This window comes from Plasmodium brasilianum, assembly GCF_023973825.1.
Source record: "Plasmodium brasilianum strain Bolivian I chromosome Unknown PB_00_03, whole genome shotgun sequence".
Taxonomy (NCBI): domain Eukaryota; phylum Apicomplexa; class Aconoidasida; order Haemosporida; family Plasmodiidae; genus Plasmodium; species Plasmodium brasilianum.
In genome coordinates this window covers 1-121,759 of record NW_027122925.1, presented here as the reverse complement: position 1 = coordinate 121,759, position 121,759 = coordinate 1, and the positions used below count along the sequence as shown (strand labels likewise).

General features: G+C 18.7%; 19 protein-coding genes across 19 annotated transcripts; 14 read left to right on the top strand and 5 right to left on the bottom strand.

Moving 5' to 3' along the window:
* Nucleotides 1-489: 489 nt before the first annotated feature.
* MKS88_000134 (fam-m protein) lies at nucleotides 490-1,371 on the top strand (the record flags this gene model as incomplete). Its single annotated transcript, XM_067214361.1, has 2 exons — nucleotides 490-564; nucleotides 685-1,371. The coding sequence occupies 2 exons, from the start codon at nucleotides 490-492 to the stop codon at nucleotides 1,369-1,371; spliced, it is 762 nt and encodes a 253-aa protein (XP_067075867.1).
* Nucleotides 1,372-3,878: 2,507 nt separating this feature from the next.
* MKS88_000133 (fam-l protein) lies at nucleotides 3,879-4,908 on the top strand (the record flags this gene model as incomplete). Its single annotated transcript, XM_067214350.1, has 2 exons — nucleotides 3,879-3,965; nucleotides 4,093-4,908. 2 exons carry the CDS (start codon nucleotides 3,879-3,881, stop codon nucleotides 4,906-4,908), a joined length of 903 nt encoding a protein of 300 aa, XP_067075866.1.
* A 10,117-nt stretch (nucleotides 4,909-15,025) lies between these two features.
* On the top strand, nucleotides 15,026-16,040 carry MKS88_000132 (fam-l protein; the record flags this gene model as incomplete). Its single annotated transcript, XM_067214340.1, has 2 exons — nucleotides 15,026-15,112; nucleotides 15,240-16,040. 2 exons carry the CDS (start codon nucleotides 15,026-15,028, stop codon nucleotides 16,038-16,040), a joined length of 888 nt encoding a protein of 295 aa, XP_067075865.1.
* Nucleotides 16,041-18,390: 2,350 nt separating this feature from the next.
* On the top strand, nucleotides 18,391-19,279 carry MKS88_000131 (fam-m protein; the record flags this gene model as incomplete). Its single annotated transcript, XM_067214329.1, has 2 exons — nucleotides 18,391-18,477; nucleotides 18,605-19,279. The coding sequence occupies 2 exons, from the start codon at nucleotides 18,391-18,393 to the stop codon at nucleotides 19,277-19,279; spliced, it is 762 nt and encodes a 253-aa protein (XP_067075864.1).
* Nucleotides 19,280-25,735: 6,456 nt separating this feature from the next.
* On the bottom strand, nucleotides 25,736-28,349 carry MKS88_000130 (STP1 protein; the record flags this gene model as incomplete). The annotated part of the gene is made up of 3 exons (XM_067214318.1): nucleotides 25,736-26,845; nucleotides 26,934-28,211; nucleotides 28,329-28,349. 3 exons carry the CDS (start codon nucleotides 28,347-28,349, stop codon nucleotides 25,736-25,738), a joined length of 2,409 nt encoding a protein of 802 aa, XP_067075863.1.
* Nucleotides 28,350-37,362: 9,013 nt separating this feature from the next.
* On the top strand, nucleotides 37,363-38,258 carry MKS88_000129 (uncharacterized protein; the record flags this gene model as incomplete). The annotated part of the gene is made up of 2 exons (XM_067214308.1): nucleotides 37,363-37,452; nucleotides 37,581-38,258. 2 exons carry the CDS (start codon nucleotides 37,363-37,365, stop codon nucleotides 38,256-38,258), a joined length of 768 nt encoding a protein of 255 aa, XP_067075862.1.
* A 5,301-nt stretch (nucleotides 38,259-43,559) lies between these two features.
* On the top strand, nucleotides 43,560-45,325 carry MKS88_000128 (uncharacterized protein; the record flags this gene model as incomplete). Its single annotated transcript, XM_067214297.1, has 2 exons — nucleotides 43,560-44,963; nucleotides 45,146-45,325. The coding sequence occupies 2 exons, from the start codon at nucleotides 43,560-43,562 to the stop codon at nucleotides 45,323-45,325; spliced, it is 1,584 nt and encodes a 527-aa protein (XP_067075861.1).
* Nucleotides 45,326-48,848: 3,523 nt separating this feature from the next.
* Nucleotides 48,849-49,729, top strand: MKS88_000127 (uncharacterized protein; the record flags this gene model as incomplete). The annotated part of the gene is made up of 2 exons (XM_067214287.1): nucleotides 48,849-48,935; nucleotides 49,058-49,729. 2 exons carry the CDS (start codon nucleotides 48,849-48,851, stop codon nucleotides 49,727-49,729), a joined length of 759 nt encoding a protein of 252 aa, XP_067075860.1.
* Nucleotides 49,730-52,444: 2,715 nt separating this feature from the next.
* On the bottom strand, nucleotides 52,445-53,417 carry MKS88_000126 (PIR protein; the record flags this gene model as incomplete). Its single annotated transcript, XM_067214276.1, has 3 exons — nucleotides 52,445-52,618; nucleotides 52,851-53,065; nucleotides 53,321-53,417. 3 exons carry the CDS (start codon nucleotides 53,415-53,417, stop codon nucleotides 52,445-52,447), a joined length of 486 nt encoding a protein of 161 aa, XP_067075859.1.
* A 1,778-nt stretch (nucleotides 53,418-55,195) lies between these two features.
* MKS88_000125 (fam-l protein) lies at nucleotides 55,196-56,145 on the top strand (the record flags this gene model as incomplete). The annotated part of the gene is made up of 2 exons (XM_067214266.1): nucleotides 55,196-55,270; nucleotides 55,399-56,145. 2 exons carry the CDS (start codon nucleotides 55,196-55,198, stop codon nucleotides 56,143-56,145), a joined length of 822 nt encoding a protein of 273 aa, XP_067075858.1.
* A 7,768-nt stretch (nucleotides 56,146-63,913) lies between these two features.
* Nucleotides 63,914-66,412, bottom strand: MKS88_000124 (STP1 protein; the record flags this gene model as incomplete). The annotated part of the gene is made up of 3 exons (XM_067214256.1): nucleotides 63,914-65,025; nucleotides 65,279-66,263; nucleotides 66,392-66,412. The coding sequence occupies 3 exons, from the start codon at nucleotides 66,410-66,412 to the stop codon at nucleotides 63,914-63,916; spliced, it is 2,118 nt and encodes a 705-aa protein (XP_067075857.1).
* Nucleotides 66,413-75,836: 9,424 nt separating this feature from the next.
* Nucleotides 75,837-76,305, top strand: MKS88_000123 (uncharacterized protein; the record flags this gene model as incomplete). The annotated part of the gene is made up of 2 exons (XM_067214245.1): nucleotides 75,837-75,920; nucleotides 76,054-76,305. 2 exons carry the CDS (start codon nucleotides 75,837-75,839, stop codon nucleotides 76,303-76,305), a joined length of 336 nt encoding a protein of 111 aa, XP_067075856.1.
* Nucleotides 76,306-87,676: 11,371 nt separating this feature from the next.
* On the top strand, nucleotides 87,677-88,514 carry MKS88_000122 (uncharacterized protein; the record flags this gene model as incomplete). Its single annotated transcript, XM_067214234.1, has 2 exons — nucleotides 87,677-87,763; nucleotides 87,894-88,514. 2 exons carry the CDS (start codon nucleotides 87,677-87,679, stop codon nucleotides 88,512-88,514), a joined length of 708 nt encoding a protein of 235 aa, XP_067075855.1.
* A 3,720-nt stretch (nucleotides 88,515-92,234) lies between these two features.
* Nucleotides 92,235-93,161, top strand: MKS88_000121 (uncharacterized protein; the record flags this gene model as incomplete). The annotated part of the gene is made up of 3 exons (XM_067214222.1): nucleotides 92,235-92,318; nucleotides 92,448-92,949; nucleotides 93,040-93,161. The coding sequence occupies 3 exons, from the start codon at nucleotides 92,235-92,237 to the stop codon at nucleotides 93,159-93,161; spliced, it is 708 nt and encodes a 235-aa protein (XP_067075854.1).
* Nucleotides 93,162-97,813: 4,652 nt separating this feature from the next.
* Nucleotides 97,814-98,690, top strand: MKS88_000120 (uncharacterized protein; the record flags this gene model as incomplete). The annotated part of the gene is made up of 2 exons (XM_067214211.1): nucleotides 97,814-97,900; nucleotides 98,037-98,690. 2 exons carry the CDS (start codon nucleotides 97,814-97,816, stop codon nucleotides 98,688-98,690), a joined length of 741 nt encoding a protein of 246 aa, XP_067075853.1.
* A 2,791-nt stretch (nucleotides 98,691-101,481) lies between these two features.
* On the bottom strand, nucleotides 101,482-102,559 carry MKS88_000119 (PIR protein; the record flags this gene model as incomplete). The annotated part of the gene is made up of 4 exons (XM_067214200.1): nucleotides 101,482-101,568; nucleotides 101,830-102,005; nucleotides 102,233-102,389; nucleotides 102,533-102,559. The coding sequence occupies 4 exons, from the start codon at nucleotides 102,557-102,559 to the stop codon at nucleotides 101,482-101,484; spliced, it is 447 nt and encodes a 148-aa protein (XP_067075852.1).
* A 4,085-nt stretch (nucleotides 102,560-106,644) lies between these two features.
* On the bottom strand, nucleotides 106,645-109,250 carry MKS88_000118 (STP1 protein; the record flags this gene model as incomplete). Its single annotated transcript, XM_067214190.1, has 4 exons — nucleotides 106,645-107,781; nucleotides 107,918-107,970; nucleotides 108,044-109,100; nucleotides 109,230-109,250. 4 exons carry the CDS (start codon nucleotides 109,248-109,250, stop codon nucleotides 106,645-106,647), a joined length of 2,268 nt encoding a protein of 755 aa, XP_067075851.1.
* A 6,148-nt stretch (nucleotides 109,251-115,398) lies between these two features.
* Nucleotides 115,399-116,380, top strand: MKS88_000117 (fam-l protein; the record flags this gene model as incomplete). The annotated part of the gene is made up of 2 exons (XM_067214179.1): nucleotides 115,399-115,485; nucleotides 115,613-116,380. The coding sequence occupies 2 exons, from the start codon at nucleotides 115,399-115,401 to the stop codon at nucleotides 116,378-116,380; spliced, it is 855 nt and encodes a 284-aa protein (XP_067075850.1).
* Nucleotides 116,381-119,879: 3,499 nt separating this feature from the next.
* MKS88_000116 (uncharacterized protein) lies at nucleotides 119,880-120,761 on the top strand (the record flags this gene model as incomplete). The annotated part of the gene is made up of 2 exons (XM_067214169.1): nucleotides 119,880-119,966; nucleotides 120,084-120,761. 2 exons carry the CDS (start codon nucleotides 119,880-119,882, stop codon nucleotides 120,759-120,761), a joined length of 765 nt encoding a protein of 254 aa, XP_067075849.1.
* Nucleotides 120,762-121,759: the final 998 nt, after the last annotated feature.

Below are 121,759 nucleotides of genomic sequence, written 5' to 3'. Positions count from 1 at the left end.
AAATATTAACAGTATATCATCCGTAAAATTAGTAATTTTTTTCTTAATATATAGAGGGATATTCTATATATATATTCTCTACATTCCGTATAACGGATAAATTTAACATTTCCCCATAACAAGAAATAGAGTATTTTTTTCGTATTTTATTAATGACAATATTAGTAAGGAAAATATTCAGTTAGTTCGTTACATTAAATAAATAATTATATATTTCTAATATTTATGAATTATTTCCAATTATTTTATTTTTTTTAAGGTTATTTCATTTATTCTATATTATATGGTAACAATTATATTATTTTTAAAGTTATTTTACTATATATATAGTAAAGCATATTATATTTTTATATATATTATTAAGTATTTTTGAAGAAAAAATAAAAAAAGTTTTTAAAAAAAAATTTAGCTTACTGTATCTTTAAAAATAAATTACTATTAATTTTTTCCTCTTTGCATATGTTAAATATGTACATGATGAAACAAAGAATGAACTTACATATAATTATAAAAATCTGGGAGTTTCTCATTTTAACTTGGATATACCCTTTTATCAGTGATCTGGTGCGATTGTATTATTTAAGTGAAATTGTTTGTTTATATTCATAATGTTTTATTTTTTTTAATTATATACTTTATTATGAAATTATTATTTTTTTTTAAATATGTACCTTGTTTTTTTAGAATGTACCTAATTATTATTTGGATAAATTCTGCAATAATAATAAAATGTTAGATACAAGAAGTTATCGATCACTGACAAAAAATAAGCTGGAAAAAGAATCAAATATTGCAGGAGTAAAAAAAAGAAAATCAATATACAAAGAATTCGAAAAAAAAGAAATATTTAATAATGAAAAAGAATCTAAAGCTAGAAACAAACTATCAAATGGACGTTTACTAAATAAGGCACAGTATTACACAGAAATTATAGATTATAATAATGGAATGTTTGATGGAAAACATTTCCATTTTCAAAAAAAATGGATAAAAAAAAAATATTATGATGATTTTCTTGAGAAAAAAAGAAGAATTCGTGATATAACTTTAAAAAAAATAAAATTTAAAAATTACGGATTTGTAGTTGCTATACTTTTTATTTTTTTCTTATTCGGATTAGGATTACCTACACTAAATATATTATGTTCTTTAAATATTATAGAAAATGGAATGTACAAAGACTCATTAACGCATAATATTTGGGAATTTATAGAAGGATACATCAATGGAATTGGTTTAAACAAATATAATATATATTTAGTATCATTGTCTATACTTCTCGTTTTATTAGCTATTGTAGTTATAATAGTCTTAACTAGGATTTTAAGAAATAATGAAAAATATAATAAGACTAAATTGATGATTGATTAAAATAAATATAAAAAATTTACAATATTATGTGAAAAATCCTTTAGTAAGAACTAATATTTGTAATATCTTTAATTATGTTCTTATTAAACTTACTCATAATTAATTATATTTTATAGATTCTCAAGTATATGCTTTGTCCTTTTGATGCAGATCAATGAAATATAATGTTCTTCGTTTTTTTGTAAATTTGAATATTTGATGATTTCAAATTTGTTTATCAAAATAATTATTTCAACTCAATTATTTTCTTAATATATATATTTGTGTATCTAAATGGAATTTTATGAAAAATATATGCTTTTTCTTATAAATGAGTATAAAGCAGCACAACTCATATATTCTTATTAGTGTGTTATATTTTATATTTAATATGAAAATTGTTTTCTTATCTTTTTTATCTTGTTCTAATGTAAAATGATTATGTTTTAAAGTTATTAAATAAAAGTGTTATTATCTTTAAATTTACAATAGCTATATTTTATTTTATATTTAATGAATAGGAGTGAATATATATTTGTTAAAGTAATATGTATATTATTTATACATGGAAAAATATTTAATTTTATTTCTATAAATACTGTTTTATGTGATATATGTAATAAAATATATTAATTTTAAAAGATGTATTTAATAGTCATTTATATTTTTTGCATTTTATATTTATGTAATTATAAATATATAATAGTATTATATTCTTGTTAATTATTTATTATTTATAATTAAATACTAATTTGGAAATTCGAAATAATTACAATTAAAAGGAGTTAGATCCATTTATAATATCATTATTATATTTCTTATTGGCACAGTTATTTCGATTCCGAATAAATTATTTAAATACAAGTTGTTTTGAAAAATTATAGAAAATTATACTAGATATGATTCTTATTTTTCATGTCATTAAATTTTTAATATATTAGATTGAATCAACTGTTAATAGGCAAAATATGCAAATATACCTTATTTACTCCTTAAAATTTTAAATATCTAAAAATGCTTTATATGCCTATAAATATATATTTATATGTAATTAGGATAAATACATATTCTTACTATTTTCTATTATGTGTAAGTATTTATTTATATATTTGTCTTACTTCGTATGGTATCTATACATATATTAAGTAAATGTTTAATATTATTTAGGTGTATAAAATTACATAAATCGTTTATATTTATCATTACTAATTCCTTCATATTTATAACGATAATTTTTTAAATAAAATAACAGTAAAAAAAAAAATTTTATTTTTCTACGATTAATTTATAAATAGATGTTCAAAGTACAGATTATTACTAATATATATTAAAATTTTATTATTTCAACTTTTGTTTTAGTATAAACTGTATTTAAGGAATAATATATTTTGTGTGTTCCTACGATATTTCTATTAATAAGAGGATACATACATTTAATATTTTATTAATCCATATAAATAATTTTAATTCATATCTATTTTTAAAAATATTACTTCAATGGTTTTAATAATAATACATGATAACGAAAGATGTTATAAATTACTATTACTGGCAAAATAAAACGAATATATTATTTAAGTAAGGATACTCTGGAACTAAATATTTTCCAGAAAGAATAACGCTATCATTTAATTTCTTTTTTTTTTTTCATTATATTTCTTCTAAATATGTAAATTTAAATAAAAAAAAAAAAAAAAATTCTGGTAAATGAATTTAAAAGTAAATCGTTAACGAAAATGATAAGAATTAAAGTAAAAATTATAATATTCAGAAATTATTATACAAAAATAAAAAAATTTAATTTATTTACCTTTTATATACATATTATTTCATAGATTTGATTGTAAGTTTTACGTTCTATATTTTAAGTGATTTGTAGTCCTTTGAAAAACGAAAGCTTTACATTTAGTATATCATAAGATGTGGTGCATAATATTGCTTTTTTTGTTTATCATTTTTGCTATTTTTTTATTAAATAATAATAATATTACTTAACACTAATAAAACGTCTTTCCAAAATACGATGTTAATAAAATTAGAATTATTAATAGAAAAATATTGTCATAATTATATATTATCATCCCCAAATAGAGGACAATATATTTCCTACATTCTATACATACTATATTCTATAGATTCCATAAACTAGATATATTCAGTATTTAGAAATATTAATGAAACTTATACTTTAATTATTAGTAAAAAAACAATTTGATTAAACTCCCACATATAATAAATAAATTATATATTTTAAATATTCTTGAATAAATTCAAATTTTGTTATTTTTATTATAATTATTTATTTAAAAATATAATTAAATAATAATTTTTTAATATATATTTAGAGTTTTCATTTTATATATCTGTATAAAAATACTTTGTAGTTACATATATGTTATTAGGTTTTTATGAAAATATATAAAAAAAAATTAGAAAAATAAATGTAGCATCATATATGATTAGAAGTATACAATATTAATGTAAATTTATTCGTCATTTTATACATTATAGATCTAAAAATGTATATCATGAAACAATATCTTAAGTCAATCTTATTTATTAAAATTTCTGTGTTTGTTCTTGTAACTTGGATATCCCATCTTAACGATGATAACGTATGCTCAAATTATTTAAGGATATTTTTATTATTTATATTTTTCTGTATTTTATTCTTATTTATACTGTTTTTAGTGTTTTATTTTTAATTTTATTAAATCATAAATATTTAATTTATGTTTTCAGGTGATGTTTAACAAACCTCTAGATAACATATACAAATTTTATGGAAAAATATATACAAGAAATTATCGATTACTAGCAAATTATAAAAAAAATAAAGACTCAATTATTACGGGGTTAAAGGAGGAGATATTAAATAATGGAGTTCATGAAAGTAAAGATCTAACTTATAAGGAAAAGGAGAAGACAGGACAAAAGAAATTATCATGTAAATATTTATCCAGGAATGGAGGTGTAGATGTAAAAGCTATGGGAAATAAATATTGTACATTTGAAACAAAAAAATATTCCAATATGGAAAAAAAAATATTCAAAGAACTTGATTATGTAAATTTTCTTCAAAACAACAGAACAATTAGCGACAAGACTTACAAAAAAATAATCCATAAAAAATATGGTTTAAAACTAGCTATACCTGTATTATTGTTCTTGTTTTTCTTGATAGTATCCATAGTAGATTTCTCACTAGGTTTTTCTACAACTAACGTTACATGGGATGGAAGTTTTTTAGGACTATGGCCTCATTTAAAAGAGTTGACTAATAATGAGGATGGATGGTTATCGACTGCATTAAAATGGTTGAAAGGAAATACATCAGGATTATGGAAGCACTATGTTGTTGGGACACAGAATAATGTATGTGATTTGTGTAAAAATGCAGCTGATAATCTGGATATAAAATGCATATTAGGACAATTACTTGGATACATATTATATTTCGTACCATTCATTATATTAGGTGTCACATTTATATCATGGATTATTTATTACCATAAAAAAGTTAAAAAATATCAAAAAATTAAATTAAGGAAAAGATAAAATTAATAATAAGAAAAATGTTTTATTCTATAAAGAAGTCTTTAATATGATTTACTAACTCTAACACCTTTACTCAAGAGTTTATTAAACTTCCATATAATTACTTATATTTTATAAATGCATATGCACACAAGTCGCTTTTTTTTTTTTACAAATATATAACAAAAGATTTTATTTTATCTAAATTTGAATTTTTAACATCCTTCAATTCTATTATAAGGTAATGTATGAGAATGATTAATTTTCATGGTTTCCTATATACAAGTATGCATTTATATAGATTGTCATTAAAAATGATTATATATACTACATATGTGGGTTAAATTTAATATATAATAACCAAATTTATATAAATTTACTGAAATATTTTATTTTCTATTTTATTTAAAAGAACTCGTTTTGTGTTTTTTATTTTGTTATAATCTAAAAGTGTTATTTATTTATGTTATTAAGAAAAATTATAATTACCTTTGTATTAGCAATTAATTTATTTTGTTTTGTATATAATAAAAGTGAATATATGTCGTTTCTCTTATATGTATATATATATATACTTCTTAAACCTTGGAAAGAGCTTATATTTCTTTTACAAAATAGGTGTATGAAAAATATTTTGTAGAACGTAATTGTTGTAAAAAGTTTTTTAATGTATATTTATTTTACTTTGAATGATATATCTTTGAAGATATAAAAATGTATTTAAAATATATTTCTTTTAAATTTTTATTATTTGTTGTAGTTTAAAAACTTATATATTTTTTATATATTTGTAACTTAATGAAGAGTTAAAAATATTAATTATTTTATTATTGCGTTTATTTGAGGTATTTAATTAATTTTGCAGTAACTGAATTGTATATATATATATATACACTATAGAAACAATTTATAAATAAACATACTGCAAATTTATTTCATTTATTGTATTACTAAAAAATTGAACTAATGAATTAAATGTAATCATATATGAATGAATTATATATGTAATTTCTTTTTTTCTTCTTTTTATAAGAATTTATAAACAATTAATCATGTCATATTATTGAAAAAAATTATATTAAAATTATGTAGTCCTATATTTTTCATTTGTAGGAAATTATTCAATAATATTAATAAGAAAAATGCATATATTATATAGAATTACAAAGTATAATAAAATGTAAGTAAGAATGTTCCTATAGTTAAAAAAAAAGAAAAAAATATTACGAAAATGCTCTTTTGTATAAGGCATAACAACAATATTTATAAAAATATCTATATGAATAAAAAAGTAATGATGATAATAAAACTTGTATAGAATTATAAAAACTTGTTTTCATGTATTTATTCTTTTTCTTTAATACTATTAGCTTTTCATTTATTTGTATATTTATTGTATTCCCAAAGTAAAATACATGACAACAAAATTCTTCTTTACTAGAAGCCACTTAAGAAAAAGTTATATTTTGAGCATGTATAACATTAAAACCGTAAAAAAGTTAGATACTTAATTCAAAAAAAATAAAAATACTTTTTGGGAATTTTCTGAATATTAAGATTTTAATTTTTCTATGATAATATTGAACTTTAATATATATAATTTGTTTTAAACTTTCTTTTAATTGTTTTTAATTGTTAATATATATATATATATATATATATATATATATATATATATATGTAACGAACATACATTACGTGGGTATGTATATTCCATGAGAGATCCTTAGTTCACATATTTACATGTCCCTCTTATCTGACTTCGTTTATTCTCTCTTTTATCTTAGTTTTTTAGTTTTCTATTTTTGTAATTAATATTTGAAATATTAAAATCTAAAATTAAGATAATATTAAATTCCAATAGAAATACATCGTATACTAGTTTTTAAGAATAAGTAATATTTGAAATTTACAGTTGTAGCAAAATAAATGAATTTAACACATAATATTGAATTAATACAATAATTATTGTAATATTTATAGTTAAAATTATAAAAAATAATTTATTTTATCTACTTAGGGTATCAATTTTTATTGTACCTATATGTATTTATAGAGTGTAAATGCACACATTTCAATAAATAAAAAATATAAGAATTTCGTGAATTAACGTTGTGTCCATGCGACGGTTATCAATATTATGGATATAAACAAAAGGCTTTCTTTTTATTTGTTACTTGTATCTGTATGCAGATGACTTATTTATCCAGAGAGAAAGTTGCGCTGAAAAAGGAGATAATGCAGAAGTAATATATTATCCAACATGATTATGCAAAAGTGACTTCAAGAAAATAAAAAAAAATTAAATAACATAAAAAGTGATTAATATTGATACAAAATGTATCTATATAATTGGAAATTTTAAGATAATTTTTTTTTTCTGTTTTAGGATCTTATAGCAATTAAAAAGAAATTTTTCTGAATAGGAAGATGGATATATATGTAATTGTTTTACGTAAAAGATACAGAAAAATATAGTTATATATCTGTTTAGAATATTTCTCTAATTTATTTTTTCTTTACTTTGTATGAATGAAGAAGTAAAAAAATAAGCCTTTAACTATGTAGTTTCTTTAGAAATGGGGATATAAGACTTAAAAACAATTGTTATCAACATATTTATATGTGTCAATAATGTTGCTATACGTGTGCATTTATATGTGCATACATATGTGTGTGTGTACATTTGCACATGAACGTGCATACATGCGTGTATGTATATATGTAAATAATTATAGGAGAGTGTACATATGTATTCTTAATGTAATATATCCATTTACATATTTCAATGCATGTACCTACCTATATTTCAAAAAACGTATCTTTATTTTTAAACTTGAGAAAATACGTAGAATTATTTGACTATAATAGTAACAGGGATGATGTAATCATGTTTTACTAACTAAACGGAGTGAACATAAAAATAATAGTAACAAATAAAAGACATACAATATATATTTACAGACTGGTTTATCCATTTCATCTTATGAGATTATTACAACATTGACTTATCATGGCTTAGCTTCATACATATATATGAAAATTTTTTTTTATGTTATTGCATCCATCATTCAAGACATCAATAAAGAAACTCATAGGAAGTGTGCATTTATACAGACACTAATACTAATTTAATCCGTTTAAAGTAAAATAAATAGAATAAGTAATTTATCTCCGGAATACAATGTTATGTCAATAACTTAAACAATTTGAGGACACAACTGAGTTAATAACTATGTTCATTAATAGGATAGCATTATTCACGATTATATGCTTATCTATGTGTACGACTCTCACGCATATATATATTTTGTTATATTCTCTTTCTCTGTATGTGTTAAATCATTTATATTGAAAAGTCATAAAGGGGAAAACATGCGCACATGCATATGTATGCAAACATTGAATAGTGGAAATTTATTTAAATGAAATTACTAACATTACCAAGATATGTTAATCCGTTGTAGTTCTGAAAACTATAGAATAAGTTAATGTACATAAGAGAGAATGTAACGGATGATAAAATTCAAATAAATGACAAATAAGAATAACAACAATATATAAAGTTCGTTGAAACACTAATTTCTCTTATGGATGTTAATAAAGAAAAAGGAAAAAAAAAATATATATATAAATTATATATCATTTGAACAGAGATATGTACAAATTAATAAATTGAAAAGGAAATTAGTTTAACTATAGCCCATTTTTTATTGCGTCAAAACTGTTAACGTTCATTTGATTACCTCTATTAAAGATATTTATAAGGATATTAAATAATGAGTTCACCGTAAGCATGGAAAAAACAAAAAATAATAATATAGAAATTACAAAAACATAAGGGGTAGAGGTATAAGAAAAAACCGAACGTTATTAGTTCTTCGTAGTAAGTTAAAAAACATATAAGTAAATAAGTGTACATATACATGAACTGTAATCACATGCTGATGTATATGTTAATAATTTTCACTATAAATAAACTAGTATCTAACGAAGTTTACACATGTAATAGTAAAAAATATGCACAAGTAAATTACGTATGTGAATTTGAATGTAATGAATGAAATAATATGGAAGAGAGAAAAAGGAATAAATTTTACATTAATTTTTTTATTTTGGTAAGAATTACATTAGACATATGCATGGAAACAAATCTGTAGTAAGAAGGTATTAAATATGTTTTGAAAAAAATGAATTAATTAGAAAAAATAAATGCTTGTAAAATTATAGAGTAATATAAAACACATATGAATGAAACTCATAAAGGTTCTAATTTATTGATTATTTTAATACGTGTATGTTTGGGCGGACTTACTTTAATAAAAATCAAAGTGTATTAGTATTATTGTTAAGATTTAATAGTTATATCATGTGTGTTATTGCAAAAATAATGCCTAATGAAATTATGTGAAAATAATAATTTCACTGAATATATATATAGCACACATAAATTAATTTTTAAACAAAATATTAAAATAAAATGCCATATATCTCATTATTATAATATTAATAACAAGATAAATTAAAATAAATCTAATCTATTATATCAAACACTATATATATGATAAATGACTATTAAAACTGACACTTTATGTAGAATAATTTAAACAATATTAACGTATTAATATAAATATGTATGAATTAATAAATATACATATAGGAAATAAAAATATATATTTAATAATCAACCTCCATGTCGTATAAGTTCACTTAGGAATTAATATATTTCAAAAGAAATGACAATTATATATTGAATGTTCTTTCATTTTGATAAATATGAATAACTATTTAATTTAAATTGACGTGAATATTTTTAATAGTTCAATCATGCATAAAAGATTTTAGGAAAAAACTATAGTCTTAAAAATTATCAACTGTATTAGTTACATGCATATTTATAAAATAACTATAAAAATGAAGTTTATAAATTTATGTAATTACCATTATATAATATTCAAAACAGATAGAAATATTAATTATGATGCTTTATTTTTTTTTTTTATATAAGAAAGAATTTATAATTTTTGGAAGAGTTATGAATATCCAAATGAAAGTGTTATTTAAGGGTACCAAAATAAGAATATATTTAAATATGTTTATATATATACATATATATATGTGCATATGAAAAATGGTGTAAAATTATAACTATCTTATTTATGTAATACAGCCAAACGTAGTATGCATTATATAGAACATTAAAAATATAAATAATTTATATATTTTTTTTTAATTAATTATTTTTTAGAGAAGTAATTTGAATACAAAAATTAGCATAGATTTATATTTATTCATCTAACGTAATATATTTAATATGTTACATTTTTATAATTAAGTCCATTCTCTAAATTCAACAGAAAATATGTAATTTAAATATATATGATTATATTAATATATATATAATATATTTAATTTATTTAAGTTATGTAATAGTTGTATTTTAATACACGATTTTGGTATTATTAATTTATAATTCAGAAAAATATGTACACAGCTATCTCCTTCATGTATATATTAATAAGTAAAATAATACATTAATTTTTTTCCTAAATTTTATTGTATGTATTATTGTACATAATTTTTTCGTATTTTCTAATGATATTATTTTTCTTGTAATTTTTTTTTTAATTGTTTAATTAGTTAAAATGTTTATTTATTACATTTACTTCAATGTTTTTTTTAATATTATAATTTTTATAGAATTTATAATTTTATATTTAAAAAAAATAAAAAAGAATAAAAGAAAAATATAAATGAATTCTTAAATTTAGTAAATTTCTTTTTAGTCATAATTAACACAACGCATTATTCTAAAATATAAGAAATTATAATTTTTCATTTTTAATGATATGATATAAATGCGTAAATGCGTTAAATTGGATAGTACATATTTAGAGATAAAACATTATGTATGTCAATTAAAGCTTAGAATGGAATTTCTTTAGTTATTTATGTAAAACATTCTATATGTTGGAAGTATATGACACAAGTTAGATTATAATTTATGCTATAAAAAAAAAAAAATTTTCTTAAACTGTGTATACTATTATATTTTACGCTATATCTTATATTTTAGAATTATAAAATAGTACATAAACGTATTAAGTCTAGAAATGATTAAGTTTATTTTTAGGATTTGACAAAAAAATTAATAACTATATTCCTTATACGTGCTTATCTACCTGTTCTCACCACATATGTATTTTTTTTATTCTAATTATCAAATAAAATCCATATGAATAAAGAAAAAGTTAATTTATCTCATTATTTTTTGAAAAACATTGATAACTAAAATTTAGAATTGGTCTAATAGATTATTATAATATATATGTTGTGAATTTATTAAAATAACTAGTAGTGCGAAAAATTATTTTGATGTTATCTTTTTTTTAAATAACTTTGTCAGAATTATTTACAATAAAACTTTTTAAATTATCTTTATTTTTTGTACCAGATATTTGTATTTTATTTATGAATTTTAGTATCTTTTCATAAAATATAATAAAATAAAATGAGTACCCCAATAATTTTATTTTCTTAAGAATATCTTCATATTATACAGAGTTTTGTTTACAGAATAAAAGATAATAAAACATAAAAGGATACCCACTTAAACGGAAAAAGTAAATATTTAATGTTAGCTAAATCTCCTATATTTATTCTTTTTATTTGGATATATTATTTTTTAAGTAATATAGTATAATGATAAAAACAAAAACGTTTACTTTTTATTTTTTAATGCTTTGTGTTATATATACTTATATTAAAATTTTCCCTTATCCGTAGGTAATATTATTAGGTTATAAATAATAAAAATATTTTCATTTATTTGTTGTGTACCTTTTAAAAATATTTTGATAAATAGGAGATTGTATATTAAATATTATATTCAAGAACCGATATATTACTACATGAGAAGAAAAGAAATAATGCAGGATTAATTATGTTTTATTTGGAAATATATATATACTGATTAAGACAGTTAAGATTATAATAATGAATGAAAGTAAATTAGGGAAGGCGAATCGATAGATAAAAATAATTATAGTGGTTTCCGCCAAAAAATTAGTCAAGAAATGAAAATATGTCATATATAAAACTTTTTCGATGGTAGATAACTTGTTTGAAAATGTATTATATATAGGAGTTATTCTTATATATTTAATACTGGAAATATATCAATTCTACAGAGAAAATAAGTTTAATGAATTTAGAAATACGAGTACATTTTTAATATATGCTTTACAAGAAATATTTATGATATCTGAATTTTCAACTATATTATTCATGGAAATCGCCAAGGAATTTACACAAATATTTTCATTATTGTTAGTTATTTAGTATATTTTGATAGTTACTTAAATATTTGTAAAAATCATAATTTATACAACTGATATATAAGGAAATTCATTTAAAGCCTATTTAAAATGAATATTTGTTTTTTAAAAAAAGTGCTTTGTGTAACTAAAAGGTGTGTACTTAATTCTAAGTAAGAATATATGTTCAAATTAATTACATGATATATTCATATAAAATTAAATATTGTAATAAAAATATATGAGAATATATATATATATGTATAAATGTAAATAAAATAGGGGGTAAATGTTTATAACATTCGAATGTTTTTATGTTTATTTTTATATTATTATGTATTATATTGTGTGAATTTATTATTGTGACTTAATATAGCTGTATTTTTATTTTTTTCTGGTTCATAGTAGTACATAAATATTATAGATTAATATTCAAAACAAAAGTATTCATTTTATGTATAAAAATCGGATCCATATATGTCTGATCTTAATTTTTATTATAGCAATTTTGTTCACTTAATTTAATAAACAAAGTTACAATTAATAAAACATCACCAAAGATAATGAGGTAATTTATGTCTTTAACAATTATAATATCCCTTTTCTTTTTTTTCTATTTTAAGTATTTATTTGAATATCTTCTTATTAGAATATATTTTATATTAGTCATAATTTAAATTTTTTATGTTGTTTTTCAATTGATAAAATAAATACATATATTTTTTTTTTTTCGTTCATGAGTGGTTTATATTTAAATGTATACACAATAAATAATTTTTGTAACAAATATTATGAGTAATACATATTTTAAAAATTAATTTACACAAGAATATTTTTATTAAATTTCTGTATATTTATTCTAGTTATGATACATTTCAATGGTTACTAATATTATTTTGATTTTAAGGATGAATTTTAAATATGGAATAAATTTTTAAATATATAAAGACCGTAATTAAATAAATTGATTAAGTAATATTCATCATTTTATTTTTTAATTTAAGAAGTTAATGGAATTAATGGAATTTTATAAAAATTACCTAAATTTCAATTATAATAATAATGTTGATAACAAAAAGTTATATTTATTTGTTTTAGGTTCTATTAATTGAACACAGTTTAAAACTAATGTTAATACGATAATAATATATACCGTATAAATACTAATTTCATTCTAAATCAATAAATAAATAATTACTAAAACTTAATAATTTATTTTTAATGAAATTTAATTAACAATTAAATAAAATATACATAAATTTTAAGGTTAAATATATTTTGTTCAAGAAAACACACACCCATGGATAATAATTTATATAGTTACGATACTTTTAATTATTATTCTATATATGAATATACCAGAGCAGTAATGGTGCATAAAATACGTGAAAAAGTGCAAATAATCTATATTAACTAGAGTTTTTTTTCATATTTTTTATCACCATATATATAATAATTTAATGCTAATTAAAGGAAACATATGTCATATATAAAACAACATAATACAAAGGTTATAATGCTTTTATTAACACTCTAACTTCTGATATACTTTAGTTAGAGTATTAAGATATATTTTGCATAGAAATATTAATTATAAAAAGATAAATAACATGATTTTTGAAAATGCTATATTTAAGAGCCTTTAAAATGATTAAATACTAAGTTTTTTATTTAAATACTATATTGTAAATTCAAATTGAACCCCAACATGAATATTAATATTTGTTTTATTAACCACAAGGCATGTATTTTTTGGAATGTATTACTTATACTATGTATTTTCTTAAGTATTTAATGAATTTTTCAAAATTATAGTTCGACATAGAGGAATTGAAATTAAATATTGGAATGATATTCATAAAAAAATTAAACAAATCGTAATAAGTAGTTTAATATTATTTTTAATTTTTTTTTTTTTTTAACTATATACATTTTTTTTCTAAATATACATATATATATAATTAAATATGTTTATATTTTTTGTTAATGAATTTTAAAATATTACCTTTAGTAATACTGGCATAAAATGATCTTAATTATAAATTATAATTTTCAAGTATTCTAATTTAAATATAAATAATCATTTCTATTTATCTCTAAATGTAATATCTTAATAGATTATGTAGTGCTCTATGAATTAAAAATTTTATAAATATTTTATTTAATATAAAGGAATGAATCCGTTCAAATAGCAAATCAAGTATACTCTAAAATTAACAAAAAATTAAATGTTCTACTAATTATTGGAATTCTGATTTATTATTATATTGCTAAATAATTAGTATATTTAATAAAAACATCCAATTTCTGAATTATATATTAAATTATATATTGTTTATGAAAATTTTATTATTAAAAGTAAAACATCGTTAAATAAGTAGTTTATTAATTTATGGAACTATGAATTATATCTATCTTCTCTATATTCCATACTTTATATAATTTCCATAATTCAGATATTAAAATATATATTATTTTGTAAAAAACTAATAACAATAATTTATTCATTTACTATAACAATCAATAAAATTATATATATTTAATATAATTTAATGAAAGCAAAATATATTATCTTAATTAATTTAGTTTTTTATACATAATAATAAAATAAAAATATTATAATAAATTTTTAAAGTTGTTTTTCTGTCTATTTTATAAAACATGTTATCGTTATATTCATTTTATTATAATTTTATGAAATTACAATAAAAGCATAATCAAAAATTAAAAACAGAAAAAATATAGAGTCCTTTAGAATTAGAAGTATATTATGTCGATATAAATTTTTAATTGCATATATTATAAAATTAAATATATATATTATGGATCAAAAAAATACGTTACTGTTATTTACAATAATTTCTGCGTTTATCCTTTTAAGTTGGATATGTCTTTTTAACATTGATCTCGTATGATAATAATAATTAAGGATACGTGCATTATCTATTTTATTCTTGCCTTATTTTTATTAATATATTTTTATTGTCATTAAATTAGTTATTCTTTTAAATAATAAATATTTACATATTTTTTTAGAGTAACTATTATAAAACTTCAGAAGGAAATTATAAAAATAATAGAAAATTAGATAAAAATTATCGATTACTAGCAATATCTAAAGAGGATAAATGTTCAGTTTTTGTAAGATTAAATGAAGAAGTACCAAATTATGCTGTAAGCGAAAATAAAGATGTATATTTTAATGAGAAAGAACCCAAAAGAGAAATAAAACATTTAAATAGAAAATCATTTGTGAATGCAGGAGGAAATAAACAAAATATGAGGAATAGGAAATGTATATTTGAAACGAAAAAATATTCTCGTATGGAAAAAAAAATATTCAAGGAACTTGATTATATGGATTTTCTTAAAAACAACAAAACGATTAGTGATAAAACATATAAAAAAATTATATGTAAAAAATACCGATTGAGATTTGTTTTACCTTTATTATTAATCATCGTATTACTGATATTATACATTTTAGATTTATTGGTGGGTTGTGGGCTTAGGAAGGTACTGTTTAAGGCATTGAAATTGTGTGGTCCAGCTAATTGGTACAATAATTTAAGTGTGTTGTTAAGGGATTCTCCTATTAGTTGGTTGTTCAGGTCAATAAATAAAGTAGATAAAGCATTGGAAAAGATAACAAGTACGAAGAGGGGGGGAGCACAGGTAAAGGAGAGAATAGCAGGATACGTTTATGTAGATAGTTTTTTTAACTATCTAATATATATTATACCTTTGCTTATATTAGGTGTCATACTTATATTAGGCCTTCTTTATTACCACAAGAAAGTTAAGAAATATCAAAAAATTAAGTTTAAGAAAAGGTAAAATATATGGTATGCATTATGTTTTTATCTGTAATGAATTCTTTAATGTAAAAGTACTTCGGTAATATATTTAATTATATAATTATTAGTAGTATTTATAAGTGCTTAAATTTTATAAATGCGCCTAATTAAATCAGTTCGTTTTTTATGCATTATAGTAAAAAATTATTATAACAGTAATTCTATTTATAATTGAATATTTCAAAGTTTTTAATTAAGTATTTCATTGTATTGTATAAGGCTAACTAAATATTATAGTTTCATATTTACAATTTTAAATTTAATTAAATTTCCATGGAAAATATATGTTTATACATTAAAGGAAATATATTATAGTACAATTCACATAATTTTATTGATGTATGATAATTTATATTCAATTCAAAATTTTTAGATTTATATTTTTTATATTGTTCTTGATTAAACGTTTAATTGTTAATATATTTAAAATAATTTATTATGAGTTATAAATCAAACATATGTTTGTCTTTCTTTAATTTGAGGAAATGAAGTGAATAAAATTTATTGCATTGATATATATATATATATTATTCATTAAAGAAAATAAAATATATATTTTTTTTTATGGTATGTTATATACTACAACATAAGCATATTCTAGAGCAAAGTATTATATGAATGTAAATGAATTAAAATATAAAATAAATTTATATGAATCATGATATAATAACTTTCATTACTATAATATATAATGTATCAAGTTATATAAAAAGAATACTATTATAAAAATTCTATTATATATATATATATATATTGTACAAATAAAAGAAGCATTTATATAATGAAATATTTTGCGATGATTAAGTATTAATTATAATAACAAAATTAAGAGTATTATTTTATCCCCATTAACATGTATATATGAATGTTAACTTATATAAACATTGATAACGCAGCATGCTGTATAGATTAATTAGAAAATAGAGGAAAATATATAAAAATATATATCTCAATATAATAATAATGTAAAATGAACATAAATAAAATCATAAAATTTAATTATATGAAATATTATTTAAAATATTTATTATCACATGAACATTTGTATGTTTAATTTATAAAGATATAATCAAAAAAGAGTAATACCTTTATTATTAATATGTAAGAAAATTATCTATTATTCAAATATTCTAAACAAAATTTTAATTGCAAATATGAAAATATTTTTATTATATCTTAGACAAAGATATGAAGTGAAGAAAAGTAAATTACTTAATATCAATATATGATTTGATATAAATATAATGATGTAAAATATATTAGTATAAACAATATATTTAAAAGAGCATTATAAAGAAAATAAGATAGAATATACAGTTGTTTTCAAAAGATATTGGAATATTATTAAGAATATATATATAAGATTATATTTCATGATATAGCTATTTAAAAAGTGGAATATTAAATATATTATAAAGAATGTAAACTATTTGAATATAATACTTCAGTTATTTTAATATATAAGTTATTTACACAAATATGTACATAATTAATAAAAAAAAGAACAAGAAAATACTTAGAAACCACGAATTTTTCTATGACTAAAGAATTCTTTACATAAGTAAATATTTAAGAGGTATTTATTATATATAGAATAAAATTTTTTATATATATGTTATATGTTATAGATTTGATTTTAAAAATATATTATGAAACATAAAAGAATACATATATTTGTGTAATGACTAGAATACACTTTATAAAAAATATTACACAAAAATTGTACAACATATAGTTATATTTATTTATTATTAGTATTAATATATTGTTACCAATAATTAATATTTTATTAAAAATATATAATTTTTTGAAAATATGTTTATATTATTATAAATATTACGATATTACATCCATAGAATTAGTAATTCCTGTTTTAATATGTAGAGCAATGTACTAAATATATATTCTCTATATTCTATATTTTATATATTCTTAATAATTAAATTTAATAGGGAACTATAAGTTTACTTTTTAGTTTTTTCTAAAAAGAATTAATAACAAAATTATATAACTTGTACACTATATTAAAAAGTTAAATTTTATACTTTGAATTTTTATAAATGAATTCAATTTATTCATTTCGATGATAGGTATTTTTTTTTTTTTTAAATTTAATTACTATAAAGATTATATATATTATATTTTAAAAGTTATTTATGTTTGTAATTTATGTGAAACACGTTATAGTAATATAAATTTTGAAGGTATTTACGAAGAAATAATAAAATTGAATATTAAAAATAAATATTTAATTTTATCATATGAGGAATATTATATTATTTTGAAATTTTTTTCTTATTTAGTATAATATAGTATTAGAGAAATATATAATGGAACAAAAAATTAAGTTAATCTTATTTATCAAAACTACAATGTTATTCGTTTTAATATGGATATTCAATTTTATCAATGATTTCGTACGTTATTTTATTTAAGGATATATATGTTATTTATGCATTTCGTGATGTACTTTATTTAATACAGCTTTTTACTACTAAATTATATAATCTATTATATAATAAGTATTCATTTTTTTTTTCTTAGTATATTTTTAATAAATATTTGGCTAATGAGAACAATTTTAATAAGACATTAGATACAATAACTTATAGATTACTAGCAAAATATAAGGAAGACAAATATTCAAATATTACACAGTTAAAAGTGGGTATGCCAGACAATGGGAAGTCGGATAAAGAAAATATATCTATTAATATAAAAAGAAATAAAGGAAAAAATAAACAGTCAGATGGTAGTCTATTAAATAAGGCTACATATTATACAGAAGTCGTAGATTATAATGATGGAATGTTTGATGGAAAACATTTCCATTTTGAAAAAAGATGGATCAAAAAAAATGATTATAACACTTTTCTTGAAAAGAACAATAGAATTGGGAATATAGCTTTAAGAAAAATAAAATTTAGAAATTACGGATTTGGAGTTTTCATATTTTTTATTTTTTTCTTGTTGGGAATAGGATTACCCATATTAAAAGCACTATCTTCATACAGTGGACTTGAAGAAAAATTAGGTTTTATGACAAGCTTTTGGAAGTATATAGAAAAACCTTTCACGTATATAGTAGAAGAACAAGAAGCTTTTGTATTATTTTCTTTTGTTCTTATCATTATATTAGGTGCTATTCTTATAATAGCTATTCCCAAGATCTTGAGAAATAATGAAAAATATAAAAAGATTAAGTTAATGACTGAGTAAATGAAAAAATAAGTATACGAATTTTTATGTGAGGCAATTATTAATATGAAGTAATATATTTAATATATGAGTAATATATTTCTGAATAAGATAACTATTATATAAAGTTTTATAAATGTACGTGAGTATACTTGGTCTGTATGTTAAGAAACGGTAAAATATGAACATATATGTTTCCTTATGAATTTCACATTTTTAATACTTTTCGTTTTTTATTTTAAAATTTTATTTTCGCTTAATTAAATATATTTAGACAAATATAAATGTTTGTGCATGTAAATAGATTTCTATAAAAAATATATGTTTTTACTTTCAAATGAATGCATAATAGTACAACTTGAATAATTACAAATAAATATATTCATTTATGTTAGGGAACTAAAGTTTTTTCTATTTTATATGTAGTTACAAACTATAATCACTATTTTTTCATGGTTTTAAGAAAATGCATTATTATATTTGAATTAATAATAAATGTGTATAGTATCAAAAAAAAAAAAGTGAATAAATTTGGTTGTATTAATATTTATAGATTTATTTTTATTAATTAGAAAAAAAATTTTAGAACAATTATATTTAGAGCTTTTTTTAAGAGATATAATGTAAAAAATTTTTAAAAATTATATAGTAACTATCTTGTTATAATTTATTTTGAAATTAATTTTGATAAAAATTGTTAACTAAAAAGGAGAGAAATATGTATAACAGTAACAGAATTATAATATATTAGCTATATTTATATTATATGTAGTATTAGGTTTTAATATATTTTGATCTACAGTACCTACTAAAACCTAAGCTGGAAATACATAATTATTTAACATATGCATAGATATATTTTTATATTATAAATAATACTTAAAATTATTAACTTGTATAATAATACAAGAAATAGTGCTATTAATTCTTCACAGATCATATATATTTATATATGAAACCAATAATTCCAATAATATAACCCTATAAAGTATATTGAAACTTTAAAATTTGTGCTACTATTATTCTTTGTTTTATAAATGTCTTAAAAATACAAACAGGAAATGATATAATAAGAAAAAAGGCAACTAAATTAAGCATTAAATTTTAAAAATAAATTGTTTCTTTTTTTTTTTTTAACATTCTACTGGATATATTTGTGTACAGTATTTTTTTTATTTTAAGTTTTTTTTTTTTTTTTTTTTTTTTCTATTTAATAAGGTTATTTGTTCTTTATTAAATAATTTTATGTGCATTTTTTCAATCCAAAGACCATTAGCAAAAGCAGTTGATAAATTAAAATGTAATAATTTTTAAACATATTTTAACAACGTTTTAGAAGAATGATTTTTTATTTTATAAGATAATATTAGCAGAAAAATAAAAATAAGTAATAAGGAAAGTGATTTATATTGGTTTTATATGAAGTATTTTGTTTATTAATATTACTTTTTTCTTTTCATATTTGATTCTACCATATCTTACAAATAATTATATTTATAAATTACATAAAGTTTTATATTTAAAATATGTTTTTGCAAAGTTAATGTTAAAAATGATCAAATATAAAAATACTCTTAAATGTAGCGAATTCTATTATTATAATGTAATGTGATTCCGAAATAAAATAAATGATAAAAAAAATTTCTTTCTTATTTATTTGTTTATATCTTTTTTAAAAGCAAATATTATATAAGCATTAATGTAAAAAATTAGATATTCAGCATAGTTTCATTATTTTAATATATTAATGATTTTAATAATTTCAATCATTTACACAATGAAATTTAATAAAAGCTATATAAACTAAAAAAAAAACACATTAATATTATCAATATATATATATAAATGTGAATATATTACATTTACGATAACATATTTATTGTATAGAAAATTAAATTATTTATTAAATAGTAGAATTTTTAAATATAATCCTTTAATTGAGTGAAAACAAAAATAATTCGAAAGAATAAGCATGCATTTATCTGAAAAGAGGTTAAAAATGTATTTTAAGTAAATATTATTAATCTCCGAGCATTTACTAGCGGGCAGCACCTTAATATGTTTAAGTATATAATATATAGTTTTTATAATTTATAATAAAATATAATTCGTGTATAGATTTTTATTAAGTTTCTATATATTTTTACATATTTTCTATTTATTTTTTAAAACACTAATTTTTTCCATAGCCCAAAAAATAGCATATTAATAATTAATTGAAATTTCTGTTTAAAATAAGAATTTAAAATGTTAAATATAAAAAAGTTTAAATATAGAAATAAATCTAAGAAAAATGATATATGACATTATTGAAAGTATAATATCATATTTAAAATAAATATAATGAAAAAAAAAATATATATATTACTTTTGTATAAGTACGTATACATTGATTATACATGTATATATAAAGCATTATTAATAATAATAAAAATGAAAATTTTTATATTATTAACGATACATCAATATATCAACATTTTTAGAAAAAAAAAATTAATATACTGATATATATATAGAAATAAGTAAAAGTAAAAATATGATTACTAAAATATATGAAGCGTTCAAAATTGGCTTTATTCCACATTAATAATATATATTTTTGGAGAACAACAGAAAGGGAGGAATTTAGAAAAGACGCATTGAAATAAATTTAATTAAATAATAATTCTGTATAAATATGTATACTTAATAAATGTTTATTAAATGAAGTTACTGTTTGTATTATAAAAGAAGTAATTCCATGCTACTTTTTTTTGTCCTACAGCAAAAAAATAAAAAAAAATCATCAGAAGTTAAAATTTCCACATAAATAATATTTCTACTAAATATAAATAATTATGAAATTAATTTTTATATTTATTTAAATAAATTTAAATTCTTGTAAAATGTTTTTCTGAGCAAATTTATTATGATTTATTTGTATTAGGCATTTATGCATAATTAGTAAATGTACTTTCCAGAATAGAACAAAATAAAATTTAATGTTATATATATATATATAAATTTACCTAATATATTGAAATACAAATCGAAATGAAAACAAAAACGCGGTAAATTAAAAAATGAATGAAAAAAAATCGTCAAAATAAAATTCTTCAAAATTAACGAAAACATTTATATAAAGGTAATTATCCTATATATCTAAATAGAAAAAGATGAATAACTTAAAAATGTAGATACTCCTGTAGAAGTATTCAGAATTATGTAAGTAAACCCTAAAAACATAGATTATCTATTCATATGATGCGAAATAAGAACAGTATTAATAAAATTATCTTAGGAAAAGTTAAAAATAATATAATAATTTTATATAATAATTGCAACTTTACGCATTGTTAAAATAATTTATTTGAAAAAATGAATTTATATTTTTATAATTTATATACATATTAGTAAACAGCTTTCTTAACATGAAAATAAAAATAGATAAAATTTAATACAGGTATATAACATAATATATATATATATGTTAACCATTGAAATTTTATTTTTTTAAATAATCTTCTTACAACTAAAATAATAAAAAATTCTTTGAAGCAGCTGATATCTTACGTATAAACAAAATTTTAAAAATAATTTTGAATTATGCCTAATATAATTAGAAAAACAATATATATATATAATAATAACGAATAAAATTTAATTGAGATGAAATATAAAAATATTAACGAAATATATATTTTAAGAAAAAAATATTTTATTAACTGCTAACACAAAAATATATACTGCTTAACTAAGGTTACCTTTACCGATATATCATATTTAAAAAAATAAGACTTTTAATATTTTAAATAATATAAAAAATATTTTTCTTATGTACTGGTGACATTATGTATCTTTAATATGAATTCAAAATTTTTAATAATACAACAGTTTAAGAAATAATATTAAAAGTAAAAATTTGAAGATGAATAAGATTTTTTTTAATATTGCTACTATTATTAGAAAAAATATAGTATATAAAAATAAAAAAATTAGTAAAAATTAAAAAAGTTACAATGATTTATATATATATATAATTAATTGTTTCTTTAATTTTACTTTAAGGTGCAATTATTATGTATATTTGATTACATAATAAGAATATACTTATATTAGTATGGAAATATACTTTCACTAAAATACTTTACCCCAACAAAAAGAAGATTATGAAAAAATGAAAAAAAAAATTATCACAGTTACTGGTACTAAATAAATCTTAACATATGTAAATTATTTTTAAATATTGTATTTATATTTAAATAAATTTTTTTTATAATTTATTAATATACTACGATTGATGTATATCTATTGAAGCAGTATAAATATATATACTATGTATAAATTATGTTTTTTATGTAATAAATTGATAAATGAATAAATTAAATACCTTTCTCATAAATTTATATTTTTTGTAATAAATCATACATTAATACATTAATTATATTTGTTTTCATTTATATATATATATGCATGTACATAATGAAAAAAAAAATTATTTTTGTACTTGGATGATGCATTTTATATCATTACATATATATAAGGTATTTTTCTTATTTTAGTTTTTATATATATTATATTATAAATGTTATAATAATAGTAAGATATTTTCCTTGTATAAAATATTGTAAGATAAAATGTATCGAGATGTATATAAAAATTTAATAAACATAACATTTATATGAAAAACTCTAATATAAATACATTGATAATGTATTTATTTAAAATTTTTTTAATTGTTGCTTGTAAACTTTCACGGTTTTAATGTATGAATAATGAATATTTATTTTTAAGAAAGATATAAAATTGATTTATATGTAAATGCTTTTTTTTATGAACTTTACTCATAATAATATTGTTAATAATTTAAAATATATATACATTAATAATTCTGTGCAAAAAATATATTAGCCATTTGCAGTTTAATATTGAAATAATTAAGAATGAATATTAGATTTTATTTATGATTTAAAGACTCTTAATATGAGTTCCATATAATATATCATTAATATGGATAATATATATCATAAGGAATTTCCATATTCATGAATTTTATATATAAAAAATGAATTACTATTTAAATTTAGAAATAAAAATTATTGAACTTGCATTAATAATAATATTACACTTAATTTTATATTACTAATACTATGTTTTATGAGTTTTTTCTAAAATTAATTAAAAGAAGCTTTAAAAGAAATTGATTTCTTTTATAGACCTTTACAAATAATAAAAATATTATACATATATATATATATATATACATATATGAATATATATCCCCTCAAATTAAAGCTGTAGGATTTTTATAATTTTTTTTGTATTAATTTAGCAAAATTGATCGTAGTTTCTATGTACTCAAAAAATACTCTAATATTTTATTTTAGATAACAGCATATCTTACATATATAACATATGAGTTCTTGCGGAAGATATATATATATTTTAAATATAAAGAATCTAATATAAGGAATATAATAAACTATTATTAATTAATTATATTGTAACAATATATTAATCAATTATTTATTATAAGTATATTATTGTAATATTTATTATTAATAAAAAATTATATTATACTTCATAATTATGTATTCAGTTAATAATAGATTTAATAATCTTTTTAAAACTTACATATTATAAAGTTCTTATTATAATAACTCGTTTCTTCTTATATCAATATAAAAGAAAAATAAAATACTAAAGAATATATTTATTCATTTTTTCCAATGGTTCCTTAAAAAAAATATTGTTATTATACAAAGTAAAATATTATTTATTTTAATAAGAATATAATATTATATTATTATAATATTAAAATATTAAATTAGATAAAATAATTATAAACACATTAATTATTTAAAAGAGAACGGAAAAAAAAAATATAATATATATATATATTTATATAAATTCATAAGTGTATACTAATCTGAGCTTTAATATTTTATCTGGAACAGGAAGGTTACCAATATTAGATAATGTAATAATTTAATATATATTAAAAGGTAAATATACATTTTAAAATTACAAGCTATAAGTTCAATATGTCTTATGATTTTTTGAAAGAAGTTATATATTAAGTAATAAAAAAAAAAGCATTTCTTAAATTTTGCTGAATTAGTATGCTAAAATTTATAGTATGAAATTTATTTTTTATTATTTATACATTGGAAATTGGCTATTATTATTGATTTAAGTATTAATATAACGTGTTTTAGATATTCTTATAGAATTAAAAAAATTTATATATAATTCGAATTTTTTTTATGTAACTCTGTTTCAATGTTATTATTTCGCAAATAATTTTTACTTTTATTTTTTCCTTTACTTTATAGTTATCTTTTTGTGTTTTTCCTTTCAATATCGCATAGTTTAGCAATTTTACATTATATATATCATTTTATTTCAATAAATTATTCTTCGAATACATTTAAATTTGTCCTTATCTCTTTATAGGATATATCAATCTAATTTCTCCCAGGATATTTATAATTTGTTCTAATTGTTTATAAAATTTATATATGTATTTTCTTCTCTTATCCAATCATTCAGTTCCTGTATAAAAGGTTCTCCTTTATTGCTATAAGATTCCTTATTTTCCATGTACTCCAAAACATTTCCTATATCTTTATTTATGTTTTCTGTAATTCCTGATTTTCCATCAATATTTTTTCCTAATTTGCAATCATTTATGGAATTATCTAAATATGATTCACTATTCTCTGTATTCTCCTCTTTTTTGCATTCTTCTAATATTGTCATAAGTACAAGTATACACAGTTTTTCTAGTAATTTTTTTTTTACGTATTTATATAGTTCTTCACTACATCCTTTTTGTTCCAACTCTTCCAAATCAATTAGTGATACATTATATTTATTTCTGTCATTTCCATATTCATCTAAGGTATTCTGTAATTCTTCCGTTAATCCCCTAAACCATTCATATTCCAAATACTGCTCTATAATCCGACCCTTCTTTGATATCCATTGTCTCCATATATCTTTTTCTGTTTCTAATGATGAAATATTTTGAGTGTCATTTGGAATATTATTATTTAATTCTTTACTTCTTTTTATGTATTCTCGTTCACTTTTCCACTCATTTTTCAAGCTGTTAAACCAATCTTCTTTTTTTAAATTTTCAGAAAGATATTTGTATCTTTTTATTAACTTATTGCATAGAGTTATGGATTCTTCAGTGCCTCTACTGTTTTTAGTACATTCTGCTAATAGTTGGTCACTTTGTAAATTAGGATAGTCTCTAGTTTGGTCTTCTGTGAACTCCTCTAAGCATATTTCGAAATATTCTCTTTTTTTTAATTCCCATTCTTCATTTCTGAATTTTTGAAGTACTTCCATATGTACTTCTATAATAGTTTTTGTCCTTTCCGTTTTACTCTTTGAGGCGTTTACATTTTGTTTTATGTTATGTTCTTGTATTTTTATTTTTTTTGTGATTTCTTTATCATTATATTTTTGTTGAACCAATTTATCATTTGTTAAAAATATTCTTTTTCTCTCAGAGAAAGAAGGTAGTAGTATTCTAAGGAATTTCATTTGTTTTCTCTTTATCTTTTTTTTTTTTTTGAACATCACTATTAAAGCATACTATAATATAGGAAAAATATATTTATAATATATATTATTACTGGACTCAAATATATATCATGTATTTAATAATTTTGTTTAAATTTACTTTAATAAAAATGGAAAATGCCATAATAAGAAGAACGGTTATTAAAATAGATGATGTGTTTATTACAGATGCATTTTGTTCTTGACCTGTAATAGTTTTATAAATAAATATATTATTTAGTTTATTTGTTGCATATATATAAAAATAAGTAGCATTAATACTACCTGCTGTTCTAGGTAATTCAATTGGGGCACGAGATGACGAAACAATGACTGGTGATTCTTGAGATTGAGTAATAATTTGATTCTTATTGATTTCTCCTAATTTCTCACTTTTTTGGAAAGGTACAGTACCTACTAGTAGTGTTGAATTTGGCGATTCTGTACCTCCGGGAGGGTTTGATATTTCACCCTTTGAATGTTGTAAATTCGTATCTACAGTAGTTGTCTGTTCAGATATTACAGTAGTAGATAAAGAATCTGGTGATTTTTGAGATTGCATTCCTGAATCCAAAGATTCAGAAAGTTTTGGTTCTTTTGATTCAGCTTGATGTTCATACTGATCACCTGCGATTAGTGTAGTTCCAATATCTGTACTTGAACCGTGATGTAGGGGTAGATTTTCTTCACTATTTTTTGGTACAGTTGATTTTTGAGATTCTACTATAGGGAGAACTTGAGATTTAGCTGAATATTGTTGTTCGTTTGGTAATTGTAGAGATTTTTCTTGTGTAACGGGCTTTTGTGTATTGCATACAGGAATTTGTTTAAATGTTTCAGGTTTACGTACATCACAAGTTTTTTTTGGAAATGGTAATACTTGATTGTTTTTTCTGCACTTTTCATAAATTTGTTTTTTAGTTCTTGTAAAATAGTTCTTTCTCTCTATAATCCACTTGTTATATTTACTAATTTCTGTTGAACACTTACTATCACAATTATTTGGATTATCACGTGCTTCCTGAAGGCATTTTTTATTTGGTTTTTTACTTTCTTTTTCCTCACAGAAATCTTCTGCATCATATATTAATTGTAAAATTTGTTTTTCTTCCTCTTCGAAAATCATAAAACACCCTCCATGTTTAGTTAGCCCTTTATAGTATTTTTCGTTCCAATCCCTTATGGCTCCTTCCCATCTTTTTTTTTGATTGCTATAATAATATGGTGGAGATTTATTTTTAACTAGATAATTAGCCAGATCTAGACAACCTTTCCTAAATTTTTGTTTATCATTCACATTATTTAAGGAACTAGTTTTCTGTATTATTGTTTTTCTAATATTTTCAAAAAATGGATCATTTTTGAACATGAAAAAGCCGGAAGCTCTACCACCGTAATTCTATATTCAAAATAATGAAGAAATATTAATTTTTATCTTTTTTTATTATAACTTTCTATATAATAAATACATAATTTATGCATAATTTTATGAATATTAAAAAATAATAAATATTACCAAAGTAAAACAATTTTCCATGATGATCCTACATTAACACTATAGTTTGTTATAGGTTAAAATCTGAAAGGAAAATAGAACTTTATATCTTTTTAATTATCAATAGAACAATTTTAAAAAAATATATATTAATAATAATATATTATATTATTTTCATTTACATAAAAATTTATGCATTAATTAAAAAATAAATGAATATATTACTAATTATTTTGTACCATTCTTATCTGCTTTAACCTTAAGGAAATATATATTAAACTTATTTTGATATTAAATCACAGTCAGGTTTATATTTCTATATAGAATACATATTCCATTAATTAAAATGAAGTCAAATAACTAACAATCAAAAATTACAAATAAGTTACATGAAAATGTGATATAAAATTTTTTGGTAGAAACTACTTTAATTAATATATTTCTATTTTTTCTTTTTTCCTTATACAAACATATATATATATATATCTTATTATCTATATTAATGTAAATAATTCTCTTTATTCTTAAATCTTTTCTAGAATAAATGAATTATAAACCATATCATTGTTATAAGTGATAGTATGTTTTTATTTATTATTTTTTCTTAATTTTTCTATTTATTATTGATATATACCATTATAGCGATATTAATTTGTTAATATTTTTTTATATTTACTGCATTGTATATATGAATGAAAGTTAATAATATATAAATTATGCTAAATTGTTGTTATACTTTGAAATATTTTTATCATTAAAATATACTTGTGACATTAAATATTATATTTATAACTATTATCTAAAAACTCATTATTTATAGTATATATTATTACATTGAATAGTTTTAATAGAATATAATTTATTATACATATATTTTCATTTATATGTACCTGCCATCGCTTTTATATACAAATCTTTTCATTTGGTCAAACATCTAATTAATTAAAAGTATATTTGTACGTATTAATTAATGAAAATATATGTGATTACTTATATAAAATATGAAAAATTTATTAAGATATAATTATAACAATATTAATTATACAGTATGGTTGAAGAAAACATAATATAAATTATAATATTGTAATAAAAAATAATGACATAATAATTAAACATAAATGGAATAATATATTAAATTATATAAAATAACAAATCCTGAGTCCTTGTAATTATTTATCTGTAATAATTGATAGATATATTCTAATAAGTAAATTAAAAATATAATAAATAACTTTTTGTTTGTTTATATATTTAACTAAATGATAATAACGTTTTTATTATTATAAATATTTATATAGAATACAAAATGAAAAATATATCATGTATTATTTATAATGCATTTTAATACGGGAATAATTAAATAAAATTACAGAGCAATTTAAAATCATAAACACAATAATAGTTTATTATAGTATAAATTACCTATATTATTTCTTATTTTAATATTACACTTGAACCATGTAAATATGATATAGTGAATAATCAGAAAATTAAAAAAAATATATATTAATAATAAATTTTTGTAATTAATTATTTCACAAAAAAAATTAAGTTATAATGGTAATATTTAATAATTCTGCTTTTTTAATAGGTTTTATTTTAATTTATTTTTATCGTTAAATATATTTATATAAAATTTATTTGTTTTCTGTTGTGTTCATTTTATTTTAATCTCTTAAATATTATATAATTTTTTTTTTATATATATATTACTTAATAACCATATAGAGTGGATTATAAATAAAAAAGATCTATCATGTTTTAAAACTTTATTTATTCATGTATTTGTATTAGTATATATTATATAAATATATGTAAATATAATATATATAATGAACATATTATTGTAAATTAATATCTGGTAACAATAAACAAAGTATGATATTGTGAAATATTTGAAAGAATTTAAAAAAAAGCTACGTAAATTTATGCTTAAAACATTTATAAAAAAAATTTTTACTTTTTCCTCTTTGTTAATGCATTTTTTATTATAATTTTTTATATATAATAAGAATATTTGTATTATACTGAAATATATACATTAGGTTTATTTAAAAATAATACAAAATTAATAAAAATTTATATGAATTAATGGAATGTCCTTCATATTACTGAGAATATATTATAAACATTTTTATTTAAAAATTAATAATTAATACAAAAATAGATATACTTCTATGTAAAGCATTAACATAATATAAGTTCATACAGATGCAAAAAGCATAAGAAGTATTACAGCCTGAAATAGGAAAAATATGTAAAAGTAAATGAAATATGGATAGTGCAGTTATTTAGATAACAAATTATAATAGTTTCTTATTAATTATGTACAAAAATACTATGTAAAAACTGTAGTATATAAAATTTTAAAGAGGAACTAAGGTATTTTAATTTCTATTTAATGTTATTCAAACTAAAGCTTATAATTAATAACATATTATTATAGTTAAAACAGTCATAAATAATAATATACTTAAAATATAAAATAAAAAAAATATATTTTGATGATAAGTATGTCTTAATTTTAGCAGTGTTCTATTAGTTAAACAGATAAATATATAATTGTATCAAGTTATAAAAAGAACTTATTTTCATAAGTTTTTTCACGAATAAAGCAATAAATTATATTTTACAAGATTATTGTTATGTAAAATATATGATATTATTTTTATGTTTTAATTAGTATCATTTCATATTATTTGATTAAATAAAAACATTATATGTATAATTTATTCGTTATAGAATTTTATTATTTTAATATTTATAATTCAAAACGTGACTTCATATATACCACATTTTTGACAATTTAATAATTATAGTATAAAAATTAATATATATGTACTTATCCTAAATTCATATATGACAGATTCTTAATATTACGAATTTTTATTTAATTTACATTATAATTCTTTTCATCTACTATATCTACTGATCTTGTTACGCTTATTGAATTATTAGTTTGTACTTTTTGATACATTTCCATTTATATATATTATCTGAATGGATTTTATATTAGAAATATTACATATCCTAAGAAACTTAATGTAAAACAATAATGTGGAAATTGGTTATCCAATAAAAATTAATACCTTTTTATATTTCTGTTTCTATATTAATTATAATTTTACGTAAAACATTTGTCTTTGAATTACATAAATATATATATTTTCTTATGTTGTTAAATTTTTTACATGAGTTTTTATGTGTGAACTTTTTATAGTACTACTAAAAGCATACTCATATTTTGTTACATTTGCAGTGTTATTAAAAAAATTTGTTCTGATCATTTTTTTTTCAATATTTTTTAATATATATTTCAATTAAATTGGTCAGGATTCTATATAATATATACTATGAGATATATTATTGAGCATTTATGAATTACAATTTTGTATACTATATGTTATTTAATACCTGATGTAAGTCTTATATATCTTATAATTTGCAAAACTATTTATCTGTATTAATGTATTTCATTCATGTACATATTTTTATTTTTTGTCTTTAAAGTTCAAGGAAAAGTACAAGTGATTTAAATTATTATTAAATAAATTGAATATTTATGTATGCAACACTATTAAAACAGTAATTTGTTGTAGTATCATATTACAAAGATTGTGTAGAACATTCTCATTTTTAAGTAAATTAATTTTTAGTGCTAAACAAAAGGAAACATTAAAAATATTGCAATAAGTGTTAATGTAATAGTTTAAAATAAAGATATAAATTCATACAACTTAGCTATATAACTTAGTTTTTCTTGTTCTAGTAAACCTGCAAATGAGATTTTTATTATAACTGTATAACTTTGGGATTCAGTACTTTCATGTAGTACATTAATATCATTTAAGAGTAGTGCCTTTTGTGCTTCATTATATGATATTTACGAGGGTGATATTCATTTTTAACATTTTCAATTTTTGTGCAAAATTTATTGCATTTAGTGTAACATATGTATTTATATATCCATTATATAATCATTTATATTTTTCAGCATAGGCCCGAAAACTATATATATAACATTATTATTAAAACTTTTTAGAAATAGTAAAACATATAATTTATATGTTAAATTATAAAAAGGAGTAAAAAATAAAACATATCCTTGTAAAAAAGAAAAATATTGATTTCTTTGGTAAATTATATATAAAACCATATAGAGAATATATTATTTTTGATAAAAATTAAATATATAAAAGAATAATTTACTTTTTGTAGACACAGTATTATATAGCTAATATAAACATAAAAATTATATTGTGGAAATGGAAATTTAATAACTTGTCCTTACTAATAAGAGTTATTGTTATGTATTAATAATATTAATTATTAAATATAAAAATGATATGTTGCAAAAGTAGGTAAAGATTGTTGAGATATGGGAGTAAAATAAAAATATACTTATGTTATATTTACGTAATAATGAAAAAATAAAATATTTTAATAGGAAATTAAACTTATTGTATATGACTTCTCAAATTGGGAAAAATATATATAATTTTTACTAATATTTATTTATTTTTTAAAAAATGGTCTCAAAAATATATTTAGAAATAATGAATATTGTTAAAATTGATAAATCCTATTTATACGTAAATGTCTTGGAGGATTTTATTATACAGAGAGTTCAATTTTGTGATATATTTTATAAGTTATATGTATATAATTATGAATATTTAAAATGGTTTTGCTCATAATTTATATGTAAATATTAACTGTACTTAAAAATGTTAGATTACCAAATTCGAAAAAGAAATCCCAAGAAACTAGATAAGAGTCTCCGTGTATGCTTTAACGACAAAAACATATATATATATTAAAACAAAAAATATATTAGTGTCAATTTATATTGTTTTCTTTTGTTTTGTATTTTAAGTATAGTATTTTAAATTTATATATTTTTTATTTTTTTTTAATTCTTTCACTTGTTTAATCTAAAGAATAATATTTCTTAAAGTTAAAAATAATATAAAGTTTTATATCGTATGATTGCAATATATTTCTTTGCATATAGTATATTCATAATTGACATACCCTATATTATAATGCATAAAGTATATAAATATTGAAGAATTATATATTTTTTTGCTAAAATTATTTTTAAAAATATATTATTTATGTTTATTTTTTAATTTTTATTTTCAGAATTTGTTCCTGATATTATTGACTTGCAAAAGAATAAATAATAGTATAATATATTCTTCCCAAAACTATAAGAAAAATATTACTAGAAAATATATTTTATTAAAATATACTTATTCTTATTTATTATCTACATATTATATTCCACAAATGATCCTAATATTTAAATATATTTAACTTTATATATCTTAGAACCGACGAAAATATATAATATATTTTTGAGAAAATTTTACTTTATTATATCTATTTACCCTCATTATATTTTATTTTATTTAATTTAATTTTTTTTTAAATGTATAATTTTAATCAAAGAACACGAAAAAGAAATTAGTTCTATGAGTATAAACAAATTTCATATAGAAATAATGATATATATTAAAATTATTTAAAATTTATTATTTTCAAAATTATGATACAAAAATTTATAACTTCTTTTTTTCTGTTTATTTTAATTACCTTTAAAAAATATATATTTTTAATATATTAGTGGGTATCCTATTAGTATATTTTTTTTTTAATATGTAATATATAATAAGGAAATGATTTTTCATAATTAATATAATGCATAACTTAGGCAAAATGCTTTTTTTTATAATTAATATTACTACTATTATATTGTTATGATAATAACAGATTTTCAACTATAATAAACATTTGTTCCAAAATGTAGCGTTTGCAAAATTGGCATTATTAATAAAAAACTATTATTATATTTATATATTAATCTCTTAATATATAGTATAATATATAATCTATATTCCATATTTCATATATTTTACAATTTACATATATTTAATAGTTTGAAATATTAAAAAAATTATATATATATAATATATATATGTATATATATATTTTAAAAAAGAATTATATAAAAAGTATTTAATTACTGTACTATATTAAATTTTATATTTTTTATATATTTATGAATGGATACGAATTATATTATTTTTATTAAAAATAATTTTTTATGAATATCATTAAGATAAAAGTTATATAATAAATTTATAAAGTTTCCATTCTTTGTATCAGTTGTAAAATACATTTAAATTATGTACATATAATTATATTTTTATAAATAAATACAAAATTAATAAAATAAATACATTATCCTTTATAATTAAGACAATATTTTAGTATTGTTTGTTGTTTTCTTACAGAATGTAGTACAAATTTAAAATTATATATCACGGAAAAAAAAATTAGGTCAAAATTCTTTATTAAAATTGGTATGTTTATACTTTCATCTATAATATGTAGTTTTTAGAATGAAAAGAGTTATGATTATTTTATTTAAGGAAATTTGTATTTTTTATTTATCCGGTTCTTATTTTTATCAACTATGATTTTAAGATTGAGATTAATTATTATTTTAAATAATAAATATATTTTTTTTTCTATTAGAATACGTTTAATATATTTATGGGAAACCATACATATGATATAAAATTAGATTTAAGAAATTTTCGATTACTAGCAGAACTTGAACATAAAAACATTTCACATATTATATATTCACAACAGATACCTAATTATTAAAAGAATGACGAAACATTTGTATTTAGAAATGGAAAGAGGAACAAACAAACAAGCACACAATCAAGGAGAAGTTCTTTATATGAAGAATTCAATAAAAAATATAAGGTACAAAAAAATTAATATATGGAAAAAAACAATTAACTCATTTTGAAAAAAAACTTTCAAGTAACATGATTACATAGATTTTATTATAAAAAAAAAATCTTCAATTAGTAATAAGACATACCAAAAATTAATATGTAAAAAGTTTGGGCATAAAATGTTATTACCTACTTTAGTATTCTTTTGGGCATTATTAGCATCATTAGGAGGTTCAATATGTAGTTTTTTTGGTCAAAGTAAAAATTTTAATACTACTGTTAGTTATGACTACGTTAATATAATTTTAAAAGATGAATGCGATATAACATTTTTTGTATTTTTCGGTATATTAATTGTCATATTGTTGATATGGTCTGCTTTTACTTATATGAAGTTTAGAAAATATAAAAGAATTTTGAAAACTAAATGTTAGAATGGATAAAAAAATGTTATTATTTACGTAGTGTACCTGGTAATTTGAATACAAACGTGTATTATAATTACTTATATGTTCAATAAAGATATTAATAATTGCCTAAATTACATGAATGTACACATGCTAGCTAGAACTGTTGATACTCAGAAGTAAATAGATGCTTTATTAGTATATTTGTTATATTGAATGTATTAGTGTTTCACAATATGTTTTTAGAGTCTTTCTTCTGTTATATTAAGTATTACAGCGTGATATTTATATTTATGCATTAAAATAGATACTGATGAATGGTATATGTATGTGAGATAAAATTAATATATTATGGAATAATCATGCAATTTTATTGATGTATGACAATTTGTGCTTGAAATAAAAATTGTTCGTTTCAATTTTTTATGTTGCTCTAGTACAAATTTATTATTTTTTTAAATAACTTTAATAAGATCATTGTTAGTTTTGAAATAAGGATAAATGTGTATAGTTCTTCATTTAATAGAATGAAGTGAAGATATATTGTTGCATTAATGTGTATATATATATGCATTTCTTACTTATAAATAAGCATAAAATTTATTCTATAAAATACGTTTTATAACAAACACAAAATTATAATATTTATTGTAAATATATTTTTAATAAATGATTAGTTCTATATGTTTTAAAAGATAAAATATAAATATATCATAAAGCAATACATTTATTAAATACTGGTTTTATGTAACTTTAATAATTTAAGACTTCTAAATCATCATAATTAAATGAAAAGTTAAAAACATTTTTTAACCTATTGTTGTGTCCACGTGTGTTTTTATTTCATTTTTGCAAAATTACTTAAATATGTATTATAAAAAATATTTAAAAATAAACATACTATAAATTGTTTTTATAACTTATGATAATAAAGAACGGAAATAAAGAATTAATTTTTATTAATTATTGTTGCATATGTTAAAATTCTTTTTTTTTTTTTTTTCTTTTTTTTATATTACTAAAAGAATATATATATATGTATATATAAATAAAAAAAAACTATTTCCTTAAAAATAAAGAAGCTTAACTAGTTATTTTAGTATAAATTATGTATAATTAAAAATTTTAACATTGAAAAATTATATTATAAAAATAAAGGAAGAGTGACTATTTATCCTTGAAATATATTTTTTTTTAAGTTTCTACATTATACATATTTTATTTTTAAATTAAACTATTAACAATAAAATTGTAAATACGTTTATGTATTAACTAATGAATGTGGAATAAATTTTATATAATAAAATTTGTAAGTAATGCAGTTTTCTTTATTTATTTTTACTATTATTAAAATTATTAATATGTTTTATGCATAACCATTTTTCCAAAAATATTATGCTTATAAAATTAGTATAATTAATTGAAAAAAATTATTAAAATAGATAATAATTCACTTTTTCTATAAAAGAAAGAATTATCTATCTTCTCTATATTCTATATTGTGTAAATACCAAATTTATCTTAATAATAAGAAATCATATAATTTTTTTGTATTTTAAAAATATATAATAAAAAAATTATTTTATTACTTTGCAATATTAAATAGTAATTTATATATTTCTAATATATATAAATGAATGCAAATTATATTATACTAATTAATGTAACATTTATAAAAATACCATTAAAATAATAATTATATAATGTAGTTTTAATGCTACTTTGTATATATAGCGAAAAATATTATAGTTATATAAACTTTACTATGTATTTAGAAAAAAATAAAAAACAAATTAAATGAATAATTATCGTACCTTTAACATCAAAAAAATACTACATTATTGTTAATTTTTCTTTACTGAACTTATTACAAAATTAAATTTCTATATGATGGAACAAAAAATTATGTTTCTCCTATTTTTTAAAATTTCTGGGTTTATTTTTTTTTTATCTTGTATAAGTCATTTTAACAATGAAGCTGTATGATACTGTTATATAGATATATCTTCACTTTTCATAATTTTTACGTGTTATTTTTATTATTACTGCTTTTCAGAATTACTTTATATCATATATTAAATAATATATATTTAAGTTCTTTTTTTTAGAGCACGTTTATCAAATATTTAGGTGAGAACTATAATAATAGTAGCAAAATAGATAAAATAAATTATAGATTACTGGCAAAATATAAACAGTATAAAAATTACAACGATGTAGGTTTAAATGAAAATATACAAAATAAATGGGAGCACCAAGAAAAAAATATATATAATAATAAAAAATTGGGAAAGGGAAAGAACAAACAGTCTAATAGAAGTTTATTAAATAAGTCACAATACTACACAGAATATACAGATTACAATAATGGAATGTTTGATGGAAAACATTTTCATTTTGAAAAAAAATGGATAAAAAAAAAAGATTATGATGATTATGTCGAAAAAAAAAGAAGAATTTGTGATATATCTTTAAAAAAATTAAAATTTAGAAATTATGGTTATGTCGTTGCTATATTTATTATTATTTCCTTCTTTGGAATAGGAATACTAGTATTATCAGGGATGAACTCTTTAGATACAGTATTGACATCTATTACTGAGTTTGCATTATTTGATCCCTTTAAAAATGATATAAATACTTTGTCAAAATCACATAAATATTGTCTTTTAGGAATAACGTTAAGTACGATTATCATTACTTTATCGATTATAGTTGTAAAGGCAATTTGTAAGATCTTAATAAATAATGAAAAATATATAAAATTTAGGTTAATGAATGACTAATATGAATAATAAAAGGCATATACACTTCTGCAAGGAATTCTTTGATATGAATTATTAGCTATAATATTTTTAATGATAAACTTAATAAGAATATATATTATGTGTAAAATATTATAAATATACATATGTATAATTATTATATTCCAGAGAACAATAAAATATTATATTCTTTTTTTTTTTTTGTGTATTGAACATTCTAATGTTTCTAAATTTGTATTTCAAGTTATATTCTTAATTAACTAAATGTCATAAAATAAATATATGTTTGTATATTTATATATATATCTATGATATATACATATTTGTGCTTTAAAATGATTATACAATAACATAGTTCACATTATTATATAAAAACATTATAACTTATATTTGTAATAAAACGATATATATTATATATCATAACATATTGTAACCTAAAATTATAACATGTTTATTTTATTAAGTAATAGTATTAGTTTTTAATTAAAAAAATATTTGTCCTTTATTGTATTGAATGAAACATAGTGCATATACTTCGTTCCATTAATAGTTATACATGTATTTTTTTTAATTTAGAAAAAAATAATATCTATTTTGCAAGATATATTTTATGTAAAATGTGTCATAAAACATAAATATTGTAAAAGTAATTTATATATACATTCATCTTTTTTTTCATAATATATATATGAAATTATAAATATACAATGAATTAATACACTTTTCATTTATGTGTTAATTATAGTTGATTACTAACTTGGGTGTTCTAAATCATTACAAATATGTGATGTTATTGAACTAATTTTTATATAATATTTGTACTTAATTGTTGTGGTACCACAATATTTCACATATTATTTGAATATTTATTCTACTTGAACTATGTATATGAATAATCTATATATTATATTTTTTTCCATATTATTAAATGATTAAAATAATTGAAAAAAATTATGAAAATATTAATATTTATTTCTTGCATTTTTTTTCTATATATTGTTTATTTGGGATTAAGTAATGGAAAGTTTATATATCACATTTAAATGTGGTATACGATATTAATTTCGTATTTCACTAATAATTACGTTATATATAATGAATAATTTAATTAATGGACTTTGACACAATTATCCAATTGACAATAAAAAAAGACTTATTTTATTAATAATATATATCTCTTATTTTATTTTTCCATGTAATATTAAAAAAATATATTTTTCAATAAGTATTTAAATTATATAATTATATAATTTTATGATATTATTATAATGAAGTTTGGGAACTTATTTTAATATCTACCAAACAAAAATATTTACTAAAACGAAGTACAAGAATTATTTAAGTGTTATTATGAATTCAACTATTTGTAATATGTTTTAATTTTTTATTAATTTTTATATACTATGTTTTTTTAGTTCCTAATAACCTATATTCAATAAGTTGGCTAATTAATAGCTACCTTGAGATAATTTCCTTTTGTTACTTTTAATTTCGTTTATTTTATAGTATATTATTTGCTAAGTCGGTTATAATAATATGTATATATATTTAAAATATAACTATTATTTGGATAAATATTTAATGAAATATTTATGGATGTCTATGATCGGCTAAATATTTCTTGTAATGTATTGAAAAGAAAAATATGTTATATTACGTATATTATAGAGTATAAAAAGTTAATACATCCTATACACTGGTGATAAATTTTATGTTTTACATATATATATAATATATCTAATCAAATTATTTTATACTCAGACAGTTATTAATTATAAAATGGAAGTTTTATTATTTTTCTTAAATTATGTAAATTTATATATTAAACATATATTGAGGAACTCAAAATTGTTAAACATCTATCAAAATAAGATAGAAAAAATATATTCTTATGTGTGAATAGAATAATATATCAATATAATATATATACTAAAAGCTTTTATATCCTTAAATTGTAATGTTAGTTTTTCCTTTATCTATTCAACTGAATAACAGAATGAGATAATAATTTTATGTACACTTTTAATTAATTATCAAGGAAAAAAAATTAACAGTAAATATTGTATTTGATTGTTCTCAACATATCAAATATATATACAAAAGAAGTTTATACAAACCAATAATATATTTGAAAGTGGGAAAGTAACTGAATGATATGGTAAATGAGATCCTTCAATAAATTACACTCTTTTTAGTAATATAATTTTTAAATGAAACACTTTTTCGCACTAAAGTAATAAATTCTTTTTATTATTTACTATTCATTTACTTTGCTAATAAAAACGGATTATTCATTAAACCGCTTCTACTGTATATGTATTTATGTCTTTATACCTACGATTTGTAACATATGAGCTATTATGGAGAGTATGAAACAGAGTACACGTAATATAGAAAAGTATAAGGACAAGATATTAATTACTATTACATCTACTCTAAGTTAAGAAAAGTAATTTCATATGATAAAAATTTTATATACGTTTAATAATCCATAAAAGTGCAGTATACATTAAAATTTAGTTAACATATAATTTATTTGTCATTTAAAATGTTACATTACGTATAAAAAATATATATATCTTTTGCATTTTTTCAAATTATGTTTGAATTACAATCCATATAATTTCATATAAATAATATCATAATTCAATATCTCTAAAAAAAATTATTATTTTAAATGTTATGTAAATGTATATTATAGCAATTTCCATGTCAATTATATCTCAATATATATACATAAGCTAAATATAATCATAAAGTATAAATATTTCAAATGTATTTTTTTTTCCCTTAATATGTTATTTTTCAAAAAAAACGATCAACAATAAAAGTATATATTTTTAAGAGTATCTCAAGTTTCGAAAATATATTAAATTTGAGAATTTTTTGAGACGTTTTATTATCTTATTATTATAATGAATTATTCTTCAATGTACGAAATACATGTTATTATTACTAATTATATATATAGTTTTAAAAATAAATCATCAATATTTCTATAATTATTCAAAAAAACAAAATATTCTTAAATTTTTATGAAGAACTTCCAGTTAATGAGAAAATTTTTTAACTTAAATATTATTTAATTAACTTGGTGAACATCACATATTATATAATATAACATATCTAATGTAATTAACAAAAATAAATGAGTATTATAAAAATAAAAATATATATATAAATTACTATATAATGAATATGATTGTAAATTATTAATAGGCATAATTTATGAAATACAAAACATGAATATTCCTGTTAGATAAAATAAATAATCTTACAAAATAAGAAACAAAAATTAATAAATAATTTAAGGAAAATATATAACTCTCAGAATAATTAAAAAAATTTATTAAAGTTATATTTTGTTCATTGTAATATCATTAGATCTTTATGATTTCATAAGTGACAAAACTGGGCCACTAAATTAACATAATTATTAAGGTCTCTATTTGAATAAAACGTTTATCATAAAAAATAAACAACACAATTAAAAATTGAGATGTAAAATCCTTTAAGAATAATATATAATATTATTTTATTTTTTTCAAGAAAAAATTAATTATTAAATATTCTTATATTTCTTTCATTGCAGCTTTATTAAGAAAATATAAATTTATAAGTATCTAAAATTTATTTGAAAAAAATTATAAAAATATGAACAAAATAAACATTATAATTTATAGTAAAATAAAAATTCATATTCATAAGTACAATAATAAGAAAAAATATAATAATATAACAACATATTTCTTTTCTGTTATGAATAATAAAGAATAAAGAGTAAAATGCCCGAAATATATCTATATATATATATAAGTTTTAATTATTTTTTAATACTTAATATTTTATTTGTAGCATGATAATAGTGTTATGAATAAAGTACAATATTTTATAGTTCAATGTTTAAAAAAACACACTGTAGCAATTACATATATCAAAAACATAAGAAAATATTCGTTTATATTTTCTTAAATTACTGATATGATACATTATGCTTTATTCCATTTATAATGAGAAAAGAAAAAATATATAAGATATATTAAAGTATATCTCTAAATTTTGAAACATAATAATATTAACTTTCATCATTATCTTAGTGCCTACGAATAATTAAATATATATCGTAATTATATTTTCCAAATTTAGTATATATATATATATTAATTAATTGATTTTCAGTTAAATTAGAAGTAACATATTCATTATTTTAGAAAAATAAAAATATTTTTACCTTATTTTTAAGGAAATTAATATTTTAATATTTTTGTTAAATGTTTGTTTAAAAAATAATTCATGAGACTGTTTTATATATATATAAATACATTGGTGAGTAAAAAATTTTTCTCTGTGTGAGCTGTGATATGGTATAAAAAGTAATCATTTCAGATATGGCATAAAGTGGCATTAACGTAGAACATTTTTTATTAATATTATATAGGTTATCTAATAATTCATGGATTTATTATAAAAATAAATATATGAAATTATTTTTATTGTGTTAAAAAAAATTTTTTTTATTGTAACATTTTCACATATTTGTAATATTCTTTCATTTACTTATTATTGTTTTTTCAAAATATACCTGCTTTATAACTGTAATGAAGGTATTTGCTATATATTTTGCACAATACGATAAAACATACAGTATTAATGAAAATATGTTTGACATTAAAGTAATAATAACTATAAAATAAAGAATATTTTGTAATTTTATGAAGTAACCATATGAAAATATATAAATAATTAAAACTGAAAAAGTTCTTAATATGAATATATCACTTGGTATTACAATTTTTAACAGTAAATAATAAAAATTCTATTTTTTATTAAAGAAAATGTGATAATAAGAAATCATTATATATATATATAATATATTTTTACCATACTAAATTTCTTTCTTTTTACTATTTACTATTATTGAGCATCAGTGTTAAATTTATCTATGTTAAAATTAAAAATATTTATGTAATAAATAAAATATACGTATAATTTATTCAAAATATGAAAATTATTGTTTTTTGTAACCAAGAAATATGTAAATAGTTGTAAATACTAATAAAAAAAAGTATACATAATGCAGAATTTTCAAATATATTTTATTATTTTAACATACAAACTTATATATATATGGTCTTAATTGTTTAATTTAGTAAATATATGATATATCTTAAAGGAAATAATAAAAATGGAACAAGAATTTCATGTATAATTTCATTTTTAATATAAATAATAATTTTTGTTAGTTAGTATACATATCATTTTGGATAAAGAACATGAGAATATTAATTCTTCACAATAATTCCTTAAGTATTATATAATTCAATGTATATATTCAATTTACAGGATGAAATTTTAAAAGAGTTACCTTCATATGAGATATATAATAAATTTAATTCTGAGGTTAAGGAAGTAAAATATAACGACGATTGTAAAATATCTGATTCAGTAGCAAGTGAACATAAAGATAATTGTATTAATCTTTGTAAAAAAGTTGCAAGAAATTTAGAGAATTTACCTAAAAACGATAAGTCATGGAGTTATGAAAACCGTTGTTCACATTATAAATACTGGTTATATGAAGAAATAGGAAAATTTTTTAAAGATGATGCGAAAGAAAATGATGTGGAAGTAGTTATTAACGAATTTCTTAGAGTTCAAACCCTTCTTACTACAGATTATGAAATATTAAATTGTGATTATAAATTTTCAAAAAAAAATTTACAGGAATTGAAAAATAAAATAGAAGAGAAATATATGTTTGATTACTTTACAAATTATGAACATATTAAGGCTAAAGAAACTTGTGTTAATGTGAAAATTGATAAATATAAAAAATACCTTAATTTTATTCTTGAATTATACCATAGAAAAAAAGGGGACTGTTGTGTGGAAAAAATATCGAAGTGTCCAAACTACTTTTTAAATTGTAATAATGATTTTGATCCAAGCAAACTCTTATCTAAATTAGAATCTCCATATGGCGGAAACTGTAATGAACTAAAAAATTTTACAGAAAATAAAACCTCTGAAAAAAAATTAGTATCAAGCGATTTCGAACCAGATTTTTTGGAGACAATTCATTTCACTAATTGTAATATTAATAATAATAGCTCCAATTTACAATGTGCTTTTATACGAGCATCTGCCATGACGAGCAGAAATCAGAGTGCAGTTGGAAGCAGTGAACAGGGAAATGGTGATAAATTATCTTTAGAAAATAAAGAATTCGAATCCGTTATAAAATCAGAAGCGTTAGTTCAACATAAAGAAATTAGAAAGATGGTAGGATTTGAAGATCAAGAAAAAAAAAATATATTGTCACTTCCCAAAAAAGGCACAGATGTTGATCTTAAATGGAAACTAGGAAAAGATGGAACATTACATTGTCCTGCAGAAAAACCAGAGGAAGATACATCAGGACTTTGTGAATATGTGGAAGAACTAGTTAAACAACATATTCTAATAAAGGATAAGAAATCTGGGATTTATCGATTAAAGAAGGGTAAGACATGGTCTACACAACCATTAAAAATAGTTGTTCAAAGAGAAAGGAGAAGTCAATTCATGGAAATGAACGAACAAAAATATATTATATCAAGGATTCAAAAAGATTTATGGGATAATCAAGGAGGAGGTTCTGTTACCAAAAAATATAAAGGAAAGGCATTTCCCGGAAAAGATGAAGAAACTAATATTTTACAAAACACTTTTTTCTGTGTTGCCATGGTAATTGTTTTGGCAATGGGACTAATTTTTGCTTTTTTCCTTTATTTTAAAGTAAATACCTAATTACATCAGATATTATAAATACGTTGTATGTTTACATTTATAATGCGCGTTATATAAAATGATATAATTGTAAAATAATTATATATGTATATGTTTTACATCTTTCACTTTTTCATTAGTTTACTCCCTTTGGAACATATCTAGGTAAAACTAGAAAAAGGAAAAAAAGATATAGGACTAATTTTTCTGAATTAAGTACGCAAAGACTACCAAGGAGATTCATAAAACGTACCTATAGGAATTCTGAAAGGAGGAGATTTAGTGTAGTAAATATAGAACCACGAACTTCATTTCATTAATGTTATACAGGCTATCAAATAACTTAGTTTAAGGATATTAAAAAGTATATAAAACTGAGCTAAATATACGTTCCAATTAAATAGATATAATTAGAAAATAAAATAAGAAAAAAGGCGGTATAATAAAAATATATTACTTTTTGTCTTTAACTTTATATATTTATGTGTATGTATTTCTTTTTATATTTTTTAATAATATTATTAATTGAATTTATTTATAATACTTTTTTTATATTAAATTATAATAATTTTGGAAAACATTATTATTTTTTCTAATATATAAAAAAATATATTTATTTTCATGTTTAGTATAATTTAAGTCCCTAATACAGCATGAGTTGCAATAATACATCATAAAATATATTTAATATTTTAAATTATACTCATGAAATAGTCTAATAAATTTATTATATAATTTGTAAAATCATTGAATACATTAAAGTTATATATAATATAAAAATAATTTTGAATTCATAGCTATTATGTATAAATTTAGAACATGTAAATTAGAAAATAAAATTGTAGCTATACCAACATCTAAATATGTAAACATAATGTAACTCATAAAATAATAATACTTAAATTAGTGCATTCTAATAAAAAAAGATAAGTATAAAATTAAGATTAAAGATTATGTTATCATCCATGTAACAAAGTTTTAAATTTCTAACGATATTTATATAGTCTTATTTTATATTATTTTTTGGGTAAAATGATATTGCATCTGACGAACATTGAATCTTTATATATACTATGAAGTTAATTAATATTCTGAACTTTATACCATATAAGACTTTTATTAAAGATATGATTAACTTATGTTGAATGTTAAAGATGTACTCGATATGTTTCATTAATACAATTTATATTATTTGTTTGAGGAATATATTATAAATATACATGAAAAAATTAATTAAAAAAAATCATCATTAATAAAGTTAATGCATTTATTTGTGTCAAAAAAAAGCATTATGAAATAATAAGTATTATACAGGATAACCATATTAAGTATACCTAAATTATATTATATTATTATTGTTCTCTGACATAATTATATGTAAAATTTTAGTGAAGTTCCATTAGCAGTTATATAAAAATATATCAATTATTCAATATTAGAAAAAAAAAATTTTTAATTATATATTTATAGAATAAATACAAATAAACTAAAAAAAATAACGTTTACAAGAAAAACTTAATATGAACCTTTAGTTGATATAATATACATATAATTAAATATCAAAAACTACAGGAAAATAAAAATTTTTTAGTCAGTGATATATATAAATATTTTAATAGAACTTATTATCTAATGTTAGAATTATAATTCTGTTTAACTTATATGTAATACATTTACTTTTTAGTATTTTAAGAACATTAACAATAAACTATTATTTTAATATATTTACACATTTTTTATATTATTTTATTTATTTTTTGTTTTGTAATTTATCATTAATTCATTTACTACATTTATATAAGATGTTTTTTATTTATTTTTCCAATGTTTCACTGTTAGGTTATAAGATTAATTAATCATTATGAATAAAATAATTTCAATTTAGTCAATAATATTATCGATATGAATTATTTCTATTAATTAGATTAAAATTTATTAATAATTATTTTATATTTTATGATTCCAAAAATACGAATAAATACCATATAAAATAAACCTATAAGTATTAAAAAAACATTTAATAATTGAGGAAACCAAATATTTTAACTGGTTAGCTTTTATACCTATTTACTTATTTCACTATTATGGTTTCATGAAATAAATTATGTATACTATTCGAAGTCTAATTCACAATGTATAGGAAATGAAATTATGAGGGATAAATTTAGCACAAAAATGCTGCTGTTAGGCGTTGCATTAGAACTATAATTGTTTTTTCAAGGTTATTATTTATATGTTCTTACGTATTATTCGTTTGAATTTTTCCTTTTAACTTTTATCTTTTTGAATTAAAGATAATCTAAAAGTATCATAGTTCATAAGAAAATGTTTGCTTTAATTATTATTGTATATATATAATCATTATATTATTATAATATTTTCTTATGTTTTATTATTTCTATATAAAATATAGCGGTAATAATAAGTATTTTTAGAATTATACATAATTCTTATTATAATTGTAAATTCGTTAAATTATTAATACACATATTTAATAATTAGTGGATGTAATATATATAAATTATATACAGATTAATCATTCATCCTTTTTCTATAAGCATATGTTATTAAATTATTTAAAATTATTTATATACATATAACATCTTTCTATTTTTATTTTTAGGAATAATTTACTTTATTGTCTATTTATTTTAATTATTAAATTATTAATGTAATTTTTTTAATAAAGAATGCAATTTTATTTAGTAAAAGTATAATTTAATTAATTATTTAATTTCAATGAATTATAAGTATTTATAAGCAAAAAGTTATTAAACTAATAAGATAAAAAAAAGAATGCTTATTTATTTTTTATATAATAACAATTAAACTACACCATTAGGTCAAAATATGCTGCATTATAAAAAAAGAAAAATAGAGAATTCCCATTTCATTTTATATAAATAAAAAATTTTATATAAATAGATTAATAATATATTACTTTTTTTTTTTTTTCTTATTTATTATACAAATATTTCTTCTAAATACATAATGAACTAGAAAAAAAAAAATTTAAGCGCATTCAAAATTTTTCATTTAGAAGTAATTGAATAAATTAATTACATTAAAAAGTTATGAACTTCAAAATGTACATTACAAAAATAAAGAAGAAGCATTTATTATTTTCCTTTAAAATGTATATTTTTCTTATTAAGTAGTAATTAGAAATTTTGCTTTTTCAATATATTATAAAATATGAGTAGAATCATAGATTTACATAGTAAATAAATGGATGAAATATATAACACAAAAATTAGCACATATTATATTTTTTTTTTGTTAAAACGTTTATTATTATTATATTTTTACATTAATTAATGTTTTATTAATAATAAGTAATTTTTCCATAATATAATGTTTATAAAATTATAATTAATAGAAGGAAAATATTGTTAAGATTATTTATGATTCTCTTCATAAATAGAGAAACAAATTATCTATATTCTGTAAATTGTATATTCTATATAAACTTAATATTTAGATATATTTATATATTTTTTTTTTTTTTTTTTTTAAAATATAAAAAACAATTATTTAAATATACTTATATTTTAAATAACTAATATATATACTTTGGATAATTATTAATTAGCGCGTATTATATTATGTATACAAAAGGTAATTTTGTTTATAATTAACACTAAGATAATAATTTTACAATATATTTTTAGAGTTATATTCCTTTTTATTTATTGTAAAATGCATTATAATTACATACTATAATTAAATGTTTATGAAATAATATTAAAAAAATATAAATGATGTTCTTTGTAATTAGAAGAATACTATTTTATTATTAAATATTTCCTCACTGAATATATTACATTATTAGAATTTTGAATCATGGAAGAAAAATTTAAGTTACCATTTTTTATCAAAATTTTTTCTTTTATCCTTTTGACATGGATAAATCATTTTAACAATAACATGGTATGATAATAATATGGATATATGTATTATAAATATTATACTCATTTTATTTATATTAATAATTTTGTTAGTATGAAATTATTTGTTCTTTTAAATTATGCATGTATTACTTGTTTTGTCAGAGTAGCTTTAATAAATATTTAGATGAGAAGTATGACAATATTAGAAAATTAGGTCAAATAACTTATCGTTTACTAGCAAAACGTAAACAGATGAAACGTCCATATACTATATGGATAAATGATGTGATACCAAATAATGGAAGGTACATAAAAAAAGATATATATAATAATGAAAAAATAAATGAAGAAAAAAATATATTGGCAGATAAAGTTTCATTAAAAAGTGCAGAAAACTATAAGCTACCTAAAAGAAATGAATCATCTATGTACATTCGAGGAAATTTATATTGTAAAAAAAGAATATTTGACAAAATATATTATAAAAATATAGTTAGAAATTCATGGATTAAAGATTTTATATCTTTAAAGGAAGATATAAAATTAAAATTACTTGGGATTTTTATTTTAGGGAGCTCCCATGTACTAGTTGGTATCACGTTAATAGTCTTAGGACAATTGGGGTACTTATATGATGTTAATAATGTTATAAGTTTATTTAATAAAATAGGTCTATTTGTTGTGTTATTCTATATATTAACATTTGTAGTTGCAATAGCAATGTTGTTTATACAAAGAAGAGTTGTAAAACATTTAAAGGCTTTAGAAAAAAAGTATGATATTAATAATACGGCATATCCTTCTTTACGTAAGGTAGTTAAATATAATAAATAAGATCTGTAATACCATAAATAATGTACACAAATAGCACACATAACAATAAATTACTTAGATTACATATATCCAAATGCACTTAATATCTTTGTTAACCAGCAAAAGTAAAAATATATTCCTTTAATTGTTTTATTAATTTGAATTTTTTAATGATTGCACTATATTTTAACGTTTTTTTTAATTATAATAGCATGTTGTGATATATATATTTATATATTTTACATTATTTTTAAAAAAATATAAATATGTTTTTTAAAGTTAATATATAGAAGTCCGATCCGTATAAATCTATTGATGTATTGTGCCAAATTACATTTGCTACTATAAAAAATAATACTAATTATTATTTTACGTTTTTTTCAAGACTTAAATTATTAAACCCTGTGTAAATAAAAAAAGTAATTATACGTTTAAATTTAAAACTAAATATGCCTTTTTTAGGGAATTATGAATTGAATTGAACGTACTTTGTTGTATAAATATATATATTTATAATAAAATGAAATTCATTGTTTATTTTAGGAAATAATATTTATCATACATATAATATTATATATATTTATTTTAAAATATATTTTTAAAAAACATATTATTTTTTTTTAATATTATAATTATTAGGTTATAAATATATAATAATGTAATATCCTTTTATGTAGAATCCATAGTCTAGTTGAGTATGGTTAATATTTTAATTTTATTCTTGTTACTTTCTTTCTTTATATGATAATTGTATCTACATAATTAAATATATAATTCTTTTTTAAAATGAAGAGTATATACTTCAAGATTCTAAGAAATTGAAATATTTTTTTTATTTATATACCTAAAAAAAGGAAAAAAAGTTTAAAGAACAATTTAAATATTAAAAGCATCTTTTAATCTGCAAAAATCTTTTTTTCTTTTAATAATATACATTTAAAATATATATGAAATCAAGGTTTTTTTCACTGATATAATTGTTTTATAAATAATAGATTAAAATATATTGAATTCTGATGAGAAATAAAAAAAATAATTTTTATATATTAATTTTTTTATAAATAACATAAGTTTATACTGCATAAATAAATGTATAATAAAGAGTTAATTTATTATTTTTATAATTTTCTTTGTTATGAGCATTATTACACTGTTAGAATATATATATATATATATATTATTATAAATATTTACATTAAAATTAAAGACAATGATTAAAAAAATATAACAATTCAAATAGTGTTTTTATATTTATTTAAAGTATGACCATATGCTGAACACTTTTTCTCTACTAAATTTATGATTACTATAAAGAAATGATCAAGTAAAATAAAATCGACTACTTCCTTATTAAAAAATTATTTGGGTTTATACTTTTTATAAGAATATTCCAAAATTTCCATGAAGTGATATAGTTTCTTTAATATATATTTTTTTCTTTATTTTTTTCGATGTGGTATTTATTACAATTAGAAAAATGTCATATGTATGTTAGTAAATAAAATTCGGATATAAAATACAATCCAAGGTAATACATTGTTATGTGAAATAATAAAAACGAGTGAGCATTCTGAAAATTTTAATGTACAAATTAGAACAATACCTAGAAAATATACATAATGGAAAAAGCGTGTTCCATTTATAACATATCATACGTTTAGTAATATGTATATATTAAGTACTATGGAGACTATAAAGTAGAATTGTATGAGGAACCTTAAGTAATATAGAATTATATTTCAATTTTCTTGATTCTTTCCATAATTTCGTGTTACTTTCTGTGACTTTTATTGGAATATTTATCTTATTTTTCTTTTTGTATGAAGTAAATAAAAATAATATATAGGAACATGAATAATGTATTTTGTTACTATAATATGATTTATAGAAAAATAGATAATTATAAGGTAAATTTATATATATTTCTTATTTATCATGTACCTATTTGTTTAATTTACTTGGATGTTAAATATATAAAATGGTATTAAAAAAGAAAAAGAATTAAGAATTGTGCTTGAGAGGAATATATTTATCAATTATTAATTAATGGATATGAATATTTTCATTTATATTTGAGAAGTACTAAAATTAACCTATCCTATCACATTGCATAAAGATTCTTAATACATTGTCACATAGAACATCTACAAAATCAAGACTGCAATATTAATATTGTTGTATTCTGGATTGAATTTTTAATTCAGCTTAATTGTAAGAAAATAAATAATGATATAATCTTAAAATAATGTTAGTTATAATTGAATAATATCTATTATTTTTCTTTTCCATTAATGTTTTTATTTTAGGTTATTGTTTTTTTATTGTGTAATAAAACTATTGTTGTTATATTTGATTCTTTTGTTTTGTTTCTTTTTCTCCCCCTTTTTAATACTTATGTAATAAACATTACTTCATAAAAATGTAAATGAAAATCAGCATATTCTTATTAATCTTGTGTTGTATATTTATGTTTTAAAAATATTTGTTTTCCATTCTTAAAAAAATTTCATACAAATGTTAATTTTTCTGCTTCTGCCATTTACCATAGAGTTGAATTTATGTCATGCTTTTTTTTAAAATATATTTACATCATTATTTTTGTAATTTTTACACACATGTATTCATTTATTTATTTTTATTTTGTCTTATGTATTAATAAATTTCCTCTTATATGTAACATATACACGAATAAATGTTCGACTTTCTAATGAAAATAATATAAACTCTACTTTTGTATCAAGTGTATAATTGTGGTTGATAGCCTATATTATGAAAACTTCGTTCATAATTTATAATTTCTTCATAATGTGTGTTTTGTGGTGATTCTATTGCTTCTTTTTCGACTTCTTTAAGTTTAATTAGTTTTTCTTTTTGTAAACGATTACGTAGATATGATTTCATTGGAGTAAACTACATGAAAAAAAAGATATATATATGTAATTAAAAGTATTATTTTATTTTTTTTAATACTTTGTGTGATAATGAATTATAAGAACTGTGATACGTTATTCACATTATTAATTATAATATTTATTAATCTTATATAAAAAAATTAAGGTGAAAGGTGTTAGTAATATTGCAGATGTTGTATAGCTAGCAACAAATACATAATCTATTTTAGTAGGTGGTAAATTTGTGGTACACCAGGACAAGAAGTTACATTACACATTATATTATTATATATTTCTTTAAAATTGTTTAATTCTTTACAAAAAAAGTTTTTAACTTTTTTTTGGAATTGATCGTAATGTTGAATAAAAAAGTCAAAGGAATTTTTAATATGTATACAATAGTTATCATTAGAATCAAAATATTGCCCATTAAAATTGTTAGAAGCATTATCATAACTGTATAGTACTTAGAGTTTTTTAAAATTTCTGTATCAATATTTTTAAACTATTGCACGAATATATTATTTAATTGGGACGGAAATTTATTTTATATCTGAAAATTAAGTGGCATTCTTACTATATTTTTTTTAAGCGATTATCAGGTAATTCAAATCTTTATAATTTTTGATGCTATAAGATTTATATTGTTCTATTAGTACATTTAAATATCCAACAGTATCTAGACTTGATATTATAAATTCGTTATTTCAACTACTGCTACATTTCTGTCCTGGATTTTTAGCACTTTTACCCGTGTCTTTTTGAACATCTGAAATAGGATCTACTATTTCCTTTTTATGTTTAAGATATAATGTCATAGAATTTTACTATATATAAAAAAAAATGATATTAAGTTTATAATATACTTGTATGTTTTTGACTCCACTAATAGAATTCATTTTTTAAAATAAAATTAGTTTGATATTAACATACATAATACAGCAGTTACTTATTTTATTCTGTATATATTAATAACTACTTCATTAAAAATTAATAATATATTTATAATGAAAATTAATTAACTTCTAAATTAAATGTAAATAAATTTTATGAATAAATACACTACCTGTATAACATTATTATATATATGCTTGTTTATAAATTTTTCCTATTATTATTTTTTTTACTCGTGCGTTAACCTAAAGAACAGTAGAAATATTAATACGTGAATAATTATAAATATATTCTATTAATGTCTTGGAATTTTTACAAAATTTAATGTTCTTTAAAATAATATAAATTTTAAAGAATATGAGTGTTATACGTATAGATAGATCATAAAATGATTATAGTGTTTTTATCAATGTTTGGACATCTAACATATTATAATTTAAATGTTAATATTTATTTTGTCAATAAAGATAAATTATATGGTTTTGCATGAAATTTATTTATGGAATTTTAACATTATTAAACGCAAATTTTGTTAAAGCTGCTTTACTTTAAGCTTATACTGAAACCTCACTTTAGATAAATAATTGATTTATTAATAACATGGTAAATATTTTTGAAAACATGTAACTTATAAAATGAAAAAACATAAGTTATTCAAATTTTTTAAAAGATATATCTGGAGAGAGATATCTTAATATCAATATATTTAATTTATGCATATATAAAAATTGGAAATCTTGTAAATAAATATTTTAATGTTTTTTTAATTATTTTTATTTTATATTAATTAATTTTAAAAGATATAATATTTTATGAAATAATATTCTTTTCTATATATGACATTCACACATATGTGACACTTGTCCGTTTAGATTCAGGTTATTATTAATATATATGCAAGAACTTATAATTCAAGTTTAATTTGTAGTGGTTAGTTATGTGTGGGATAACTAATTTGAGTATTAAGGAATTTTATAAATAGAGAAAAATATACATTTATTATATTATTATTGCAACTGAATAATAGTTTATTTAATAATATTATATGAGAATTATTTAAATATTTATTACAAAATAAATTGGTAAACAATATAGTAATGTTTATGTATTCTTAATGTAATTATACAGATACTATGGTAAAAACAGCGACATTAGAATTTAATATTTTTTATATAAAAATTATTCCAAAAATATAATTTTAATGTTAAAATTTATAATATATGTATATCAATTAAAACAGTAATATTTTTAAAAAAATATAGCGCAAAGTATTCTCTATATTCTCTATATTAGGTATATATTCAATATATTAAGAAATCAAATATTATATTCTTTATTTTATATTTAAAATAATTACTAAATAATTACTTAACTTAATGTATTAAATAGATAATTTATATATTTTGAATATTTGTTATTGAATTCGAATGATATTATTCTAATTCAAATTACCTTTTTAAAGCCAGGATTAAAATAAAAACATTATAATATATTTTTAATGTTAATTTTCTTTGCGTCTTTTGTAAAAAATAACAGAATACATATATACTATTCACCTTTTACGAAAAAATAATAATAATAATAATAATAACGAACTAAATAAATAATTATAATATCCTTTTTTATGAAATGTATATTATATTATTGTTATCTATTACCTTGATATATTGAAATATTAAATATATATATTATGAAACAAAAAATGAAGCTATTTTTTTTGATTGAAATTTCTACTTTTGTACTTTTATCTTTGATATGCTATTTTTACAAAGATGTGGTATAAAAATGTTATTAGAAGTTTTTATTTTTTATTCATATTTTTTGAGTTTACTTTATATCAATGCTATTTTGTATCATGAGATTATTTAATCTTATGTATGATAAATATTTACTTTACGTTTATAGAATATCTTTATCAAATACTTGGATGATAACTACAAACTAGACAGTAAATTAAATGGGACTTTTCGATTGCTGGCAAAACGTAAATGCGATAAGAATTTATGCATTGTAGAGTTAAAAAATGAGATACCAAATAATGAATTAAACGAACAAATATATATATCTAATAATAAAAAAGCGGCCACAAGAACATCGATGCAACCAAATGGAAGTTCACTGAATAATGTTGGAAGGAATAAACATGCTAATAAAAATAGATGTTATATATTTGAAACAAAAAAATATTCTCGTTTAGAAAAAAAAATATTCAAAGAACTTGATTATGAAGATTTTCTTAAAAATAACAGAACAATTAGTAATAAGATTTATAAAAAAATTATACGTAAAAAACTGGCATCGGAACTTGCTCCAACTTTAATATTTTTCATATTTTTATCGTTGTCATTTGTATTAGATTACTGTGGTAGTTATGGCCTTGTATGGGGGTTAGTTGATATATTGAAGAGCTTTTCAAGTGGTTGGTCCAAAAATATAGGTAGTTATTTGGAGGGATCATTCTTAAAATCGTTATTAGGTTATAAGCATCCATCAGCTAGAGATAGTGGTAAGTGTTGTTATACCATACCACTTCTTTTCAATCTATTTTACGTCATACCCTTCATTATATATTGTATCATAATTATATCAAGAATCGTTTATTACCACAAAAAAGTTAAAAAATATGAAAAAATTAAGTACCGTAAAAGGTAAAATGAATAAGAGTATTTATGTTTCTTTCTATAAAAAATTTTTCGCCATGAAAAGAAATATATATTTTCTCAGTAATAGACTTAATAAATATACCCACAATAGCATAATTTTTACATGTTGAACAACGTATACGTAGTAAGATTTATATACAGCTGTAATGTATATTGTTATTAGTCTTATTATAAATTTAAATGTTTTAATGTTTTTCAATTTGTATTATGAACTAGTGTTCCCTCATAACTAAAAATTATTCCCTGGTATATATATTTGTGAATTTCATCTGAATTTTATTTAAAATACATATTTGTAGGTATTCATCAATATATAATACGACAACTTATATAATTTCAGTAATTTACCATGTTAATTTATATTTAAGTTACAAAGAAAATACTGCTTTATATTTTTTTATCATTTTGTAGATTAAAATGATTATTTGATTGCCTAATTAGAAAAATGTCTTTTTGGTTTATAATGAAGAGAAGTTTATTTTGTTCTGTATATGTGTATATGTTTTTTATAAACATAAAATTGGACTTTATATGTATTTTACAAAATTAGTTTTTTTTGAAAATACATTACCAAAAATATATTTACTTAAGATACATTTTAATATACCTTATACCTTTTTCATGGTAAAAATATAAAATTGTAAATATATAATAAAATAATTTGGTTTTTATATAGGGTTCTGAGATTAGGATGTATGGTTAATATTTTAATTTTGCTACTATAACAATTTTAATTTATTAATTTATATATATTATCAAATATACAACTAGTTATGTTAAAAAAAAAAAAATAAATAAACTTTAGACATTTACAAAATTGAGATATATATTTTTTTATTTATATACATAAAAAAAAAGGTAATAGGAATGAAATATGAATTTTTAAAATACTTTTTTAATCTGTAATAAAAGTTTTTAGTTTATATATTATAATTTAAATATATTAAATAAAGCATCTTTTTTTTTTCTGAAATTACTCTTCTATAAAAAATAAATTATTAATAATATGTTGAATTTGTTGATTAACTAACTAGTTTATATATGTTGTGTTAAAAATATTTCCAAATGATATTATATATATTGATTAGGAAAGAAATGTTATATTAATATTTTTATTTTTTTTTATCATGAACATTTTGAAGCACAAAATGTTTAAATATATATTACATAGTAAAAATAAAAACAACGTTTAAAAAAGTATAATAAACAAAATAGTGTTTCTGTATATGTAACAAACTTCAACAATATGCTGAGATCTCTTTTCCTCATTAAATTTATAATTACTATAAAAAAAATTTTATGAAAAATAAAATTGAGTATCTCCTTATTGTAAAAATATTACTATGTTTTTTTTTAATATGAAAACTTTAATGTTTCTATAACGTGAAATAATTTCAACGATAAATATTGTTTGTTTAATTATTTTGAATTTAACATTACACATAATCTGATAAATTCCATATTTAAATTAATAATAAAATTGCAGATTTATGGAAAAACTTAAGATAATACATGACTATGCAAAATCATTAAAATTAATACTCGTTCTGAAATTACTAATATGATTATTAGAACAGAATCTGAAATTTTTACATGTAATAAAAAAAGAGACTGAATTTTTAAAATATAATATGTATAATAATGTGTTCCTCGGAGATCATAATAGTGGAATTCTATTAGAAACATGAACAAAAGTAGATTTCTGTTCAATTTTATTTATTCTTAAGGTACTATAATGATACATGATATTACATTTAAGGAAGCAATTGTCGTATTTTTTCCTTACTATAAAGTAAATAAAAATGAATTATAGTAATATATATGCGATTTGTTACTTTTATAATTTACCTTAGTGTAATTTTTATAATTGTATAATAAATTTATATATGTTTTTTATTTATCATATATAGATTTACTTATTACTTTGGATGTTATATGCATAAAATATATTAGAGGAGAAAAGGAAAATTAAGTATAATGCTTAGGAAGAACATATATATGAATTATAAACTAAATATTAAGAGTTTTCCTATATAAATTAGTCATTGAGTAGAATAAATATCTCTTAAATGCATATATAAATAACATTTTTACAATGTTACATAGAATAAATACCATACAAAAACAACAATACTATAATTTTTACATATTTTAAATTTTTAATTCTGTTTATCGGCAAATAGATAAATGATAATGAAACTTTAAAGATATAAATAATATATATATATTCTTTTAAACTTTTGAATAATGTTTTTATTTTATGAATTTTATTTTTTTATTTGCACAATAATATTACTGGTGTTTTTTTTAAAACTTTTGATTCTTTTCTTTTCACATTAATACTACTTTAATAAACGCTTCTATATATTAATGTGTAATAATATCATTATTCATTTCACAATCTTGTGCTATATATTTATACACTAAAATTATGTGGTTTTTATTCTAATGAAAAATTCATATATAAGTGGACCTTTTTCTACTGACTCAAACAGTAGTACTGTATTTATGTTAACCCTTTGTTTGAATAATTGCTGTGTTATTTTTTTTAATTTTTATGCGCTTGTATACATTTCTAATTTTTTTTATCTATTTATTAAGAAATATCCTCATATATGTAACTTTTGCACCACCGAGTATTAGATTTTGTATTGCAAATAATATAAACTGTAGTTTTCATATCAAGGATCTCATTGTGGTTGATATCCTATACTATGAGAACTTCCTTTAAATTTTCTATCTAATACTTAATATATATTTTGTAAGGATTCTCTTTTTTCTTTAAGTTCAACTATTTTTTTCATAACTAAGCTATTATATAAGCATGATTTCAATAAAGTAAACTATATGAAACAAAACATGTATATATACCTAAATATATTAATGTTTTGTGCTTGTAAATTTTTGTGAAAATGGGCATATTCATTGTATTAGAATATTCACGTTATTAACTATAATTTTTTTTTAACTTTATATAAAAAAAATAAAGAGAATGTTGCTAGCAATTCGACCGTTCTGGATAAACTGACAGAAAATATATATTTTACTTGCATAGGTGATAAATATGTGATAAACCAGTACAAGGAGCTACCTTGTGAATTTTATTATCAAATACTTTTTTACAATTGATTAAATCCACGCAAAAAGCATTTTAACTACATTTTTGATGTTTTTTACAATTATTCTTGTAAAGGTTATAACATTTCTTAATATTACCACAAATTATATCACCAGAATCCTGTTTTTTATCATTAAATTTGCTAAAATCTTAATAATAACCGTATATTTATTCAAGATTTGTTAAAGGTTCAGTATCAATTTCTTTTATTTCTTATATGCATATATTATCTAATTTAGACGAAACATCTCTAAAGGGGTTAAACCAAATGTAACTATTGTTCTTTTTTTTTTTTTTTTTTCTGAATTTATCAGGTAATTCAAGTATTTACGACATTTGAGATTATCGGAATAATATTTATCCTTAATTTCAATAAAATATCTACTAATCTGTTGACATAATGCAATAAAATTAGTATTAGAAATATCTAAAGAATTATATTTAGTATTAGAAAAAATTTGTCCAGGACTTATACTATCACTTTTAACATTTTAACTAATCCCCTCATATTCCATTTTATACTGAAGATATAATTCCACGGAATTATTCTAAAAATAAAAAAAATAAAATAAAAAATACTACTACTAATAATAATATATATTCGTAAATTTTTATTTTAATGAATAAAAATAGATATTTCATTGATATAACAACAAATTAACGAAATATTATGATATATATAAATATTATAAAAAAAAATAAATCTTACGCTTTCCCCCTACATTTTATATAAATACATGTGAATGAAATAGCAAAAGTTAAATTAATATAATATTGATATTTATCTAAGTGAAAAAATGTTACGCTTTAAGTTTATATGTGGTGCATTCTTTTTTGTTGTATATAGAATTTAAGAAAACAATTCTTAATAAAATCACCACTTTAATTTTTGGTTAAAATTAATATAAGTTTGTATAGTTTGTACAGTACAATATAAAAACTTTTAATTTAAGCATAATAATATGAAAAACATAATTTCTATATTGTATCTAGAATAGAATTATAGTAATAAATATTCTTCCCTTTAATTTTTGTTCGTGTGAAAATTATATAAATGTACTTATATGATATAGAAAAAAATAAATTAACTTTACTGCATTCTCATATACATATTGCGAATTATATTCGATTATCTATATAAAAGTCCTTTTTTACCTTTTAAAATACTATAAATATTATTTATTTTATAAATATATAATTTTCCCTTTTATTTTTATTTTAGTGTTAAAATGGTACCTTTCAAATTATTACAGTTAATATTTAAAATATGTTATAATAATATATGGGTTCTTTAAAAATCTCAATTTCATGATTTTCAGTGAAATTATAACTTTTCATAAATGAAAAATAAATACAAGTTAAATAGGTTTATAATACATGAAAGTAAAAACTATTTCGTTTAATTAAAAATATCTCGCTTAAAAATAATATTTTAAGTATAAACATATTATTCTAGAGATAGACATTATCGTATAATTTAAAACAATCTCTTATTTTTTTTCATACTATTACACAAGAAGCTAAAGTTTCAGTTTAATCTTTATAACATTTGATTTAGTATAATATATATGATTATATTTCAAATATAACAATTATATTAACAAAAATTAGATATTATTACAGAGTAGATTAATTAAAATTATAAATTAAATAAAAAAAAAAAAAAAATTTATGCCTAAAGCTTTTAGTAAAATATATTAGTGAATTTTATTTATACATGTGACTAATAAAAAATATAAATTAATATATTAACTAAAATTTATATTTACAGACAAAATATAACAAGCCCAATTAAAAAATAAATTTATGGCTTTTGTTCTACTTTCCCAATATTGTAAAATAATTGATAAAAAAAATATCATAAAATTTTTCAATTTCGCTTATTTCACTGCTATTTTATTTATCCCTATTATGTGTCTTATATGTTGTACTATATATAAACGTATATTTCAAAGATCTCAGAGAATAATAATAAATTAATTTTTTTTTTTCTTATATATCATATTATTGTAAAATATCTTAAGATTATATATTTAGTAAAATATATAACTTGTATATTATTATATTTTAGTTGTACTAATATATTTATGATATAATTAAATATATTTAAAAAGAATATAAAATTACATAAAAACAAAAATTGTTTTTATTATTAGTACATACGTAGAACTATTTCTCCTTTACTTTATGAACAAAGTAGTCATTAATATAGAAACGTTATTGTTATAATGGTTAAAATAAATATTTTTTAAATTTATTTTACGTAAGATATCCACTGTTATTTTATTTTTATATTTATAACAATATTATATCATTTTTCAATACTCATATATGCGTTTCGTTTAATAAAATAGTCCTGTTGTCAAAATGCCTAATAAATTCCAAAACATTACTGTTGTGCTGTTGTGAGATTAATATTAATTCATAACTACATTTGTAGGTTTATGTATGGCAATATTCTATGATTATTTTTAATATTCAATATATTTTAAGTATAATCACAATAGATTTAATAGACTGAAGTTATATTAAAAAATTTATTAAGTACCATATCATATATAAAAAATAAAATATAAAAGAAAAAATAAATATTTATTATTCTGCTAATGTATAATTTGTACGAATAAAATATGCATGTAATACTAATATTTTATGGTAAGGTATAAAAATATCTAATGGAATGAATCTTATATAGATTAAAAGGATATACTTTAAAAGAACTATATATTTACTTCTGGTAAAACAAAAAGAAAAAATATAAATTCTATTGAATTTATTCAAAATTGTTGGAACAAACACAATGCTAACATAATTATCTAAAAATAATTATTTTCCTAATGATATGATATTAATATGTAATAATATATTTGTTTTATGTATTATAAGGTTATTACATTACAATGACGTATATATATTTTATTTAGCATTGTATTAACCTATGGTAATAATTATAATTAATTCAGATTAATATATTTTTTTCCATTTTATTTATTAATATTATTTATGAATTATTGATATTGTAAAATTCATAAATTAAGTGATATTATTATGGGATTTACATAATATAAAACAGTAAATAATAATTTGTAATCTGCCTATTTTTTTGGTATATGATAGCAGTTAAAAATTGTTACATATATAAAATGGATTTTATATTTTCATAGATAAATCTAGTAGTAGTTATTTTTATAAATATTAATATATAGGAGATGATTTAAAAAATAATAACCATTAATCTTATTAGCTAAGTAGAAAAAAGAAAAATATGATTAAGTAATTACAAAAAATCAAAAAAAAACATAAAGATAAAAGTCAAAATTAACAAATTATTTTAAAAATGTAAAAATATATCATATTTTTTAAATTTACTATAAAATATTTATATTTTCTTTAATATCCTTCTGGTTTTAGAAAAGCGCTGAAATTCATATAGTACTGTTTAATTTATACATTTTTTTATATTTAACTTTTATATCTTTTATTTTATAAAAATATTAATAAATAATAATGTAGATATTAAAGTAAAAAAAAATATAAGAATATTTTTTATTTAATTGTTTACATTTTTTTTAAATGCGAATATAAATTACAAGTTAATATAAAAAACTATGTATTCAGAATAATTTCATTATTATCATGTTTTAGGCATTTTAATTAGTTCAATTATTTTTTTAATTTATAATTATAAAAGTTATACAATCCCAAAAGATACTTGAATATCATAAATATCTATAAATATGTATAAAGTTTTTTCATTTAACTTACACTATTTGTTGTATAAAAAAATTGAATTCTTTATGAAGGGACAGTACATTTAAATATGATTTTTTCTTAGTGAGAAAATATATATTATTAAAAAAAAATATATTGATATATAACAAATAAAGGGTTACAAACTTACTATAAATGAAAACGTTTATTATGAGATTATCTATTAAATCATAATGACCTAGAAGTATTTCATTATGTATATAACATATGGTTTTTTTATAATATATTAAATTATATGAATTATATATATGTTTTCACTACGCTTTCATGTGTTTTAACGTATATCTGTTTTTTTTTATTAAATTTTTTTTTATATTAATTAAATCCTTAAACGATTAATTGATAGGAATTTTTTGAAGGATACAAATAAGCGTCATTCTAAATATGGAAATAACCATATAAATAGAAATAATGAAATAACATAGAATTATAAAAATATAAGTAATTATGATGTATAAATTAAAAAAAAGTATTTCAAAATTAATGTTTTTGCTTTTTTTTTTTCCTACAAGTTTAATATTTTTGGAATACATTAATATAATTTTAATTTTTACATATATATATATATATACCTTGTTACTTGTATTTAATCAAATACTAATATAATATTCATATTGATAATCTTAAATAAAAAATAGTATATATAATTGAAATATATTTTATGCATCTTTATTTCAATCTTCATATTTCATGTTCGCTTTTCTTTCTTTTATTAAGTATTTTTTTAAATTATTTTTTTCATTGTTCCCTTAGTGAATAATAAAATTTATGAAATAAGTATCATATAAATTACATGCTTACGCAAAAATATTATCCTTATATATTCAGAATGTATATTATAAATTTTAAAAATGTATTTTTTTATAATTCAGTAGTATTTGTCTGCAGTATTCTCCTTTCCCATAGAATTTGCATTTGTATTATCTTCTATTATCCAATTTTCTAACTTTTTCCTAAAGCTATCGTCTGTTGTATAATCAGTATTTTCCATATTTCCCAAAAAATTTCGGTTAAAGTCACTTAAGTTTTTTATAAATTCTTTTTTACTATCTGAATTTTCTTTTTCCTTAAATTCATTTATGTAATTATCCAAATGTGATTCATTTTTTTCAATGTCCTGCTCTTTTTTGCATTCTTCTAATACTGACATAAGAACGAGTATACATAGTTTTGTTAATAATTTTTTTTTTATATATTTATATAATTCTTGGCAGTCTTCTTTGTTCGATAATTCACCTATATTAATTAATGGCAAAGAATCTCTAATTTTTTCATTATCATAATCATCTGGTATAATCTGGAGTTCATCAGTTAAATAGTTAAATAAGTCCTGTTCAATATATTGCTTAATAATTATACACTTCTCCGATATCCACTGTCTCCATATATATTTTTCTCTTTGTGAAAATGGAATATTTTGAATTTCATCAGGATCATTTTTTAATTCTTCTCTTTTTTTTAAGTTAGCTAGTTCTCTTTTCCAATCAATTTTTAAATTATTAAACCAATGTTCTTTTTTCAATTTGTCAGCAAGATTTTGATGTTTTTCTATCCATTTATTCCATAATATTTTTTGTTTTTCTTTTTGATTAATACTTTTTGTATTTCCCATTATGAGTTCGTCATTAGTCAAATAAGGGTATGTATTGTGTTCCCCTTTTGTTAACAATTCTAAGCATATTTCTAAAAATTCTCCTTTTATGTACTCCCATTCTTCATTTCTGTATTCTTCGAGTATTTGCATATGTACTTCTATGATAGTTTTGTATCTACGTTTGTTTTGCTTTGATGCGTTTATATTATTATTTTTGTTATGTTCAAGTATTTTTATTTTTTTTGTGATCTCTTCATCATCATATAATGGATATTCCATCTTATCATGTTTTACAAGTTCGTTTTTTGCGCAAGAATATAAAGATGTTAGTATTTTCAGAAATTTCGCTTGTCTTCTTTTTATCTTTTTTTTTTTTTTAAATATTACTTTTAAAGTGTACTAGAATATAAAAAAAAGAAATAATAGATTCATATATTAAATTATTACAGTAATCGAATGTTTTTCATATATTTATTTTACTTTAATAAACAGAGAAAGTATAATAATAGTTACAAGGCTTGTTAAAATAGTTGGTATGCGTACAATAGTTCGATTTGGTGGTTGACCTATAATTGTATTTTAAATGTATATATAATGTAATTACTTCTAAAATAGAGAATTAATTAGTATAAGTTATACTTAGAATTTTAGACTGCACAGTAACCGCAGGAAAATCTGTAGCAACATTTAACCTTGCAGAAGGAAAAGAAACCAAACCATAAGGACCTGATTCTTCATCTTCGAGAGATTGTTCACCTTGAGCATTACTATTTTCTGATTTTCCATATGAAGCCTCAGATAGAGACGTTCCTGGGGATAGAGTTTGAGGTTCGTCTTCAGTGCCACTTCCGGGAGTACTAAGCCCCTCATGTTGGGGTGGAGGTTGAGTTTGAACTTGAGGTTGAGCTTCAGATTCTGATAGATCTTGTCCAACTTGTTGTGCATTTTTAGTTGTAGATACACTTTCAGCTCTACTTTCACTTACTTCTGAAGAAGCTTTATTTTTTTCTTTAGATGGGACTTGACCAGATAATACTAAATGCGAAAGCGTGCAATTAGGCTGTTTTTTAAATGTTTCAGGATCCATTATGTTGCAAAACTTTTTTGGATCTTTTTCTGTTTGGTTTCTATCGTAACATGTTTCAATGAGGTACTTCTTTGTATTAAAATGTTTCTCCTTTTCACTAATCCATATATTATATTCTTCACATTTACTTGAATAACTCTCATCACATTGAGGTCTTTGCTTAAACCGTTTTATATCTGTCAGATCGGTATTTCTCTTTTTACAGAAATCATCTACTTCATATTTTAATTCTAAAATTTCTAAATGTTTTTCGTCCATAATCAAAGGGCATCCTCCTAGTTTATCTAGCTTTTCATAATAAGGACTTAACCATACATTTAATGCCTTTTCCCATATTTCTTTTTGTGATATGTAATAATGTGGAGGAGTATTATTGACAATTAGATATCTAGCCAAATATAGGCATTTATTCTTTAATTGTTCTTTATCTTTCTTAACAATAATGTCATTAATACTATTCTTAATATGATTTACAACTTCTCTAAAACGTGGTTCTACATTATACCTAAAAACAGTAGTGCCATAAACCCTAGAATACTAAATTAAAAAGAATTATTAAGAATATTTAAGCAAATATTTTCATGTTCATTGCATTACCACAATTTTTATGGTAAATAAATAATTTATGCATAAATTTAAAAATATTAAAAAACAGTGAATATTACCGTGGGTAAACACTTTTCCATTGTGAATATACATTAGTACTTTAAAGAGCTGTAAATAAAAATACGAAAGCAAAATAAAAATATATATCTTTATATTTATCTACGAGAAAATTTTAAATTAATATACATCAATAAAGAGTAATTATATAATTATCATTTATATTAGAATACCTAATTGTACAATAAAATAGTTGAATACATTAATATTTATTTTATATGATTGTTATCATCTTTTACGTTAAACAAAATATATGATATATATTAATAATATTTTAATATTATGTTAGAGTTAAATATATATTCACACATAAAATTTATATTCCCCATATAAATTAAAATCCAAATAGCTAATAATAAAAAATTACATATAAGTAACATTAATAAATGATATTAAATTTATGGTGTACAATTATCGTTATAGTATATGTAGTCTCTTATTTATTGAGTTTTTTAATACAGAACATATAAATATTATTATATGTATTAATGTAAATATTTTTTTTTTTTCATTTTTTCCAAAAAAAAAATAATTTATGTACCAAAACATTAATAGTACTGATGGTATTCTTTTTTTTAATTGTGTTGTTTTTCTATTTATTGTTTATATTAACCAATATAGTGCTTTAATTATGTTGTTTCTACCTTTTTATATTTATTTTGTTGTGCTAGAGATGAAAATCAGTAATATATAAGTTGTACTAAATGGTTCCTATAGTTCAGTAAAGTACAGTCAACAAAACTATACCCATAATACTTAATGTTATATATAAATATTACCTGAAAATTAATTATTTATAATATATATTTTTCCATTTCATAATATTAAAATAGTATAATATAATATCCATACATATGTTCTGCAGTTTACTACATTTAGCACTTTGGGATAAGAATAATTGAATATGGACAATTTTTTGAACAATAAGATATAAATTTATGAATATTAATTAATGAAAATAAGTTTGAACACTTATTATAAATATTAAAAATTATTACATATACTTATACCAAAACAATGGTGGTATATATTTAAAAATAAGCAAAATATATTAAAAACTTATTCAAAAAAACTTTAATAATATAATTACATGAATATATAAAAATATGTTATGTTAAATAATAAAAAGGTATTGAAGTATAATAATTATATTTATATAATTATTAATATATATGTTATAAAATATATATCAAAAACATTTAATTTATGTTTTTGGTTTTTACTGAAATTGACCACTGTACGTAAATAAATTTTTAATATAATTGATTAATATTTATTTAGTATTCAAAATAAAAAAGCATATGTATTATTTTATGATTCTTTTTATTATTTGAGTTTACAAATGGAATTTCAGAAATGATTAAAACTACATGGAAAAACGTAGTTTGTTCTGTTATAATATAAATATATCATTTATAATTTTAATACTTTATTTGAAACAAATCCATAATGGATGTAGAATGGTTAGAAAATTAAAAAGAATATATATATACTAATTGGTATTAATTCTTTGTAACTACTTACTTTGTATAATTGTTTTATTTATTATAATTATGTTAAGTCAAACAAAATTAATAAAAAAAATAAAATTTTCATATATATATAATTTTTGATTTATATATATTTTTTGTTTTATGCTTCCTTTTTGTTTTAAAACCTTAAATTTTATCGCATTACATTTAAAAATATTTTAATTAATAACAATATATGAGGAAATAGAATAAAAATAATTTATCATTTTTTAAGGTATTATATATTCAAATACAAAATTTGAATATATTTCATATATGGTAAACAAAATACATAATTAACATGTAATAGTACATGATTATGTGGAAAAATAAAAGAAAATAAGATTTTCTGAAATATATGAAAGTATTTTGGAAAAACTAATTCATAATTTTTTTACAATATATATATAAATTATTTTTTTTGTTGTTGTTGCTGTATTTCTCATTATTTTGTTTTAAAATTTGATCATATATATTTTATGTTACTGTAGTTTTTTCAAAACATTTAATTTAAAATAATAAAAAATTAAAAAATATTCATAATATTTAATAAATATTTCTTCATACAAATATAATTAATTTATTTATTTAAAATATAATAATTAACATTAAAAAAGATGAATTCAATAGGTAAAATTTTCACATCAAATACACTAAAGGAATTACCATATATATACATATAATAGCAAGGGATGAAGCTGAATATATACGTAAAAGTAAAATAATTTAACGTTCCTTATTAACTTTAAATAATATGTTATAAGTTATTTCATTTACTATTTATAAAAATGAAATATATTGTTCTTGGTATATATTATTATAAGAAGCACTAGTCTATTAAAATTTATAGTTCATTTTACTTCATTCTGTAATATATAATTATTCTTATATACTAATACTGAAACTATTTTTAAAGGTTATTATAAATGAAAAGTATAAAAAAATAAATTATTTTGGGATAAATATATTTTAATTTTACTTATTTTCTATTAGTAACACATGTAAATTTGAAATCGAAATATAATATACAAGGAACTTATTATTATATGGAATTATACGGATAATTCAATGAATATTATTTATCTACATTATGTCAGTGTAAATTGTGTGCTATTATTATTATGTTTTAATTAGTATCATTCAGTTATATTAGTTTAGTTTTATAGTTCAATGTATAATTCTTTTAATATCATATTGTCTGCATATAATACTTATATTAAAAAATGTCAACTTCATAATTTATTGCACCTTTGACAATTTAAATATAATAGTATATTAATTATAATTTATATATTAATGCAACCTATATATGAGTCATGTTCTTACTATTACATATTTTTAGTTAATTTAATGATAATTCTGCTTATATATTATATCTACTGTTCATGTTTTGATACTTCAATTATTAATATATCCTTTTATTTACATATCTATTTTAATACTTTATATGGATGAAATGCTTCTAAATAATAAAATATATTCTTACTGTATTAAAGTTAAACAAAAATATGTATATTGGAGGTCAAATTAAAATTATTGCTTTTTTATATTTTCTATTTATCTACGTAACTTATAACGTTGAATAAAATGCTTTACTTTTAATTTAATATATTATATTTTGCATTGTTTAACTTGTTCACTGTGGTACTGATATAAGAATTTTTTATAGTTCTATTAGAATATCACTAATATATTACTATATTTGTAGGATTATTATTAACGAATATAATTCTAATATTCTTTTTCGTATTTTTTAAAAATATATTTCAGTTAAACTGTACAGTACTTAATTTTCTATATGAAAAATTATTATTGTTGAATACTTATAATTTAGAACTTTTTACAATATTCTACGATAAATAATACTTAATATGTCCTGAATATGTCTGATTATTACAGAAACAAAACTAGTTAATTGGTAATATAGTTCATCTGGATGTTTCAAATTCAAAATTCTATTTTTATTGTAAAAGACAGCAATTTTAAAATAGTATAAAATAGTATTAAAAAATATCATATTTTTGTAAATGTAACATTATTACAGCAGTAATGTTTTTCCTGAATGGAATAAAGATTAGGAGAATATTATTCACATTTTTAAGCAGAAAAATTTACAGTTTTATATAAAACAAAATTAAAAAGCATCAGAATGAAGGATCATATATTTACTGGAAAAAATGATATATAATCATATGGAGTAGCATTAAAAGGTGCTTCATGGCATGGCAGTAAACTTTCGAATGAGGGTTTTACTTAAATTAAATGTCATTGAGTTTCAATATGTTTGTATATTCATTAATATGTTTTGAGTTGGCTGTTCTTCGAATTTAGATTTATTATTTTTATGACTACCTTAATAATTTTTAATGTTTTACAATTATATAAAAAAAGTATTGAAATATTGTAAAGAACATCTGTATGTAGGTTATTATATAATAAGTAACATTTTTCGCCATAGATAATAGTACTATATATATTAAATAAAGTATTGAAGTTTTGTACATTTAGAAAACAAATAATTTGCATTAAAAATATAAAAAAATTAAAATTTTCAAATACTATATCTTTTTAGAGCAATAAAAGCATATAACTATTTAGGTTAATTATACTTTAAACCATAAAAATAACACACTATACTCTATAAAATTTGAACATTTTAAAGAATGTATTATAGTTTGTAGATATTGAAATATATAAGTATTATAAATATTATACAATATTCTGGAAATTGAAACATGATATTATTTTATATTAATATTGTTTTATTTATATATATTAAATATTAATAATATTATTTATAAAATATAAAATAGATATGCTAAAAAAATAATATAACATATATATACATATATACTGTGGGATTATATATAAACTTAATAAGGAAAAAATTATATATATTTCTGTATATTAAATTATTTGTGTGTGATTTCATAATTTATATGAATTAAATGATTTATAAGGATAGAAATTTATGGTTTAAAAAGGTATATCAAAAAAGGCTTAAGAACAATAATTGTTGCTTAAACTGAAAAGGATTATTTATATGTAAATGTTTAGAAAGACTCTAAAGAGCATTTACTTTTTGTAATTTATTTCTCAATATATATACATAAGATATAATAAGAATTTAAAATTGATTAACGAGCATTATATGTGGAAGCGTTAACTAATAAAAAAAATGTGAGAAATTCTTAATGCGTGAAAACCTAGAACAAAATAAATAAGTGTCTTTATAAATGTTATAATGAAATTAATATATAAGTTAAGGAAATAAAAACATCATAATGTTTATTTTAGGAAGGTATTGTTTATTTTAATATATATGTCAATTTATATTGATGTACGAGTAAACATATATTATAGGCATAATATAATTTTAATGGAATATATAAAACATTATATATTCCTTCTAATATTATAAATATAAAAATTACTAAAGCATTCCTAATAGTAACATTTATTGTTATGCTTTCTTATTTGTTATACACACTTTATACCCTATATATTATCTATATATATATATATATTTCTTTTGGTATATTTTTAAATTAATGAAACTGTATACAATATTTCCACAAAATATTTAACTTCAATAGCTTTTTTTTTTTTTTTAATAGGTTAATATATTCTTCTATATATAAATAATTAACTAAAAATAAAATTTTTTAATTTATTTCATCAATATAGTTATTTTTCATTAGTAAAAAAAGGTATAAATTGTTAATGTGTTAAAATTATAATTTTCTAAAACAATAAAAAAAAAATTAAAAAATTCACTCTATATTTACATTCAGAGTATATAATATTTAATAGAGAATGTATAAATTTACTACTTCAATTAATTAAATATATTAATTCTTATAAAAAATTGTTTGCATAATAATTTGTAAAACTCGGAAAATTTTACAATAGATATATATTTTTTTAATTTATTAATACTTATGTTTCATTGTTGTAATAACTAATATTTATTTATCATTAATAAATACATTTTCCGGAATATAATATTTATAAAATTTGAATAATTTATGGGAAAAAAAAAAAAAAAATACCAATAATTCTACTTATACATAGAATAACAGAACATATCTATATTCTATACATTCTATATTGTAAATTTAATCAAAATTTCCAAAAATTGTAAAAATTATAAAACAAAATGTTTAATTATACTAATATGTAATTAAATTAAATATTATGAATTGAAATTGTATTATTTTGCTTCAAGTTAATTTATTATATATATTAATTATAATATTTTATAGCACCTAAAATTAAGTATTTTTTTTTTTTTTTTTTGTATATATAGTGAAATATACTGTATTGTATATGTTTAAATTTTTATGAAAAAATATTTAAAAAACATATAAAAATGTTTTTTTATTGTTGGAATTATGTAAATTAATGTTAATTTTTTATTTATTCAATATATCACTATATTAAAAGCCTACAATATAGAGCAAATGATTAAGTTTATCTTTTTTATAAAAACTTTCCTTTTTATACTTTTAAGTTGGATCTGTATTTCTTACAGTTACATGGTATAATAATATTTCTCGAAGATATTCCTGTTATTGATACTTTTATTAGTTATTTTTTCTAGAATGAGAAAATTTTTATACTTAAAAAATATTCACATTTTTTTTTGTTTTTTTAGAGGTTTAAAAAATGTTTAGATGAGAAATATATTCTTCATAGAAAATTAGATACAAAAATTTTTCGACTATTAGGAATCTGTAAAAAGGGTATTTATTCAAATACTGGAATTTAAAAAAAAATTTACCATATAATATAAAAAATAATAGCGTAAAATTATTTAGAATCATTAAAAAAGGGGAAAAAGAGAAAAAGAAGCAATTATATGAAAGTTCATTAATTAAGGAGGAAATTATTAAGCGACTTATGAAACATAAATGCACCATATAACATAAAACATATTCATATTATAAGAAAAAAATAATGAATGGACATAATGATATAGATTTTTTAAAAAAAATGATGTTAGTTAATGATAAGTTTTACAGAAAATTAAAAAGTAGAAAATATGGATTACAACCCGTTTGCATATATTATTATTATTATTTGTATTAGTGATACATGTATTAGATTTATAATTTAGGCTTTGAGGTTAAGAAGGGGGTATGATGGAGGTATTAAGGTTGTTAGTTGTAATATTTGATACCGATTCGAGTAGTTATAATGTAACATGAAAAATATTTCATTGGTTATATTTGAGTGAATGCGGTGCCTCAACGAAAATGTTAGTATTTCCTATTTTTCTATATTGCATTCCATTATTTATATTAGTTGTTATGTTTGTATTAGGGATATTTTATTACTATAAAAAAGCTACAATATATGAAAATATAATGTTTAGAAAACGATTAAATGAATAATATGTTATATGCGTCTTTCTCTAAAAAAGTACTTAACAAAAAGTAATATTCTTAAGGATACATTTAAGAAGCATAACAGTAATCATTTTTATTTTATATATATATCTATATATACTGACAATTTTGTTAGGAAAAAGTAAAAATATATGTACATAGTTTTTCTGATAATTTGAATTTTTCATGCTTTAATATTTTTCAATTATTTTGTTTAAAGAACGACTTTAGATTAGTTGAATAATTTTGCTATGTATACTAATGTACGAATTAAAATATATTTTATTAAATATTTATGTATATACATTAATATTAATATATAACGTCATAATCCACATAATGTTCTTGAAGCATGTCACTCATTATTTGCATAAACATATTTGCTTTCTCATTTTTATTTCGATCTATTGTACAATGATTATTTATTCAATTTATTAAGAAAATGAGTTATTTATAATTTAACAATAATAGCGTCTTTATTTACATTCAATGAATGTAGGTTAATATTTTATTTTTCATAAGTACGCATATATATTTTTTTTTTCTATGGAAAAATATCTTAACATATATTCTATCTAATACGTTCTACGTGAAATATGGCACAAAATATATTAATTATAAAAATCATTTTAAAAAAAATTTTATATTTTCTTGCATAGTATAAATGTGAAATAATAGATATATAATAAAGTAGTTTGTATCTTAATAATAACTTATTTACAGTTACTTTATAATTTAGAAATTCTCCTTCATTAAAATTATAAGAACAGTTATAATTAATTATTATATCATTACTGTTCATAATTTTAGGGTTCATTCAACTTTACAAACATTAATTAAATACATAATAAATTGAAATTAATGAATAATTAATAATATAATAGTTTTTTTCTTTATTTATATCATTCAAGGATTATATTAAAGAATTATATTTAATAACATATTAAGGTATAATATGTAAAAAATATTTGCTCTTACTTTTTATAATAGTAAATTTGTAAAAGAATATATTTTATCTGTAAATAACTAAATTACTTTTAAGATTTATTAAAATAAATATATATATTTTAAAATAATGTAATAATTTTTATGTATTTATTTAATTACATATTAAATTTTTTATATCTATAAATATATTAGGTACTGACATAACATAGTTTTAAGTACTTATAAAAAATATGTAGATAATTTTAACAAGTGGTAACTTCCTCAAATTAATAATGATAATAGTTTAAATAAAATAATAGAAAAAAGAGTTAGTGTTTTTTTTATATATAATTCATACATACAAGTTTAGGTTATAGACTTAGTGTTCAAAGTATAGTACTCAAGTTTTATCTATGAAAAATTCAGTGTTTTATTGTGTTTTTTAATTTTTAGTGGAAACTTTTTGTAATATATTATTAATTTGTGTATTACTATTCTGTTAGCGCAAATAAAATTATTCATATATTTTGGATTCTATTATTGTACATATGCAATTGTGAATTAATTTATTTTTTTAAAATTAATAAAATTTTCATGTTAAAATAAATAAACAAAAAATATTTTTTTTTTTCTTGGAAAAACAATATATATATATATATATTTGAACCTAAATTATTACTATGCTTGTAGATTTACACATAATGTAAACTTTTTTAAGTTTTATACCGTATATCTACTTTTCTAATATATTTTTATATATACATATACATAATTAAAAAAACAGTATATGTGAAGAAATTTTAAAACATTTCATTTAGATATTACGGCTTAAACAAATCTTAAATAATAATTATTATTTTCAAAAACAATTATAGAAAAATAAAAAAATCATTCTTTTTACACTTTTAAAGAAATATTTATAAATAGATTAGGTAATAGATTGTTAATATGATTTTTTAAATATGTTATAAAACATAAAAAATCGATTATGTTTTTGTAGTAACTAATGAAATAATATAGGTAATATAGCTCATTAAATTATACTATATATTTTTTTCCCCATATAATGTGATTATTATACTATCGTTAAATTAATCGATATTTCATTAATCGTATATTGTTTTCCCTGTAATTTTTATGAAATTATAATTATTATTAAAAATATATCTTTAAATTTCGTTATTATTCTTCTATTATTTAGAAAAAAAAATTATCTATATTCTCTATATTCTTTACAATATGTATATTTCAAAATGTTAAGAAATAATATATATATTTTATTATTTTTTTTTTTATAAGAACTAGTACAAGAATTATTTAACATTCTACTACAATAAATTATATTGTTTGAATATTTATAAAATAGTTCATATTTTTTATTTCAATAAGCAGCAGTTTTTTAAAAAATAAAATTAAAATAAATATTTTAAGTATATATTTAAATTTTTTTTCTTTGTCTCTATTGTAAAAATTATTGTAGTTACATTTTATTATGAAATTACAAAATAAACAAAAAAAGAAAATTACATAAATTTTGTTTATTTTTATCATTAAGATTATATTGTGTTATTATTAATTTTATGCTTATTAAATAACTTACAATAATGAAAATATATATGATGAAACATAAAATTAACTTAATCTTTTTTATTAAAATTTTTGCCTTTGTCCTACCATTGGGGACATGTCATATTTACAATGATGTAATATTTAAACATAACATAAAGATATTTGAATCATTAATATTTTTCGTTTTTTATTTTTACTAAAATTAAATTTTAGAATGAATTAATTTATTTATTCTTTTAATAACAAATATTTACTTTGTTTTTTCAGAGTAAGCTTAATAAATATTTGGAGGGGAGTTATATATTTGGTGGAGAATTAAATACGAGAATTCATCCAGTACTAACAAAATATAAGAATAATAAGGAGTCAAGTGTTGTAGGTACTAAAGTAGAGTTACCATATATTGGATTGAACAATAAAGAAGATATATGTAATTATGAAAAAGAGGTAAATGGAAAAGTGAGTGAATCAAATAAAAGCACATTAAATAATGAGAAAAGTCATAAACGCCATGTGTAAAATAAATCTTGGATATTTGTAACAAAAAAATATTCCCTTGTAGAAAAAAAAGTATTTAAAGAACTTGATTATATAGATTTTCTTAAAAATAACAGGAATATTAGTCATAAGGTTTACAAAAAAATAATGCGTAGAAAATTGGGGTTTCGACTTGCTTTACCTTTAATATTCTTTTTTTTGTTGTCCTTATCGCTTATGTTAGATTTTTCTTGTAATTGTGGTCTTACAAGAGGGTTGTATAAATTATTACGTTTGTTATTAAGTTCGTCACAACTTTGTGATTTTCACAATTATTTGAAGGATAATGTAGGTTCTTTTTTCAGTTATACAGTATCTAAGGATAATGGAGAAAGTGTATATTTACATATAACACCATTTTTTGATTTTCTAATATATTGTGTACTCTTCTTTACACTGGGTATTACTATTATATCAAGAATTATTTATTACCATAAAAAAGTTAAAAAATATGAAAAAATTAAATTTAGGAAAACATAAAATTTGTTATAAGGAATATATTTCAATTTGAGAGGAGGTCTTTAATATGAAGAAATAACTGTAATATCTTTAATTATATACATATTAATCTTATATATATATTCCTATTTTTTTATAAATGTTTCTACACCACATGATCTTTCAGACACACTTCAGCAAAAAAAAATATATATATATTAAGTTTTCTTTATATTGTGAGTATTTTAATAATTTTTTATTTGTATTATAATGAATAACTTTTTACTAAGTATATATTATGTATTAATATGCATTTTTTTGCATATAAATAGTGCTATGTGAAAACTATACGCTTGTATATTAAATGATTATACAACAACACTATTCATATAATTTTTATGAAGTGTTATAATTTATATTTTAAATAAAAAATGCTAATTTTTATTATATGTATGTTGTTCTAGTCTAGAATATATTTTTTTTTTGGTTATTAAAATATTGTATTATTTGGTTTTAATTTAATAACAAATGAGTCTTTTTCTTTTTATAATGTAAGAAACAGAATATATTTTTCTGTATTGATATATATATATATATATATTTTGCTAAAAGATAAACTTAATATTTATTATATAACATATTTTTTATATGAAATAAGTTATCAGACGCATTGTTGTAAAAATTGAATTTTAATTTTTTTTTCATGATATAAATTTATTGTTTTAAATAAAAAAAAAAAAAAAACGATCCTAATTAAAAATGGTTTATTTATAATAGTTTAGAAACTCATAAATTATATATATTTACAATTACATGAATACGCGAAATTATATATTACTTAATTATTATGAGTAATTTAGTGTTAATTATATTTTGCCAAAATATATTAAATATGTACGCTATTGAAATATTATAAATAAATAAACTATTAAACATTTTATATTATTAAATTATTAATTTAATAGATTAAATATAATAATATATTAATATATTTATGTTATAATTATTTATTTTTCTTTATAATATTGATAAAATTTTAAATATATATATATATATATATATTAAAGGTTAAATTATGAGTGGAAGTGAAAATAAATATATATTTTTCACAGTAATATAAAAACGTGTAGATATTTCTTCATATATGTGCTAGTCTTTACGGTTGCCTATAAATATATTAATTAGTGTATTACTATCATGTTAAGAATATATATAAATATATGAGTTTATATTTGCAATAACTAATTATTTAATATTTATAATGATCATTAAGTAAAATAAAGGTCAAATGAATCCTTTTTTGTTTATAGTAATTTATAAATTAATAAGTATGTTTATGCTTGTTAGATAAATTTTATTATGATACACTTAAAAAATTATTCTAATTTTTTTAACAAGGCTTAAATAAGTTCCTTCTATAATCTATGCCATGCAAATTTTTTGCTTGTAATTTTCATGAAACATTTTTATCTGTAAACTTGTTTTTTTGCTAATTCAAATAAAAATTACCATATAACATTAATATATGTTTTATTTATTACAAAAGAATACAATTTAAACTGTATTGTTGAAACATTTAAACAATATATGCATATATTTTCCCTTATGAAAGCATACTTAGATCTAAAAGAAAAAAATAGTATAATATAAGAACACTTATGTCTGGGGAACGTGAAACAATTATAATAAGAATATTAATAAAAGAATTAGTTATATTTATTCTTAATTTTTTTTTTTTTTTAATATTTAGTATTATTGTATTTTATCACAGTATCTTTTGTGAAAGTAATATATATATGAAATAATTCTATTATGTCAAGAAATAACACTTTTTTACATTTAAAAATGTATTAAGCAAAAATAATTATTTGGAATTGAGCCTATCTATCTTCCTTTATATAATATTTCTTTAATTAGAAACAATGAAAAAATTAAAGATATTCTTACATATCTATTTGAACTTATGAAAAAAAAATTTAATAAACTTTATTTATACCTTGTTGTTATTTATATATTATATAAAATTATTATGTTTTTTGTTTCATTACTTAAAGTAATAATGAAATACAGATTTGCAAAAATATATTTCTATTTTTATCTTTATTTTAGACTATCTGTTCTTATATAAATATTTTATTAATTTTTAAGAAACGTTAAAAAATATTCGGATGGAATATGCCTATTTTTTATGGAATAATATAATCTATAATACAATTTAATACAAGCTATTAAAAGGATTTATCTAGGTATAAATAAATAAGTATTTGCAATTGAGTGTAATTCAAAGAACCCTTTGAATTATTGTGTCTTTACTAAAAAATATTTTTAATTAAATCTAAGATGTAACATATATAGTGGGAACTATATTAATGGAATCATATTTATTTTACAACATTTACATCATAAATATATATTCTATTATTTGTCTTTTCTAATAGATAATATCTTTTTAATATATTATAATCAACAATAAAATTACGAACAATTTAATTAATAATTCTAATGTTATAATAAAATTATATAAAAAATACGCTAAAGTAATATTTTAGTAATTTAACAAATTCGAGTATGATAATATCAATATCACAAATGTTGAAGTGGGAGACTATTATTAAATATTTATGGTAATGTTATAAGAATGAAAATGAGCAAGGTTAGAATTTATATAAAATGTAAATTTAAAAATAAAAAGTTAAAGAAATTATTTTAATGAAATAAATGATGAAATGAAAATAAAGTTAAAGCAAAGAGATGTAACTCAGTGGAAGTATAAAAAAATGTTCTTTTGAAAAATTTAAAGGAAAGACTTGAATTTACCTTTTTAAATGGAAAATTGTAAATATATATCAATCTTATATGATGAGTTACAAAATTGGGAGCATTAATCATTAATAAAATTTTGGATTATATTAAAAAATCGAATTTATTTATAATAATACTAAAATAGATACATTTATAAACGAAATTTTGTTTTAGATCTTATAATGATAAAAAAAGATAAAAAATATTTTTAGCGAAATATATGGAGAACTTTATATATATATGTATATATGTTTATTTCTGTGTGATTTTCTATAAAAGTTATATTTTAACGTATACAGACCTACGTATATAAATAAAAATAATTTTTAGTACAAGAGAAAACATCATAAATATATGAGAAATACAATGTACCTTATACATGTATATAAATTATTATTTAAAAATGTACACATATTATGTAAATTATGTAATCAATATATGTAAGCAGAACTACAATATATAAAAAAATTGATCATAAGTAATATATAAATATAATGAATGTTTAAGTAAATAAGCAATTCAGAAGTGACAGTATATACATTATAATGATAATATTACAATGGTACAGTAATTTTTGTGACAAATTATATAAATGAATGTTAAGTTATATAAAGTGTGAAATCGTAGTATAGAGTAAAGGATATATTGAATCATTTGGATAAATAAACTCCCATAAAGCGACAGATTTAACCGAAAATCACAATAGTATAGAAAATATATAAATAAAACCAAGAAATTTTATTAGCTTGGTATATTAATTAAAATATGCACTACTACTGAAGTATATTACATTTTAATTTCTAATAGAACAAATGAAATATTGTAACATTTTTATAATGAAATGTTAAATAATCACTAATGATTCTGCAGGGAGTAATTTAATTTCAATAATAATTGTAAAAATATATATTTTTTTCTCTTAAATATAAATATTGAAGAAACGGAAACCATTTACTCTACAGAGTATAACATTGCATATATCATCTATGAATGGTACTTTAATGTGTAAATGGTAAATTTAGAAGAATAAAAGAATTAAAATTATAATGAATACAGGTGAATTCGAAAAATAATTGATATTAAATAATACTATATATATATATATATAATTTATAATATATATAAGAATAATTCACCTTGTATATACTTTTTAATAAGAAAAAGGAAAAAAATATATAGATAATTTAAACACATTACTAAATATGCTTTAATTTTGCAAAAAAAATTACTAACATATACAAATACACATATAATAAATGAAAATAAAAGTTACAGAAAATGCTTAAAACGAATGTTCCTAAAAATTATGAAAACTTTGTATAAGTATATATTTTGTAAGATTCTATTTTATTTAGGATGTAATTTATATATAGATTGTTATAAATTTTTTAAAATTTGTTTTAAAATATTTTAAACGAAAAATTTTAATTGTGGAAGTATTAGAAATTAAAAAAATGGGAACAGGTAGTAAATACTATATTACATAATACTTTTAAAGATCAAGATAATTATATATTCAATTTTAAATAATAAAAATATAATAATGCTAATTTTTGTATAATATTTTCTTCTCTTTTTTTTTATTATATTCATATTTCTAATAAATATACGTATTTAATTAAAAATAAAAATATAATAATTAAGCTGATAAATTATAAATTTTTTCATTTAAAAATATTGGTACAAATAAAACATAAAAATTAAATTTTTTTAAAAATCCTGATGCAAAAGTAAAAAAATCTTTGTTTTATATTTTAAATTTCTTTTTTTCTCAGATCTTATAATATGTTATATACTGGACTTTTTATATATTTTTTTGTATATAAAAGAATAGTTTTGTCTAAATAGTAAGAATAAAGAACTATAATTATTATATTACAAAAGAGTAATACAAATTATTTCCCTTTTCATTCATGATTACTACTATTATATTATTATAATAATTAAAATTGTTTAACAATATTAATTAGTTTTTAAAAAATATAATATATATATAAGACAAAGCAATAGTAAGAAACCTTAATTAAACTTATTAAGTATTCTCTTGATATGTAGGACAATGCTTTATCGATATTTTTTGAATACTATGTTGTAATTTCAATATTTCAAAATATTAATACATTATATATTATATTTAATTAATAAAGGATTTAATAAGAAATTTATTTAATCGCAATTCTTTTAATTAATTAATTCAAATATTTAAATATTTGTAAATATAAGATGAAATTATATTAATTTAATAGAATTATTTTATAAATAACCATATGATAAAAATATCATAATATATTTGTGAAGTTATTTGTTTTTTGTTTGTTGTAATAAACTTTATAGTTCTATGTATATTATTAAGTTCTCGCAAAAAAATAATGAAAAAAATTTTTTTTTAGTAAATATTGTGTTCCTTATAATTAGGAATATGTACTATTAGAATAAGTTTAATTTTTTCTTATTTTAATATATATTGCAATATTAAAGATCCATATAATGGAACAAAAAATTAAATTAATATTTTTTAGTAAATTTTGTATGTTTATCCTTTTAAATTGGATTTGTCATTTTTACAATGATATGGTATAAGAACGCTATATAAATATGTTTTTTTTATTAATATTTTTCGTTTTTTTATTTTTTTATAGTACTATGTATTAATATGAGAATATTTTTTCATTTAAATAATAAATATTTACTTTATCTTTATAGCATATGCCTAACAATTACGTACTTGAGTACATCATCAGTAAAATATTAGTTACAAGAACTTATCGATTACTAGGAAAACATGTACAAGAAAATAGTTTAAATAAAATATTAAATTGTAGTATTCCAAGCATTGGAATATATGAAGAGAAAGACTCTTTTAATGATAAATTAACCAAAAGTTAAAATAAAAAAACAAACGAATCTTCATTAAATAATATCAAAGGCTGTGAACAAGGAAGAAGAAATACATCTTCTATATGCACTAAAGGAGATTCTTATTCTAAAGAAATAAAGATATATAATAAAAATTCTCTAAATAATATTAGGGGTGTTACGAATGCTAATAAAAAGTATTTAAGAAAGAAGGCAGAAGATAAATATAAAATGTTTTCTTTTTTTCCTGGGATTTTTTCATTAGTTGGATCAGTAATTTTTTTGATTCTTTATATATCAATGTATATGTATAATTCAGTAAAATCACCATTAATTTTATACCGGTAACTATAGTAATTATTTTAATATTAAGTTTTTTATTTTCATTATTGATTGCTTACATCTTCAAAAAAATTAAAAAACATAAGAAGTCATAATGTATAATACGTTAAATATTTGGAGGAAATATCTTTATATTCTTAATAGGTAGTGTTTTTTTAACAGTTTATATATGTAAATTATATACTGATACAAACATATAAAAAACAGTTATATGTTTGTTTAGGTTTCATATATCCAGTTGCATTTGTGTGGATTTTTTTGGTTTGTAAAATTAAAAATATAAATATTTAAAATTTTGCGAATTTGAATGCTTTGATATTTTCAATTTTTATTTTATTATTGTGCATCAAATTAACACAATACTATGGTTAATATAAATATATGTATATATTACCCAATTTTCATAAAATATATATTTTATTGCGTTAATATTAATATTCTAAAGAACGATTCATAAAAATTTGTTAAAATTTTGTGTTAATTTATATTTGTATCTGTACAGATTGTTCTTGCTTTTAAAGTATTTTTTTTTTAGATGATTATTTGTTGACATAATTAAAAAAATATATTACATATTTTAAATAACGAACAAATATATCCTGTTCTTCATATAAAGAAGCGAAGTGAACGAATGTGGTTATATTGTTATATTATTAATTTTTTTGTTATGGATTTGTTTAAATATACATAAAAATTGAATTATATATAATATTATTGTTATGATAATACATTTATTTCTGTTTAAAATATAAATTCTTTTTTTAACAGCTAAGAATAAATTTGAAAAAAGGAAATCAGTGAAAATAAATTAGCTAATATGAGTAATTTAAAATAATATATATGGTTTTTATTATTTATTTATTTTAAATATAACATTTAATATTAAGATAGATGATGTGTTAAATATGAATAATGTTAATATGGCATAAACTAATAATGTTATATATATAATGACAATGTTAGAAAAAAAGAAAAATCAGAAATATACTCAAAATTAATTACATTTAAATAAAAACAGCTTTAATTACAAGTTGCAATTTTTTTTTATCTAATATGTGTAAGCGTACAACGTAAAAAGTGCGGTTTATAATATTACGAATGACACCTATGTACTAAAATTTATAGTTCATGTAATTTCATAATAATGTTCACAGTTATCTATATATTATGAAACTGAGCCTATCCTTAGAGGATAATATGTATTCAAAACAAAATTAACAAATTTATTTTGATGATAAACCTATTTTTATTTTAGTTATATATTTTTAGTTATATATATAAATATAGAGTATCATCGTGATATACAAGAAACTTATATTTATATATATTATTACAAATAAAATAATAAATCATATTCATCTAAATTCCTTAATATAAAATGTATATATCTGTTATATTTTATATAATGTTATTTATTCCATTAGATTATTTAATAAAGTTCTATATATAATATATCTGATAACAAATTCTATAGTTCTAGAACAGAATTTTCAAAATTTAATTGAACATTGTATGGTATATGCGTCGATATAATTATCGTAGCATAAAAATTATTTTATATGTATTAATTATATACTGATATATAAGATATTATTGCCAGTTTTTAGACAACACAATGAAAGTTTTATTTTCCATTATAAATATTGACTGTGTTATACGCATTTATTTATTGAATTTTTCTTATATATTCTATGGATAAATTTCTCACAATAAAGGTTATATACAATTACTAGGTTAATGATGAGTAATGATATTAATATTGGTTATGTACTTAATATGAGTATATTTTTATACTTTTTCTATATCTTCATAATAAAGTTCAATGAAATAATTATTCTTTATTTATCAATTTTTTTTTTTTTTTCTAGTTTCTTAATATTCTTTTCCATTGTCTATTATGTGCTCTTTTTATAGTTTTCTTAGAATCATACTCATTTGCATAACATTTTGTTCGGATTATTATAATTGAAAAAATTTATTCTAACATATTTTTAGGGGTATTTTTTTAACATACACTTCAATTAATTTGTTCAAGAATATATTTTAGATGAACAAATATATCTATTATAGAAAATTTATGAATTATAATTTTATATATTATCTGCTGTCTCAAGAATATAACTGTTCAATTTTAGAAGCTCTCACTAATATTTGTTCATTTTTTTCACCATGAAAAATTGTAATCTTTACTTTTTTTTCTTATTAAATATGGCAGAAACATCCAAATAAAATAATATTATTTTAAAACAATTACATATTCGTAGATATAACATAGCTACAACAGTAACTTTATGTCGCAGTAAATTAAGGAGATTTTAGAGGAACATTCACATTTTTAATTGGGATAATTTATAATGTTAGCAAAAGAAAAATTATGAAAAATTCTGTAATATTTGTATATATGATTACTGGAAATTAATAGATAAATTAATCTCCAGTAATAAAAGTTCTTTTTTTTGTGGTTTTCATCCACTAATGAAGATTTTACGGGAACTTAGATTTATTTATATTAAGGAACCTCACACTCGTAATTAACAAAGTTTAAGAAGAGTATATTTTAGAACTTAATCATATGTTTTTTATAAGGATCATATTCATTTTTAATGTCTTGTATTTGAGTACAAAATTTATTATCATTTTTCATGATATAATTATTTATATGACTATTGTATAAATGGTAACATTTTACAGCATAGATAAGAGTACATTATGTGTTAAATGAATTAAGAGGATATTTTAGAAATTGTAAAAAATATAATATATATGTTAAATTATAAAAAAAGAAATAATTTAAAATATTTGTTTTATAGTAGATTGGGAAAAAGTTGGGTATCCATATATATAAATTATATAGAAAACATAAGATGTATTACCTTACATAAGAATTCAATATTTAAATTAATATTTTGTATATATAATATTGTATAGCTAGTATATAAATGAAAATATTTTTTCGGAAAATTGAAATTTATTATTATTTCATATTTAGCTTGTTTCATTATTATGTAATAATATTTTTTCTTAAATATAAAGAAGATATAATGGGAAAAGCATATACATATTATTGTGTTATATATATATAAATACGATCGTAATTGTTTAATAGTATATAAAATTAACAAGAACAGATATAAATATTTTAGTAGGAATTTAAATTATTTGTGTATTATTTCTTAATTTAGAAAAAATATGAACAATTTATTCAAATGAATAATTATTATTTAAAAATAAGTATCAAAAAATGTTTACAAACAACGAATGTTACTAAAAGGAAAAAGCTATATTTATGAGCAAAAGTTTTCCACGATTTTATAATTTATGCACTTATTTTTCATAATTTATTTAATAAATTATATGTATGTATTATTATAAAATTTTAAATATGTTACCTTATAATATATATTAAAATATTAACTTCGAGAAAATGTGACATACCCCACATATATGAAAACCTAAAAGAATCTAAATAAGATATTTCACAAAAATCAGTCTGACAATGAATTTAACTTAAAACAATATAAATAAAAAAATTTTAATTTTTTTACGTATATTTTGTTTTTTCGTTAATTTCTTAAGCTCTTCCTTAGAAGAGCAATATTTAAGAGAAAACAATGAAGTTTTATATTATATGATTAATATTATTTTATTAATTACATAACATCTTGTAATTTATAATTTTTTTTTCTGTTATAATATATAAGAAAATAAATGTATTAATAGAATATTATTTTGATGTTAAAAATATTTTCATCAATATATATTTGAATATTCATTAATTTATGTCTAAAGACTATTTTTAATATAATGTATTTGTAAATGAATTAACTAAAAATTATTTATTTGTAAAAATATTATTAGCAGTAAAATTACGAAATCATACATTTTACGAAATTACTTTGTTATTCTTTTATTTATTGTATAAATTTAATACAGCGTATATAATATTCATATGGTAAATATATTTTGTTAGAAATATCAATAACATTATTTTTTGTATACACGATTTTTACACCAATTTTAATTTTAATCTTCATTTTTTTTTTTTTTTTTCTTTAAATTTTATTAATATTTCTTTTGAAAGTATATATTTTATTAAAAAAAAAGATTACATAAAGAGGAAAATTTTAAAAATTTTCATTTAGAAGTAATGGAATAAATTAAAATTAGTTATAAATTATAATTTATAAAATTTATGATACAAATATAAGAACTCTATTCTTTTTATTTGATTTGAAAATTGATATTTTTTTAGTACTTGAGGATCATATAATTTTGATTTTTTAAATATAAAATAAACCATAAAATTTAGGATTTTTAAAATTAAAATTATACAATATTTGTAAAATTAGCTTTATTTTAGTTCATTTTTATTATAATAATTTTGTTATGATAATTAATATTTTTTAAAAATCATAATTATTTGTTCCAAAATATAATGCTTATCAAGAAGTAATTATTAGTAAGGAAATATAATTAAAACTAGTCTTTATTCTCTTAATATACGGAACATTGTATTATCTACATTTTATACATTATATATTTTATATAAAATGAACGTCTTAAAGTATCAAGGAATTATTATTTTTGTTTTTATTTTGAAAAGGATTAATATAATAATTTTTTAGTTATTTTACTACACTAAGTAATATAATTAAGTATTTTATATAATTATTAATACATTAAAATTATGTTATTAAATTAATGTTAATTTTTTATAATTATTATTAAAGCAAAAATATGATAATAAAAATTTAGATATCTCTTACATTTTCTATATTGTAAAATGTAATATACATTTTATATGCATATTAATTTTCTATGAAAACAAAATATAGTAACCCTTGTCAACGAAAGAATATTTATTATCAATAATTTTTTATTAACAAAACATAATACAATATTAAAAATATACATTATGGAAAAGAAATTTAAGCTATTTTTTTTTATTAAAATTGTGGTAATTATCTTTTTAATATGGATATATCGTTTTAATAGCGAAGTGGTATAATATATTTTAGTTAATGTTACTTCTATTATTCATTTTTGTGTTTTTTTTATTTCTAATAATATTTCTTAATAGCATGGGTTTTTTTACTTTTTTTAAATCGTGGATATTTCTTTTGTTATTTTAGTGTAACTTTTGTGAATATTTGGATGAGAAGGACGTTATTGATGAAAAATTATATACAAGAAATAATCGCTTATTAGCAGAGTATAAAAAGGAAAAGTGTTCAAATATCGTATGGACAAAAGAAGATATTCTAAATAATGGAGATTACGAAAAGAAACATATATGCAGGAATGGAACAATATCCAAAGGAAAAAATAAATTGCCAAAAGTGTGTACATCAAATAGTTTAGGAGACTATAAACAAACAGAGAAAAGTAAATCTTCTGAATATAATAAGGTTAATACCTATAATAGGAAGAAAATGTTAGACAAAATATATTATAAAAATGTAATTGAATATAGTAAAAATGCTGATTTTTGTTTTATAAAAAAATTTATACAAAGAAAAAATAAAGCAATTTTTGCTTTATATATCTTCCATTTAGTAGTTGGAGTATTACATGTTCTATTATTTTATTATCTTATGAATAGCGAAAAAACTGTAGTATACATTATGAAAATGCTTATACCATTATATATATTATGGTTTATAATTTTAGTAAGGTTTTTTTACAACTTAAGAGAAACAGAAAAATATAAAAAATTATTACATTTAAAATGTAAAATGAATTATACCGAATAAACTTCTTTATGTGAAATAGTATTTCATAGGGATTATAATATATAATTTTCTAATTGATATACTGAAATAACAAACAAACCTATAATTTCAATGATATTATAAATAGGCATGCAGATTTTGGAGTTTTTTGATCCTCAAGGGTAATAAGGTACACTTTTAATTTGGTTATAAATTTGAATATTTTAATGTTATTCATATTTTATTTTGATATACGTTTTAATTTTACCACAATATAGTCCTTTATATAATTAATTCTACATATAACAAGATTTTTTTGAAAAATATATGTAACTTGATATAAATATAAAAAAGAACAGATTATATGGTTTTGCTGATATAGATTGCAAATTTATATGTCATTGCAAAAAAAAAAAAACAGTCTTGACTCTTTTATATTATTTTATATTAAATTACTATATTATGATGCAACTAAAAAATGTGAGTTTTTTTTTTTTATTAAGAGTAAGCGTGTCATGTATTTCGTATGGGGAAACGAAGTATATGAATGTAATTTCTTTGTTGTATATGTTTTTCTGTTTTTTTTTGTTTGCTTGTATATGAATAATAAATGAAATATGAGACAAATAAATCTTATTGCAATGAATTTTTTTTTTATTAAGGATAAATTTGTTTTATAAGAGCTATGATTAAATTTAAAAAAAGAAAACCAAAGAAACATAATTAGATCATATATATAATATGAGATAATATATATGATAAATGATTTTTATTTATATTTTTTTTTTATCTTTTTATTTTTATAAAATAATTTGCTTAATACATAATAAAATTTTTTGGTAAGTCTCAAAAGGTTACAAAACATTAATGATATTTTAAATAGTAGACGATGAAATATGAAAAAGATTTTCATTTATATTAATAAATTTATTCCAATATAGTCTCTTAATGATTTGAAAATAATATTATATTTAAGTATTATTATACATTACAATTTCTCGTGATATTTGGTTCCACTATTTAATGTAACACAAAATATCAATTTTATTTCTTTTTTAGTTATTTTTGCATGAATTTCCTTACTAATATTTATATATAAGGAATAAATATTCAATTAATAAAATTGGTTATTTTATCTATGTTTGTTCTATGTTTTGTTCTTTATAATTATTGATTTACACATTTTGTGATAGAGGCATTAATTAATTTAACTTTTTGTTTTTGTTGTTAATATTATATTACTTATATATACATAAACCTATATATTATATGTATGAGTTAAATAAGTTTTAGGCATCGTAGATTAATTAAAAAAAATAAATATTAATAAAGTGCCATGATAAAATAAGTAAAATATTATTATAAAAGTTCATTAAGTGAAAATAGAAATTTCAATCATTTTCATGATTCATTAAAATGTATGTTATTGAGATCTTATCTGTAGTAATAGTATAGTTGAAAAGAAGTAATATACTGATATATAAGTGTCAATGTAAAACTGTTATTTAGTGAAACAATATAAAAATAAAATTTTGTGTGAAAATATATGTAGTATACTATTGATAGTTTTTAACCAATATAGTAAAATAAAAAACGCTATATATAAATTATAATTATATAATAATAATAACATTAATTATTAGAAAAGGTATAATAAATTATTATAAAGCATATATTCAAGATAAATATGTATTATTCATGATAGTATATCTAGTAAAATTCAAAAAATATTAATATATATATTTAGTAATGTTACACATTTATGTTTTATACGTAACATCAAGAATAAATTATATATTTCAAGGTTAGGGTACAGTATATTTCTATGAGCTATTGAAAATTTTTTGTATGATTTAATTGGTAGTAAAAAATTTTTGTGCAGGATTATAATTTTTGCCTATTACTAGATTGCTGCATTGAATAAAAAGATTCTTATATTTATCACTTTATTATAATATATAAATATTTTTGACTTATTTTTATTTTATAAAAATATACTTATATATTTATGATAAAATATATTGGTGACAAAAAGGGTATGTATGTTTATTCTTGACGAAATTAAACAAATAAGTCAATAAATATTTCTATTAAATAAATGACAAAAGGAAAAAGAGTTTAAAAAAAATGTAGATAAAATAGAATGATTGAGATGTTGAAAAAATTAACACAAACGCATCGTATAAAATGGAATTTATATGTTTTTTAATCTGTTTCTTAATATACATATTACAAGCTACTACTTTTACCAATTTTTATATAAAAATTTTTGTTTATTTATTTAAAATGTATGTTTTTGAATTCATAAAAGCTTATAAAAGATGATATAGTTGTGTCCTTATTAATATTACAATATGTACATATTATATAATAGAATGAATTATAGTTATGTTAATTTCTTTTATACATGATTTAGTAATGAAAAAAAATATTTTAGCTTTAATAATTATTTTACTATCTTTTTAAAAACATTAATTTTTTTTATTTTAATTTTTAACATAATGAAATAATATTAATATTATTTATCTTTTTTTTAAATCAGTAATAGTACTTTTTTAAATAATTGTTTGTTGCTATTATATCACCTCTATAGTAAATATACCAGGAGTAAAATTACTGGAATATATAATAATTTTTTTGTTATAAGTATTATTTATATTATTTTAGAAAATTAATTGTTTATATTTCCTCTTAAAAATATGTTTATTGTAGTATGCATTAGAATGAGATTAGGTAAATTTTTTTAAATTATTTCATTAGAAAATTTTGTAAATTATTTATATTCCTAAATGTTTTTTTATGTTCCTTTTATATATCTTATATATATTCTTTTTGTTATTTCATTTGTAAAAAAGAAATTTCTCTAAATATTTTTGAAATTATTGCCGTTCAAACAGTGCTTTTGTAATTAATTTTTGTTTACCTTTTTCTTTATTATCATATTGAAATTTCTCTCTATAAACATTTGTATATATTTATAAAAGGCATAAGTATATTACAAAAACAAAGTATTTTTAAATATTCTATTAAATAATAATAAATCGTGTCCCTATTTAGATACAAATTATTGTTTTGTAAAATCCTTAAATAAAAATATAAACGTCAATAGTATATTTGTTTAAAATGTATTCGTAATTTCATACATTTCCTTGTAACAACAATTTATAATTTATTAATATAGAATAGTTTATGAAGGAATATGTGTTTTTTTTAGATAGATAATAATGTAAACATTATATAATTAAAAACATTTTTCATAATATCATGTACTTTTTCTGTTAGTTTTACTATCAAAATAATTAATATTATTTAAATGTAGAAGGAAATTATGTAGAAAAATATATAAAATTATAATTTTTTCTTAGGAAGCATGTAAATGTTCATAAGAACCTTCTGAACATAGCAAGTATATATTTTCTATAAGTTATACATTATTTTGAATGAAAAAAAAAAATTTTTATCGCTGAATGAATAATTTTTGTTTTTTTTTCATCTTATCTATTATTATTCTTTTTCATATTATTTTATTTTTTTATTATTAGTATATAAAATCTCTCTCTATATATATATTATACCAAATCAATTTTTATGTTATATTACGTTAATAAAATTAAATATAAGTTATATTTATATAAATTCAATTAATTACGCTTAAAATAAAATAAATCCAAAACAATATAAGTATGCTTTATTATTTGCAGGAACAAAAATATAACTAATATATTTATTAGTTAATATATATTAGCCTTAATGAACAGTACAATGAAAGAAAATTTTAAGCCCTTTTTTTTTATTAAAATATTGTTATTTACCCTTTTAATTTGGATATATCATTATAAAAATAATGTAATATTATAATAATATTTCTTATTTTACTTTTTTTTGTGTTCCATTCTTTATTTTTAAAAATTTTATTATCTTAGTATAGATATATGAATACTTGTAAATAATAAATGTTAACATTCTTTTTTTTAGTGTATATGTGCAAAAACTATGGATAAAAAGAATAATCTAGATAGCTATTCAAGTTTAAGAACTAATAGACTACTATCAGAGAGTTCATTGGATGTTATATCTACCGGATATCGATCAGGTGACAAAGGTTATTACAAATTAATGGATGAAAAGGCGGATACATATAAAATTGACAAGGACTCTAAGTCACGAAAGAATATAATAAAAGAAATTTTATTAAAGGCAGAGGAAAGGAATAACTTATTTAAGAAAAGGAAATATTCTTCGTTTAATATATTAGATTTATTTCTTGAAAAGGATATATTCAAAGAATTAGATTCCGTAGATAAAATTAATTATAATAAGAAAATTGATAAACAGACTGCAAGCTTAATGAAGCGAAGGAAGACATCTTTAGGATATATTCGGATTTTTTTAATTCTTTTGATAATTTTCATATTATTGTGTTTGTCATATGTTTTTGTTTGTTTATGTTGTGGCAAATTGATTTTAGGCTATGAAGGTAGCTCATAAAGGAACACTTTTATATTAATTCCAACATTATCAGCAATTTATGTGCTTTTAGTATTTATGAATCTTTCATTTTTATCAGGTATTCATTATACTTCTAATAAGACTGAAAATTTCAAAATAAAAAATGGAGGTAGTTTAAAAATATGTAATAATATTTTTAATTCTACTAATAAGAAAGACATTCAATATGGAATAAAATGATGATAGTATCCTTAAAAATAATATATAAATAAGAGATGTGCATACAAAATTTTTATATTAACACATACATATATATAACTATTTGATATTAAATATAAAAATACTTTTTTTAATCCTTAGTGATTTTCATTGTTGTATTTTTAAAATCTGCTATATATTGAATTGATTTAATGTAATTTGATATTTTGCCATAATATATTTGTGTATATGTATATTTTTGTTCAATGATATATATATATATATATATACATATATTTTGTATAAAATTCATTTATAAGTGCGCATATAGAATTATCTCATTAATTTAATAGGGTATTTCGTGTTGTTAATAGAAAAACATGGATTTAATTTGTTTTCATCTCTCTTACTTTTTTAGTCCAAAATGATTAATCGGTGACTTAATTAAAAAGAAGTATTACTTTCTTTAAATTAATTGTAAACTTTTTTTTATGTATTCTATATAATAAAAATAGTGCATATATTTTTTGCTTTTTGTTAAAAGTAATTTTAAATAAATTGTATTGTAGATATCATGATAAATGTTTTACAATGTGCTTTTACCACAAACATACTTTAAATATATTTTAAAATTTTTGAATGTTTTAAATATGAAAATATAAATAAGTAATAAAAAACAATTGTTTACAAAATGAATCATTTGTTCATTATTGTCTTAGAGGAATACATATTCTTGTAAATAAATTGTACTAGGTACATTTATTGTAGTTCTTACAAGAAACGGGTTGTTAATTTAATTTTATAATAATAACCAAAATATTTGTTATAAAGTACTGTTATATATATATATATATATATATATATCCTACTATAAGTTTTCCCTTTTGGTTAACGTAAAATATTTCAATATTTTATTAAATTATTTAATTATATATATACATTGTTTTACAAAATATTATATATAAAAAGTTCTATTTGTGAAAGAACCAATTTAATTATACTTAGCACATTTTTATCAAGGATTAATATCTGTGAGCAGGGTTCCTACGTATATTTATTCTTAATAGAACAACTTTTTTATAATAATACAGAATATGTTGTAACTTTTTTCTTTCTTTTACATTATATGTTCAATTTATTTATACACTGAAATTTATAATATAAAATGAATAAATCGAAACGTATAAATATTTTTTAAATTACATTTAAATTATATATACTTATAAAGGATTTTAAAGTATAATTTAAAACAAATTTCAAAATTCAACATGTGGAATATTTACACTTGGTAATATGGTAGTATTAGATAATGAATGGGACAATAAATATTTTAGTAACTTAAAATGTATAAATGAACACAGGTTTATAAAAAAACGGAATCATACAGTATATTTTAAGATAAATTTGGCATTATTAACTAATAATACGCAGAACATCTTAGATGAGAATTGTGACAATTAAAGTCCTAATCTAAATTATTTTTTTTTATATATATATTTTGAATCGAGGTGGAAGTATTGAATATATATTATTTCAAGGTGATTAAAATACTTTTAAGTATATTAAAAATAATTTATTTAGTATAAGAATGTTCATGAATGTAACTTTTATTCATGATATAATAACTGCTGTCGTATGATTTAAAATACACTTTTTCCTATATTATGAAAACAATAGAAATAATTAATATCCTCAATGCATCTTTTTTTGTTACCTAAGACGCATTAACGTAATCCATAAAAGTTGTATGTTAATTTAAAAAGTTTTTCAATTTATAATAATGTTACATTCCATACTTTTAAAAAATGATACATTAAAAAAGGAAAAAAAAAAAACAGTATATGTAAATAAAGTAAAAAGTAAAATAATATTAAAAGAAATGAAACGTATGAATTATTACATTAATATTAATATAACAAGAAATTATATACTTAATCGATACATTGATGTTAATTTATGTTTTATAAATGGAGCGGTGTATTAAATTTTATATTTTAATATTTAACATGGATAATAATATATGCAAAAATGTTTTTTGAGAACCTTAAATGCATGAAATTATTGAATTCCGGATTAATACAAGTTGATTTTAAAACATATCTAATATATACTTTAACTTTTATAAAAAGGATATCATATCTTATTTTATAAACTAAATAAACGTATAAATTTTCCATTTAATATTTACTACAATATATATATATATATAGAGAGAGAATGTTACATAAGGCATTAGGATAATATTATTTATAAAGGGGAAAGTTATGGTGTACATTATATATCTTAATGTTCGATGATACTCATAATATATAAATTATTAAATGAATGTTTTATAGTAAATAAATGCAGAATCAATACATATATATAAAAATTCTATAATACATAATAATATAATTTATGAATATTATATTAATAAATATTTTTCAAAAATTTAACAATGTTGTAATAACATGATGAAAATATAAAGAATAAAAATAAAATTATCCTAAGATTATTAATATATGAGCTTTATATTATATAACTGATCGTATATCTATACAAACAATGAATATTATGAATATTTCTTACATGTAATTAATCAAATATAAAAATGTATAAATAATAAAAAGTTACACTTATCTTAAAATTAAGTCATTATGAATAAAGTAGTAATAAATTTATATAAGAATATACAATAAATATATTAATTAACATATATAATTTTGAATACACAAGTTGGTGTATCCCTTAGAAGTAGTAAAATTAATACATGTAATAAACTTTAAAAATGAAAATAAAGTATCACTAAAAAATAAATCAATTATATAATAAAGTTTTATCGAACATATACAACAGATTTTTATTATTTTTAAAAAAATATATTTCTGTGAAAAATATTATTACTATATATTATTATATTCTAAAAAATATAACAAAATTGAAAAAATAATATATTAATGTAAAGGAGAATAAATAACATATTGGAACTTTATAGTATATGGTATTTAAATGTAAATAGATCAATGCTAAAGATTAATATGAATATGAATGTATATAAACACAGATCCATCTATGATACAGTTGCATAATATGGAAAGACTTAAATACATAAGAAATAAAGAAATGTTTCGTAAATTCCTCAATTATATAAAAATAAAATATATTTAAGTGATAATTATAATAATTCGATTACGAAATAATCAAATAATATAATTATTAAGGAATACTACATGGGGTTTCCTTTTTATATTAGACCATAATTCCATTTATACTTGAAATAAAAATATAATTATGATAATTTTTGTATTTTTATTTTTTTAATTTAAAATTTGTTTTATTTCTAATAGTTTCATTTTTTTATTTTCATAGTTTTTTTTTTTGGTTTTTTAGAAAAAAGTAATATGATATATATAATTTTATCACTAGTTTAATTCCTTGTGCATATAATAATTTTATAATTGTCATTTACAGTATTATGAAACACGAATAACAAAAATGAAGAGATAGAAATATTATCTTAAGAATATATTTCTAGTATAAATAAATAAATACTCATGTTACATTTATATATATATTTTTTAAATATATTATATTTATAGTATCTGTTTATAAAAAAATAAAAAAAATTATAAATTTGTTGTAAAATATTCATCAGAAAAATTAATAAATTAATAAATGATTTTGTTAACATATATTAATACAATATTATATTAATTAATTTAAAAATATTTTGTATATTATTTATTTTCAAATGTGTTTCAATTCAAAATTTTTTAAAATATTATAACTTTTCCTAGAATAAATATTAACCATTATTAATTTATATTTTTTATTTTATTTTTTTCTTTTTTGTTCATAAATATTAATTTATTTATATGAATAAATTACGAAAAAACAACTTTTTTTTATAAATTTATTAATATATTATATATAATAATAAAATATATTTCAAAACATATGTAATATATAATATTTTAATTTTATGATAATGAAAAAAAGATTTAAAGTGGAAAATACTTTTTAAAATACAAAAATTTTCACAAATTATATAATATACTGAAATATTCTTTTTTAAAAAATGCTCTTTATTTCATTGAAAAATTCATATTATCTTAGTAGTAATGGAACAATGCATAACGGAAAAGTATCTTTTTTTAAAAATTAATTTTTTTTATTTATTTTTATAATTAAACACTTTTAAATATAATAACTCCATTTTATATGATATATTTAATATGTATTGGATATACAAATAAGAAAATATAATTAAAATTAGTAATTAAATTATAAATGCGTAGTAGTAAATGTACTATCTGTATTGTGAATTTTTTATATTTTAAATAAATCTCATATTTAGAAGTATTGCAATAATAATTTTTATTTTTTTTCAGTATGGTTAATATATTAGTTTCTAATAAGTATACTACTAAATAATTATTTTGTATATTTTGAATATTTATTAATAAATTTAAGTTATATGGTTTTAATTCAAATTAGGTTTATATAAATAAAATTAAAACAATAATTTTACAGTAATTTTTTATTATTTCTGTTGTTCAAGACACATAAGTTATATACATTTTATTAAATTCTTTATGAAGTATCTATAAAAAAAAATTCCTAATTAAATACAGCATCCTTTATCATTAGATATATATTATATTATTATCAATTTTTTTCAAACTTAATATATTATAATATTAAAAATATATATAATGGACAAAAACTGTAAGTTACTATTATTTATTAATATTTGTACTTTTATCCTTTTACCATGGATATGCAATTTTAACAGTGTTATGGTATGATAATGCTAATTAAGCATATATATATATATATATAATTAATATTATTTGTGTTTTTCTTTTATTAATATGTTTTGTTTACTTGAGATTATGTATACACTTAAATTTTTTTTTATTTCCATGGATTTTTTAGGGTAATTTTAATAAATATATATATGAGAACCAGAACAGTGATAGAACGTTAGGTGCAAAAACATATAGATTGCTAGCAAAAAATATTAAGGAAAAGCGTTCAAATATTGTATGGGTAAACGAGGAGATACCATATAACACAACTTACAAAAAAAGTAATAAATGCAATAACAAAAGAGTATCCAAAGGAAAAAATAAACAGATAAAAAAAGGTTCAATAAATAATGGAGAAAGCTCAGAAGTATCTAGAAGAAGAGAACCTTCTCTATACACGAAAAGGAATCCATATACTAAAGAAAAAATGGTAAACAAAATATTTTATAAAAATTATGTTAGACGTGCTGCAAATTCGGACTTTAAATTTTTGAAAAGAAGCCTACGAATAAAAAATGATGGAGTTTGCGTTTTATCTTTGTTCTATATAATAATTGGCGCAATTTATACATATTTAGTATGTTCCTATAAGGACTTAAATAGCAACATGTGGTTTATCCCAGTAATTGTAATATTAATTATATTCTGGTTTGTAATTTTAGCAGAGACTTTTTATCTAATTAGAAAATATGTACAACATGAAAAGTTAATACATATAAAAAGTGATATTTATCATACGGCATATCCTTCATTACGTGAACCACTTTATTATAAAAGTTAACTTCTATAATTTCCGAAGTGTTATATATAAATGATAAACGTACATATAATTTTTTAGATTTCATAAATACTCTTGGAAGTGTTTGATCTTTTTCAGGATCAATCATAAATATATATGTTATTAATTTTATGGGTAATATAACTATTTTGATATTTTTAGCTTTGATTATAATGTATTAACTCAGCTTAATGGAATATGAGGTTTATATATATATTTCTGTATTCAAACAGATTTTCTAAAAAATACATATATTTTCCTTAGAATTAATATATAAAAGAACACTTTACGTAAAATTTAATTGATATATTGTGGTAATTTATATTTGTAACTGTAGAAATGTGTCTTAATTATTTTTTATCTTTTTTTAGATTTAAAGGATAATTTGCAATGTAAATAATAAAATATATTATTTCTTTAATTTTAAAAATAAATATATCTTGGCTAGTAAAAGATAAAACAAGTTAATTGTATATTGTTGTATCGATATATTTTTTTTTTAATCCTAAAAACAATGTTTATGTTTATTCTACAAAAAATAATTTTATAATAAAATTTTCATGAATCATATTTATTTAAAAACATTTTTTAATATATATTTTTTTTGCACATTATAAATATTAATTTATAAATATCATATTAATAATATCCTTTTTAAATAGAATTATAAGTTTAGGGCTTATTGCTGATATTTTAATATTTCCCTTGTTATTATTTTAGGTCATATTATTAGTATGTATCTATTTATTATTAAATTTACATTTAATCCTGTTTTAAAAAAGGAAAAACGGACTTCAATGATTTAAAAAAATTAAATATTTTTTAACTTATATGTATAAAAATAATAGATAAATGGAATAAAATTTGAATATTAAAAATATTTTTTTAATCTGCAAAAAAAAAATATTATATAAGTACCTTATATCTAATATATAAATGATAGTAATTTTTTTATCACATTAATTATTCTTTTGTAAGAAATAATATATTAACAATACGTTTTATTTATAGTTGAAGAAAATAATTTTTATAGAATAATTCTGTTAAAAATACTTTATCTTGATAGTGAATACATAAATTAGTAAGGTAACATTACTTTATTATTTTATAATTTATTTTGATATATACCTTATTATGAAGTTAATAATAAATAAATAAATATATATATACGTATTATTGAAACATTAAAGAAGTAGATTTAAAAGTATAACTTAATAGTATGTTTATATAAATTATTATTTTGATTAATATTTTGGGCATTTTCGTCCTTCGTAAAATTATGACAACTATAGAGAGATTATCATAAAAGATAGAATTGAGTAACTTACTAAAAAAACATTTTTATCTGTAACTTTTATATGAAGTTGGAAATGCTTCGATAATATGGCATAATTATTATATATATAATTTTTGTTTTATTATTTTGAACGTTTATTAAGTATAATCCTAAAAATCCTATATATAATTTAGTAGTTGAAATTCATACATATGGTATAATCCAAGGCCATACATATTTATGTGTAGTAATTAAAATAAATGCGTAATCTAAAATTTTTAATTCACAATTATTATGGTACTTGAAAATTTGCAAAATGATAAACGGAAGCCTACATTTCTAATTTATCATACCTATACCAATGCTTATATAATAAAATATTAGGAGACTATAAAAATTAATTTATATTAAAAACGTCAAGAAAAGAAGAATTACCTTATAATTTAACTTATCTTTTACATATTATTATGTAACATGTTATTATAATTATGAAAATATTTGTTGTATTTTTCCTTTTGTATAAAGTAAACTAAAATCAAATATAGAAATATAAATAATGTTTGTATCTATTATTATTTAATATAGTGGAAAATTTATAATTATAAAGTAGTTTTATATATGTTTTTTATAAATAGTATATCAATTTGTTTACACCAATTGTATTTTTTATATATAAAATGATAATAAAGGAGAAATAGAATTAAGAACCATATACAAAAAGAAAATACTTATAAATTGTTAAAGAATGGTTTAGCGGTTGTCCTTTTATATTCGAAATATGAAAACTTGTAGTACTTACCATTATATATAAATATATTTTTCACAGTATCTCATTGAAAGTCTACCTTTTGAAAACAACAATCTTAATATTTTTGTTTTTTTGTTTTAAATTTATAATTCCAATTAATTTTAATCAAATGAATTATAATAAAATTTTTAAATAAAATTAGCTATAAAGAAAAGGTAGACATTTTTTATTTTTTGAATAATTTTTTATTTTAAGTTTTTCGTTTTTGCATTTATATAATAATATTATTTTTACTGTTTTTAATTCTTTTGTTTCTTCTTTCCTTTTCCTTATTTAATGTTTAGGGAAAAACGTTTCCTCATATTACTGTATAAGAAAATCAACGTTTGCTTCATAATTTTGTGTTAAATATTTAAGTTCTAATTTTATTTGTATTGTATTTAAAAAAATTTTTTTAAATTATATAGATTCTTGTTTTGATAACTGTTACAATAGTATTTTATTTATGTTAAAATTGTTTTTGAATAATTTTCGTATCATTATTAGTGTCATTTTTATACTCATTTATTCCCTTCTATAATTTATTTTATCTAATTTATTAATAAATTTCCATTTACATACAAATTTTATAATATTGAGTGCTGAATGTTTCAGTGAAAATAATATGAAGTGCAATTAATGAATCAAGGGTCTCATTGAGGATGATAACCTATATTATGAACAATTCTTTCGTAATTTCTATTTACTTCTACATTAATGTTTTGTATGTATTATCTTTTTCCCTCCTGGACTTCGTTGTGTACAATTATTTTTTTCCTTATTAATTGATTACTTAACCATGATTTCATTCGAGTAAACTATATGCAGAAAAAAAAAAAAATATGTGTATATATATACTCAAAAATATTATATTTTTTTTCTAATAATTTTCTGAAAAAAAAAATTGTACAAATTAATGTATAATATTCATATTACTATGTATAATTTTTATTAACCTTATATAAAAAAAAAAAAGTGAAAGATGCTAGTAATAGGATAGCTGCTGTTAAGCTGAAAAAAAATAAGTAATTCACATTAGTAGGGGATAAAATTTGTGGTACAGCTGGGCAAGGAATTACAGTTCGCATTTTTTCTTCATATGCTTTCTTAAAATTATTTAATTCCTCACAAAAATCGTTGCTCTCCTTCCCTTCACATTCCCTATATTTATTATTATAAAGGTTATAACATTTTTTAATAGGATTACAACTGCTAATATTAGATAAAACGTTGCTACCATTAAAGTTGTCAAATTCTTCATATAGTCATATAGATCTGTAAATTTTGTTAAGGTATCTCGATCAATTTTTTTTATTTCAGCTATGCATAAATTATCTGTTCTGGACGAAAATTCTTTATATTTCTGAAAGAAATCAGAATTCTTATTATATTTTTAGTTTGAATTTATCCTGTAATTTAAGTATTTACAACGTTTGAGACTATCCGTTATTTAGAGTTACTTGATTTCAATTAAATATCTACCAATATCTTGGCATGGTTGAATGAAATCACCGTCAGCAATTGAAGAACATTTCCTTCCAGGATTTTCAGCAAGTTCCCCACTTTTTTCATTTTTAATATCTGTGATAGCTTCATCAAATTCCTTTCTATATTTAAGTAATAATGTCACGGAATTTTCCTAAAAATAATAAAAATATAATAAAAAAATATAAGTACACAAATTCATATTTTCTTGAAAGACACTTTTATGTCATTTCTGGAACAACCAACTATTGAGTACAACAATATATATAATTATTATAACATAAAGAAAAATTTTACATTTTCCTTTGTATATCTAGAGGTCATTGTATATATAGATATATACGTGAATTAAATAACAAAAATTAAATTGGTATCATATTAATATTTATATATATGAAAAAGTATATATAATCTATTTATATATGGTGTATTCCTTTTTTTTATACATAGAATATAAAAAAAAAATACTTGGGAAGAAGTCCTATTTACTTTTTATCAATATCAAAATAAGGCAGTGTCTTTAGTGTAATATAATATAAATGCTTTTAATTGATAACATAATAATATCAAAAACGGATTTACCTTATTTTAAATAAACAGAAGTAGAGAAATAAACGCATACATACTTTTTTATTATTATATGGTTTATAAAATTGTTCTGATAACTTATATAAAAAAAATAAATTATCTCTAATATATTCTCATATAAATTTCCTATTATATTGGAATATGTATTTAGTAATTCTTTTTAGCTTTGTAATGTTTTTTAAATAGATAAATATTATCTATTCAAAAGATACAGCATTGTTTTATTTATTTATTTAGTTATTATTTTTGTTTTTTGTTAAAATGATACCTCTTATATTATTAAATTAATATTTATATTAAGAAATAATAATATATGTATTCGCTAAAGTACTTAACATTAAATTATAACTGAAATTAACGATTATATAAATGAAAAAGAAATTTATCTAAAACATACATATAACGTATGAAAATAAAGGACATTTTGTTAAATTATAAGTATACTTCTTAAAAAAAAAAATACTTTTAAATAAATAAAATATTTCTCAACAGATAAACTATATTATATAATAATAAAATATTCCATTAATTTTCTGCATTAAACTATATAGGGATGTTAAATTTTTAGTTGAATTTTTATCACATTTAACTTGACTCAATGTAAAAATTTATTATAGAAATATGCATATATAAAATCATATTAGATATTATTATACTGTAAATTTATTATAATTATAAATTAATAATAAAATAAAAAAAATTCAATAATTTTCCTAAATCCTTTAATAAAATATGTTATTGAAATTATCTTCACCTGTAACATAATAAAAATATAGAATAATATATCAAATGAAATTCATCATTTTAGTCCAAATGGTAAGCATACTGTTACAAAATATATTTATGTTACATATTTTGCGTTCCATGCTTTATATAATAATTGTGAAAAGCAGTATCATAATTATCTTAAATTTCATATATTTTACTACTTTTTTTTTTATTTATCAGTATTCTACGTCATATTAGTTATATTACATGATCTCTTATGAATCGATACACTCGAAGAATAATAAGAAATTATTTCTCCTTTTTTACGTTAATTACATTTTTGCAAAATATCTTATGATTATATATATTTAATATTATATATAAATCGTGAGGTATTTTTATATGTGAATTCTGTTAATATATTTACAATATATAAAAATATTTTTTAGAACTTAGAAACGTTTTTAAAAAAAAATATTATATTTATTATTAATATATTTATTGAATGAATTGTTTTTTCTTTACGAAAATTGACAAAGTTAATACAGTAATATAATTCTTATAATTGTTAAAATAAATGTCTTCTAAAATTGTTTTTTCTATAAATATTCTTTGTTTATTATTTTATTACCTTATTTTTCTTAATATTAATAATATAATTATTTTCGTATTTTATCAAATTTTTTTATTTATAATATTAATATATTTTTTTATTTTTTAAATCTGTTACATTTAATAAAATATACAGTTTGTCAAAATGAATAATATATTTCCATGTATTTGAGTTTTGATATTATGACTTTTGTATTAATTCTCAACCACATTTATACGTTTATGTATTCTAATGTTCTTTTATTATTAATATTTAATATATATATAATATACGAGCAATATTTTTAAGAGACTAGAGGTAAATTAAGAAATACATATGCATTTCATCTATTAAATACAAAAGAGAACGAAAATATATATTATGCTTGTAATGCATATATTATCTAAATATGTATGTACTGTCTATACAATATGATAAACCGTAAGAGTGTTTATTGACAAGATTTTTATATATATTAAGCTAATATCGTATAGAAGAACTATAGTTTTATCGATGGTAAAATAAAAGGATAATAATTAAATTCCATTTATTTTACTCATAATTGATGAAACATGGATGACGTTGATATTAATAAATAAAGGTAATTATTTTCCAACTAAAATATAATTAATATTATAATATATCTGTTTTATGTAATAGAAGGATGTTATGTTAAGCAGAATACATATATATGTTTTGATTATAATTTTGTTGACAGCTCTGCATAATTATAATAAATAAAAAAAATGGATTTTTTGTTATTTTAATTATTAATATTATTTATGCATTAATTATATTATCGAAACAATAAGCGAAATGGTGTTGTTATATTATTTATTCAATAGAATGAATTAAATAAAAATTTATAATCTACATATATTTATAGTATATTATAACAGCAAATATATGTTACATATAAGAATGTAATTTATACTTTGTCGTAAAGGGATTAATATTAATTTATTTTATAAATATTAATATGTATTCACTCATAATAAAAAAATAATATAAAAAAAAAAAAAATCAATAACCTTATTAACTAAGATAATAAATTTAAAAGATTATTCTGTAATAACAAAAAAATAAAAATAAAAATAAAAAGACGAAAAACAAAATTTATAAATTCACTTTAATATTTAAAAAGTAAGTCACTCAAAATCTTATATTAACATAACAAAATATGAATGATATTATAATTTTAATTGAAAGGACAAAATGAAAGATATATGATATTTTTTAAAATACCTATATAGTAATTATATTTTCTTCCATTTCTTCTTGATTTTAAATAAACTTTGAGACTTATCAATTTAGTATTCTTTAATATATTAACTTATTTATTTGAAATTTTTATTTCTTTTATTTCATAAAAATATTATTATGTTTTAATATTAAAATTTAAAAAAATGAAAAAAAATGCGAGAATTTTTTTCATTTATACGTATATATCTTTTCGCAAAATATTAAATGGAAGTTAAGATATAATATTATATATTCATTATATATCCGTTATCATCTCTTTTTAACCTTATTGATAATAGCTTTGGTTTATTAAATATATCTTAATAATATTTATATAAATGAAAAATAAAATAATAAAATATTATAAATATATGTATATACAATTTTCTTATATAATACCGTACAATATATGGAGAAAATTAAATTCTTTATTAAGAAATAGAGTTTTTAAATATGATTTTTTCACTTTAAGAAAAGGAAAAATAAATGAAAAGTAAATCAATGTTGTATAAAAACGTTGAAGCGTTAAATATTTATAATAAATGAACACCATTATTCTGAGAATACACACTAACCCATAGCAGATTAACCGTGTTTCTTTATGTATATAGTGTGTTTTCTTTATAATATATTTAATTATATAAATTATGTATGTAATTTGTTCGCATTTTTATATATTTTAACGCATTTTTGTTTTCTTATCAAATTTCTCATATTAATTAAAACTTGAAACGTTAAAATAAAGAAAATGTATAAAGGAAACAAATATGCACCTTTCGAAATGTGGAAAATTGTATATTAAGCAGTAATTGAATAAAATATAAACATATAAATTTGTATAAAAATAGCATATTAATAGAAAAATAATATTTAAAAATTATTATTTTTTGCCTTTTTTTATTTTTCAAAATATTAATTTTTCCCTCAATATTTTTGGAAAATATTAATATTAATTTATATATAGATATATTTATTAGCATTTTGATACATATATTGTGTTAGGTATTCATATAAATTTGTTATAGATATTATTACATAAATTAAAATAAGTACATATAATTTGAATATTTTTAAAATAATTGTATTAAAATTTTTACATTTAACGTCTAGTTTTCCCTTCTATGTTACACATTAATTAATAAACTTTTATCAATTACCCGTTAATATTTCACAAAACGTATGAAATATGTTTCATAAACGTCATCCTATTATATATAAATATCGTTCTAATATATTTTGGGTGTGTATTATGAATTTATAGAATGTATTTTGCTACAATTTAATAGGATAATTCTACACTGTTCTCATTATATATGTAATTTGCCCCTGTATCATCTTCTTTTATCCATTCTTCTATTTCCTGTCTAAAACTTTTCTGCCCTATTTGAGCACGAATTTGCCCATTTTTTCTATGTTCTAAAGCAGTTGCATTAACATGAATTACTTGTTTTGGAGCATCTGATTTTCTCCCTAAATTTGAATCTGTTTTCCAATCATTTATGGAATTATCCAAATGTGATTCCTCATTTTTTATAAAATCTTCTGTTTTGCAATCTTCTAATACCATCATAAATACTAGTATGCACATTTTTGCAATTAATTTTTTTTTTATATAACTATATAATTCTTCATAGCATTCTTTACTCTGTAATTCTTCTGAATTTAATAGTGAAATGTTATTTTTACTTTCTTCATTTACATACTCATCTGACATATTGAGAAATTCTTGTGTAAATTCATCAAACCATTTTTGTTGCAAATATTGTTCTATAATCATATGCTTTTTTGATATCCATTTTTTCCATAAATCTTTTTCTTTTTCTAAAAATGAAAATTTTTGATTTTCATTTGAAAAATTCATTTTTAATTGTACACTATTTTTTATGGAATCTTTTTCGTTTTTCCATTCATGTTTCAAATTATTAAACCAATTGGTTTTTTTCAATTTTTCAGAAATATTACTATGTTCTTTTACCCATTTATTCCATAGAATTTTTTGTTTTTCAATATTATTAATGCTTTTAGTATTTTCCATTATCAGTTCTTCATTAGTCAAATTGCGATCTGTGCTATATTCCGCTTTTGCGAACAGTTCTAGGCATAAATGTAAAAATTCTTTTTTTTTGTGTTCCCATTCTTCATTTCTGAATTCTTCCAGTACTTCCATATGTACTTCTATAATAGTTTTGAATCTTTCTTTTTTTCTCTTTAATATATTTGTATTTTTTATAGTGTTATGTTCATGTATTTTTAATTTTTTTATGATTTCTTCATCATCATATAATGTGCTTTCTGTTTGAAAACGTGTTAAATATTTGTTTTTTTTGTCAGAAAGAGAAGGTAGCAGTATTCTAAGAAATCTCACTTGTTTTCTTTTTATGTTTTTCTTTTTTTTAAATATCCCTATTAAAGCATACTGCAATATAAAATAAAAAAAAAAAAAAAAAATAGATTCACAATATTATTTATTACAATTATTATAAGTTTATCATATTTTTAATCTTCTATATTTGTTTTACTTTAATAAAAAGAGAAAGTACAATAATAATTACAAGACTTATTAAGATAGTTGATTTGTGGGCAACAGTTGGATTTTCTGCCTGACCTATAATTATAATTTAAATGTATATATAATGTAGTTAGTTCAAAAACAGAAAATTAAATAGTATTAATACTACCTAAAATTTTAGAGGGCATAGCGTTATCAGGAAAATTTGAACTTCCAGATGATAATCGAATATTTTGATAATCGGTTCGAGTTCCTGAGACGTCAAGATTTGTAAGCAAAGTTATAGATTTAAGAGATGTTTGCGATTCTGTAGAAACAATACTTTTAGGAGATTCTGATAATTTTGATTGTATATGCTGTCCAGGATCTTCTTGAACATCTTTAGTTTTAATAGATGATGATTCAGGTGAAGATCTTACTGGGGATATAATTTGAGGTTCCTTGTCAATTTCTTTTTCGAGGGCACTATGAACTTCATGTTGAGGTTGTGATTGAGATTCAGGTTGAGGTTCAGTTTCGAGTATATCAGGTGAGGGTTTTTGCTTTTGATCTTCAAGTATAAATGTTTTTTCGCTTTCTTTTTTCGGCACTTCTGGTAAACTTTTATTTTCTTGAGATGGAAGTTGTCCAGATTCTTTTTGAACGGTAGATCTGCAATTAGGTAGTTTGTTAAAAGTTTTGGGATCCGTTATATTGCATGTTTTTCTTCGACCTTTTTGCGTTTTTTCTCTTTCATAACAATTTTCAAAGAGTTTTTTTTTTGTCGTGAAATAATTTTCTTTTCCATCAATCCATTCATTATATGAGTCACATTTACTTGAATAATTACTATTAGACTTAGGGTTTCCTTGTGACAGCCTTATTTCAGTCAGGTGCCTATTTCTTTCTTTACAGAATTCATCTACTTCATATTTTAATTTTAAAATTTCTAAATCATTTGTATTCATAATCAGGGGGCATTCTCCTAGTCCATTCAGCTTTTTATAATAAGGATTTAACCATTCATTTAATGATCTTTCCCATAATTCTCTTTGTGATGCATAGTATTTTGGTGGATTCTTATTGTTAATTAGATAATTAGACAAATATAGGCATATATCCTTTAATGGTTCTTTATCTTTCTTAAGAATAAAGTCATTAATTTTATCTCTAATATGATGTACAACCCTTCTAAAATATATATCACCATAATATCTGTAATAGGTCCTGCCATAAACCCTCAAATACTAAATTCAAAAGAATTATTAAGAATTATTTAAGCACAAATTTTCATGTTTGTTTTACTATCAATTTTTATGTGGTAAATAAGAAATTCATGAATAAATTTAAGTATATTAAAATATAATAACTATTACCTTAGGTAAACATTTTTCCATAATAACTATATATTAGTACTGTAGTTCGTTGTAAATAGACATCTGAACGTAAAATAAAAATTTATATCATCTTATTTATCAATGAGGATATTTTAAATAAATATATCTTAATAAAAAGTGGTAATTAAATTATCATTTACATAATAGTTTATATGGTCTCTATAATATAAATGAAAAAAATAATATTTGTTTTATATGATTGTTATATTCTTTTACATTAAAAAAATACATTTTAACTTAATGTATATATTAATCATATTTTTATAATACAGTACAGTAAATTATATATCTGCATATAAAATTCATATTATCTTTATAAAAAAACGTTCGAATCGATAAAAATAAACAATTACATATAAGTAACACTAATAAATAATATAGGATTAACTGTCTATGAGTAATATATATATAGTCTTTTTTTTCTTTTTTTCTGAAAATAAATAGTCTATATAGTAAATTATTAATAGAGCTGATACTATGTTTTTTTTTTAATGTGATATCTGGGTATTTATTTTTGATATATGCATTATAGTAATATAGCTAATTTATTAGTACATTTTTATATTATATACGTCCTACCTATAGAACAGAATTAATAATATATAAGTAATGCTTAATAATTTTTATGCTGGTGTAAAATACAAACAACTGACATATACATATGAAACTTAAAAATATATATAAATAAATTGCCTAAAAATTAATTATTTTTAATACATATTCTAATAGAGAATATTTCTATAATAACATAGTATAATGTACATATATATTTTTTACATTTTACGTCTTTTGCCACTTTTGGATGTGAATAATAGAATATAAATTAAATTTTATTTAATAAATTTATATTTATATATATTAATTAATGAACAAATGTTTAAATACTCATTATTAGAACAAAAAATTTTCAGTTATACTTATAGCAAAAAGGTTATACTATATGTTTAAAGATAAGTTAAATAAATTATCTACTTGCACTATAAAATAAAAACATTATAACTACATGTGAATGAAATAAGATATTAAATTATATAATATAATAAGTATTGAAGTATAATAAATATTATTCTGTAATTATTAATATATATATTGGAATAAATAGATTAAATATATTTAATTTATTTTTTATTTTTTATTTAATTTGATAAATGTAAGTAAATATCATTTTAACATTGATAAATATTTAGTATGAAAAATAAAAAGGTTTATTTATTATTTTATAATCCTTTTTGTTACTTCAATTTGTAAGTAGAATTTCAGGACAATTTAAACTTATTTGCAACAACATATTTTATTCTGTAGTAATTTAAATATATTATTTTTAATTTTAATGCATTATATGAAACAAGTTCATAGACACTTAGAATGGTAAAAGAATTAAAAAGAATATATAAATATGTTAGTTGGTAATAATTTTTTTTAAATTGTTATTTCACATAATCATGTAATCGATTATATTAAACTTAAATAAAACAAAAATTAAAAGTAAATTAATTTTTATTTATATATATTTTATTTTCAATTTTGGATTTTTACAAATATTTTGTTCTAAGCTTTCCTTTTCTTTTAATTCCTTGTATTTTATCGTATTGCATTTAAATATATATTAATTAATAACAGTATAGGAGAAAATAATATAAATATGATTTATCATTATTTAAGATATTATAGATTCAAAATTTATATTTGAATATATGACATATACGGTAAACATAATACATAATTAACTTGTAATAGTGGATCATCATGTGACAACATAAAGCAAAATATTTTTTTCTGAAATATTTGAAAAATTTTTGAAAGAACTCCCTAATAATTTTTTGTAAATATATATGTATAATATTTTTTTTCTTTACTGTTTTAGAGATTTATGAAAATATTTTTATTTTTGTTGATGTATTTCTCATATGTTTGTTTTAACATTTGATCACAATTATTGTAACTTACTGCAATATTTTATGATATTTAACTTAAAATAATAAAAAATAAATAAATATTAATAAAAATTATTGAGTATTTTTTAATAAGTCTATTATTATTTTATTTATATATTTAAAAAATAATATACATTATTGAAATAGATATTTTAAATATATAAAATTTTCAAATCAATAAGTGTAAATAATTTGAAATGTATATATATATACATAGGAAAGGGTATGGATTTAAATAGGCATAAAAGTAACGCTAGTTAGAATACTTTAATGACTTTAATATAATATAACATAATTTTTAGTAGTTTAATAAAATGTACAATGCTGTTACTATGCTACAAATTATTATAAAAAACCAATAAGAATTTAATGTTAATGTTCAAAATATTTTGTAGTGGAGTTAATATATCGATGTATTTTAATATTGAAAAAATTATTAAAGAATAATATAAATAAATAATATAATATAAAAATTTATACTATGTTAAATATATATTAATATTTTGTATATTTTTTTATTTATGTATATAAATATAGACGCACAACATACTGTACAAGGAATTTTTTTTCAAGTGCATTTACTAATAATGGAATAAACTGTATTTGTCCATGTTATCATAGTATAAAATATGTAATATTATTATTATGTTTTATTTAATACTCTTTAATCCTAATAAATGACATATAATTATTATATATATATATATATATATATATATATATATTTTTTTCTATTTGTAAATTAAAGTTTATAGCACTGATATTTCAAATGTAGAGTTCTATAATTGATTGCATTTTCATTATTCATTTATAAGAGTACATATGTTTTTGTTTCTGTTTCATCATAAATTAAAATATAAGGTATTCTAAATATTTCTTATTTTTATCTTATTTACAGATAAATCTATTAATCATTGTATCTATTGTTCAAGTTACGATTATTTAATTATGAATTTATCTTTTTTCATAAATATTCATGCATATATATCATAATGACGGACGGTTTATACGAAATGCTATTTTTCCTTTTTATTGTTATAATGTAAAACCTTGTCTATCATAGATATCCAATTAAAACTAATTCTTTATTATATTCTATGATTTTATGCATTAATAAAATTCATGATTTTGCATAAAATATTTGTATTTTAATTTCATAATTTTTATTAACCCTCTTTAATTATTTTTAGAAATAATTTTATTGTTTTTTTTGGAGTTGATGTCTCTAATATACCATCACATTTTCAATATTATTATTAAATGAAATTATTCTAGTATATTTTTTTGATATTTTTAAGGATACACTCGAATTATCTTACTCTATAACTTGTTCTATATTTACCTAAATTATTATTATTAAATATTTTTATATTAAAAATTTTTACATTACTATATATTATATAACATAAATTGTCACCTGAATGAGGTAATCATTTAATAGCCACGAGTTGTTAGTTACAGTGTTCATATATATTTAAAAAGGTGTATATTTTTGTTTTTGAAGAAAAGGACTAGGTTCATATAGTATGTACTCCTATTAAAAAATATTACTTATTTGTAAATACGAAACTACTATGACATTGAAACGTTGTCTTTATATAAGAGTGTTTCTGGTAGAGTATCAATATTTTTACGTAGAATAATTCATAATTCTAGAGAAAAAATGTATAATATATATTGCAATAAATGTTAATATAATTATTGCAAATAATAATATATATTCATATATAATAGAATCAAAAGAGCCTTCTACTGGTGAGTATAGACCCTTAAATAAGAATTTTGCTGAAGCAAAATATAACTGAGATTTAGTAGTTTCATTTTGTTAATTAACATATTTTAAGATAGTTACACTTTTAAACTTGTTTATATTGTTATTAAGAAAATCTTAATCATTTTTAAAGTTTTACAGTTGAGTACAAAATATATTTCAATTTTATACAATACATCTATTTATATGGCTACATTTTAACTTATATCTTTCAACATATATAATAATACAATATATATTAATTGAAGTGTAGATATTTTATAGAATTAAAAATAAAATAAAATATATCGCATATGTAAATAAGGGAAAACTTTCAAACATTTTATCATTATAAAAAAAATAAAGAATAGTTATATTTAAGATAATAATACTTGAAACCATATAAATAATTAATAAATTTGATAAAAATTGGTTATTTAAGTGAATATATTATTTTTTGTAGATTTCGATGTATAAATTATTATAAATATGAAAAAATGATTTAGAAATTGAAATTTAATATTATTTTATATTTATTTTCTTTTATTTGTATTTTTAAAATATTAATAATTAAACATATAAATGACATAATAAGGAAAGCATTTAAGATTTAGTGCTATATTATAAACATAATAGACGTATGACATACATAAAAAATAAAAGAAAAATTAAATATTATCCTGTAAATTAATATTTTTATATATGGTCTCTTTATTTAGAGAATGTAAATAATCTAGATGAATAACTAATTGTTTTTTAAAATAAATAGATCAAAAAATACATAGGATCAATAAATGTTTCTAAAAATAACAATATTTATAAGTAGATATTTAGCAGTATTTTATTATATAGTGCACTTATTTTTCATAATATATTTTACAATTTTTGTGTATAGATTATTATAAATTTTTATAATAGATTAAAGCACATTATATACATAAGCATTAGGTAAGAGAAAAAATGTGAGCTGTTCAAAATGTTCGAAAAAATAGAACCTAAGTATCTTCATAAACGTTATAATGAAACTAATATACATATTAAAAAGTCAAAATATATTAATTTTAATATATGTAATTTTTTTTTTCTGTTTTTTTTAATTTATAAATAATATTTTGGTTTCATCTGTTTTTTTTTTTTTTATGTTTTAATTATCAATTGGAAAGATAGTATTTTTTAAGGAGATCAATAATATAAAGTGAATGTTCTTTTGACTGGAATGTTTTTTTATAATTAAATTTCTAATGGTTACAGTATGTGAGAGATATATATGGGAATAATATATTTATACTCATTTATTCCAGTTACCATGTAAAATATGTTTCTGGGATTATGTATTTTCAAAAGAATATATAAAAAGTAATTTATTCTTTCTAATATTATGAATTGAATAATCACTAAGTCGTATATTTTAGTTGAATATATTTTTATTATTTAACAGTTTTATAAGTATATTATGTTATATATATATCATTAGTAAATATGCTTCAGTTGATATATTTTTAAATTAATGAAATTTAAAGTAACGATTATATATCTGCTTTACCTTTAAAGTTTTTTTTTTTTTTTAATATTCTTATATTTCTTTGGAATATATATATTAAAAAAGAAATTTAAAAATCTATTTATATGAATGTAATAAAATTTCTTTTAGATGGAATGTATAACTTAAACGTAATTAAAAATAGTGATTTTCAAATATTAAGGTGCAAAAATAAGAAATCACACCTTGTTTGCTGTTAGAATATATATTTCTACATAGATTAAGTAGTTCCATAAATTTCTATCTTAAAAAGAAATTATATACTATAAAAAAGTATATTTACTTGAGGAGGAATTAATACATTTGTTCTAATTAATATAATTAATATTTTTTTTTTTCTTATATTATTATGATTATTATATTATTATAATAATTGATATTTTATTAATAAAAATCAACGTTTTCAAAATAAAAATTTACATAATCAGAATTATTATTTGTTTATAATTTTTAACATTATTAATTATTTTCTTAATATATAGAGGAATATATTATATTTATATTCTCTACATTCTACATAGTGTATAAACTCAATATTTACATATAATAAGTATTCGAATATTATTTTCATAATTTATTCTGAAAAAAGTTAATAAAAGTATTTTATCATTATAACACTACGCTGAATATTTAAATTATATATTTTAAATATATATGTATTAAGTCGAATTATATAATTTCAAAGAAATTATTTTTTTTTTTTAAATAAAATTAATATAAATATTACATAATGAATTTTAAAAATTAATTTTGATTATAGAACATGTAACGTACATTATAGTTATGTATATTTTATTATATATTTATAAAGAAATAATAAAATTTTTTTATTATTTTAAATATTTCGTTTTATCATTAGAAGTATAATATATTATTATTAACTTTTTCTTTATTGATTATATTATAATATTAAATATCTGTATCATGGAACAAAAAACAAAGACCTTCTTACTTTTTAATATTGTTGAGATTATCCTATTATCTTGGGTGCTTCATTTTAACAGTGATGTTGTATGAAAATATTATTTAAGGATATTTGAAATCATAATATTTTTTGGTTTTTTTCTCTATTAATACCTTTTTTTTACCTCTGTCTTATTTATACTATTAAATAAAAAATATTTACATTTTTTTTTAGGGAATGTTTGACATACCATTGAATAAGTATTGCAATCGTACGAAAGAATTAGAAGCAAGAAATAATCGATTGCTAGGAGGATATAAGTATAATATCGATTCAAAGGTTATATTTACAAAAGAAGAGATGCCAAATATTGGTTTGACCAACAAAAAAGATATATGTAGCAGTGAGGAAGAGGTGGAAAGCAAAATGAATAAATCAAATGAATGTTCACAAAGTATAACAAGAAGTCGTAAAAAAGATATGAATAAAAAGTCTTGTACATTTGAGACCAAAAAATATTCCCATTTGGAAAAAAAAATATTCAAGGAACTCGATTATGAGAATTTTCTTAAAAAAAACAGAACAATTACTGATAAGATGTACAAAAAAATAATGCTTAAAAAATACAGATTACGAATTACTTTACCTATATTATTTTTTTCACTGTTTTTAATAATACTCTTAGTAGATTTATCATGGGGTTTGATTGATGGGAATAAGGGGTTATGGGATGCATTAGGGGTTTCTACCTATTTAAAAACCTTGGCTGATGGTCCTCTGAAAAGTTTTTTAGAAAAATTGAAAAAATTCCAGGAGCTTTGGAAACCTGCTTTTAATACAGCATCGAGTACAGTTAGTGAAATAAACGTATTATGGCATTTATTTGGTATTCTAATATATTTCATACCGTTCGTTATATTGGGTTTCACATTAATATTAGGGATTATTTATTATCATAAAAAAGTTAAAAAATATGAAAAAATCAAGTTCAGAAAAAGGTAAATGAATAGTAAGAGATATTAATCTTTCTAAAAAGAAATATCCAATATGAACTAATATATATTATCTTTAGTGATATTCTTAATAAATATTCGCAAAACAGTATAAATTTTATAAGTAAATTTACATAAATATACCCATTCATATATTCAACTGTAAAATAATATGTTTTAATTTTTTTTGTTAATTTAAATGTATTAAGTTTTTTAAATGTGTTCATTAATATGTTGTCTCTGTTTAATGTCGCATTTTCAATTTTTTTATATATTTTTGTATATGTAAGTAGGTTTTTATGAAAAATAAAATTTTATGAGATAAAATTAATATATAATAGGATAATTTACATAATTATATTGAAATAGTATGTTAACTTATAAATATAATAAGTGGTACTTCCTATTTTTCTACAGCTGAAGTCTAAAATTATTATTTATGGAAGTAATTATTAAAATGTATTATTAGATTTATATTAACTATATATATGTCCTATTTTATAATTTATGTAAGAATGTGAATCTGTTTTGTTGCATTTACATATAAATATTTGTAATTAGTAAAAGTATAATATATAAAATATCTTTTATGAAATATGTTTTATAGAATATATTTTTTGCTAATCCCTTTTTGAAAAGGGTGCAGATGTTTGGGGAAGGATTAAAAGAAAAAAAAAAAGTATATAATTAATTAATATATATATTAAATATTGATTACTTTTAATAGTTTTTTAAATTAAAATTATAAATGTTTAAAATTAAAAGAAGAGCTAAAAGAATTTAATTTATTATTAATGTATTTTGCTGCGATATTAAAGATAATTTTGGAAATTCTACTTAAATATATATTATATTGAAAATATATAGACTATATAATTTGTTTATTTTTTTTTTTATTACAAAACAATAAAAGAAATTAGTTTATGTTAATTACAGATAAATGTATTATATTATGGAATTGTTTTATTTTGTTTTTAATGATTATATATCTCTTAAAGTGTTTTATATATCTATGAAAATAAAAATTGTCTTTATCTGTAATGAATATAATTTTATTTCCTTCTGAAATAATAGGTTAAAATGTATATAAATATTTTTATATATATTCTATTTTTTAAGATTGTCTATAATTATGTAATGTGTAAAAGTTTGAAAACATTTTAAATATATATGAAAATATAAGTAGTTTATAGAAACAATTAATAACATCTTCAAAATAATTACAATTTATTAAACATAATAAAAAAGAAAAAACAATTATATTTTTATAGATAATTTATAAATAAAATGGTTATTATTTGTTAGATAATTTTTAACAATTTGTATGTAAAAAATTATATATTTTTTCGCTTTGTTTCATTTAATATATCTAATACAGAAATTTGGTTATGGAATGGTTTTTTGAATATTTTTATTTGTTAAAATTAATTTTATATAGATATAAATGAACACAAAAACATAAAGTTTATATATTTTTTCGTTATTACACTTAAATACACTTTTAAAAAATATTTTTATATAAATAAATTGTCTCATTCATAATAATTTCTTTGCAAAAAGCATACTCAAGTTAAAAGAGAATATGATATTATTATGTACAAGCAGTTATTCCTAGGAATGTGAAAATATATCTAATATACATTTTAATTAAAAGATCAATTATTTTTGTATTTTTTGTTAATTCTACAGATTAATATAATATATTCAAATATTTTATTTCATTCAAATAAAATATATATCCATTGATATACGTAACAGTTCTATTATAGCAATAGGTATTTTATTTTTTGTTTTTTTATTATATTATTGTAACTTCTGAATATATATAGTTAAAAAAAAAATAATAAAAAATTTAGTATATGATTATAAATAATTTTCATTAAAATTATGTAATACCACTTGAACGCAAGGATTACAACTTTTAAAAATTATGGTACGAATATAAAACAGAAGTCTTAATTTGACTTTAAAATAGATACTAAATCATATATTAGGTAGGATAAAATAAATTTAATTTTTTAAATATATTATACGATAAAAAAATAATATATTAATTCAAGGAGTAATTGGATCATATGTTATAATTTAAGAAACATATAATTATATTTTTTTTCATTGATTTTTTTTTATTATCATATTGTTATAAAAATTGATATTTTTTTTAATAATAAGTCGTGAAATATAATGTTTATAATATTTAATTGTTATTAGGATAATATCTATAAAATTTGTAATTAATATTTTAATAATAGATAAACCTACTATATATGTATTCTATATGTTGTATATTTTATGGGAACTCAATATTTCAAAATAATATGGAATAAAATTTTTTTCCCTTAGTTTATTAAGAAAAGGATTTGTAAAAATACTATTTAATTAGTACACTCGATGAAATAATTTAATAATATACCTAGTATAATTAGGAATAAATTTAAATTATTTCATTTTAATTAAAGTGTATTTTTTAAAAATATTAAAATAAAAACTTTATTATACGTTTATAAATATATTTTTCTTTATATATATTACAAAATTTATTACAGCAATGAACGTTTCATTAATTATTTACGAAGAAATAATAATTTTTTTTGTTTTAATATAAAGTATTATTATAATTCGTTAAAATATGTTATTACATGAAAAAATTACGTATAAGCGTATATGTAAGGAATAATTCTCTTGTAATTTTACGATTTTCTTTTTTTCTAATTGAATTACAGTATTCAAAATATAAATTAATAAGGAAAAAAAAAAAAAATGGATAAATTTAAAAATATTTTATTTACAATTAAACAGTGACTGAATTATAAAAATTATAATTTACAAAAATAAATGTATAATCATAAGAAATTTTTTCTTGGATTTCTTTATGAATATATTTCCTTGTAAATTAGATATTACATTATAAATTGTATTTTTTTAATTATATTTAGAATAATAAAAAAACTGCTTATGAATAAGAGGATACTAAAGCATGGATAATAATTAACACAACACAAAATATTTTCTTTATTTATTATTTTATGCTTTTATGATTAATATTTATTAAGAAGAAAATATAGTTGTTCTAAAACATGATGCTTGTAAAATTAGTATTACAAACAGGATAAATTCCTTAGTATCCTTAATAAGCGTTTTAATATATAAAGGAGCGTATTATATATATATATTCTATACATTCTCTATTGCTTATAAACTAAATATTTTCATATGATAAAAAATATTTAATACTGCATTAAATAAAAAGTTAAATTATATATATTGTATATTTATGAAAGAATTCAAATTCTTTTATTTTAATGATAGAATTTGTTTTTATATAACATTTAGGTAAAAAATATATAATACATTATTATATATTTTTTTATATGTAGTTGTTTAATTGTAAATTATAGTTGTATATATTTAATTAATATCTTACTAAAAAGCAAAAGATAATAATAAAAAAAATATTATGTTATTATTTATTCATTAGTTTGTATTTTATAATATTATAGATATATAATATGGAACTAAAAATTAATCCAATCTTATTTATTATAATAACTACTTTTACTATTTTAAAGAGGATTTTCTCTTTTAACCATGATGGGGTATGATAATATATGTTATGTTATTGTATTATACTTAATTTCCGTGTTTTGTTTTTATTAATACCGTTTTTTACAATTAAAATATTTGTTCATTTGAATAATAATCTTTTTTTTTAGTTAACTTTTAACAAATTTGTAGGTGAGAATGTTATGCAGTGTAGAATATTAGACAAAAGAAATTATCGATTACTAGCAAAATGTAAAGAGGATAAAGATTCAAATAACATATATTTGAACGAATTTTTTCAAAATAATGATAAAAAAGAAAATAAATTTATAACTAATAATAAGAAATGGAATAAAGAAAAAAACACGAAATCCAACAAAAGTTTATTAAATAAAGCTCAGTACTATACAGAAGTTATAGATTACAATAATGGAATATTTGATGGAAAACATTTTCATTTTGAAAAAAAATTAATAAGAAAAAAAGATTATGATGCTTTTCTAGAAAAAAAGAGGAGAATTAGAGATATATCTTTAAAAAAAATAAAATTTAAAAGTTACAGAATTGGAAGTGCCATATTTTTACTTTTCTTCTTGTTGGGAATAGGTTTACCCATATTACAAGGATTTGAACTATTAAAAAAAGCAGGAGAAGCGATTAAAAAATTACCACATATGAATAGTGTGTGGTCAGCTATAGAGGGATGTTTAGGTACGGCAAAAAATCATTTTTTTTTAATAGCATTTAGCACAATTATCATTATATTAGTTGTTATACTTGTAATAGTAATTCCTAAAATTTTAAGAAATAATGAAAAATATAACAGAATTAAGGCGATGTATGAGTAAAGTGCATAACATGAAACATGTTTTTTTATATGACTTATTTATATGAAACGTTATATGTAATATCTTTGATTTATATACTTAATAAACATACATATTGTTTCTATAATTTTATTAATGTACATGTGTTTAGGACGTAATCCTTATAATTAATACTCATAAATTATGTTCTTTGTTTGTTGGTAAATTTGAATGCGTTTATGATTGTCATTTTTATTATAAATTATTGTTGATTCAAAATAAAATTACATCATGTTATATATGTATTTCTGTATATAATTAGATTCTTATAAGAAACATATATATGTGAGTTAAAATTAATATATAATATTAATGAAGAAGTGTTAGAATTTCCGTTTTAAACGAAAAGTACTTGTATTTATTTTATATTCTTGAATAATAATATAATTATCTGTTGACATACTTAAGAAATTATATGATGAACTTTACATTAAAAATGAATATTTTTTTTTTGTATTTAATGTAATGTATATATTATGTTACAATGATTTATATATATTTTACTCGAATATAAACATAATATTTGCAATATAAATAATTTTTATTAGAAATATGGCATAACATATAAATTGTTATTAATAATTGTTGTAAGAAGTTTGATTTTGTTTAACGGTGTACTTAGGGAATTAGAAATGTATAATAAAATAATATTCTTATAAAATATTATTTCTTTGGTAATTTGCATCAATATTTTAATTTTATCCATGTTACTATTTTATTTTATTTAATAAGTTTATGTATCCTATAAATATATAATTAATTTATAAATAGAAAAAAATAAACTTCATTATTTTAAGAAAATGAAATATATTTTTATTCATATATTAAAAAAGAGTATATGTTATAAGGTTTAGGGTTCAGGGTTTAGGGTTCAGGGTTTAGGGTTCAGGGTTTAGGGTTTAGGGTTCAGGGTTCAGGGTTTAGGGTTTAGGGTTCAGGGTTCAGGGTTCAGGGTTTAGGTTTAGGGTTCAGGGTTATAG